General features: G+C 37.7%; 2 protein-coding genes and 1 long non-coding RNA gene across 3 annotated transcripts; 2 read left to right on the top strand and 1 right to left on the bottom strand.

The window, feature by feature from the left end:
* Positions 1–38,282: 38,282 nt before the first annotated feature.
* On the top strand, positions 38,283–89,269 carry ASB4 (ankyrin repeat and SOCS box containing 4). The gene is made up of 5 exons (XM_002751584.7): positions 38,283–38,498; positions 46,249–46,548; positions 77,388–77,878; positions 85,479–85,592; positions 86,593–89,269. Exons 1-5 carry the CDS (start codon positions 38,312–38,314, stop codon positions 86,779–86,781), a joined length of 1,281 nt encoding a protein of 426 aa, XP_002751630.3. The 5' UTR covers positions 38,283–38,311; the 3' UTR covers positions 86,782–89,269.
* A 5,375-nt stretch (positions 89,270–94,644) lies between these two features.
* On the top strand, positions 94,645–125,892 carry LOC144578364 (uncharacterized). The gene is made up of 4 exons (XR_013523940.1): positions 94,645–94,732; positions 104,929–105,082; positions 112,909–113,029; positions 124,165–125,892. It is a non-coding gene; the product is annotated as an uncharacterized LOC144578364 (long non-coding RNA).
* Positions 125,893–127,988: 2,096 nt separating this feature from the next.
* On the bottom strand, positions 127,989–140,650 carry PDK4 (pyruvate dehydrogenase kinase 4). Its single transcript, XM_002751583.4, has 11 exons — positions 140,299–140,650; positions 139,157–139,298; positions 137,801–137,872; positions 136,899–137,083; positions 136,652–136,738; positions 136,145–136,222; positions 133,791–133,867; positions 131,876–131,974; positions 131,564–131,674; positions 131,159–131,272; positions 127,989–130,210 (listed from the first exon to the last, which is right to left on the bottom strand). Exons 1-11 carry the CDS (start codon positions 140,426–140,428, stop codon positions 130,070–130,072), a joined length of 1,236 nt encoding a protein of 411 aa, XP_002751629.1. The 5' UTR covers positions 140,429–140,650; the 3' UTR covers positions 127,989–130,069.
* Between the last annotated feature and the right edge of the window lie 3,529 nt (positions 140,651–144,179).

Raw genomic sequence — 144,179 nt, 5'->3', positions numbered from 1 at the left:
GCCCAATTTATAAATGTTGTTACCTAGACTTCATGTCAAGCTGTATTCACAAAATTGACATATTCTGTTTCCTTTTTAAGCTCTATATTGTGTGATTTAACAAAATTCTTTGAGTACTTAAATAACTCATATATCAAATAAATTATAATTATAAAAAGGTGATTTAAAAAAAAAACAAGGTCTCTCTCTCTGTTTCCCAGGTTGGAGTGCAGTGGTGCAATCACAGCTCACTGTAGTCTTGACTTCCTGAGCTCAAGTAATCTTCCCACTTCAGTCTCCCAAATTGGTAGGACTACAGGCATGTACTACCAAGACTGGATAATTTTTTTTTTATTTTTTGTATAGATGAAGTCTCATTATATTGCCCAGACTGGTGTTGAACTCCTGTGATCAAGTGATTCTCTTACCTTAATCTCCCAAAGTGCTGAGATTACAGGCTTGAGCCCCAAGCCTGTAAACAGGTGATTCTCAAGTTTTTTTTTTAATGTTCCATTAATGTTTATGAAGAAAAGATACTAAATTAACATCACAAGTGTAAATAAATTACTTAATAATGCATTTAAAATTGGAATCACAAGACTGTTGTTCAGATAGGCTATTTTTCTGCTAGGCCAACTCTAAATTATTATAGGTGTATATAGACAACAAATATGTGTAAAATTCTTAATACTAAATTATTGATAATACAGATTTATCTTGACATTTATATACTCAATTTCAAATATTCTTGGGGTTGAGAAATTTCTAAGGAAAACTTTTGTTATCTCACATGATTTTTGAGCTTATTTTGCTAAATAATTTTGAGGTTGCTTTCTTTGCTTGATGGTGTTTCCTAGAAAACAGAGGATATAAACTGTTATATGAGTGAATCACTGTGCCCATGATGATATGCACTAATCTCAAAAGTGAGCTAGCCACATACCTATCTTACATCCCTGGATTTTAGCCATATTATCATTGCATTGGGCTATCTAGAGAAGCAGAAGCAACAGAGTATATTTACATAGAGAGATTTATTTTAAGGATCTTGCTCATGCAATTACAGAGGCTTTGTAAGTTCAAAATTTGTAAGGAAGGCTTTTGGGCTGGTGACTCAGGGAAGAGGTACAGTCTAAAGCTAAAGGCAGTCTGCTATCAGCATTCCTTCTCCTGTGGTCAGTCTTTGTTCTATTAAGACCTTCACTTGATTGGATGAGGCCTACCTACATTGTGAAGAATAATTTGCTTTACTTAAACTCCATGAATTTTGGTGTTAATCTTATCCAAAAAACACTTTCACAGAAACATCCAAAATAACATTTGACCAACTATCCGAGCACAATGGCCTAACCAAGTTGACATATAAAACGGATCATCACAGTTACTCATAGTTTAAGTCAGATTAGAATGTGAACTCCTCACCCCATTGGCAACATCACTTGATTAAATTTTGTGTTTCTACAACTAAAATAAGAAAATTTGGCCAGGCGAAGTGGCTCATGCCTGTAATGCCAGCACTATGGAGGCCAAGGTAGGAGTATCGCTAAAGCTCAGAAGTTCGAGAACAGCCTGGCAACATGGGGAAATGCCATCTCTACAAATAATTTAAAAATTAGCTGGGCATTGTGGTGCACACCTGTGGTCCCAGCCACTCAGGGGCTGAGGTAGGAAGATTACTTGGGCCTTGGGAGGCCAAGGCTCCAGTGAGCCATGTTGGTATCACTGCACATTAGCCTGGGATACAGAGTAAGACCCTGTCTCAAAAAATTTTTTTTTAAATAAACATATTTCCATCTAACTGTAAAGACTTTTCAGCTTGCATAAAACCTACCTGAATTCATTTCTTATAGTGTCTATCAATACTGTCTATCATGAAGGCCCTAGAAAACTCTTATAAATATTTAAGCTATATCTCTGAGCATGTGGTCACCTATGCATGCTCTTCTTATTGGTTCTAATTTTTTATTAGTATTTTATTCTTTGATGCATAATATCACTTCATTCTTTGTATTTAAAATTACAAAGTACTTTAATAGTACTTTAAAATATTCATATTAAATACTTAAAACTTGAACATTTAGTATTTTACTTAATAGTACAAAGTTCCTTATTCTTTGATTAAACAGTACTATTAAAGTACTTTATAAATATATTATATAATAAATACAATAAAGTGTATTAATAGTACTTTCTTTATGCATAATAATCCATTGCATGGGTGTACCATAGTTTATTTTACTGATAAAATATTATAGATGTATCTTATAGTTTACATTCTTATATCAATAGTCATTCAGATTATTTCTAATTTTTGCTACCTTAAATAATTCTTCAATAAATAATCTTGGATGTACTTTATTGTACAAAAGTACAAGTGTTTCTACAGAATAAATGCTTAGGATTAGATTTGCTGGTATGCATATATTAATTTTAATCAGACACTGTACTGCCAATTGTTCTCCAGAGTAGCTATACTAATTTAGTACATAAGCAATATGTATGTAGAGTGCCACTATACTCCAGCCTGGGCAATAGAATAAGACCATCTCTCAAACCAACAACAAACTGACCACAATATTAGTGGCTTAAAAGAACAGAAATTTATTTTCTCATAGTTCTGAAGGCGAAAGATTCAAAATCAGGGTATAGGAAGGGTTACACCCCCTCCAGTGGCTCTAGAAGTGGATTTGTCCTTGCCCCATTCAGTTTCTGCTGGCTGCTCATATTTCTTGGTTTGTGGCTGCATAGCTTCAATCTCTGTCTCCATCTTCAGATGGCATTCTTCCCTGTATGCCTAAAATTTCCATGTCTTTTCTCCTATAGAGATTTAATTATATGTGCAAAGACTCTGTTTCCCAATAAAGTCACATTTTGAGGTTCCGGGTGAACATGAATTTCAGGGGGACACTACAAATAGGAAATAACTTTTTTCTGACATATATCCCAGCTGGTTACTAACTGATGTAACATAGAAAAGTTATTAATTTTTACATGTAAATTATACATCTAGGCTCTGTTGCTGAAAATCCAAGAAAGTATCTTGCCAGTGTCTTCTTGGATTCACTTTAATTTCTTGAGCAATCAATATTATTGACTGCAAGAAGACCAATTCTAAATCTTTCTTTGTATGATTTATACTTAGTTTTCTCTATCTCTTTTCATTGGTTTGGACTTCTAATAAAATATTAAATATAACCACATTTACTCAAGTCTTTTTTCTGTTTTTCAACCAAATTTCATAGTTTCTCCAGAAAGATCTTACTCACATATATATTTTTAATTTAAAATAACTTTTTTTTTTGGTAGTGATGAGGTCTCCCTTGTTGCCCAGGCTGCTCTCAAACTCCTGGCCTCAACTGATCTTCCTGCCTTGGCCTCCCAAAGTTCTGGGATGGCAGGTGTGGATGCTGTGCTGGCTTACCTATAATTTAAATCAATTTCATTTCTAAATACTTTATGATCTTGTTGCTTATGTGAAAGGGACACTTTAAAATTTTTATTTTCTACTTTGTTTTTGCTAATACATAAATATGTTATTTGAAAAACTGATCTTGTATCTTACAGACTTCCTGAACTCTCTTTGTACTTTGAAGAGGTTTTTTGTTGTTGTTGTATTTTAAATCTTTTATTAGGAAATGTTCTAAAAAGCCTTAAGAGATATTGAAGAGTTTGTTAGTTTATCCCTTTGTATTTTCTAGCAGAAAATATTTTCTGTAAATAAAAAGAGTTTTCTTTCTCTTTTTCTGTGTTTATATCTGTATTCCTTTTTTCTATATTACTAAGCTCTCCAGGATACATTGAATATTAGTAAAAAGAGAAAAAATTATTTTAACTGGAATGTTTTTGAAGTTCTATCATTAATTGCAGTTAAAAAATTTTTGTGTATTGTTTTGTTTTGTTTTGAGACAAGGTATCTCTCTGTTTCTCAGGCTGGAGTGCAGTGGCACAATTATAGCTCACTGCAGTCTCAATCTCTGGGGCTCAAGCTGGGACCATATATGTGTGCTGCCATGCCAGGCTAATTTTTGTTGTTAAGTCAGGATCTCATTATCTTTCCCAGGCTGGTTTCAAACTCCTGGGCTGAAGCAATCCTCCCATCTTGGCCTTTCAAAGTGTTGGGATTACAAGTGTGTACCACCATGCTCGGCCTATTTTTGATAGATATATATTTTTTAAGTTAAAGAAGTTTCCTTATATGCTAATATGCTAAGACCATTTAAAAAGATAAAGTATAGGGCATATAAGCTTGCCACTTAAGTGGCAACAGAAGTTACCACTCTGTTCCAACAAGTATTACTAAAAACCAGAACAAACTGAAAAATCAGCAACTCTTCTTAGATTCATCAGAGAAGTGAGGTCGCAGGGCAGTTTACCACCACCAAAATTAGAGAAATAGCCAACTACAAAGAATCATCATAATGTACAGGAGCAGAAACATAAGAGCAGAAATCTCTAGACCATCCAATGTCAGGGTAGGAACACCTGAACTACAATTGCTGTTGGTGCAGTGAAGTCAAGTCTGACAGTTTACAAACCCCAGGGAAGGCCAGTCATAGGGAGATTCCCATGCTTTTGTGAATTTTACTTCCAGGAGCTCTGACAAGTCTTCATAGTAAGTATCAGACAAAAATCCCTCCTGCTTTTGATAGAGGGAGGGAAAAAGGAACCATTCGGAAATACTTCATTGCATTCTATTTTTCTTAAGAAAGTGTGACCTCAGAAGAAACTATTTCATGAAACCCTAACCCTCTAGGGGTTTCATTAGAGCCTAACCTACCTGAGGAAAGAAAAATACTCAGCGACAGCTCTACTCTAGTCATCCTGTTCCACCTAAGTCAGGGGAAAAACTGAGAAGGACTGGTGCAGTGCACAGGCCAGGGGCACAGGCTCACCAAAAGACTCAGACTGCAGAACCGTTTTCCGCCCCCAGCACCTTACCACCATATCACCAAAGGCCTATTTACCACAGTTCCTCTTACCCAGTGCCTCATGTACACCTTTCAACAAAAAATTACAAGGCATGCTAAAAGGCAAAAGAAATGTAGTTTGAAGAAGCTGAACAAGCATCAGACCTGGAGTTAAATATGGCAGGAGCATTGAAATTATCAGACGATGATTAAGATGCTAAGGGCTTCAATAGGAAAAATAGACAACATGAAAGAACAAATGGATAGTGTAAGCATAGAAATGGAATTATAAGGAAGAATCAAATAGAAATGCCAGAGATCAAACACACTGTAACCGTAATGAAGAATGCCTTTGATGAGCATGTTGGTAGACTGGACACAGCAGGGGGAAGAATCTCTGAGTGTGAGTATATGACAGTAAAAACAACTGACACTGAAAGTGCAAAGAAAAAAAAAAAAGCTGGGGTGAAAAAACAGATTGGCATATCCAAGAACTGCGGGACAACTACAGAAGGTGTAAAATATGCATAATGATAATATCAGAAGTGAGAAAGGAACAGAAGCAATATTTGAAGCTATAAATGAGAATTTAGCCAAATTAATATCAGACAGCAAATCACCAATTAAGGAAGCTCAGAGAACACCCTATAGCCATATCATATTTAAACTTCGGAAAACAAAAACAAAGGAAAATTCTTGAAAAAAAAAGTTAGAGGAGGCCAGACTCGGTGGCTCACACCTGTACTCCAAGCACTTTCGGAGGCCAAGGCAGGCAGATCATCTGAGGTCTGGAGTTTGAGACCAACCTGACCAACATGAAGAAACCCTGTCTCTACCAAAAATACAAAATTAGCTGGGCATGGTGGCCAGTGCCTGTAATCCCAGCTACTCTGGGGGCTGAGGCAGGAGAATCGCTTGAACCTGGGAGGCAGAGGTTGCGGTGAGCCAAGATAGCGCCATTGCACTCCAGCCTGGGCAACAAGAGCAAACCTTTGTCTCAAAACAAAACAAAACAAACCTTAATTATAGAAGAGCAAAGATAAGGAGTACATGACTTTTCCTCAGAAACCATTCAAGGAAGAATAAAGTGGAGTGAAATACTTAAAGAGGTCAGAAAAAACCCCACCAACCTAGAATTCTCTACCTTGCAAAATTATCCTTCAAAAGTGAAGGGGAAATAAAGATTTTCTCAAAGCAAACAAAAGGGGAGAATTTGTTGCTAGTAGACCTTCTTTGCAAAAAACATTAAATGAAGTTCTCTAGAGAGAAGAAAAATGACATAGGTCAGCAACTCAGATCTACATAAAGAGAGGAAGAGGATAAATATGTAAAGACACCAATAAATTGAATACTGAACAAATTGCTCCTGCACTTTTGAGAACCTCTGTCTTAACTCTTCTGTGAAAATCCAGCTAAAGACCAAGGAAGAGGATGATGGACCTTTAAAAAAATTATTTATTTATTGACTTACTTATTTTTGAGACAAGGTTTTGTTCTGTTGCCCAGGCTGGAGTGCAGTGGTGCTATCAATACTGACTGCAGCCTCAACTCAAGCGATTCTCCCACCTCTGCCTTCCAAGTAGCTGGGACTATAGATGTGTGCTACCATTCCTGGCTATATATATATATTTTTTTTACTTTCTGGGGTACATGTCTCTACCTCTGGTTTCTTAAGAATCTACCTCTAGTTTCTTTTTCTATTTTTTTTTTTTTTTGGAAGCAGAGTCTCACTGTTGCCCAGGCTAGAATGCAGTGGCATGATCTCAGCTTACTGCAACCTCTGCCTCCTGGGTTCAAGCAATTCTCCTGCCTCAGCCTCCTGAGTAGCTGGGACTACAGGTGCACGCCACCACACCTGGCTAATTTTTTTCTGTTTTAGTAGAGATGGGGTTTCACCATATTGCTCAGGCTAGTCTTGAACTCCTGGGCTCAGGCAATCGGCCTGCCTCGGCCTCCCAAAGTACTAGATTACAGGCATGAGCCACCGTGCCCCACCTACCTCTAGTTTCTTCAGTGAGATTTTTTGGCCTCTTAATTTTATTTCTCGGACAGTATTTGCCTTGTTTCTGTTTCGAGATTGTATTCGCCTTATAAAATAACTGTGTATCTTTCCTTCTCTTTTGATTTTGTGGAAAAACATGTAAATTTTCCTTGCTCCTTGCATATCTGGATCTCATACCTTGTGTTAGATGGGGATTTGATTATGGCTTTATTTTCTTCCCTCCCTCCCTCCCTCCCTCCCTCCCTCCCTCCCTCCCTCCTTCCTTCTTTTTTCTTTTTTTTTTTTTTGAGACGGAGTTTCGCTCGTTACCCAGGCTGGAGTGCAATGGCGCGATCTCAGCTCACCGCAACCTCTGCCTCCTGGGTTCAGGCAATTCTCCTGCCTCAGCCTCCTGAGTAGCTGGGATTACAGGCACGCGCCACCATGCCCAGCTAATTTTTTGTATTTTTAGTAGAGACTGGGTTTCATCATGTTGACCAGGATGGCCTCGATCACTTGACCTCGTGATCCGCCCGCCTCGGCCTCCCAAAGCGCTGGGATTACAGGCTTGAGCCACCGAGCCCGGCCGCCCTTCCTTCCTTCTTCTTTCAGGCTGGAGCACAGTGTTGTGATCTCGGTTCACTGCAACCTCAACCTCCTGGGTTCAAGAGATTCTCCTGCCTCAGCCTCCCTAGTATGCAGGATTATGGGTGCCCACCACTATGCCTGGCTAAGTTTTTGTATTTTTAGTAGAGATAGGTTTTCACCATGTTGAGCAGACTGGTCTCGAACTCCTGACCTGAGGTGATCCACCTGCCTCGGCCTCCCAAAGTGCTGGAATTACAGTCATGAGCTATAGCACCTGGCCAGCTTAATTTTCTTTCATGGTTACTTATCTATTCTAGTGTTTACTTCTTTTATAGTAAAAAGTAATATTTTCTGAAAAAGTGTCCATTTTGTCTAAGTTTTTAAGTTTATTGGTTTGAAACGGCTTATATTATTTTTTAATTTTTCTTTTTCTTTTCTTTTTATCAAGACAGGGTCTTGCTCTGTCACCCAGGCTGGAGCGCAGTGGCACAATCACTGCTCATTGCAGTCTCAACCTCCCAGGCCCAAGCAATATCCCTGCCTCAGCCTCTAGCTGAGACCACAGGTGTGTACCACCACACCCAGCTAACTTATTTTCTAATTTTAAAAACTGCCCAATGCATCTACAGTTTTGTTCCTTTTTTTGTTTTGTTTTTTTGAGATGGAGTCTCACCCTGCGGCCCAGGCTGGAGTGCAGTGGTGTGATCTTGGCTCACTGCAACCTCTGCCTCCCTGGTTCAAGAGATTCTCCTGCCTCAGCCTCCCGAGTAGCTGGGATTGCAGATACACACCACGATGCCCTGCTAATTTTTGTATTTTTTGGAAGGGACAGCATTTACCCATGTTGGCCAGGCTGGTTTCGAACTTCTGACCTCAAGTGATCTGCCTGCCTCAGCCTCCCAAAGTGCTGGGATTACAGGCATGAGCTATGGTGCCTGGGCTTGTTCTATTTTTTGACTATTTACTTTTATCTTCTCTCTCGTTTCCTTTACCAGTATGACCAAAGGTTTATCGACTTTAAAAGATTTTTCACTCATGTGAGATTGAGCTCAAAAATAAATAAATAATAATGAAATATTTTTCAAATAATTAAGTTGTGCCTGTTGATCATCTCTGGCTCTCTTTTGTTATAAGTCATTAAATTTTCCTCTTAGGCTTTGATGTTCCTTTCTATTCTTTTTGGGTTTCTTCTACTTTTTTCTCTATTTTTTGAGTTGAACCTTGGTTCATTAATTTTCAGTTTCTTGTGTTTAATTTTTTTTAAAATATGGTTTTAGCTGTATTCTTAAAGTTTTGTTATATAATGATTCAGATGTTTAAAAATTCTAAACATTTTGCTTGGTGCTGTGGGCCATGCTCGGAATGCCAGCATTTTGGGAGGCCAAGAAAGGATGTTTGCCTGAAGCCAGGAGTTTGAGACCTGCCTGGGCAACAAAGCGAGACCCTCATCTTTACAAAAAAATTTAGCCAGGTGTGGTAGCTTGCACCTGTAGTTCCAGCTACTTGAGCCCAGGAGTTTGAAGCTGCAGTGAACCATGATTGTGCCACTGCATTCCAGCCTAAGTGACCGAGCAATATCTTACAAATAAATAAACTATTCGTAAGTTTTAAATTGTGTATCATGCTGATTAGTGTGATGGAATCTTGAGCTGTCCTGATCCATCCTGCCTGGGATGTGAATCACCCCTTGGTTCAGCCTATCCACATTGTCTATGCTACCTGCCCATCAGCACCTAGTAGCCTTTTCATTTCTCAGATCAACTGTGGTGGGAACATGGTGCTTGTTTTCAGGGAACCCACAGTTTACTTAATAATGGCCTCGACGTGCAAGGGTAGTGATCTAGTAATTTTGTTTTGCCAAATGGAAGCTGTAAACTGCTTTCTTTATGTGAAAAGATTTAAGTTCTCAACTTAAGTACAAAAGAAAACTATATGCTGACATTGCTAAGATCTACACTAAGAACAAATCTTTATCCATGCAATTGTGAAGAAGAAAAGAGAAATTCATGCTGGTTTTGCTGTTGCACCTAAAACTGGGAAAGTTATGACCACAGTGTGTGATATGATAAGTGCTTCGTTAAGATGGAAAAGGTGTTAAATGTGTGGGTAGAAGACATGAAAAGAAAAAAATTCCATTTGGCAGCTATCGTGTTTAGTACTATGCAAGGTTTCAGGCATCCACTGGGAGTTTTGGAATATATTTGCAACAGATAAGGGGGGACTTCTGTATTCAGATACCAACACCAAAGTCTTTGTAAAGGAGGATTTAGCTACTCAGTCAATGGCCTTGCGAGAAGCTTACGTTCCAAAATATTTGTTCTCATCCCAGTGTTTAAATTAATAAAACATAATTGAAATCCCCTCTAAACTACCCCATTCCATTTCCCCCTCCCTCCCAAGGTAATCATTTTCCAGAATTTATATATATTATTCTGTGAATTTATTCATAAACAATATTGTTTTTCATGTTTATAATCTTTAAGTAAGTGTTATAGTGTATCTAACTTGGTGAGATTTCACTATCTATTTTTAAGTTGATATATATAGGCCATGTAGTATTTGCTTTCTATGAAGTTACTATATTTTATTGATCTGCTTAGCTACTGAGTTACCTTTAAGCATATTCTATTTTTTGATTATGAGAAATAATACATTAAGAAATATTTTTATTCAGGTATCCATTTGCTTCTTTGTTAAGAGTTCCTAGAATATGTACCTAAGAGGAAGTCTAGGGTACAATCATCTCCAGCTTTACTAGATAACATCAAATTGTTCTTCAAAATGGCTGTGCTGGCTAGACACAGTGGCTCATGTCTGTAAACCCAGCATTTTGGAAGGCCAACGTGGAAGGATCACTTGAACCCACAAGTTCAAGACCATCCTGGGAAACACAGTGAGACACACACACACACACACACACACACACACACACACACACACACGCACACACACAAAGCTGGATGTGGTGGTGAGTGCCTTTAGTCCCAGCATTAATGGAAGGCTGAGGCAGGAGGATCACTTGAGTCCAGGAGGTTGAGGCTGCAGTAAGCTGTGATTGCGTTACTGCACTCCAGCCTGGATGATAGAATGAGACCCTGTCTCTAAGAAAAAATTACAAATAAAAAAGGTTGTGCTAACTTATCCTCCCATCAGCAGCTTATGAGAATTCCTATTGCCCTCCACACTCTTTAATACTTGGTATTGTCATTTTTTTCCCTTTTCCATTCTGGTGGGTGTAAAATGGTGTTTTATATTTTTAACTCAAACTATTTAGAATTTTTTTAATTTACAAATTTCATAGGATTTAAAAAGGAACTGATTTATTTGTTTTAAATTTTATTGCAGTAAGATCCAAACCCATTATCAGTATCATGTCTATTCTCTGAACATGTTGAGACCTCTTTTGTGGTGTAGTATATGATCACATTTTATATTGATCCATGATTATTTGATAAATATTTGTGTCTTTATTAGGTACAGAGTTTTTTCTGTTTTCTATAAAGATTTTAGTGAAAATTCAAAAACACTGTGTTTATATTGTTTTGAATAGTGTTGCCTTATCTTCTTTTCTCCTAAATGGACTTTTCTAATAGTCTCTTTCAACAGTTGTAGTAAATAAATTTGGATCTCCTGGATGGGTCATTTAAGTCTTCTTCCTTTTCTTTTTTATATCTTTTTATTGTGTGTGTCCTATATTCTGAGAAAAAAAAATATATATATATATTCGTACAGCTCACTAATTGTGTCTTTCATCACATTTGAGAATTTTTTAGCCACGATTTCTTTCATTGTTTTTCAGTCCTGCATTCTTTTTTCTCTTCTTCTGGGACTTTGATGACACAAATGTTAGATGTATTGTTATTATTCCATTGGTGTATAGGGCTCAATTTATTTTCTTTCTGTTTTTTAAGAATACTTTGTGTTGATTTGTCTTAAAGTTCACTGATTCTGTTTTTAAATTTTATTTTCACTGGGCAGCCCCAAAACTAGAATAATGTTCAGAGAGACTCCCACATTCACTGATTCTTTCCTGGCCCTCTCTAGTCTGCTATTGTGCCTACCTAGTAAGTCTTTTTAAATTTAGGTTATTGTATTAATTTCCATTTTGTTTTTCTTTATATCTTTTTTTTGTGTGTGTGACATGGTCTTGTGCTGTCGCCCAGGCTAGAATGCAGTGGTGCAATCATAGCTCATTGCAGCCTCTGACTCCTGATAGGTGATGCCAGCTAATTTTAAAATTTTTTTTATAGAGATGAGGTCTCACTATGTTGCCAAGGCTCATCTCAAACTCCAGAGCTCAAATGGTCCTCCTGCCTTGGCTTCACGAAGTGCTAGGATTACAGGCATGAGCCACCATGCCCCACCATATCTTCTATTTCTTCGATGATTTTTTAAAAAAATTTTATTCGTTCAAAAAGTGTTCATAATCGGTTATTAAAACATTTTTGATAGCTTCTTGAAAATCACATTCAGACAATTACAATATCTTTGTCATCTTGACATTAATGTCTATTGATTATCTTTTCTCATTTGAATTTAGATTTTCTTAGTTCTAGATATGACCAATAATTTGGAATGTATCCTGGACATTCTGAATATTGTTTTAAGATCCTGGTTTCTATTAAATATTCCACTTTAGCAACCTGCTGAGGTTAAAAATGCATATCACACTCTTTTTGTGAGTTGTGGTGCAAATATTAGCTTAATTTGGTAGGACTTAATCTGCTCCCTTTCTGTGTTACCCAGATCACAACACTGCATCACACAGTCTCTCAGCACTAGCTGGGTAGTTAGAGTGTGCCACTCTACTACATGGAAGACTTTAGAAGACAGGTTTTACCTTCTAATTTAGCTGGTGACGGTTACCTCCACATTACTGAAGTGGGGATTGTAAGTCAGAGTTCTACACTCAGACTCTGAGCAAGCAGAATATTCCTTTTAATTCCAGGAAAAAGGCTGAAATTGAAGTTATTCCCAAAGATTATACAGGGACAAGTGCTGCCTATTTCTTCAAAGGACATGTAGAAGTCAGAGTTCTGCCCACAGACCCTGGGAGAAGGAGCACCTTCTTGTGACTATGGAGGGCAGGGTGGAATACAATGCTCTGTCCACTGGTTCTGCCACTGCAGTGCCATTGTGGTGGGGGAGGTGTATGGTGTTTTGCTTGGTATTCATTCAAAGAACAGGCAGACATGATAAAAAGGTTTCTGTCTTTGAGCTACCTCTTTCCTCATCCTCTGGCTACAGAAAGCTAACTTTTCTTAGGGCTATCTTCTGTCTGTGACTGCTGGTGTTTCTAGATCGTGGCTGATATGGCTTGGCTGTGTTTCCACCCAAATCTCATTTTGAATTGTAGTTCTTATACTCCCTATGTGTTGTGGGAGGGACCCAGTAGGAGGTAATTAAATCATGGGGACGATTACCCTCGTGTTGTTCTTGTGATAGTGAGTTCTCATGAGATCTGATGGTTTTATATAGAGCTTTTCCCTCTTTTGCTTGGCACTCCTTTCTCCTGATATCTTTTGAAAAAGAACGTATTTGTTTTCCCTTCCACCATGATTGTAAGTTTACTGAGACCTCCCACAACATGCAGACTTGTGAGTCAATTAGACCTCTTTCCTTTATAAATTACCCAGTCTCAAATATTTATTCATAGTAGCATGAAAATGGACTAATACATTGTCCATTTAATTGGTACCACAGAGAGTGGGATGCTGCTGTTTGTGGGTTAGGTGTGGTGGTTTATGCTTGTTGTAATCCCAGCACTTTGGGAGGCTGAAATAGGCAGATCACAAGGTCAAGAGATCGAGACCATCCTGGCCAATGTGGTGAAACCTCGTCTCTACTAAAAATGCAAAAATTAGCGGGGCACGGTGATGTGTGCCTGTAGTCCCAGCTACTTGGGAGGCTGAGGCAAGAGAATCGCTTGAGCCTGGGAGGAGGACATTGCAGTGAGCCAAGATCATGCCATTGTACTCCAGCCTGGTGACAGAGTGAGACTGCAAAGAAAGAAAAAAGAAAGAAGGGTGGGGGGAAGAGAGCGAAGAAGGAGAGAGAGAGAGAAAGAGAGAGAAAGCTGAAAATGTGGAAGTGACTTTGGAACTGGATAGTAGGAAGAGTTTGGAACAGAAGAAGACAGGAAAACATGGGAAAGTTTGGAACTTCTTAGAGACTTGGTGAATGGCTTTGATCAAAATGCTGATAGTGACAGGGACAATGAAGTCCAGGTTGAGGTGGTCTCCAATGGAGATGAGAAACTTTGGAACTGAAATAAAGGTTACTCTTGCTATGCAAAGAGACTGGCAGCATTTTGCCCCTGCCCTAGAAATCTGTGGACCTTTCAACTTGAAAAAGATGATGTAGGGTGCCTGGCGGAAGAAATTTCTAAGTGGCAAAGCATTCAAGAGGAAGCAGAGCATAAAAGTTTGGAAATTTTGCAGTCTTACAATGCAGTAGAAAAGAAAACCCCATTTTCTGAGGAGAAAGTCAAGCCAGCTGCAAAAATTTTCGTAAACAATGAGGAGTCAAATGTTAATCACCAAGACAATGGGGAAAATGTCTCCAGGGCACGTCAGAGACCTTCACAGCCCGCCCTCTCGTCACAGTCCCAGAGGCCTAGGAGGGAAAAATTGTTTCCTGGGCTGCATCCAGGGTCCCCATGTTCTATGCAGCCTAAAAACATGGTGCCCTGTGTCCCAGCTGCTGCAACTTGAGCAGTGGCTAAAAGGGGCCAATGTACAGCTCAGGCCATTGCTTCAGAGGGTGCAAGCCCCAAGCCTTGGCAGCTTCCACGTGGAGGATGCCCAGGCAGAGGTGTGCTGCAGGGGCAGGGCCCTCATGGAGAACATCCGCTAGGACAGTGCAAAAGGGAAATGTGGGCATGTCGCCCCCACACAGAGTCTACACTGGGACACACTGCCTAGTGGAGCTGTGAGAAGAGGACCATCATCTTCCAGACCCCAGAATCATAGATCTACTGACAACTTGCATTGTGTGCCTGGAAAAGCCACACACACTCAATGCCAGCCCATGAAAGCAGCCAGGATAAAAGCTGTACCCTGCAAAGCCACAGGGATGAAGCTGCCAAAGGCTGTGGGAGTCCACCTCTTGCATCAGTGTGCCCTGGATGTAAACATGGAGTCAAAGGGGATCATTTTGGAAGTTTAAGGTTTAACAACTGCCCTATTGAATTTTGGACTTGGATGGGGCCTGTAGTCCTTTTGTTTTGGCAAATTTCTCCCATTTAGAATGACTGTATTTACCCATTGCCTATACCCCCATTGTACCGAGGAAGGAACTAACTTGCTTTTGATTTTACAGGCTCATAGGCAGAAGAGACTTGCCTTGTCTCAGATGAAACTTTGGACTACGGACTTTTGAGCTAATTAATGTTGGAATGGTTTAAGACTTCGGGAACTGTTGGAAGAGCTTGACTGTGTTTTGAAGTGTGAGTACATGAAATCTGGGAGGGGCCCAGGTAGAATGATATGGTTTGGTTGTATCTCCACCCAAATCTCATCTTGAATTGTAGTTCTCAAAAATCTCCATGTGTCATGGAAGGAACCTGCTGGGAGGTAATTGAATCATGTCAACCAGTGTGGAGTGCAGTGGCATGATCATAGCTCACTGGAACCTTGAACTCCTGGCTCAAGCAATCCTCTTACCTCAGTCTCCCAAGTAGCTGGGATCACAAGTGCACACCACCACACCTGGCTAGTTTTTAGAATTTTTTGGAGAGAGGAAGTCTTGCTATGTTGCCCAGGCTGGTTGCTACCTTCTGGCCTCAAGCAATCCTCCTGCCTCTGCTTCCCAAAGTACTGGGATTACAGGTATGAGCCACCATGTCCAGCCAGGAGAAATTCTAAGATTTGTCACAGGTTTAAGAGGAACACTGGAGGATCTGTGATTGACATGGTTTGAATCTATGTCCCCACCCAAATGTCACGTTCAATTGTAATCTCCAGTGTTGGAGATTAGGCCTGGTGGGAAGTGATTGGTTTATGGGGGCAGTTTCTAATGGTTAGCACCATCACCTTAGTGCTACTCTGTGGTAGAGTTCTTATAAGACTTGGTTGTTTAAAAGTGTGTAGCGGCCCCTTCCTCTCTCTCTTCCTCCTGCTCTGGCCGTGTGAAGATGTGCTCACTTCCCCTTCCCCTTCCACCATGATTGTAAGTTTCCTGATGCCTCCCCAGCCATGCCTTCCTCTACAGCCTGTGGAACTGTGAGCCAATTAAACGTCTTTTCTTTATAAATTACCCAGTCTTAGGCATTTCTTTATAGCAGTGTGAGAACACTAATACTGTGACCTCTATATAATTGCTGATATAGAAAAAAAATGGAATCATTTTGAAAAACAATTCTGGATTTATACAAGTTGTCTTCAATCTAATCATCTGTTAGAATCATTACTATGAGTTATTATGTTGCCACTGAAATTAACATGGACAGTTTGAGAAAGAAAAATAAATTATGACAACTGTGGAGATGTAAGGATTTTAACTAAAGTGAAAAAGATGCCCTAGTGCATTAAATAGTTTAGACAATTATTTTATCTGATGATTGTGAGTTTGAGACAGATAGATAAAACTCGTAGCTTAGTAAAAAAAAAATCATTCTGACACGTTTCTAACAGTCATTTTCCAATTTTCTAATACATTTCTAAGACTAATTTATTTCTTTACTTTCTTTATCCTTGACTATATAGTTGAGAGTATGAACTTAGAAATTGTCTGTTAAATCTTTTTGAGTAAATTGAAAGCAACACATAGCCTACACCATTAGGCAAAGTTTAATTACTTTAAAAATTCTGAATTATATTGTTTGAACATAAATACATTTATACAATTTTTTAGTAATTACAATAACATTGGGAATGACTGCTAAAACATTACTAGAGATTCCATTAGACCTAGATTGATAAATAAATTAAAATGACAATTAGCAGCTTGTGAGTAAATGATGCTTGAAAACAACAAATGCAAATAGTGCTTGAAAATAATGCTTAAACATCACCCACATTTTATAATTATTAATTAACAAACTACTCTTTTACAGATTGGATTAAGGCAGCTTCTCTGCAGTTAATGAAATTATCATAAATTTACAATTAGTCTAGCCTGAATTATATTCTATTCTAAAGCTAAAAGCTTGATTTATTTTAAATTCTTAACACTTTTAATTTTCTCCTCCTGAAACCTTCCCTCAAGTCTGACTATTTAGTTACAGTTAACCTTTTCCCCATGAGACACATCAATAGTAAGGTTGAATGAAATCGAGATTCTTTTAAATTCATTGAGAACTCATTTAAATAACTGGTAAAGAAGTTCTGTGCAGCAGCTTGAAGACATCTTTATGTTACCAATCTTGACTTATAAAGATCTCAGTTTCTACAAACTAGACAAAAGTAAGACGTTTTATGTTTATTGACAACAATACATTATTTTTCTCAATATTAAATTCTAAATGAAATCCTATAAAGAACATCTAACAAAATCTTTAGTTTACATTACTTTAAGGCAGAATGCCTTTAGGAATACTTCTACCTTCTGAATTTTCTGTTATGGGGGAAATTTAATGACACCTCAGAAGAATTAGGAGAAGATTAATACTAGAGGGGGAGATATTTGGAAAATAACACACTTGGCTCTTTTTTATTTCTTTCCTAATATGGCTTTATTCCTAGTATTTCAACATACAGAATCATCCTTATTATAGCCATATTTTATTCTGGGTTTACCCAGAGTACATCAAGGCACAATTGAGGCTGGTGGGAATGCTACTTATAAGAATATAAATGGCACCCTCTAGAGCCCCTGGCTCCCGTGCTAGATATCGAGATGTCAAAAGTCAATATGATATGCTCAGTCTAATTAGGGAAAATGTATATAAATAAACCTAATTTCTATGGAATCCAAAAAACAACGGAGAAATATGTACAAAATACTATGGCAGTGCAAAAGAAGAATTCAGAAGTCTAGAGGAGTCATACCAGACTCATGGTCATGCTCATTCTTTTTTATTTTTTATTTTTTCTGAGATAGGGTCTTGCTCTGCTGCCCAGGCTAGAATGCAGTGGCATACTCATAACTCACTGCAGCCTTGAACTCCTGGCCTCAAGCAATCCTCCCTCCTTAGCCTCCTGAGTGGCTGGGACTACAGGCACATGCCACCATGCCTGGCTAATTTTTAAATTTTTTTTAGAGATGGGGTCTTGCTGTGTTGCCCAGGCTGATCTTGAAATCCTGGTCTCAAGTGATCCTCCCACCTTGCTTGTTTGCTTTTAAAGACAACCAAGGCAGGTTGCAGTGGCACTCACCTGTAGTCCTAGCTACTTGGGAGACTGGTGTAAGAGGATGGCTTGAACCTAAGAGTTCAAGGCTGCAGTGCACTATAATTGCAACTATGAATAGCCACTGCACTCCAGACTGGGCAATATAATGATAACCTGTTTCTAATAAAAAGAAAAAAAAAGACAACTGAATGCAAGTCTTCACAATTAGAATAGTACAATTTAATTATGATAATAAGCTGTCATTTACTGGACTGTTATCTTGTCCTAGGCCCTATACCAAGTATTACCACCATGCTTTAATCAACTGAGTTATCCAGCCACCTTGGGTATGCCAAGTATTTAATGTCCCCTGTTTTTTATATAATTCACACAACCATCTCATGTCATCAGTATTCTTATCATCTCTATTCTACTGATAAATACTTTGAAGTTTCAAGAGGTGAAATAGCGAGTCAAAGCCACAGAGTTCTAAGAGGCGGGTGATGGCATATAGCAGGGGGCCTTTAACATAATAGAATGTTTATAGTGCCTGATAACTGTGTAGATAATGGGTACATTATGAACAAGTTTAGATTTGTAGACTACTCAAGTACATTTTTAGGAAGCTAAGAAAAATGAAAGAAATCAAATCTAGTCCTGAGGAGTCCTAAGTCTAGTTAGGGAAAATGGATATTTGTAAACATAATTTTTATGGAATCCAGAAAACAACAGTGAAATATGTTCAAAATACTATGTTTGTGCAAAGGAAGACATTTTTATCTTATCAACCTTAACTTGTAAAGAAGTCAATTTATACAAACTAAGGAAAGAAGAAGACATTTTACATATATTGCCAGTATATTAGTCCATTATCATACTGCTATGAAGGAATACCTGAGACTGAATAATTCATAAAGAAAAAGAGGTTTAATGGACTCACAATTCCACATGGCTGGGGAGGCCTCAGAATCATGACAGAAGATGAAGGAAGAGTAAAGGCAAGTCTTATATGAAGGGAGGCAAGAGAGTGTGTGCAGGGGAACTCTCCTTTATAAAACCATCAGATCTTGTGAGACTTATTCACTATCACAAGAACAGCATGATGGGAAAACCTGCCTCCCACTGGGTCCCTCTGGTGATACATGGGGATTATGGGAGCTACAATTCAAGATGAGATTTGGAAGGGGACACAGCCAAACCATATCATCCAACAATAAGTCATTTTTGTAGGACCACAAGATAAAGAATGATTTTTTTTTTCTGTGAACTTATATATACGTAAATGTAGAAAGTGAAATAAATAAAGGTTCCTCTTCAAATTCTCTTAACCTATTAAGAATAGTAGTCTCTTTCTCTAGGTTAATCTACTCAAAGGCCTTTGTTACATCTGCTAGCTAAAATAAATTAATCAGTGTATTTTGTGTTCTTAGTTCTTACATTTTAGCCTAGATATCTGTCTTGACATGCCTGGATAAGCCCCAGCAAGCCTTAGGCCATAACTTGTTCCTCTTTCCTTATTTAGAAATATTTTTGCCTAACTCAGCATTCCGTAAACTACTTCCTCTTTTCCTTTTTCTCCTCTGCCCTTATCTCCTTAGGAAAGTTTTAAGTTACTAACCAATTGGGTATAGCCTAGAATGTGAGGTCCAGTTCCAGCCAATGGAATCAAGACATAGCAGTGGGGCTGGATGCATTAGACATAAATATGTCTGCTCTTCTTTTGTTCAGTGCATTCTTGTGGCAAGACTGCTGGCTAGTGGTGCCTTTTTCTGCGGAAAGTAAAAGAAAGCCTTGCTGAGAAACCTCTTTTCTGAATGCTGATTTTCCCTGTGACATCAGAAGATAAGCACTTACTCCCAACAGTAAACAACAGCTTAAAAATGTAAAAATTAAATTACTTAAAACTCACTTAATAAATCATGCTTATTGAGAATATAAAATCATCTGCAAAGATATACTAATTTCAGCAAAAATATATGCATTCATTAATCAGCATTTATTAATGCTAGAGGCAGTGGTTTTTGTCTAATACTATAGCCTACTGCTACCCTCTTCATATCTGGATTCAAATCCTGACTCTACCAACACAGCTTTTGTAACCTTGATAAAGTTACTTAACCTCTGAACCCTTATTCCTCTTCATGAAAATACATGAATTCGTTTTTGTGAAATCTCAGTAGTGGGTGCGTGGGGTGTGGGGAAAAACAAAGAAAACTCAGTAGTAAGCCCTCGATAAATGTTAAATTTCTTACTGTTGGACTTAGGGAATAGGATAGGGTATTGTAGAGGATAGAGATCACAAGTCCTCAGAAATACTGTAAAATTGTGTATATTTGTGTGTGTGTGTGTTTATAGATCTATACAGAGAATGTGTACTTACACCTACACACATGTGCAAAAACATATTACTTAGTAATTTTTAAATAAAATTTAACTGATCTCAAGCCACCATTGTGTCTTGGATGGCAGAAAATCTAAGCTCAGTCATTGCTGATACTCTTCTAGCCCCATCTGCGGGCAGTACTAAGGTTCCTGAACTTTCCAGCAGAGCTCGCATTAATAGATTGGTAGGCTATATTCTGCACAACCTTAGGGGCGCCATTCACATCTCAAGAGGCTTGACCACACTCTTGGAGCAGGAGAGAGGAAAAAAATCCAGCATGAAACAATTCACCAATGAACATTTCAATAAATTTTTTAAGGGAAGAAGACAGCCCATACCTTTCATTAGATTCTCAAAGCAAAGAGGGAGGCTGATTTGATCCAGCAAAAGAGATGGTTGTCAAACCTCTGTTCTCCACAAAGCAGGAAAACATCACATTTGCATTGATTATAGAGCCTTTTCATAGAGCTGACACATCCATGAGCTTTGAGTGGCCTCATTATTTTTTTATTAAATTGGGTTGGGGGCCCCATTCAACCTAAATGCAGATGGGGTCATTGTGAATGAACTGCAATATACACAATAGATAATAAATTCTGGGAAATGAAATCTGTCATCAGTCCACTTTTTTACACAACAAAAACCAAAATGGAGTATAACATTGGGACTTGAGGAAAAAAGTCTCCAAGATAAAGAGGCAGAAATTGCATTCATTGACTTGCAAAGCGTGTGGTGGGTAGGGGGGCTCTTCTATGAACAGAACAGGAAAGGGCCAGTACTAATTCAGTAAAAAGTATGCAAAACTACTGAACAGAAGACCATGCATGTAATGGAGGGAGCTTGTGGAATACACAATGGTTTCACAAATAAATGTGGACACCTGAATGGTAACATCATTATCAGCCACATCTTCAAATACAGGGAGAGAGGGAAAACGCTTTCAGAAGAGTAGTAGGAAAAACACTCAGGTTAATGAAGAAAGCCTGCACTAAGTCATATCTGTCATTTTAAGTGCTCATTACAATGATTATTTTTAACCGTCATTTAATTTTGTACAAAATTCAATTGATCAGACATAGAGCCATGATTAATCACTTGAGTATGACTAGACATAAGTGGGTACTAATGAGCAGTAAATGCATGTCCAAGTCCTGTTTTTAGCATTGTTCTTACAGTAAGTAGCGTCCACTTTCTGCATCTTATTGCCTTTGGATGAATCTGGAAATCCCTGTTTTGTGACAGTTCAATTTAGTCTTTTGTTGCTTTGATTCCAGGATTCCTTAATAATTTTAAAAAATCAGTGCTCTTTTTTTGACGTGTCATACAATCATACTTTCCATTTGCTTATCAGTACAAAAAATAATTTATCTGTAAGAGAGTGAAGGTTCTTTACCAGTGTATGGACAGCATGGGGTAATACAAAGTGTATTTCATTTGTTTGGAGCTGGACAGATTTAAATTATATAAGCTGTTTCTTCATTTGTTAAATGGGAAAACAGTGTCTACCTTACAGTGCTGTAGGTAATATAAGTAAAATGTCAGGCACAGTGTTAGAATATGCTCAGTGCATAACAGTTGTCCTCTTGCTTCAAAGGAAAATTATGAAACAACTGAAATGCAGACAATTTTATCTCATGAGTTCTAGAATGATGGATTTTTGAACTTCATAGTCCCTCGGATGAGGAAACTGAAGGCTTGAGGAGGCAAACAGACTTGTTAAGATCAAAAATTTAGTTTTCCTCATTCAATAACTATTTGTTCAATAAAGAAATAATATTACATGTCACCAGAAACCAATTTCCTATGTGTCAGGTAATGATCTATCTCCTACAAGTGTGGCCTGTGACCTACATGTGACAATGTGAAATGTTAAACGTGAAAAGGAATAAGAAAATTTTTCATTTTTTAATCAGAAAATATGTATTGATTGCACTTCATGCTTAACCAATTTAACCTGTTTATTCAATTAAAAATGGCATTGATTTATTGTTTCAATCAATTGTCTACTTATACTTTTATAATTATTATAAATTACATATTTAAAAAGGAGTAAGTCACACATGGCTTATTATGAGAACAACAGTAATGCTTTTATTTCTTGGTTCATTGCTCATTCATAAAAAATAAAATTATTGAAAATAAATTCATTAGTATATAATGCAGCTTATTTGGCATACTTTATATGCTCAGAATTTAGTGAATTCTACTTTTCATTATATCAGTCTTATCAGATTGATGTAAGAAAAATACCTAAATGATGGATTTTCATATAAAAGAAGAGGGCGTTATGATGTATGAATTTTTAAATAGTAGTTTCTGAGAAATTGCACTGTGGCAGTCCTGCCTTCCTGGGGTTATTCAACAGCACGTCAGCTTATATAATTACCACACATGCCTCCTGTACAGAGCCCACGAGGCTCCCAGGTCGATCACCATGGCAACAGATTCTGAATGGAGTAGCCCCAACCTGATGTTGTGCATAGAGCCTCTTCCCGGAAAAAGTTTTATTTATTTATTTTTTAATTTTAAACACATTCCCCCAAATTACAGATATACAATTTCGGACTATTTGTTCCAATTTTCTTATAAGTGTAATATGACCACTTGATGTCTGGGCACACACCATTTCTTGAATAACAACGGAAATATAAAGCAAACATTTAAATACAGATTGCCTTTTCATTTTGAGTACTGTTTTGAAAAGAAGAGAAAAATAACCTTTCAGAAAAAAAAACACCTGAAAGAACAGCTATGGGAGGAAATCGGCTCTCTTTGATTGTTTGCTGCAATAGGAACTTTTATGCTTATTTTAAAAAAACTCTTAATCCATAAATCTAAGCATATGAAATGCAATTTTTTTCATTAAAAGCGTTTTTAAAAGAATGAACAAACACTTGTTGACAGGGCCACTTTGATAAATCTTGTGCAATAAAAGTGTCTGTTTATCAATAAAGCAGCAAGTACACAGATTTGCTAGATTCCCTGTCCACCCCCACACCTCCAGGAGGTCAGTAAGAACTGGCTGAGGCTGTGGTGTCAGCTCCGTTCTCATTTCCTGTTTGCTGTTTGTACAGGCCTGGCAGCTGTGGCGACTGAATCTAAGAAGAAAGGCTGATAATGCTCTGGCAGGTTTCATAATAGGACTTTTCAAGGCACTGTCCCATCCATTAACTCATTCAAAATGAAAGGTAGGGTTTTCTTTATCCTCACCATTAGGAAAGATATTTATGTGTTTTATTCAAAATTCCCTTTAAAGCCACCACCAAACAAAAGAAAGAAATTCGCACAATAACTCACAGGGTGGTTCCCTATTTACAAAGTAAGTTTTAAGTTTTACTTTGTTTTCTTTCAGAGCCCTAAATTCAACTTCTACTTTATTCCATATCTCCATTTTCAGCCATCCTTGATGCCTGGAATGAGTTAGTTGATGCCATATTGATTTTGTTCATGTTGGCTTCCTCAAAATGTTTCTCATTTTTCTGTCCCCTTGGCTCATTTCTTAGTATGTTTTCTAATGTCTATATCCTGCACAACTGCCAGCAGCACCATGACCTAGGGAGGACCCTCGTTATGAACGGTGCTCTACTAGAAAATAAAGACACATGTCCCCTTCAAACACTGTGGCTTGCCCCATGGAAAGCAGAGTTGGTGTTTGAGTCAGGTTTGTTTCCCCAGAGCTCCAGGGCCATTGTTCTTGTCCTATCTTTTTCCTGCATGCTCCCTCATTTGCAAAGCAGTGTGAATCCTTTTCTTGTTCATATGACTAAAGGAAAAATGAGGAAGATCAAAAGTGGTTGCATCAAGGATCTTCCACACTGCTAAGAAGGCCGCTTCCATTTTTCCAGGTTCCAGGTATATTGTAAAATGAAGACATGTCAAAATAGGTTTCTGCTGTAGTTAAAATGTTTACATTTATTAGCAATTACATTTGTATGAGAGTTGGAGGCTCTTCCAACACTGTCAGTGTACTTCAGTGACTGTATGTATCTAAACTCATTTGGAAATAAAAAATAATTGCCTAATTTTGGCCCTTAATGAACTTGAGGTCCTGGCTTAATGCCCTCTTACTCATTAAGGAATGCACTTACATGAACATTAGGTCTTTAGAGGACAGCAGTGATGGCAAAGGTGGAGTTGACAGCAGCTGGACTAAAGGTAGCAGGTTAATACGAGCTAACATGTCCAGAACATTTGCTATGTACCAGAGACAATGCTAAGTATTTTATATGTGCTAACAATATGCTTTCGTAGGCAGCTACTATTATTAGCTGCTTTTTAACAGATGAAGAAACGGAGGCACACAGAGGTTAAATAACTTGCCCAAGGGTGCACAACTAGTAGTAGTATTGAGTTTATACTCTTCCATATTGTGCCATTCCATTTCTTACTGGCTACAAAGCAAAAAACATAAGGGTCAGAGGAGGAGTGTGAGTGTCCTCAGACTCACAGCAAAGGGAGGTGAGTGGGTGTGTGTGGTGGTGGGAGGGGACTTACCATATCAGTAATGACACTAGGTAGGGGCTCAGCAGTTCATATACCATTTTGATTCTCTACCAATGTGTGGTTGTCCCCAGGTTGAAGGAATTGGGTAAACAAGGTTTATATCTGCACTCATATTCTTTCCCCAAAGGCCATATGATGTATCCAAAATTAAAAGTGCCATTTTTCAGTGACACATAGAATCAGGGCAGTCACCCAAGGCCCTGTGTTCAGAATGACTGGACGCTTGGATAAATGATCGGTTGCCACCATCTTGAAAATCTTAATCAAGGGGCCCTGCAAATTATGTAGCTGGTCCTGTGTGGAATTCTGGGCAATCTGTAGACACGAGGAGCTCCAATCCACCTGGGGAATCAAGGTTCATTTCCCTGTGATTCCTCTGGAACTGCAGTGCTATAAATCTGCAGTTGCCTGTTAGTGGATTTGCATTTTGCTGCAATGTAGTCCTTTTCCTCACAGGGAAAAGCAGTCCAAACTCACTAATAGGGGTTTTAATGATGCTCTGCCAAGGTCTAGCCTCAAGCAAAAAGGCTCAGGGCAGGCTCTGAATTCCACAGCAGGGTTAACTACAAGGGAGCTTCTTTGCAGTATGATAAAACATGGTTAACCTCAGCTGGATTTGCAGCTAGCCCCAAGGAGCACTCCTGAGGAGCAACACGGTTCTACATATAACATTTCAGCTCTGGTCCACCTGGAAATGTGCACTTCCCATCCCATGGTGTTTGAGTAATTTAGGCATGCTTTAGTTAAGATTTGCTAAAACTTGTAGAGAAAAATCAAACTGTCTCAGTACAAGGAAGCCAAACTGCTAAATACTCTATTTCCTCTCTTGATGCTCCAGCAGTTTGGCAGTAGAATAAATGGAATCAGTAGCTCCTAATGTATTTTCTGAAGAGAAGGGCAGTGAGCTGATTATCTCCACCAGGGCAGTAATGATCCCAATGAGCAGAAACTAGGAGAGAAAAAAGTCAACTTCTAAAAGAAGACAAAAAGGGAATTTCTCACCTCTGTTGTCGGAGGAGTCAGAGCCTTCCCATTCAAAGATACCTGTTGGGTTGCACTGAATTAATCATGATAGCTAACATCTTCCAGCATTTACTGTGTCCTAGATACCCTTGTAAGGGCTTTACACATGTCAGCTTAGTTAATCCTCACAAGAACCCAATGAGGTATTATTATTATTTCCATTTTAGATGTGAAGGACCCAAGGCACAGAGAGGGTAAGTGGTTAAGTCAGGAGAGCAGCTGCCTGGCCATGAGAGCCACAGGTTTATCCAGGACAATAACAAGCAGTGATGAGTTCCCAGTGGAGCCTGGCTGGGTGTGCAGCTGCTAGGCCTCGTACTGTTTGTCTTTACAATAAAACCCCGTTAATGAGGGAAGCACGATTGGTCTCCCTTGCTCTTGCAACTTAAAAGAGCCCATAGAATACAGATGCCATTGTGAATGCTTTTGTAATTTGGTGATTCCTCTTTGTATCAACAGAATAATCAGCCCCTTCATGTGTCCATAGGGAATTCAGGAGAGGATTGAAGAAGCAGTTCCTGTTTTTGAGGCATTTGCAATCATTGTTGGAGAGACAGAACCAACAGATGGGGAACAATAGCCAGGACTCCAGGCCTGGTGTAAGTAAATGCCGCACTGTGGTCCTTACCCATGAATGGTGTAGAAAATGAGAGCAGGGCAGAGGATTTACTCACTGGCTGTGGAGTTAGGTCAGAAGGGGGATGGAAAGAAGAAACTGGATAGCTTTGGGGACGTCTTAATCTTTAGGCTTTACCTTCCTTAGCAGAAATAAAAGCCGCAAGTTATCTCCGGAACTCTTTCCAGCCTTAATATTCAGTGAATCTTGATCTTGTCTGCAAAGCTAGATTTCTATGTGTGGTATTTGCTAAAAGTTGGGGCACACCCGTACTTGATCTGGCCCAGATTATAGATCATATGATCACATTAAGATCAGGTTGAAAGACTTTTCAGACTTATTAGCACATTTGTGTGCTGAACTTTAGTCTTTTCCTTTTTCTGAAAATTCAGTTTAATAATTGTCTCCACCATTTTACACATTTATTTTTCTTGGCTATTTATGTTTTCCTTTTTGGGGGGAGTCAAATATAAAAATAGGACATACACGGACTGTAGCATTTGATAATAACGTGTGCTTTGATTTTTTAAAGAAACACAATTTATCAAAAGGGATAATCAATTATCTTGCTCACTTATCGATTTGTTTTTTATATCTCTGTTTTGTATATATCTGTTAACATTTTAAGTTAGTCTAGCCCCCAACAACTGAACATCTGGTTATGATTGCAGAATATGCCGTTTAAAATCCTATTTTGAAACTTAGTTTTTGTTTTTCTTTTTGAGACAGGGGCTTACTCTACCATCCAGGCTGGAGTGCAGTGGTGCAGTCACGGCAGCCTTGACTTCTTGGGCTCAAACAATCCTTCCATCTTAGCCTCCCAAGTAGCTGAAGCTATGGGCACATACTAAGTCAGTCATTAGTCATACGCCCAGCTAATTAAAAAAAAATTTTTTTTTAAGAGACGGGGTGTCACCATGTTGTCCAGGCTGGTCATGAACTCTTGGGCTCAAGCAGTCTTGCCTCAGCCTTCCAAAGTGCTAGAATTACGGCATGAGCCACCACACCTCATCTAAAAATTAGTTTTTATATCCTCATACATACCATATTTTCAACAGTAAAATGGTTTTAACCCAAATAGGCATGTAGTTAAGGTAAAAATTATCTGATGTCACTGATCATTGAGATTTGGAAACAGTAACTAAGGAGGAGGGATTCAGGAAATGCTTTCGTAGTATGATCCTTAGGACAAGATGGCTTTCTGTCACCTGGCAAATGTTCTGTAAAGCCTATAGACAGTGTTTTTTATATATGGTCCCTAGACCAGCAACACTGGCATTTAACAAGAACTCAGGTCTCACTCAGACTCTGTCAGGTATGACCCAGCGGTCTGTGTTGTAACATGCCCTCCAGAGGCCTCTGAAGTACCGAAAAATTTGAGAACTGCTGTCATAATCCAGGCTGACAATAGACTGGAGTAGGGTCATATGCTATACACTCACTGTACTATAGCCAATGACTATCTTTCCTTACATATTCCCTCCCCATGCTCAGCGGGATGTAGAATTTAGAAGTAAATTCACAACCCAGAGTATTGGCAGTGGTCAGTGATTCCCCATTGCAGGTTGATTTTATTTATTTATTTATTTATTTATTTATTTATTTATTTATTTTTTAGATGGAGTCTCACTCTGTCACCCAGGCTAGAGTGTAGTGGCTCAGTCTTGGCTCACTGCAGCCTTTGCCTCCTGGGTTCAAGCAGTTCTCCTGCCTCCGTCTCCCGAGTAGCTGGGAGTACAGGCACGTGCCACCATACCCAGCTGAGTTTTTTGTATTTTTAGTAGAGACAGGGTTTCACCATGTTGGCCAGGCTGGTCTCAAACTCCTGACCTCATGTGATCCACCCACCTCAGCCTCCCAAAGTTCTGGGATTACAGGCGCGAGCCACTGGGCCCGGCCTTGAATTTATTTAATAGCCAAATTGCTCTACTTGCATTCAAGGTCTTCAGTCTTTATAAAACCACATCATGTATTCCAGTGTCATCTTCTACTTTTCCTGCCTATATTCTTTATCTTTGAGTGAAACTGGATGGCCATTCTCTCTCCGCATCTCTGTTCCTTGCCATGAACTGGCAATGTTGTGAAGCATCTTTAATTAGTGAAGATTTATGGGAGTGCTTTCCTATATGGCATCACTGTGTAAACAAAGAAATCAAGTCACCTGAACTTCTCGGTCTCTGTGTCTCAAGATCCTACTTCAAATACCATTTACTCTGTGAAATCTTTCTTGATTCCTCAAAACAGATGGTGTGATCTTTCGTTTTTATAGTGCCAGCCCCTGTGTTTCGTATTTCTGGCACAGTAGATCCTGGTCTGCCTTATTGTATAATCAGTATAGTCTGTTTTCATTTGTCTATAAGTTCTTGAAATTGGGGCTGAATCCTGCTCATCTTTTGGTCCCTACAACGCCTGTCACAGTATCAGACACATAATAATAACCCCAGTCAATAGTGTTCAAATTGTGGTATGCAACGGCAGGGCTTCCAGCCCAGCCTAGAGTCATCGGATAGCTTTCAGCCAAGGCTGTTAGCTGTGTGAGGTAGGTTGCATGCTTGTCCCAAAATACTCTCTTGCAGGTGACTGACATTTTTTTCAAACTATTTATAGAAAGCTCACAGCCCACGTTTTAAATACAAAATTCACCTATGAGAAATCAAGAAATGGAAGGAAGATCTAGAGGACAAGCCTCACTCCTTTACACCCTGGAGCAATCAAGGGGCAGTTACAGACACTAGAAAAGACCAGGGCTGGGAAACGTGAACAAATCTTTGATTTCACAGTCTTGCCTGGGGCCTTGACTGACAGTAGCTGCTGCTTTAACCTCCATCTGTGGCTTCACACCTTTTTTAGAAGGGACTCAGAAAATCACACTCTGGTCTTATAGGGAATATGTTCAGCCTAAGAGGAAAATTGTGAGCATGAGAAGCAAGCTTCTCTTGCTTTCCCACAACCAAAACAGAGACTCACAAGACAACGGTCTGTAAATAATCTGGAGACACGTGGTATGGAACCTATGTAGCTTATTGTTTTGAGTGTTCTTCTTAATACCATTGTAGCAAAAACAAACAATAAATGGGCAACCTACTCCTCTTCCAAACAATGTTTAATTTATATATTTGTTAGATACATATTGAAATTTATTTTATGAAATCATAAACCCATGGCGAATTCTCTGTAGAGAAATTCATTGTAAAAAATATCATCAGGAAAGATATGGTTTACATGGATTAAAACAAAATTTTTAAAATCCATATTTGTGATTTAATCTGGATCACGTTTTATCTGCATTGGCTGGGATTTTTTTTTTTTTTCAACCAGGATACTGCAGCTGTTTTTCCCGGTTCATTTCTCGAGGAACACTGCCATCATGTGGCCTGACATGTTAAGGACAACTAGCAGCACGATTTTGATTTTGATTCTCCAAAAAAATGTTTGTGTCTTTAAAATGTACGTTGTTGTTTGAAGGCTGTATTTGTTAATGCCTTTATGAAATGGCATCCTTAAAATATTTGCCAAAGGATCAACTCTATGTCACCATTTGAATTTCTTAATGTATATAAAATAATAAATGAACATGGCTCATTTTATAAATGTGTAAGGTTTTCACAAATTTACATACTTTAAAAAGAGCAGAATACTTTTCTTATATACACTAGTGTGGTGGCTGCTTGTTTTTCTTTACACTGTCAGTGTAGGGAAGGGAGATGTAAAACTATAGAACACTATAGGGAAGCATCATTACGTCGTTTAAAAACTAAAGTACAAAGCTTGACATTAGGTTGCAGTCTCTGCTTTGTGACTACTTAATTATGCGATTTTGTGCAAACATGCAAGCAAGATGGTCTCAGTGCTTTTTTTTTTCTTAAATAAGATGATTTGATACCCTTAACAAGAAACTTTTTCTGCTATGTTTCTGTGATTCTACATGCAAAATTAAGTTATTTTAAAAAGGAAGAGCGTTGTTTCTCTTTAGGTATATTATTTTTCTATGGTTTTCTGAAAATATGTGCCCCCTTTCTCTCCACTTCTTTTTCCCATTCCTAATTACAGCTTTGTCTGAACAATACATTGTGCAGTTTTTTTTCTGCAAGGTCCCAGAGTTTGGTGTTGTGTTGAGGACTGCTCCAACTCAAACAGCATTCATGAATTAGATATTTCCACAAGTCTAAAATAAAACTGATGAATCTTTGTCATTGGTTAACAACTTATTGGCTTCTGACAACTGTGGGTCTTAAAGCATGTTCAAGAATGTTAGAAAAGACAATTCAGAAGACAACCCAATTTCCTTACCCCCTGAAAGGGAAGAACAAATTTTTTCTCTTACTGCACTTCTGCATCATAAATTTGTCAAAAGTAAAAAGAGAATGCAAATGCTGCTTGGAGTACAATTGTGAGGTTAATGTTCTGATGAGACAGAATTATGGTATATTATTCCCTCGAGTTGATTTTGTAAAGTGTGTAGCAGAGTGAGGGATAGAAATACAAGCTGGTGTGATGTTTAAACTGTGCTGGCCGGGTGTGTAAATGCAGTTGCTAGGAGATCTGGAACACAGAGCTAATGTCCCCTCTGTGGGGCAGGGATGTTTGATTTCAAGAAACCTTGTCTTTCACAGTCAAAGATGACATTAAATGAGTAGTCTGTTGAAATTCAGGTGGGCCAGTGCTTGGTTATTGCTTATGTCAATCCAACCATTATGACATCCACCACCTGTAAAGGGAGCTACAGAAAGGGAACAATCTAGCATCGTGCCAGCTACCAAGATTCTCCGGAAACACTCAGGGTAATAAGCTAGAAATTCAGTTTAAATACTCTTACATGAAAGGCAGCTGGTTTGTTCGCTGATATGGGATCCAAGAAGTGGGCAGTAGCAGCTAAATAATCACTTCAGCATTCCAAAGAGAGGGATGCCAGGCCACAAATAGAGTTCCAAGAGAAGATGTGCTTGCATAGGACTTTGGACCCTCCCGTTTACAAAGCAATCATTTCTGCTGTTTGTGGGGATTGTTGAACAGATTTTATGCTAAACACACATGCTCCCAATATGTAATTACGATTGAGAATAAATATGCAGAACTTTAGAGCTGGAAGCATCTTAGCAGTTCCTCCCACACCCCCAACTTCATGAAGACAGAACCTGAACTATGCTGTGGACCAGGGCAGCCCATAACATGGCTTCCACAGTGAAGACTTTCAAAAAGTTTCAGCAAGGTCTTCTGCCCTTGCAAAATAGAGTTACTCTTTGGCAATGTCCAGGACATTGTGCTCCATAAGGGAGAAAAAATGCCCTAAAGGCTGAAGAGTGGGTGTGGTAGGTCTCATTTTACTTAAAGGAAAAGAAGTCACTGGAGGTATTTTGAATTATTTGAAACACACAGCTTATGACCAGTAGACCTGGGAACACAATCCAGGTCTCCCAGTCTGACAGTCTTTCACTGTAACACCACTTGGTATTTCTCAGGAAGAATCGTGATGTTCTGTTAGTCCACTGATGTGAACAGTAATAATCTGTAACTCTCCTATGATGCTTTACAATGTGCAAAGCATGTTTATACATGTTGTTTCATGTGATTTTTACAACCCTGGTAATTATTCTTATGAAATGGTATGCCTACTCCACAGAATTGATCTGTATTGCTATAAAAGTATAGTTTAAATTGTACCAGCTTGCTAACTGTTAATTATAATATTGTGGCCATGCCCCCAAACAGAGATGGCCTCTGGGAATCGATGACTGAAATCCTAACGTGGTTTGAAAAATTTTTTTGTTTGCTCCACTTTTTTGTGTTAAATGTTGAATATCTACAGATAAAATATGTACTTTATTGCTTGTCTATGCAAGAAACAAAACTATCATCAATTATAAGCCGTTTTGGAGAATCTATTATGTATCAGGCTTGGCACACAGCAGATATGAGGATGCTGTTGTGGGTTTAGCTTTGAAAGAATTGGACTTGAGTTTAAGAAGTAGAAGAAACAAATGCATATTCATCAGTTCTACTTCTAAGCTTCATTGAGCTTCAAAAATATCTGAAAAGAGGTGCAGGAATCTGAATGAGGATGGCTTCCTGGTGTCCCTTCCTCTTTCTTGTCTCAGGGTCTTAGAATCTGCTGCTCCCATGGCCTAGAAATCTCCTTCCCTAAATACCAGCATGGCTCATTCGCACAATTCAAGTTTTTGTTCAAAGCAAGTGAATACTTCTCTGACCATTTATTTGAAATTGCAGTGCTTTCCAGGGCCATAACACCTTCCCAGGACCAGCCTGGCAGCAAAGAAGACTTTTCTTACTTGTTGGTCCACAGGAGCACACCTAGTTCTTTTGATCCATACAAGGGTGGCTTATGGGGTGGCTGCAATCCTAGACCTTGCCCAGTTTACTTTTTTGATAGTGTATATTACCATCTGACAAACTACATATCTTGCTGCTTATTTTTTTGTCTGCTCCCTTGCAGCTCCTCCACTATTACAAAAGATCCATAAAACTAAAGATTTTAACTATTTTCTTTGTGTATCTGCAGTACTTACAAAAAGTACTGGTGATAGCTAAGATGGACCCCATTGATTCTCACTTCCTGGTTTTCACACCTTTAACAAAATCCTTTCTCACACTGAATCAGGGTTAGTCAGTGTGATCAATAGGATATGATAGAAATAGTGATATATGACTTTCTAGGTTAGGTCATTAAAGATGTGGCAGCTTCCAACTGGCTCTCTTGGATTTTGCGTTCTGGGAGAAGCCAGCTGCCATGTTGTGAGGATACTCAAGCAGCCCATGGAGAGAACTACATGGACACAAGCCACATAACCAGCACCAACTTGTTAGCTAAGTGACTGAGCCACTTTTAAAGGGGGTTGTCTAACCCTGGCCTTTGTGTCTTTAGTTTGAGGCCTCAGACATCATAGAGCAGAGACAAGCCTTTTTCACTGTGTCCTCACCCACAGAAATCTTGAGAGATTATAATGACTGTTGCTTTAAGCCAATACATTTTGAAGTTATTTGCTATGCAGCAAAAGATAATTAATACAGTGTCTGGCTCGTAGTAAGCTCCTAATAAATATTTATTGAAGGAAGGGCTAAATGTGGACCAATTTCTCACTAGATTACTCAGTGATCAAATAGAATATCTGTAATTAACCTGAACAAAACCATATAAAAATCCATTTGAGCAATAGGAACATTGGTTGGAAGTCTCAAGATACAGGCTTGAGTTTTAGATCTGCTGCGTATTTGCTATTTGACCTTGTATAATTCATTTATAGTCTTTGATTCTTAGTTTCCCTGATGTGTAAACTGCAAATAATAAAAATTAAAATTATTCCACTAATAATACCTCCTGCCTGGCAGAGCCTTGTTGACATTGTGAACTTCTGGATCAGACCTGTGCTGAAACCCAAACACTACAACTGGAATTTTCCATTATGGGAACCAATAAATCTTTACTAGTTAAGTAAGTTACAGTTGTTGGTATTACTTAAAAACAAATGCATCTTTATACAAAGCATCAACACTAACATATAAAAGAATAGCCAAAAAAAAAAAAAACAAAAAAAACAAAACCCAACAAGATGGTATGTAATGGGTAAGATGCTACGTATTAGACAAATATAACAGAAGAAAGGGATATTGGACCACCTAATCACCCATTTCTGTAATTGCAAGGACATCCTAATTTGTCTGCTGGGAAAGTCAGGAGGCCTGAGGGGTTCTGTTGCCACAGAATTCTAGTTTCCAAATCTAGCTGGCTTTAAATTTCTTCCCTGTGGTTGCATTTGATAAGTGATTGTGGCTTAGCAGCATCAAATTCATGTTTAAATGCCATGATAAACCAAGGAGCCATTTGTGTTCCAGAGAAGATACTCCAAGTGGACCAGTTATGTTGTACACAGACATCATGAAAACAAGCAGCTGGGACTTTGTGCCTGCTGTCTCAGCCATGGGTCCCCAGAGAGTACACCAGGGTCTTATGGGCCACTTGCCACAATATCATTGCCTTGTCCAAAAGCTCTTCATACTATTTCAAGAGCAAAGGACGCTGTTCTGAGTATGTCATGTAACACCAATAAAAAGCTCATCTTATAGGATGGAGAGTTTTTATTTTCAGGAGCTGAAGAGACAGGAATTTCTGACAGGCCTGACTAGACAGTGTGAACCATGACCACTGTGTAAGTTGTCCTCCTGTGGTGACTTGAAGCAATGGCTTAGATAGTGGAGGCAGGTCTCAAACCTGTTATTAGCATTGGTGTCATTTGCTTCTTAAGTTAGAAGGACTTTAATGGGCAATTTAATTAGCGGCTATTTGCTTTGTAGGTGCAAATAATCTGTAAGTTTTAGCCTTTGCTGCTTGGGTAAATTGATCAATTGATTTTTAGAAGAATTATACAGATAACATTTTCCACCTGATACATTTTTTAATGAAAATTTTGTTTTGTTTGTTTTCTTGGATTATTCCACCAAGTTCAAATCTAGTATTTATTTATATAGCTATGGGACAAGACTGAAATAGCTTCTGTGGGAAAAATTATTGCCATTTCTTTAGGCTAAAATTTTTAATTTGTATCCAGATATTAAAGCAATGCTTTAAAATTTCATTTTGAAGTCATGTTTCCTGTGGCCTTCAACCTTCAGGGCCAAGTTTTGAAGTTTATCAACCTGAGGAAAGCACCAAAGGACAAACTGGCCATTAATCAGGTTTAAGTCTCAGTGCAGACACTTATAAAGACAGTCGTTGTAAGACTCAAGCATTAGGAAAATGAGAATATTTCTCAATCACCTTATCTCATTATTTAGTATTTCAAGGACCATGACTGAAGAACTCACATCATAGGGTTTCTTTCACAAGACAAAGATGATAACCATTCCACCTCTGGAGGGAGATCAATAGGCTTGCTGACATAGGGAGAAAAGGAAACTAGAGAGGCGGTAAACAGCCCACTGGACCTTTGTGGTTAGGAAGGCTGGAGGTCTTGATAGCTTATGAGAGGATATATAGGCTGATCCAGGGTTCAGATGCCATGTACTCAGCCCTCCTCACACACTTCTTCCGGGTTGAACTTTGATGGGATAGGGGGTTGGTTTAGAAACAACCAGATATGACTGAGGAATTTTGAGGACACTGAGGTTAGTGTCTCAGCATTAGAGAGAATGTAGACTCCTTGGGAAACTATTCCTTAGCTTAGGTCCATGTCCATACTGGCCTTAAGAAGATGGCAAGAAGGTGACAATAGAAGGTGACTTGTTCTTCATGGTCCTTGTCAGCCAACGGGTGGCAGTATTTGAGAACATCAAAACTGTAGTCAAATGAAAAGAATCACACACTCCAGTAGCCAGACAGGACAAAGTTAATGAGGACCCATTCTGCCACAGAGATATCAGGGAGGGTCCAGAGAACAATGAGTCCATCTGAGGACCCCCTTCCCTTTCAGTCACCATGAGGTCTCATAAGCTGCACTCTTACTGCTATTATTCACTTGATACACGTGGTCTGGCCATATTGGTAATTTATGACAAAAGTCTCTTCTAATTAATACCAGTTGTTAAATATTAGTATTGTTAATATTATTCCTCTATGTATCCCATATTCCCTGAAGCTATCTTAGAGGGAAACTCTGAACTCTCAAACATAGAGAATTCAAAAAGGCTGATCATTTACCTAAAGAGACTGCTAAATATTTGGATGAGACTAAACACATCAGGCTGGACCAAAATTAAATTGTCCTTCCTTTTGCCACTAAGTTAGGTGGGGAAACCCATAAAGGGGGTCAGATCAAATGATTAGATGTAAACAAACTATATTTTTTTATATGAAATTTAGTATATTAGCAACTTTGTAACAAATGATAGTGTATAGGAAATGGAGGCTAACTAGGGATTCCCATCACGACTTAAAGCTGTTAGTGAGCTAAGTTACACACAGGCAGGGATTTTTGTGTTTGTTCACAGCTGTATCTTCAGTGTTCTAGAGTAAGTGTCTGGCACATGGTAGACACTCGATGGGTATTTGTGGAAAGAATTATAACAATAAAGCAAAACAGACTTGCAAAGCGCTCCCTAAGAATGCCGATACAATTTCAACAAAAGCAGTGTGTCACAGAGAGTCTGTTGGGAACCAATCTCTTGGTTGAGGAAATATTTCCATATATGACTCTTTTTGTTGTTGCTATTTTCAAAAATCATATAATTTAAAATTTTCAAATATTGTAAAATGTTTAACATTAAAAAGTAAATTTAAAAAAAATTGGGAGGGCACAGTTGCTCATGCCTATAATCACAGCACTTTGGATGGCCAAGGCGGGAAGAGCTCTTAAACTTAGGAGTTGGAGATCAGCCTGGACAACATGGCAAAACCCTGTCTCTACAAAGAAATACAAAATTTAGCCAGGTATGCTGGTGGCGTGCATGTAGTGCTAGCTACTCCAGAGGTTGAGGTGGGAGGATGGCTTGAACCTGAGAGGCAGAGGTTGCAGTGAGCCCAGATCACACCACTGCACTCCAGTTTGGGCAACAGAGTAAGACCTCTCTCAAAATAAAATAAAATAAAATAAAATAACAAAACCAATCTACAGTATTGAAAGTCAATATTTATTGTTATGTCTGTGAGGCAGGTGTTTTGATTAGAAGAGGCCATGAAAGGGGCTCCATGTAAACTTGAACTAGTCTATGGTTTAGCCATAATATTGATTATACGGAGGTGTCCACTGAAAATTTGACAAGCTGTATACCTATAACTTGTCAATTCTTGCATTTATATTACACATCAATAAGTTTAAAATTATGTCATGATTTGCATCATTTACATACTTAAGTGAATTCTAAAAACCAAATAGTATCATTGTAAGTTTTTAAAAATTCATGTTCTTAATTATTCTGCAGAAAGTTTGTACCAGTTTTGACTTTCACAAACAAACATAAAAATGCAATTCATTTGCATTCTTTTTAATACTACCATAATTTTCATAATTTTTAATAATTTTATGTAAGAAAAATTAAGTATATACTTTTCTCTCCAACTTTTTATTTGAAAAATTTCAAACTTACAGAAAAGCTGAACGAGTAATGTAATGGATACCAATATATCCCTTATTAGATTCACCAACTCTTTAACTTTTTGCCTTACTTGCTATCTCTCTGTTTCTATTTACACACACGTATATGTGTATACATATGTACACACATCTATTTATCTGCATATCTGAGCTATTTTTAAAGAAGTTTTAGATATCATAATTTATACCTTAATGTACCACTTGAGAGTAAGAATATTTTTCTACATAACTACAATACATTTGTCATTATACTTCTATATTGTCGAGTAATGTCTGGTCCATGTTTATAGTTCCACAATTGTTCCACTACAGTCTTTTCTAGCTGATTAAAAAACAGGATTCAATAAAGTTCATTCACATGTTGCATTTAGCTGTTTTATCTCTTCATTTTCTTTATCTAAAATGGTCCCTTCTCCCTTCATCTCCCCCACCCCCACCTGGCTTTTCATGATATTAAAATTGTCCAGGATTAGGCCACTTGAAAACCTCCTGTTTGTCTTCAAATATGTATGGCCGTGGTTAATTCTACAAGCTCATATCGCAAAATTATTATAGGTTTTCGGAAGCACATGTATCAACAACTGTAACAGATTTTCATTTTTGGCTACTGGCTAGTCAGAGCAAGTCACTGGATCTCCAGCCAGGCACCAGATGTTTTTATTGAGGGGCAAAAAAAGAGCATTAAGAGCTTTTAAATCTTACATTACTAGTTGGATCATATAAGAAATAATTGTGACATTTCATGTTTGGAAATGTATTGTGGGGGCTTTCCTTCATATTGACACTATATATTACTGAATGGATCAGTTGATATATAACCAGTTTAAAGGACCTGAAAATGTAGTGACAGCCAAGAAGGATATTTTGAAGTTTGAAATGATCCCTGTATAAATAGAACGGATCAGCATAACTTTGGGATAAAATTAGCCGACAGTTTGTGGACTCTCCAGCATGCGCCTGTTTGCTTGGTGCCGCTCTCTTGATAAATCACAACAAAGCTTCCAGAAGGAGAGGAAGGATGGACGGCACCACTGCCCCTGTCACTAAATCTGAAGCTGCCAAGTTAGTTAAGAGAAATTTCCTGGAGGCTCTAAAGTCCAATGACTTCGGAAAATTGAAGGCTATTTTAATCCAAAGGCAAATAGATGTGGACACTGTTTTTGAAGTCGAAGATGAGAATATGATTTTGGCATCTTATAAACAAGGTAAAAACATATAGGTGTTTTTGTAAAACTGGTAGAGAATGAATTTTTTTGAAAAAATGCAGTGTCAGTTATCCACTCTAAACAGTAGCTTTTATTGTTTCTTTAAGTATTTATTTTAAAAATATTTCCAAATTAATATTTTCTTTTTTTAAAATTAGAACACATGGTGGGCTGATATATATATATAATTTGTATCTCTCCTTTTCTTTTCTCACCCTTGTGCCTAGGACTTGAAATCCCAGAAAATAATTTTTAGCAATGCACTCTGTTTTTAATTTTTCTTCTGACTATGATGATATGGAAGGAAGAAAACATTTCTAGATTATGGCTAAGCAGATTGTTGAAACCCTATTTTAGACAATGTAGCTGGTTTAAGAACAGGCTGCTAATTCTCCATTAACAGTCACTTAAAGATATATCTTCTCTATGTCTGTATTTGGAAAAGAGGAATCTCCCCAGCATTTGGAGGGTTAATAAATGGATAAAGCAGTGCCACAGGCACCCTGATGGTCTTCATCATTTTAATAAGTTTTCATTTCAGGCAAAAAAGCTGAGTTCAGCAAAACCAAAAAGTTAACTTTTTTCCTGGACTATAATAATTATTCAATTGTAAATGTATTCAATACAGAATATCTACCTTATAAAGACCTAAGGAAAACAAAAATTAGAACAATTCTTTTAACCAAGAAATTTTCTGGAACCCATGCGTAATAAATCAGAAATAAATTAGAAGTACACTGGTTCTGATTTCCCGAATCAAGTAGTTAATGAGGGGGAACATGAGTAGTTAGGTCATCTGGTAAGCAGACTGCTAACACACTGCTCAACATCACTTCTGTTTAAAACAATATAGATGCTAAGGTCTGTGTACAGCATTTAGAGACAGTCATTATTTGCATGTTTAAAGATATTTTCTGTTCATATATAAATCATCAGTATAATCCATTTCCAGAAACAAATGCTAATGGTACAGTATATATTTATTCATTAATATGTCCCCTGATTGTCATTTCTGAGGAAAGTATAGAAGAGTTGAGGCCAGTTACTGTGTCTATGATTTTTACTCAAAGGCTTTATAATAAATTGGCATTAATATTTTGGTGGAAAGACAAAGAAGGGACCTATTTTTTAAAAGTTTATGGGGTCTCTGTTAGAAAGAAAATTTGTATACTATGTAGTTAGATTGCTTTCATCTTATAACTTTGTTTAGTGAAAGAATGTCTGAGTACCAAACTAATTTTTAAGATGTTTTTAAAAAACTTATATTTGTGCCTAGGGTGAAATAACTCAGGTTCAAGTCAGTGGGTATTTTATTTGACCCTGAGTTGCAAAGACTGCCGTCTCTTATTTCCCAACCAAGCCAAGTTGCACAGATTGTGCGAAGTTCTTAGACTATAAGAAAGGAAGCTTCAGGTGCAGGCTCTAGGGAAGTGAGGGGGTTATTACTCCTGCATCCACTGGTGTTATCACCCTTGAAGGAAAAGAAAATACAATTTAAATTCTTCTTGTCAATATGAGCTGACTCCTTTGGTCTTCATAGAGCTAAATTTTCATTCACATGAATAGAGGTGTTTTCATACTGTTAGGACTATGGGATGTGGCTTTCAATTAAGCAGATAGCAAGTTACACTCTCTGGGAAAGGAAAAGAACAGTTCCATTCTTATATATACCAGACTGATGTTTGCACAGAACTAGTAAGATTTATGGTCTGACTTTTAGGGTTTATGGAGGAAATTTGTGTGTGTGCGTGCATGTGTAGAAAGAAACACACTACTCTGTTTAATATGAATATGAGTATAAGAACTTGTCGCTTTAATCTTAAACTCAGGTTGAAACCTCATCTTTCTTAAAAGTTTCTTCAATTTTTTTTCACATGCTTCCAGCCTTATCACTAATTCTTTTAAACTTAGGAATGGGAAGTTAGAAATGGAAATGATAAATAGAATCCTAGCTGTTAGTAGATCTAAGTGGTTATATCAATTTCTTAAGTCATAAAGTCATTGTTAGGCAGCAGCGTGGAGCTAAGCAGTCTACAGTGGGTAGCTAGTTCCTTTCCAAATAGTTCAAAGGAATAGGACTTATTTCTGTGTGGCCTTGAAGAGTATGTGGCTGGATTTTTGTGAGACTTTATTAAATCAAAGCAGAACTTCTGGATGTTTGATGCTGTTGAACTGCTCCACACTGTTCTTTGATTTTTTTTTTACAGCACTTTTGAAAAGCTTTACACAGAAATGCATAAATAACTGTGTAGCTTGATTACTTTTCACAAAATAAAGAAACGTATGTAACCAGCATCCACATGAGGAAACAGAACATTCCTGTTTAAAGTGTGGGAATCTCCAGGTTTCAGTTATGTTTGGCTTAATAAGCAAGGCAATGTGCAAAACCTATAACATATCTAATGCTACTCTTAAATTTCCTTGTTTAATTAACACTAAAATTCCATATTCAACATTTCGTTGTCCTATAGAAAATAAACAGTAGTACAATCAATTCTAAATCATTCTTATTTCTTTAGAACATACAGCATTTTTATAGGATTTAAAAAGCAACTAAATTTTATCCCTAAATGTACTCCATCTAAGCCTATGTGAAAGTCAGTGTATAATTTTTGAAAAGGGAACTCAGAACTCTGCTGGAAAATAAATTATCTAAAATCTAAATGGTGCTTCCAAATTTACAATCTAGTTGGCACACCAGAAATCAAAAGTTGAGCTCATAAGCAAATATGAAATGTGGATTTTATGAGGAAGATAGAATAAAGCTATTGGATTACAAATATGTCTGGAAGCTCATTTCTGCTTTCCTCTGTAGCACTGGGCCCATCTCATTGAGTAGCTAGCTTCTCTTACCATTTGACAGAGAACAGATTTAGAAGCCGGCCCAGAGTTCATGTTCAAACTGTGAGTCCTGTTCGTCTCCAGCACCTATTCATGATTCTCAAAGTTAGAGAGATCTCACTTTACTTTTCCAAGTTATTTTAAGCTTCATAATAAAATTTTCAGATATAATCATGTTTTGTTAATTTAAAGAAACTTTTCTCACATTTTTTAAAGTGAACGTTTAAAATGTACTGGATGGCATTTGAGAGATCTCCCTGGGAAAGGTGAAGATAACGGGTCTCAAAAGCAAAAACAAGTAAGCAAAAATTGCATTTACCAGATGATCACTTTAAAATAAAAATGATATAAAGAAAACATAAAGAACAACTTTTTAACTGCCAAATGCAATAAGTCATTGAGAGTCAAGGAATGTCAGTGATATAAAATTTATTATGAGTTAAGCACTGAGTATGTAGAGTGAATGCAAGGACAAAAGAAATTTGTAAAGAAAACACAAAGGCCCTTTCTATTGGTTTTCACTGGTGACCTCCATACTGGAAACATGAAGAAATGCCCATAAAACTGTTTCCAAAGGTTTTACCAACTACACAGCTTGAGCTTCCTTCAGATGTATGAGCTTTGTCTCATAAATGATACAAGCAGAATTTCATACTTATCTGTTTGGTAGGAAATTCCCTAGTCAGCAAGGTTATCAGAGTCCTTTTATTAATCAGCGTAATGCACTTTTAGTACTTCGTTTATGGCCCACAGCCACTGATTCCTTGGTTGGTAGTTACATTTTTAATTAAAATAACCAATGAATGATTTCACTTGAAAACTTTCTGGCAGGTATTCTGTCTACTTTACTAAGTAGCAACTTATATCCAAATATCATGAAAGCTCTTATTTCCACTCTCTGAATGAATAATTTCTTTATCACCTAATTTTGCTCTTTGCCAGAAATTTACTCTCCTGTTGTCTCATATCCATCCTACGGTTCTTTTCTTTTCTTTGATGTTCAAACTTTTTTCTTTAAATTTTACACTTCAAGGTTGCTTTTTTTCCCCCCTTCCCAGGGGAACCTTGAGTTATCTGGAAAATATTAGCTATTAAAAAATAGCCAAGAATTGTGCTTCAGTCTGTAATCCTTCAGGACTGTGTAAATACATGGACACAGGCAGAGCAAATGTCTGCTAATCCAGCCACGAGCAGTGTGTGTAACCTTTGGCTGTAATAACAGAGGCTTCTCGTGTGTGGGGTTCTTTGACTCAGATAACATTATAGTTGATAACTGTTGCAGAGCCCAGGCTTAGCTGAAGGTTTACCAGAAATGTGTACATCCTCTGGAGCAGAACCAATCCCTTCTTCCAAAAGAAGGCCCAAACACTTTGCTCCTTGCCATATTTCTAGGCAGCTTTCTACCTAGCTATTCGGGCATATATCTTTGGTTTCAGATTTAAATTAAGCACACACACACACACACACACACACACACACACAGGATTAGCCTTCATATTTTTTTCAGGGATAACACTTAAAAAATTTCTTTAGAACTTTTAGCTACAAGTAGTATCAGTTTGGAGGTAAACAGCGTGTAGCCTTTGGATCATAGATGGCTATTTAAAAATTCGGGGCAACCGTGTTTGAGAGTCAGAGTTGATCCTGTCAGTACTTGTTATATGAACATGGATACTTTATACTACTTAACCTCTTCCAGACTAATTATCTTCATTTGTAAAATGAAAGCTTTAACAAGACCCTCTCTAAGTTCAGATTCCTGCATGCAGATAATGAATCACGTTATGAAGGTGAAACTGTGTAAACAGACTGTGTATCACGGTCAAGCCACATGGGCATGGCCTGTATTTGAGAGTTCCTGAGGGTTTTATACATAGGGGAAATAATCCGTATTTTTCTTTTCTTCTTAGTGGAGCTTCTTACTCAAACAGAGCTCTTCTGCAAGAAGCTGTCACCGCACATAGACTGCAGACGTGCGGTAGTGTGCGAGTGGTTTACATTAGAGGGAGGCAGCCGCTGCTTCACCTCCCACCCCCAGCTCCCGTGGGCTTAGTTTCCTAGTTCTGCCTCACCTCTGTCCTTTGCGCAGTTTAAACACATAGTAAAAGGGCAGCCTGAAAAATCTGCAGAGGTGAACAGAGGGAGCCTTCAAAAGACAAATACTAGGAATAAATCACATTCTAGGTTTCAAAGCCCTGGGAAAATTTTGCTGTGGGAAGAAGGTAGTGTATAAAAAATGACTGCCTAATCAGTTCATTGTGTTTCTAGCCTGCTGTAATCATTGGTGGTTATATTTTGGGGGACAAATTCTGATCTCTTGACATATCAGCATCAGCACAAGATCATGAACAGGTGCAGCCTCATCTGTGGTTTTTGAAGATAGCTTTACCTGGGGTTTGGTCCTCCATGACAGTAAGTGTACTTACTTCCACACTTGCTACACAGCAACCTGTGTGTCCAGCCTCATTTTCAAGTGATGATTGTACAGGGATGGCCGTTTAGTCAGGGGCTGCTCTTTTCTCTGCTCAAAGCAGTAGGCTTTCCTGATATGCTCAGGGCTGAATTATTCAAAAATCCCTCACCCGACATTACCACCAAAGTTTTGCAACACAACTTCCATATACATTTCAGTATACCCTAAGCCATAGCCTGCAATCTGTCCTCTTCCCATTTCTCCACTTCAGCTCTCCAGGGGCAGCAACTAAGGTGTCTTGTTGGTAAGATACATTCCTATCTTAAGAGAGGTGAGTTGTAGCCACAACTCCATTCTGGGAGTTGGCTGAATTCCAGGACCTGGTAGTCTGTGAGCCTGATTGACCAGTTAACGTTTTTGATGACAGGAGATGCAGAAGAAACTGACTGAGAGGCCAAGGATGACTGATTCATGTAATACATGGGCAGGACAGATTCTTTAGGTGCCACTGGGAAGTTAGGAGGAGGAAAAAAATTCAATTTGCAAATGCATTTCCATATTGGAGATGTGAAATGTTATAGATAATTGAGGATCTTCTGCCTTTCCTTGTGATTTGCGAAGCAGGCTTGAGGGTAAACCTATTCTGCTTCCACAAAGACGAAGACTGATGGAAACTGCATTGCGGGTATTCTGAGTCCATGAGTTTGAATTGAGGCAGGCGACTCATGGCTCTAGCAGGCTGAAAAAGTGGCACTTTTCTCATTTGGAAAATGAAAGGCTTGGACTGCATAATCTTCCCTCCAGTGCTAACATTCTGCGTTTCTTTGATTTTACATCAAAATGGTGTTTTCTTAATCAGCTCTCTGCTGCTTCCTTTCTGCGATCATTTTTCTTCCCATGGCAGAAGCAGGCGCGAGTTTCCAATCAGTTGCCACAGAGAGCTGCTTAATTTTTGCTGTTAATCGGCAGGCAAAACACACTCTGGTTTTCAGATCTGGAACCAACTTCTTACCCAGACAGTTGGAAAAGACTGTTTTTGCCAATTGCTTTTTGAGGAAATCTGAGTATTAAAATGACTAAGTATTGATGTTAATGTGATTCATTCATTATCAAAAGAAAGCTGCATAACATTATAGCTTAAGAACTCTGCTTGGAACACAGATTCAACGTACATAACTCAATAGAAATATATAAATGGATCTATATGTACTTACATTGTGTGTGCATATCAGTTTACACACACATACACACAAGGCGTGGGGTTGATACTCCCCAGCTCAGGCCATCTATGATACTACTTACTTCTGCCACGGAAAGTCCATATAATCCAACACCATCTCTTCCCAGTATCTGGAATCTCAAATTAATATCTTAGAATTTAATTCTGTTAGCTGAATATAGATTCTTCCATAAATTCAGATAATCCTGAGAGTGATCATACTTTAAATAATCCTCAGTCCATTAGACCTTAATGTGCAATAATTGGATTTCTTTTTAAAGAGTAGATTTGGATAAAGGGGAAGGCGGGAGGGAAAGAAAGCAAGATGGCTCTAGAATTCTGAATGGAGTAAAACAGGGATTAAAATTGTGTGTGTATGTGTGTGTGTGTGTGTGTGTGTGTTGCTAGGTTGGAGGATAGATTGCAGAAAGACAAACTTTGGTTTGAGTTCATTCATTCCTGTGGGGCTAATCACTGTGCACAACTTTGTAAATAGCTTCTTTAAATTAAATTATTTTCTCCCTCTGGGCAGAAAGACAATAGCTTATTTGAATTGTATTTATACAGTTTATATTTTGTGTGTGTATTTATCTTACTTTTGACATTTTTATTTTCCTACTTTTTAAAATTTTGCCCTTATTTTTAAAATTATTTAAAAAATCTTGTGGTATATGAAGGTTGTGAGTTGCCTTAAATTCTTCTTTGGAAAGAGATATTGCATAAATCAACAGGCAGGCAAATAAAATCTTGGAGTGACTGTTTTTAAAAAAAGATTAAACACATTCATATCTTGGATTGACAACTATAAGAAAAAAGATTTGAGATAGAATAAAAATTATAAGCTTGCAACTAACAGCCTTGGAATCACTCAAGACAAACTCTCAATGATTGAAAGTTTTAAAAAAATGTTCTTGAAGCATCTCATGTAACTCACTATGCAAAATAAAATACAATCACATAAATGAAAATCCCAAACTTAAATGCCTTGGAGAGCTAGAAAGGTGAAGTAAATAAAGGAACAAGACACAGTAGTAAGAAATATTAGAGTCAGTAAGAACTCGAGAAAGCCTTTCTCACTGATGGACATAAGAATATGCTGTTAAACAAAACACTTGCAAAACCATTAGCTGTTAGTTTAAAACCTCTGTCATCCCTCCTCCACCGCGCTTTTATAAATGTGACCAAAATAAAATTTCTTGTAAAAATCTTCACAAAACAGGGAGAAATCGTAGGTCAGGAAGTTAAACTTTCTCCCCCCGCCCTTTTTTTTTTTTCAGGTTATTGGTTGCCTAGCTATAAATTAAAGTCTTCCTGGGCCACAGGCCTGCATCTCTCTGTCTTGTTTGGTCATGTGGAATGCCTTCTGGTGCTACTGGACCACAATGCTACCATCAACTGTAGACCAAATGGGAAAACCCCTCTTCATGTGGCTTGTGAAGTGGCTAATGTGGATTGTGTTAAGGTCCTCTGTGATAGAGGGGCAAAACTCAATTGCTACTCCTTAAGTGGACACACAGCTTTGCACTTTTGTACAACTCCAAGTTCCATTCTCTGTGCCAAGCAATTGGTTTGGAGAGGTAAGCCTTTCTGGGTGGCCAACATCGTTGTCTGCTTATACACTCATGGTTTCAAGACTTTGTGACCCCTACCTACCTCAGGTGATATGGTAAGCAGCATGATGCAATTACACCTAGTTCAGAGGCCCCTAAAAAATACGTACTTCTGTTGATCCAGGTAATTCAGTGACGATCACATTGGAATCTTACTATTATTTAATAGCAGGAAGTTCATTCGTTTACTCATTTACTTAACAAATATTTATTTAGCTCCTATTATACATCAGGTAATGTGCTAAGTAAATAAAAAAGAGAAAATATTCTGCCCTCAAAGCAAGTATATTTTAATAGGGAAGATAAATATTAACAAAACAAATTCATAAATATATAATTACACTTTGGGAAAGTGTTGTGAAGGAGTAAACAGGGGTTATGAATGAGAATGTCAGAAGTGAATTACCAGAAAATGTGTAAAGCCTTCTCTAAGGATATGCTAGGTAGACTGAAACTTTAAAAATGAGAAGGAGGCCCAGGTGCAGTGGCTCATGCTTGTGGCACTGTAACTTTTGGAGGCTAAGGTGGAAGGATCACTTGAGCCCAGGAGTTTGAGACTAGTCTGGGCAACTAGTAAAATAATTAGCTCGGCATGGTGGCATGCACCTGTGGTCTCAGCTACTCAGGAGACTGAGGCAATAGGGTCACTTGATCCCAAGAGGTCAAGGCTGCAGTGAACTGCTAATATGCCATTGCACTTCAGCCTGAGTGATGGGGTGAGACCCTGTCTAATAAAAAAAAAAAATGAAAGAGAAGGAGAAGGAGCTACCCATCAAGAAAGCCGAGAGGAAAAGGTGTCTAGCTATAGAAAATAGCTTGAGAAACGTTGCTAAGAGAGCAAAAACTTTGGAATACTACGCAGATGAAAGAGGGTTATATGACCAGAGTATCATGGGTGTGGGTAGGGTGGGAAGGACAAGAGGGTAGAGGGGAGTGTCACAAGATGACATTGGATGTGTTTGATCCCACAGGGCCTTTTAGGGTCAAACTGTAGGGCTCTGAAATAGAGCCACTGGAAAGTTTCCGGTAAGACGGTGACATGGTTTAATTTTCCCTTAAAGTCATTTTTCTGGAGTTACACAGAAAATAGGTTGGAAGTGGACAAGAATGGAAGTAGGGAGACCAGCAGGGAAGCTATTGTAACAGTCTAGGTGAGAGAAGATGGTGGCTTGCACTAGGGGCAAGCTTGGATAGGATGATCAGGAAATGGGTTTGCAATACATTTTGGAAGTAAAATTGTTGGGATTTGGAGATAGGTTGGATATGGGTGGGATGTGAAGGAAAAAAAGTCCCAAGTATCATTCATTGTTCGGTTTCTGGTTTTAGAAAATAGGCAGATAGTGATGGCACTTTTTGAGATAAAGAAACTTGAGGAAGAGGTATCTATGTGGGGATGATCATTAAATCCATTTTTTAAAAGTCAGTTTATGGAGTATAATTCTCACTCAGTAAAGTTAACAGTATATTCTAAATTTCCCTCTACTGGGGGGTAGATCATTAGAATGTTAGCCTTCTAATAGGTTTGTAATGGTATCTCTTTGTTTTAATTTGAATTTTCCTGATGACTAAGGATGTTAAATATGTTTTCCTGCATCGATTTGCCATCAGTATATTCTTTACTTTGGTGAAATACCTGTAACTTTTGCTCCTTTTAAAAAATGGGATTTCTGTATTCTTACTGATTTGAGAGAGTTCTTTATATATATTCTGGATACTAGTCCTTTATCATATACATAGTTTGCATGTATTTGTTCTTCATTCTGTAGCTTTTCTTTTCATTTTCCTAACCGTATCTTTCAAAGAGAAGAAGTATTTAATTCTGATAAATTCAATTTATCTATTTTATTTCCTCCAAGCAACAAAATTTGTTTTCTATGTTTATTTCTAGAGGTTTTATCATTTCAGATTTTGCTAATTCATTTTGAGTTAATTTTTGTTTATAGTATAAGGTATGGGTTAGGTTCATTTTTTCATATAGATGCCCAATTGTTTCAGCACCATTTGTTGAAAAGAATAGCCTTTCACCATTGAATTGCCTTAGTATTTTTGTCAAAAATCAATTGGCAATATACGTATGAGTTTATTTCTGGACTCCAGCCTATTCCATTGACCTATATATCTTTTTATTTATTTATTTCTAATACTCCATTGACTTGCTTGCTGTAGGTTTGAATCGAGTCTTGAAATCAGAAGAGTGAGTCCTCCTAGATCAGTTTTAAGTGTGAGAGTTTTCATATCTCTTTGAGACTTCGAAGTGAAAATGTCAAGGATGCACTTTATATAAAAGTATAGATTTCAGAACAGAGCCCCGGACTGAAGCTATAATTTCAGAATTGTTGGCCTATAGATTGTATTTGAAGCCACGGAAATCAATGGAATCACCTGGATAAAGAGTATATAATAGAGAAAGGTGAATCTATGTATAAGCCCCAATGAATTCTAATATTTCAATGTTAGAAGATGGGGAGAAACCAATAAAGGAGAGTAAGATATCCTGATAAATAAAATTGGAGAAAAGCAAGAACCCTTTGGCAACACGAGGACTAAGAAAGAGGTAGTTTCCAGAAGCAGAGAGTGGCTAGCTATAGTGATAGCGACACAGGCTTAATTAGATGTTCATTAGATTAGGTGACAGAGTTATCACTGACAAAAATAGTTTTGGTGAAACAGTGTTAAAAACCAGATTTGAATAGCATAAAGTGTAAATGGGTGGTTAGAAACTAGAGGTGTCATATGTAAATAATTGTTAAAAAGAAGTGAGGCTGCAGAAATGAACATAAGAAGAGCATGATTGCTGGAGGGGCTAAAGGGGGTCACAGGCAATTACTGTCATAGGAGAGCAGAGAAAAAGCTTCTGTGCCGAAGGAAATGATTCATAGAAAGAAAACAGTTGAAGATGCATGAGACATGATAACTGAAAGGTTCCAATCTTTCAGAAGTTGAGATGAGATGAAATCCAGAGGCTATGGGGTACATCCTCATTTTTAAGAAGTGGGACAAAGTAAAAAAGATGGTTTTAGATGCCAGAATGATTATAGATTTGATGGTGCTAAGCTGAGGGAGTTCTGATGGTTTCCCCTCCTCAATAATGTATCAGGCAAAATCATCAGCCAAAAAATGAGAGAACAGAAAGTGCGGACATTTCGATAAGAATGGAGAAAGAATGAGAAGTTCATGGAGAAAAAAATGGGATAAGACGCTTACTAAAGAATGTAGTAGGATTACTGGATTTATAAAAGATGCCATGTAGCCAGGAGCTGTGGCTTACACTTGTAATCCCAGAACTTTGGGAGGCTGAGGCAGGAGGACCATTTGAAGCCCAGGAGTTTGAGATCAGATTGGGCAACCTAATGAGACCACATCTTTACCAAAGGGAAAAAAAATTAACCATGCATGATGATGCAGCTGTAGTCCTAGCTACTTGGGAGGCTGAGGCAAGATTGCTTGAGCTCAGGAGTTTGAGGCTGGCTGCTGTGAGCTATTATTGGACCACTGCACATGAGCCTTTGTGAGCAAGATCTGTCTAAAAAAAAAAAAAGACATGATCTTTTCAACCTGTGGAAATGAAGGGGAAAAAATTCAGCCCAGCTTATTTTCTTTCTTCTTTGGTTCACCTGTCAAAAATGAGGATGTATACCATAGTCTCTGGAGTTCATCTCTCCCAGCTTCTGAAAGACTGGAACCTTTCAGTTATCCTGTCTTGTGTATCTTCAACTGTTTTATTTCTATGAATCATTTCCTTCGGCATGCAAGGTTTTTCTCTGATCTCCAAATATAGAAAATACTGGTTTGTGACCTCCCTTCAGCTCCTTCCAGCAAAGATGCTCTTATTATGTTTGCTTTTTAGCCTCCCCCTTAGGAAGAAAGGGCCTAACATGGAGTTATAGGGACAAGGTTAGGCATCATTTGGAGCTTACCCACCTTTTCTGTGTGTGGCCATCACCACTTTCACATTTACTCATTCATTTATGTTTATATTTAGGTTTATCTTTATTGATTTTTAAATTTAATTAAACATGTAACCTTTATATTTTTAAGAGGTTTAGGAAATTTAGAAATTATATATTAATTTAATTATTAACTTGTAAATTAAAACATTTTTTGTCTTACTTTTTGTGATAAGAGTATTTAAGATCTACTCTCAGCAAATTTCCAATAAACAATGGAACGTTGTTAAGTATAGTCATCCTGTTGTACATTAGATCTTCAGAACTTATTCATCCCACATAACTGAAACTTTGTTAACTTTTTATGTTACTGCCTTTTCCTGTGACTTTATCAACCATAATCTGAGAGTGGCCAAACTTTCCCTAGAGGCATCACCTTTCCCAGCCGACACAATTATTCCCCATCTCTTTTGTTCCTGTCAACAGAGAGAGACTACCTAGAGATGAGAAGGAAGAAGGAAATAGTGGAAGCTTGGACAATACTTGTAGGCTGACACTAATGAATTAGGCTTATAATGATCAAGGAGAGAGAAAGAAAGTCCACTAACGTTCACTTACTCTTTTAAGCCATGTCATCAAAGGTCGAATTCACAAAGAAAATAAAGATAAATTAGAGAAAGCAAAAATATTCGGCTTCAATAGGGAAAACATCATAAAACTAAAAGGCAATCATAAAACTGGGGAAAATATTTAAGACTACATGACAAAGGGCTTACTGTATACAGAGATTTCTCAATTCAAGTAAGAAGGCTAACTCCTAAGAAAAAGAGGGAAAAAAGAAGAAAAAAAATGATTTAATAAAGAAAAAGAACAAAAAGACCAAGAACAGGATTACTTAAGGGAAAAAAAGGAATAATCATATAAACAACAAATAAATATATGACATAATGATAGCCTTCATTGGTAATCACTAACATGTCAATTAAAATAACAATTAGATATCCTGTTGTTTATTACATTGATAAGCATACAAAAGGTAATACATATGCGACAAACACATGGGGAAGTGCTCTCACACACTCTTAATAGAATGTAGATAGGTACAAGCCTAGGGGACAAATTGATAACACATATCAAAAGCTTAAAACTTCTTTTAACTTAGAAATTTCACCTCTAGGATTAGGGACCAATCCTAGGCAGGGGGACCTTTTTTACCCAGGGCTATCATTTACTTAGGGCCTCAAATTCAGACTTTAGATACCTGCAAATAGGTTATACCTAAAGTTAAAGAGATAACTGGGGAGAAAGAAAAAGGAAGCCACTGATCATGTAACTTAGAGTTGTGCTTGGTCACATGACCTGCAGTACACTAGAAATTAGAGACTTTCTCCTAATTCTGTAAGAGTTTTCAGAATAATGCAGTTAGAGCATATTTTACTTTATATTTTTGTCTTAGAAGTTTTGATTAGTTAAGAAAAACATTTAAAAGTACCACAATTAAAATGTATAGATAGGCGTTTTTAAATTTTAAATGTATTAAGAGTCTCAAAACAATTGCTTGATTCCTATTTGCCCTCAGAGAATCATTTATATTACTGAAAAACTGAAAAGCACTTACATATCTAATAGAAAATTTCATGTTGTTAATACCATACCATGCAGATATTTAAAATGATGTTTAAAAGAATGTCCATTCACATGGGAAGGTTTAGGACAGTTTAGACTGTATAGATGTATTTTTCTAAAAACTGTGTGACTATGCATGTCAGAAAATAATATTTAAAATATCAGAGTCAAACTTGATATCATAGCTAATGTTTAATTGTAGCTAAGCAAGTTCAAAAAGGCAAAACTATTATTTTAGATCCTTACTGCTAAATAATTTTTTTAATGTGGTAGCTGGCAGATATGTAAATAAGAAAACAAACTTGTGAATCAAATCTTTGGGGAAATTTCAACCCATCTTATGGATGAAGAAATAGGAGAAAGTAAGTGCTTTGCTGGTAGATCTTTTAACCAGGAAATTAAAAGACTGAGCATCTTGCTTTCTTTCCTTTGCATTTTTCTGCCTCAGCTTCTGAACAGCGCTTGGCACATAGGAAGTGCTCAATAAATAGTTACTGAGGTTACTGACAGATCCGGGAATGGCTCCAGAAGCCCTGGGTGCATGGAAGGGACCCCCCGCCATCTAATAAATGAAAACTGTGTGGTTCATAGTTAATGAAATGCTGCACTTCATTAGTTTTACCCTCTCAGTCTCTAGAAATATAGCTGAAGACCGAATTTTGTCTCTCTTAGATTATGTCGTAGGTACTCTGAGGGAGAACTCAAATACATCACTTTGTAGATGGACAGAAGGAATTGAAACAGCATACAGACAAGGAAAATAAGTCAGGCTAACATTAAACTCGGGACCAGACAAGTCTATTAGAGGAAGAACCAATGCCATGGCAACTGAAAACCGATGTAATTTCATTTGCTATTTAATGGGCTCTTTGTGGAAAAGTGCTCTTTGTGGAAAAGGCTAATTGAGGCCAAAAAATTGCATCCAATTTTCTCTTAAAGGATTTTCCCCTATTTTCCCAGTGTTGCAGAGCCTGCTTTGTCCCCATGCTGGATTTTGTCTGCTATTTTTCTATTTGCCTTTCTACTTAATGCTCCCATCTCCTGGCCTTTGTTTCCTTTGGTATTAGTATAATAGTGTTCATCAGTTGAGAAGGCTTATTTACCTCGGTGAAAAATTGAATTGCATTGAATTCTGCATTTCCCTATGAATAAAGAGAGTTAGGGCAGGTTTAGGTGGCTGCTAAGCAGCATATTATTTCTACCTATTCCATTCGTAAGAGGAAAATGAAAGCTGCCTGCTTTACTCTGCATGAAGCAAATCCTGACAGTATGAGGAAAATTTGTTACTGCAGGAAAGCCATAAAAATTCAAATGTTCCCTAGCAGAATGTAGCATGGGGGCAATGCAAAAGAGACCATGTCTTTTAAAAGACTGTTTCTGCTACTTTGTGTGACAGTGACACAAGTCAACGGACATGTTAGGAAATTCCCTGGTCAATGAAGTGGAAGATGGTAAGGCAAGATGTCACTGGCCTTCATTTTAATCCGAAATAGATATGCTTGCTGGGCAGACACTGCTCTTACCACCTCATCGCCTTCCATCTTTTCATCTCCTACGTTATATGCTGGAATAACACAAATCTGACCGTGTTAGTCATTTGCAAACCACCCTGAGGATTTTTGCCACATCTGCTGTATTGTGAGTACCACCTGTACAATATGAATTTAATGTTCTCATCAAATTGATATTACTTATAATTTTAAAGGAAACTTGATATTACTATAAAAAATTGGAAACCAAAATCCCTTGACATACATTGAGGGTAACAGTAACAGTAAATAAAATGCAATTAAATTCTTGACCTCCATCTGCTAAGAAACCCTCTGCTCTCAGATGGCAGAAAATGACTCTAAAGCGCCGTTGTCTTCTGGTCACTGTTTTTTCCAGAAGGCTTGACTCCAATCTTCCCCTCTGAGTTAGTGAACTTGAAGTGAGTTTGCAGTCCCTATCTCACACCCAGTCAGTCAGCAGGTACTCTAGTCCCGTAAAGAATGTTCCAGGAAAAATCATACCATACTTCGGGAAACATAACCTTAAGCAGTGCTTTAAAGTTGATAGTCTATTAAGTGGTGAAATTGTAGAAGCATCTCTATAGAATCAGGAATGAAACAACTTCTCTGCTGTCATCACAGTCTTTTCAGCCCTGTCCTGGAGATCCTAACTGGCACAAAGAGAAGAGAAAGAGAAATAATATACGAAGATTGAAGAGAAGGAAGGAAAACGGCCATTATTTAAAACAAGATGTTTGTCTACATAGAAAATCTACAATTAAATGGTTACAACTAGTAATTGAGTTCAGCAGAGGTAGTGCATTTAAGATCAATATACAAAAATCAATTACATTTCTATATACCGGAAATGAGCACCTAGAAATTGTAATGTAAGAAAGGATAGATTTATAATAGCACAAGAAATTTAAGGGACCTAGAAAATACATTTAGCAAAAGATGTGAAAGAAATATGAACGTTGTTTAGAAGACATTAAGAAGATACCAGATTCAAGGTTTATTACTAAAAATGTAGTACTAGATTATTCCTTTTTCAGAGGCAACCACTTTTACTTCCTTAAGCCGATTAGTTGATATTTAGCTCCAGATTACTAAATAAATACCATTTATTTATCCATAAAGGTAGGAAGAATAAGTAGCAATAGAAGCAGCTGTATGAGAATCGATTGATTGACTGTAATGGAAAATGCAGATCTGGCTCCTTTTCCTCTATCCATGTCCCCCCCCCGCCACAAGTACTTATTCCATTCCCTGTCCCTTATGATGCAGTTACATTATAACTATGAGACTTGTAGTCAACTTTGATAGCTTCTATTTTTGTGCAACGTTTTGTTATCTCTGTGGTAAACTGTCTTATTTCGTTCTTTTGCTTAGTTTTCTACATACCCACTGCTATTTAATCTCAAACCTTTTGCCAATTTATTTTATTTTATTTATTTTTAGAGACAGCATCTCACTCTATCATGCAAGCAAGAATGCAGTGGCGTGACCACGGCTTACTGCAGGTTTGACTTCCCAGGCTCAAGCAATTCTTCCACCTCAGCCTCCCAGGTAGCTGAGACTACAGGCACATGGACTGTGCCCAGCTAATTTTTAAAAAATTATTTTTAGTAGAGACAGGGTCTTGTTATTTTGATGAGGCTAGTCTCCAACTCCTGGCCACAAATCATTCTCCTGCTTAGGCTTACAACGTGCTGTAATTATAGATGTGAGGCATCGTGCCTGGCCTGACAATAGTTTTAATCTTTTCTGAAATATTTAAACTCAGTGGGTATTTTATCAATTTTATTTTCTTGAAAAAATTTCTTCTGAAGTCTTTGGATATGCTCCAATTAGGTTTAGCTTCGTGTACATCTGGTGAACCACTGTCATCCTGGGGTCCCCACTCCCTATCATCCCCGGGACACCCTTTTCCTCTCCCCTGTTTTCTGGACCACAGTTCTTCCTAACTCTTGGTGTGTTGCCTATTTGGGATAGATACATCCTCTGGTAGATTTCTGAGAAAGGGTGCATGAGACTATACATGCTCCCAGTGCATGAATTCTTCCCCGACTTGGCATAGAATTCTAGATTCATAAACATTTTTTTTTAGCATGTTGAAGGCATTGCCTGATTGCCTTCTAGTTTCCAGTACTGCAGCTGGAAAATTAAAAGCCATTTACATCTTCATTTTTCTCTGTGTAACTTATTATCTTTCTCTCTGGGGAATTTAGAATTTTATTTTTTTGGTGTTTGGTGTTCTAAAATTCCACATTGAATTGTCTTGGTGGGTTTATCTTCATCCATCATACTGAATCCATTGAATTCCAAGATGCTTGTCTATCAGTTCTGAGAAATGTTCCTGAATTATTTCCTGCATGAGTTCTTTTCTTCTGTTTTCTACATGCTCTCTTTCTTGAATTACTGTTATTTGGACATCGAAACTCCCTGGACTGTTTCTCTAATTGTCTTGTATTGTCTCTCCTAGTTTACATTTCTTTATTCTCTGCTTTCTGGGAGATCTTCTCCAGGTTGTTTTTCTCTGTTTTTGTTGTCTCTGTCTACTATATTAGAGGCTTTCCTTAGATCTCTTGTAATCCTTGGCTGTCTGACTGTGTTTAAGATCGAGTCACTAAAAGCTGATTCAGAATCTTATTATCTACATAGAGTTTTTTGTTGTGTTTTGTTTTGCTGTAGGGGATCTGGCTGGACCTTTCATCTGAGGAATCTCTGACATAGTCTCTTAAGATTATTATTATTATTTTTTGAGATTGGTTAGATTCTCCAAAGAAAAATATAACTGTTTTTTTTTCTAGAGAGGCAAGACCTAATTGCCATTATTTCAGGTGCTGAGTTAGGGGAAAAGGCTGGGGATGCAAATATAGCATATCTGCTATTAGAATGCTCTACCCCTCTTCTTTGCTAAGCAAACTTCTACTTCTATGCAGGACCTTAGTTCAGACTTCAGTTCTGAAGATCAGTTTTTCTTAATTTGTTTAAACTCAATTAGGTCCCTATGCTATGTTCTGTATTCTCATAGCACATTGTGGCTTTCCTTGGTGGCATTTATATTTTATTTGTTGAATTCTTTGATTAGTATCTGCCTCCCTCACTAAACCATAAGTTTCATGAGAGCAGAGACTGTTTTGCTCAGCATAGCCCAGTGTATAGAACATAGTGGATACTGATTGTTAAAAATGTATTGAATGTTCAATTGACAACAAGTCCTAGCACTAAGGAAAAGAGTGCTGTTGAACCAGAGCAATTTGATGATCATTACTGGCAAAATCGTGCTCAGTTGCACACATTGCTTCTTTCCCATATGAAGAGAGTATGCCAGGAAGGAGGGAGAAGTCAGAAGTGTTAAACACTATGGAAAGATCCAGTAAGTTGAGAATTAAAAAGCTGCCACTGGACTTAGCAACATGGATGAAACTGGAGATTATACCAATTAGTTGAGTGATGGACGCAGAAATCAGAGTGGAGGGGATTGAGAACTAAAAAGAAGGCTGTCTGAGAGTGTGCACAAGGCTTTTAAGGAGTATTTGTGAAGAGAAGACAAGAAGGTAGATGAAGAGGAAAATGAGTTTGAACTTTTAAAAAAAATTTTAGATGATAAAAACCTGAGCATTTAAAAACTGATGGAAAAATCCACCAGTAGAGCAGAGATTGAAGACAAAGAAAAGAGGAGGGATAATTTTTGGTGTGAGGATTCTGAGTTTGGGAAATGAGATCCAGAGCAGGTAAAGGGATTGATTTTGGAGAAAAGAACCTCTATTCTGTCATAGCCAGAGGCAGAAAAGGAGAGAATAGGAGTTGATGTGTGTGGTGGGAGGGATTTAAGGAAGCTTCCCTTTGAAGGGCATTTTTAATGTAAAGTAAGAAGTGAAGAGAGCTGAGGGTGAAAAGAGAAGAAGTATAAAAGATTTGAGGGAAAAGGAGGTTTGAAATAATTATTACAGAGAATACATTAAATTTTCTAAAATTACAGAGAATAATTATTATAGGAAATTAAAGAGAATGGGAAAGTAAGTAAAACAGAGAGACATTGGATTGCTGACCCATCTGGAGGGTCCAGTTGAGTTTTGATATTTGACTTTATGATGGTATCAGTCTTGTACAGGTGGCACAGGTGGTTTTTGCCACACAGCGCTCAGCTGCTTGGCTGCAGGCACTGAGACGGCAGATAATTGGGCTCACGCAGGGGTAGAGTCACTCATAGCACCAGGTAAATGCTATGAAGAGATGGAGGGAATTTAAAGTTCAGGTAAAAGAATCAAGTTATTAAAATTATAAAATATGGAACTAAGCTGGATAGAGGAGGAGAAAAGTAAGGAACATCTAATAGACAAAGTAAACACAGAGAGGGATCTGATGGAGTCCAAGAATGGTTATAGTGGACATTGAACAAGCAAGAGGCAAATATAGAAGATTATGGGCAGAGAATTGGACATGTGAATCAGTGATTTCTGGAGACTGATAAATTTCAGTTAATGACTCAGTCCAGGTATAACTATGGATTGGAGTCATCAAGTCAAAGAGTCGGAGAAAGTCGCTGAAGTGAATGCCATCCAGAAACCGGGAGGCCAGAAGATTTGTTGAGTCATTCATGTGGTTATTAAAGACCCCCAGAATAATGTCAGGAATCTGTGAGGAAAGGAGTAACATGAGTTAGGTGCCAAAATCTTAAGAAAGAAATGGGGAGATAATTGTATTCAGGAAGGTTAGGTGGTATAGCTGAAAAAGCAAAGCCTTAAAGAAGCAGGGGTGTTCTTTTTATTTATTTTTCCAAGAGAATTAGGGATTAATTGGAAGCAGCAATGGGAAGTCAGATATATGAAAAAGAACACCCAGCTATATACCGCAGGCCAGAGTTAAGCTTCCCACATCCGTTGTTTGAGCTTGGAACAGAGCAAAGCTAGTTTGGTTGCCATGGTAACCAACGCCATGTCTCCGGGCTCATTAATCCTATGTTCCAAACTGAGCACTTAGCAATAGCTTCTGAATAAATGCAACAAAGCTCTGCATACTGAAAAGGGCACATTCATGTTAAGCAGGGGAAAAAGGTTTTCAATTTCATTCATTAAACTTGAGTAAATAATTTAATATCTTTGTGCGTCAGTCCTCCTAGCTAATGAATAAGGATAAATGCTTAATGGAAAATCTAGCTTAATAAAGTTAACAGCATCAGCCTTACATATAAAGGAATTGATGTTGCTGATATATATGCATATGAAGGGGAAAATGGAAAGGAAAATAACACATATTAAGCATCTGTGATGTGGCTATGTCAGGTACTTGAAAATAAAATGTTTCATTTAATGCTTGCAACAACCATGTGAGGTTGCAAATTATTCTCCTTATTTTAAAAATGAGGAATCAGAGACTCCGAGAAGTTAAATCAGGCCTCAGTTCACACAGTTTGACAGATTCAAATAATCAAATTCTATTTGTTTTGAGTCCATGATGCTCCCACTGTGTCTTGCTGGAAATTGTATAATGCTTATCCTTTTGGGACATTTGGTTAATTAAAAAAATTAGGCGAAAAGACTGTGCTACGGTGACACTATATAAAAGAGAAGCTTAAATACTATGTCAGAATCCCATTAGCTTAAAAAAATTAATTATCATAAGATGTTTTTAAAGGCTTTTCTTTAAAAAAAGTATGAGAAGGCAGCTGGGTATATCAGAAGTGTGTTTAATTGAAAGACATGAAAAACTGTCAATGTTTCTTCCGAAATGAGTCCCGCCAAGGCAATTGTTTATCCCCACTCTGTCGTTTTCTAACATGAAGGATTGGAGCTGCAAAGCACACTCTCAGCACGGAAACAAATCCTTTCCTTTTAAGTATCATGCTTTAATTTTGGTTTCTGGATTTGGTCCAACAAAAATGTAGATAAGTGATTTAAAAACATATATTGAAAATCCATTAATTCATTTTCCTTAAAATTAAACTCTTTAATTAAAAGCAGCACTCTGATCAGTTTCTAATTTCTACCTCCAACAATGTGATATAGCACGGTTTAAAATAATAGAAATAATTAGGTGTATGTTAAATATCCCTGTCACTAAACTACATGTTAGCATTTTTCATTTTTTCTTCAAACACATTGTTTTGGTCTCACCTATATGGCAATTTTAGGTCAATGTTCTCAAGTTTGTGTTGCTTACTGCAGCCAGGTGATTCCCAAGTGCATTTTCAGAGGAAAAGTAGTAAGTAATTACAGCCTTCTTTCCCACCTGATAGCATTATAGGTTTCCATCTCTGACCAACTCTCCTTAAATTCTACAGTCAAAAACCGTATGTGTCTTCTGTTCTGAGTTTTCAGTCTGTGTGTGTTATCTTTGTTTTATAACTGGAAGCATCTGAAACCAGAAATTGAAGGATGAAATTTCCTTGGGTCTGTACTTCTTTATTTATTTTCTATCAGCACTTGTTCTTTGTTTCTTACTTAGGGGAGCCAGGATCTTAACATCGTCTGAACATTTTAAATACTCATTTAGCAAAAGATATAAGACTTATAAACAGAAACCCAAGTGTTTTCTTTGTCATCTTTGTAAGTAATAACTTATGGAAGATAATGTAAACAATTTTAGAAGGGGTTTCTATTAAGCCAACCAAGAAAACATACAAATAGGGGAAATGATGAAAGCTCGGAATTGGAGGCTAAGAATCAAGCACATGCCAGCTTCTTGAAGTTTTTACTAATTAGAAAGCTAATGGGAACAGAATAACCGTGGATCCCTCTCTTTTCCAAGACAAAACATTTTGCTGGCAGCCAGCCACCATCAAGAGCCACCAAGAGGTGAACGCTGCAGGGAAGGCCCAGTTAGGGAGTCTGCTGAAAGCAAATCACTCCAACCCCCTTTGCCTTTGTTTTCTTGCGGTCTCAGAATTCTGGCAGCCCTCGGCCAACACTCTTCAATTAAGGGCACCACACTAACCAAAGACCTGGGTGGTAAGAATAGGAAGTACTGAACTTCTTGCAAGCAAAGTTGAATTAACCTGGGTGGGGGCAGGAAGAAGAGCCCTGAATAAAGATCGACTTGGACTTAATAACAACAGCCGGATGTGGCATTTATTTTTCATCATTGGCTCTTTGTCTGTGCTTTCACTAATTCTCACAACTATCCTATGAGGTTAAGACTGCTATCCTAATTTGCAGAGTAAAGCACTGAGCTTGAGGCAAATTGTTTAATAGTGAAACCTGGTTTTGACTGCTGTGACCTCAATGGAGACCACTCGTTTTGTCCACTAGGTGGTGCTGCCTCCCCTTTGCTACTTAGAGTCCTACAGGTAATGTAAATTAGTCTTGGGACTGCCCTGGGGGACTTCGTTGCTGTTGACTTATTCTGCGAATCTCATCTCCACTGTAGACTGGATACGTCAGTCAGCAAAGCTACCACTTCCTCAACTTCTTCTATAACTGCCTTGCTCACAGCCCCTGATGAAGGGAAAGCACAAGTTGTTGTCTTCTGTAACACTTGATCCTTCCATACTGTAGCCTATTAGGCCAGGGGTGGTGTTCAACAAAGGGCTGGCCAGGAGGCTGAAACATGGCTTGATATGAAAATATGAACTCAAGTACAGTGCTTAAAAGTGAAGCTTCTGGAGCAAGACTGACTGCGTTCAGATCTTGACTCTTCCATTCCTGAGGGCAAGATTTAACTCTTCTTTGAATCTTAGCCCTCACCTACTAAATGGGGTTTGGATAATTCAAGTTGATTCTGGAGCACTCCAGCAAGGCTTTGTGGATCACGTATGGCTCTTTCCCCTATACTTGGGCCTGTGACGGTATCTTTGTGTTGTCTAGAAATGCATTTCCCAAAGTCCACTGTATTAAACTATGATTCTGGGGCTGTTAATAGGTGTTTCAAAAAGAGAATTCCTTGGAAAAATAAGTTCTGGAAAACCCATGTTAAACTTGATAGACTTCCTCACCATAAACTTCTCAGAATCTTTCATATGCTAATATAAATTATAAAGATACAAAGGTACATAGAATGTACACATTTTTTTGACCACAGAGCTTTTATTTTTAATGCATCTCGTAATACTATAATATGCCACAGAGGAGACTTTGGGAAATGCTGGCTTAGAAGAATGAAATTAGGGCCTATAGCTAGAAAGGGAGCTCACATTTGGTACAGAAAAACTCCATTTAGCCCTGTGTACATCAGTCTTCTTTCCAGCTTCTCTTCTGAGGGCAGATTCTATCACTGTGTTAGGCAGAAAAATGACCCGCCAAAGATGTCTAAGTCCGTATCCCTGGGGCCTGTGATTACTTCATATGGCAAAAAGGCACTTTGCAGATGTGATTAAATTAAGAACTTTGAGATGGGGAGATTATCTTGGATTATCCATGTTGGTCCTGTCTCTTTGAAATCAGAGGACCGTATTTGGCTATAGTCAGAGGAAATGTGTCTATAGAAGGAAGGTCAGAGAAGTAGGATGTGAAAGGGACTCTACCCACCATTGTTAGCTTTGAAAATGGAGGAAGGAGGCCATGGCCATGAAATGTGGGAAGCCTCTAGAAGCTGGAAAAGGCAAGGAAATGGACTCTTCTATATATTCTGCTTGTCTCCTGATCTTAGCCCACTGTCAGATTTTTTGTTTGTTTGTTTGTTTTTAGAAATAGAGCTGAGAGAGAGAAAGGGAGAGAAAGAATGTGTGTTCAGAGAGAGAGAATGATTTATTTTAAGGAAATGGCTCATGCCATGTGGAGGTACAAGTCTGATATCTGGAGGGAAGGCCAGTGGGCCAGAAACCTAGGGGAAAGATACAGTCTATTGCCAGAACTCTTACTTGCTTGTGGAAGGTCAGTCTTTGTTCTATTAAGGCTTTCAACTGAGTGGATGAGGCCCACCCACATTAAAGGAAGCAATCTGTTTTTAACTCAAAGTTTGCTAGTTAACATGTCAATCTCATCCAGTAAAATACCATCACAGAAACATCCAGAATATTGTTTGACCAAATAGCTAAGCAGCATGGCCCACCAAGCCGATACATAAAATTAACCCTTAAATCCACTGAGACTTGTGTTGGACTTCTGACCCTCATAACTATAAAATAATAAATTTTTGTCATTTTCATCTATTCTCAGTTTGTGGTAACTTGTGACAGCAGCAATAAGAAGCTAGGATGCTCACTTACCCATCCTAGGCATTACTATCTGCTGTAATGTAAGTGATTCCCTTTCAAGGACTTGGTCATCTGTCTCTCGGTTCTGGTCCATTTCTCTAATTCTGCCATCATCAGCGAAGGATTTCGATGACGGCATAAATTTTGAGTCTAAAATCACAGCTCTTGGACCTCACAATTCTAACACCTGCATTTCACTCCAGGTCAGCTGTCCACTCACATGATCTCATCCTGGCCTTTTATATTGCTCCAGTGTATTTTTGTCTTATCTTTCCATCATTTTCTCTCAGTTACACTGTGCCAATTCTTTAATGTCTTCAAGACTCCAGTTTTTTGCCCCATTTTATATACTGGTCTCTCACCCTCTCTTAACGTCATCTCTTTCTCTGCTCAGTCTGGGCTTCCTTGCTGATTACTTGACGTACTGTCTCACTGACACTATAACTTTGCCACAGTGCAGTCCTTCTAAGATAGCACAGGCCATATACACCTCTAATACACCTCTCCCTGCCTACTATTAAATCATCTACAAAAATTAAGAAAAACTTACCAAAAAAGCTTTTTAGCAATAGCCATGTAAACTAAATATATGAACAAACTATAAACCAAAGAATGGTGAAATTTCTATTAATTACATCATAAAAAGGAGTGGATTCAGATGTCCCTCTTTTATTTATTTATTTAAGACAGTCTCACTCTGTTGCCTAGGCTGGAATGCAGTGGCACAATGTCGGCTCACTACAACCTCTGTCTCTGGGGTCCATGAGAGTCCTCTGCCTGAGCCTCCTGAGTAGCTGAAGTTACAGGTGCATGCCACCAGGCCCAGCTAATTTTTTGCACTTTAGTAGAGATGGGGTTTCACCATGTTGGTCAGGATGGTCTTGATCTCTGGCCTCCCAAAATGCTGAGATTGCAGGCGTGAGCCACTGCACCCGGCCTTGGATGTCCCTCTAAAACAAAATGGACAGACAGCCCCCCAAGAGTTAGAGGAAGAGGTTGACTGACATTTTCAGTGTCTGGCTTCGGGGTACACAAGTTCTCCTTTCCCTTAACTTCATTATTCTGTATTATTTGGGAATACAATTCACCTGTCAGGCATCCAAAAAGATACTTTCAGATGATTAGCCACTACCTGTCTTCCCCATTTCTCATGAAGATGGTACAAAGAAGTGCAACCTGGAGTCCATGAAAATACTCTGGCCCCAGCAAAGAGAGAACCTTACCCTTCAATGCAGGGGAGGATAATTCTGAAATGGCCTTTCTTCAAGAAACAGACAAAAATTGTGAAGGCTTTTGCTTAATTCCACCCAAAGTGTGAAGGGGACACGGCCTCTATGAGACCTAAGGAGATGATGGGCTGAGATAAAGGCAGAAATGCAAAGGGAGCTGGGAGAAAAACTTTCCTCTTCCATTCACCTAAGGGGCTGTTCTAAACCTTTATGTAGCCATAGCTCTAGTTTCACCAGCTGGTGGCATAGACAGTATCACACCTAGGTACCCCTGTGTTTAACAACTGTGGTCCTCCACATACTGTGTTAGCAAGGAATCTTTCTTCAAGGTACTTCTTCCTGATATGAATCCCCAATAGAGACCACCTCTGCCCAAGCAATTGTTCTTTCTTTTCTTTTTATTTTTTTTTGAGACAGAGTCTCACTCTGTTGCCAGGCTGGAATGCAGCGGTGCAATCATGGCTCACTGCAACCTCCATATCCTGGGTTCAAGCGATTCTCCTGCTCCAGCCTCCTGAGTAGCTGGGACTACAGGTGTGTGCCACCATGCTCAGCTGCTTTTTGTATTTTTAGTAAAGATGGGGTTTCACCATGTTGACCAGGATGGTCTCAATCTCTCGACCTCTTGATCCACCCACCTTGGCCTCCCAAAGTGCTGGGATTACAGGTGTGAGTCACCCTCCAGCCACAATTGTTCTTTCTGTAAGCCACTGGTTGTAGAATAAACCCTGGTGTTCCCCTGAGCTAAGGGACTCCTTACTTATTATCAAAGATGTTGGCTACTCCAGAGACGGGCATCATCACCCTTGCTTTTGCTGCCACTCAAAAAGGGAGGCCCACTGTGGCTTGATGAATTCCTTCTCTTACAATTGGCTTCTGATAACCCAGTGCCCCATTGGTACCATTCTCCTTCATACCATGTCATCTCCCTGTTTCACTCCAGTCCTGCCTCCATTAGCCAGGGCCATTCACCTCTACCCTGTGGCTGGTCTGGTCCAGGCCTCCTCTTGCCTTTGAGTCCAGAATAGACAGAATTTTGTCCCTGAGTGGAGGAAGAAGTCCTTATCACTTTGTCCAAACTTGTACCGTTAAAAAAAAATCAATCTTCTTTAGGATTAACCTCTTTTTCAGTTGAATGTTAATAGCAGCATTCATTTCCTTCAATGAAAACACCTTTCCAACCATAAGATACGTTCTGATTTTATAAGCCCAAAAAGATTAGTGCAAAATAATATAGTAATGGTACATTTTCCAAAGTCTGAGTTATTCAGTCTTATCTATGGTTACTTTGCTAAATTTTAATCAATGGTTTTTTGGAATTAAAAAGATAAAAAATAAAATAAATACAGGGTGACTGAGCTCAGTGTCTGCATCTTGGTTGTTCTCCAATAGCACATCTAGAAGGATATCTTTTCTTTAAGGTTGAGTAAATTAAAAATAAGCAAAATGATAAATAAACATGGTTTCGATGAAAAAAAAATGTGTCTCCTAAGGGATGAGAAGCAATATTCTGTGGAGTTGGCAGACAAGCTTTGATATGAAAAAGATTTGCTTCAGGAGACAAGGGAAATAGTTTGTGATATTTGCTTCCTGTTTTCGATATGGCTTAAAAAAATACAAGTAGCTGTTAAAGAAGAACAAACTTGTTATGAGAGCAGACCAAGTATCAAATAATTTGGTTTAATAAGCATTTGTAAAGCCGAGCTGTTTTTCTATTCTTTTACTGGTCTTTCTTCAGTCTTATTTGCTGGAGCTGTTACTCTTTTCTATGTTTAAATGTTGCATGCCCCAGGATTCTGAGAGGCCCTTTTCTCCATCTGAACTCAAACCTGGGTGATATCATCTGCTCCTATGACTTCAAATGTTATTAAATGGTGCTCACTTTCAGCTTAGTATCTCTGGCTTGAGTCTCTGCCATGAACTCCATCCAGACTCATCTATCCAACCATATATAATCTGTCTCCATTGGATGTTTAGTTATCATCTCAAGCTTTCCATGTCCAGAATGAAAGTGTTTTCTATTCCTGTGTTAATGATCATTTGCATGGTTTGCTTTTGTAGAAATGTCTGTTTATATACTTTGTCCATTTTTGAATTGGGTTATTTGGCTTTTTACTATTGAGTGGTATGAGTTCTATTTGTGTGTGTGTGTGTGTGTGTGTGTGTGTGTGTTGTTAGAGACAGGTTCTCACTCTGCTGCCCAGGCTGGGGTGCAGTGGAGCCATCATAGTTCAATGAAACCTCAAATTCCTGGGCTCAGGCAGTCCTTCTGCCTCAGACTTCCCAAAATGCTGGTACTATAGACATGAGCCACTGTGCCAGGCCTAGTTGAAATAGTTCTTTACGTATTCTAGACACAAGTCTTTTATCATATATATGATCATAGAATTTGGGGAGTTGTCTGTTTATAGATAAAGAGAAAATAGTAGTTTCAATTGCTCAAGGAAGTTATGCATAAGAAGAAGTGCAGGGAGCAAATGATGACACCCAGGGTGAAGCAAAAATTTAGGGAGTGAGAAGAAAGGGAATCACAGACAAATCATCACAGACTTTGTTTTCAGAGAGGGAGAAGAAAGCACACCCAAAGAAACTGAAAAAATTAAGAATTTCAAGAAATGAGTCAATACAATTAGATGTAGTGGAGAAGTGGGTAACTAGAAGGTTGAAAAATGTAGACAGTAAGTTACAGGCCACTGGTGATCTTTGTCAGAGGAATTCCTGTGGAGTGCGGGGACAGAGGCAGGGTATGATGGACTGAGGAGTGTGTGGGTGGTGAGACAGTGGGTGCAGAAAACAGAGACCACACTTTCAAGAAGTTCAGACAAAAAGCTATAAAAAGAACTTGGAGGGTAGCTAAAAGGGAGAAAAGAGTTGCAAAATATGCAAAAGAGTTTCTAAATATGCTTAGAAAATGAAGGCAAAGATTCCACGGGAATGGAGATGTTGGGTAAATAATACAAAGATATTACTTGTGATCAATTGCAAAGAAGGAGATGTTGGTCTTAAATTGGAGGAGAGACCCCACTTCCCCTAAGACGATAGAGAGAAGGTAAAGCTAGATGCTGAATTAGTCAGCATTTTTGCTTTATTTTTACTGAAACCCACAGAAACTCAATTCAGCTATGGTAGAAATAACTAGTTTTCACTGATATCTAGTTCTTTTCCACTCCAGGCTCATGGAAGACCACACTTTCCAGTCTCCTTGAAGTTCAGCAGGCATGTGTCTCTTCTAGCTAATGACATGTGAACAAAAGAAATAAGAGTGGCTTCCAGGCTTAGACAATGAGAAGTACATGAGAGATTTTTAAAGCCTCCTCCTCCCCATGGTATTGTGATAGTGGGGCAAGCCTTGGGTAGAGATGGTTTGAAGCCATAAGACTGAGACAGCTTGGAGCCCTGAGAGATCAAATGGAAGCCCTTGATTCTGGATTGCCCCTGGAACTGCAGTGCACTATGTGACAGTGAAAAAACTGTTGCTCTAAGCCACTGAAATATGAGTGCTGTTACAACAGCATAATTAAGTTTATTCTGATTAAATCCTAGCCCAAGGAAAAAATTAGACTATATTATCACCCAAGAAAGAGTTGAATAACCTAGCTAAGGGTAAGATAGAGATCAAACTGGGCAACTGGCACCACTAACTCAAACTGACTCCAACAAGGTGATGTATAAACCTTTAACAGTCCACTGCAGGAATGACCAATGAGATTTTTGATAATTGCAATACAATTTGCCCCAGAAGGTTTAGGAATTGTGAGTGCAAGTGTATTGGATGGGCCAACCACAAAAGCTTCGCAAGATGATGTCAGGACAGAGATCAACGGAAGACTTAAGCCAGACACCTGTGTCCTCAGGGAAAATGGGAGAGTTGCTGGGAGTTACTAAGGTTATAGATAAGAAATAAAGAGCAATTTCCCCGGAAGATATAAGTCTTAAAGGATGAAGTGCACAGGTGAGGAAGTAATGGTTCTTGTTGCTCTAGAAGAAGGTAGTTTTCAACCCCAGATTCTAGAGAATGTATCAGATAAATGGGAACTTAAGGGAAATGGTATTTTATTTAAGATTTCATTTGAAACAAGACTATGGAAGATACAGGAGAATATATTTCCCATAGAATGTAGACTGAAAGGGCAATACTGAAACTAGGACAAATCAGCCAACTGAAAATATGCATTGGTGACAGTTCATAACATATTTGACACTGTACAAAATTGCATCCTTGACAAAGAAGCAGACTTGAGAAACAATTCCAGAACATGCAGAAGATGAAAAGCCCTGAATAGAATAAAAGGGATCTACCTTTTGAGTAATAGATATTTCTAAATAATTCGTACTGTAAAAAAATTAATGAGACAATATATGTAAAACTCTTGGTGAGTGCTCAAAAAATAGCAGATGCTATTAATATTTTCATAAAAAGTGCATAACAAATGTGCTGTTCTTTATCTGCACAGAAGCCTATGCATAACAGCCCAGCAGGGTTTTGCACTGAGGCAGTTGCAGGTCAAGGTGATGAGACCAAGTATAAATTACAAGAATCAAACATCTCAGGTAAAAAACAACTAATGAGGATTCTAAACTTCTACCTGAAGCTAGTAAATGGAACCAAATTCCTTCTCAAATCCTTACTAATAAACCATGATAATATTTTCTCCATGGTCTTTCTGACCTATCTTAATACCTCTTCTAAGAAAAGTATACTTTTATAAGGTGAGGTTAAAAAGGCAGCCATTAGTTATTTATTATGTTTTAAGTCACGTATTTGAGGACTGGACTTAAAAATTGTGAGAGGGGATTTCTTTTCATTGACTATAACTTACTTGATAATTGGTGGGTGGTGAATATTTTAAGCAAAAAGAGTTTTATGGTTTTCAATACATAAAGAAATGTTTCCTTTTTGAGTGTGACCAATGTTTCAAAACAGAGTGGGAGAAAAAATATCATCATCTAAAAAATATGCCTTTATTTGGAGATGAAATGGGTAGGTTCAATTTTTGGTAGAATTAATGAAAAAATCTAAGCCCAGATAAACCTTTAATAAAATATTAAATTTCAGTGCTGGGCATTATATTCAATGCTATGGTACATCTCTGAGTCAAGGAATACTTAGAATTCTGAATTGTCAGAGTGTCCCCCCAACAGGGGCACGTGTGCTCTGGCAAGGTGGTGGGTACTGCACTTCAGGATCTTTAAGAAAGTTATTTCTTTAACAAAATATACCATTAACAGCTGTTCAGCTGATCTCTCCTACTCTTCCAGCCAACTAAAAGACTGCACAAAGTGAAAACAATTAACACTCTGTCTACAAACTCACATTTATTGGAAAGTATCCAAACAAGCTCAACTAGTGGGGGAATATAAAAATCATTCTCAGTTGTTTCAGATCTAATAGAGACTTGGCTAAAAATGCGCCCATCAGAAGTAAATAAGCTGAGAGGATATTCTGAAAATATAGTGACAGAATACAGATTATTGCCCATTCCTTTCCAATCCCTACTCCTACACCTTTATCTTAGAAGCTTGTTATTTAGCTTTTCATTTGCTTTTAATCTATCTGAAATTAAACACACACACTCCCACTCCCCACCTCCCATTCTTACATGCACATACTAGAGATGTGCTTTTACAGTACTGTTAGTCTTTGGTTCCAATACATTTATTAATAGTCCATTATTTCTCCACTGCCACACTTGTCATTACAGATGCTTTCTGTAGGTAGGCCTGTTTCTAGGTTTTACACTCTATTTCATCTTCAGGCTTTCTCTCCATGCATTAATACCACACTATTTTAATTACAGTTTGCTTTGATATTTGGTGGGATAAGTACCCCTTATTACTGTCTTTTCTTTCCATTTTATTCTTTTTAAATTAAAAAAATTTCCTTCACATTCTTTTTACTTCTCTTTTCCAAAATTGATTTGTTCTGTTTGTTCTTCACTCTGCAAATTTTGTTGGGAAAAATGTTTGAATTGCATTGAATTTACAGATTAATTCTGAAAGAATTGCCATCTTTACACTTAAGTCTTTTTGTGAACACAGTAAAATTTTCCAATTATTAGGTCTTTTGCCTTCAATAAAATGTTTATCATTTTCTTCATAGTAGATCTTTATATATTCTGAAAAATAAATAAGAAAACCACAACCCAATGAATAAATGGGCAGAAGCTATGAAGAGACAATTTTTACAAGTGAGATTCTGTGGCCTGTAAACACATGGGATACACTTTACTGGTAATCAGGGGAATGCAAATCAAAATACCATTTAATTGGCAACCCCAAAAAGTTTGAGAGTATGAAATGTTGGAAATGATTTTGAACCTTTAAATTCTACTGAATAGACATATAATTGATATACACACTGATGAATATAATTTAATATGGTTGAAAATGTTCATACATTACTCCCCAGTAATTCTATTTCTTCCTCTCAAGTAACTATTGCACAATTTGAAAGATGTTTACTATTGGGAAAAAGCTAAAATAAATTTACTATCCTTGGTAAAGGAATAGCTAAACTGTGGCTTATACAAGGTAATTCTGTTCAGCAGTTGAAATTTAAAAAACAGTTCTCCATTCAGACATATTTTGATGGATAAAAACAGGTTGCAAAAGTGTGATACAATGTGTCTAGCCTTTCAAAACACAAAATAATAGTATATTTTTAAATGGATACACATGTTAAAAATAAAAAGGACAAAAATTTACCAAGCAATGACAAGCATCAATTTTAGAATAATAGTTACCTCTGAGGAGGAAAAAAAATAGGAGGGGAGAAGAAAGAAAAGGGCTAGGGTTTTATGTAAAATTTTATCATAAGACAAAAGAAAACTAAAGCAAATATGACAATAATTAAATTCTGTCAAATATGGGTATGGTTTACAGGTGTCAATATTTTCTGGAATTTTCTCTATGTTCGAATATTTCATAATTTATTAGAAAATCTTAGATTTGGTGCTGATGTAATAATAGATATTTAGATGCAGTAACACGACAGAGATTTCTGTTTCATATATAAACACAAAATAATTTTGAATTTTTAAATAACTGTAGACAATTCTGGAGATGCAGCTATTGTATAAAACAAGGTGAGGCTGAACTTTGATTTATTCAGAACGTTTCTGTAATTTTTCTTATTTTGGAATACCATTCATGATGGCAATGTTGCTCATGGTATTTGAATTACAATATAAAACACTTGTGTTAGTTCGAATATGTAGCTGTTGAGATCCTACACATAGGTTCAAGCAGATCATATTTCGTTATATCATTTAGGATCATTTTTTTAATATTAACATTTGAATTTTACTCTACATCACTGTAATTTAACTGTATTATTTGTAACAATCATAATTTTGCCTCTACAAATTAGCTAGGGCATTATGTTTATTTTTAAAAGATTATGTGTGAAGGTAGATGATGTTCTCTATGGCTCTCACTGCAGCAGAGGAAGTGTCTGGAAGGGTTGGGAAGCACTGATCTGAGTTGATCCTCCCATTTAGTACCCATCTCTTTCCACACAAGGGCTCTTCGAGAAATCAAGACCATCAGGACAGGGAGGGGCCTCCATCTTCTCTGTTGAAATTCTTATCCTCTCTCTCCTCTTCATCCCATTCTTGGTGCACACAAACCAGTATTGCTTTTGCCCACAAATGAAATCTGAAAATTCCTTCTTTATCATGTAGAGAAAATTTAAAGTTTTACCTGTCTCATTTGCAAACTAGTTCTGGAGAACCTCTTGCATAAATTAAAAGGTTCATGAAGAACCTTCTCCCATTCAAAGTCACTTCACCCCAGAAACAATGTACTCTGCCCACCTAGAATGAAAACTGCTGCAAATTTTATATGGTATAGTTTATAGAAACATAAAACTTTTTAGAGAAACAGACTGTATGGAAGGACTCCAAATGTCAATTCTTCTTAAATTGATGTGAACACCAAAATAAAATCCAGATGAATCAAATATTAACCTTTTTAACATTTATAAAAACTAGATAATAATAATAATAATAATTATATATTTTAAAAAATATAAAACAATAATAACAATTATTATTATTATATATTTTAAAAAATATAAAATAATAATAATTGTTATTATTTTGGGGACAGAGTTTTGCTCTTGTTGCCCAGGCTGGAGTGCAATGACATGATACCTGCTCACCGCAACCTCCACCTCTTGGGTTCAAGTGATTCTCATATTTCAGCCTCCCGAGTAGCTGGGATTACAGACATGCACCACGAAGCCCAGCTATTTTTTTTGTTTTTTTTTAGTAGAGACAGGATTTCTCCATGTTGGTTAGGCTGGTCTCGAACTCCTGACCTCGGGTGATCCACGTGCCTCGGCCTCCTCATGTGTTGGGATTACAGGAGTGAGCTACCGCACCCAGCCTAGATTATGATTAATCTAGATTGTTATGCCACTTCTGAAAGGAGTAGGACATTCTGATACAAAGGAAAAGACAGGAAAGACCTTGACACTCCAAAGTTAACATCACTGTATTTAGGAAAAATTAAAATAAACTGGTTAAAATGTTTATAGCAATTGTGATAGTATAAGCTTATCTCTTCATGAAGAGCTCATAAAAAATGCAAAGTACAATGATTTCACTTAATAAAGAGGCAATGAACTAAAACTGGACAATTAACTAAAAAAGTATCACTAGGCCGGGCGCGGTGGCTCAAGCCTGTAATCCCAGCACTTTGGGAGGCCGAGGCGGGTGGATCACGAGGTCAACAGATCGAGACCATCTTGGTCAACATGGTGAAACCCCGTCTCTACTAAAATTACAAAAAATTAGCTGGGCACGGTGGTGCGTGCCTGTAATCCCAGCTACTCAGGAGGCTGAGGCAGGAGAATTGCCTTAACCCAGGAGGCGGAGGTTGCGGTGAGCCGAGATCGCGCCATTGCACTCCAGCCTGGGTAACAAGAGCGAAACTCCGTCTCAAAAAAAAAAAAAGTATCACTAGTTAATAATTACAGAGAAAGTGCCTAAACTGTAATAATCAAACGAATTCAGATTTTAAAAAATAAAACTTTTTTTTTTTTGCTACCAAACTAGCAATAATTTCTATTTAAATGTGTAATATACTGGTTAGTGAAATAACTAGTTTTGTGTATCACAGGGATATATATACAAATATAACTTTTGGTAATTATTCATAAAGACTCAACATAGTTCAAATATTTCAGCTTAATAATTCTATTTTGGGGGAATTTATTCTAAGGAAAAATCCTAAAATTTACACACAAAATTATTAATTGTAGTATCAGTTTTAAGATCAAAATTTTGGAAAAAATCAGCACAGTAGGGTCAACTTACTCTAAGGACTGTGTAGTTATTTTAAAATTATGTTTGAAATGACCATATAACAACATGGAAATGCTTATGAGAGTAATATAAAAGCACTGTTGGTGTATAAAAGTATTAAGGTGTCCAACTTAATTGGCAATGGGAAATCATTCAAATGCAAAGAGATATCACTCTGCACCCACCAAACTGGCTAAAATTAAATAGAAAATACCACTGTTGATAAGGATGTAATACCATGAGAAACCCTCACACGTGGCTTATCAGAATGTAAGCTGATACAATTGCTTATTTGACAGTACCTAATGAAGTTGAAGACATGCATACCCAGTGACCCAGCAATTTCACACATAGATATAGAGCCCAGAGAAGCCCCTGCATGTGAGCACCAGAGTACAAGGATGTGCAAGAATGCCCACGGCATCAGTGATTGGGATAGCCTGACACTGGCAATGCCCATATCCAGTTGAATGGATAAGTTGTGGATTACTCGTGCTAAAAGACAGACATAATAAAATGAACACATGAGAGCTAAACATCACAGGATAGATTATTTTCACCAACACAATATTGAGTGAAAGAAGTGAGTCAAAATAATTTGTGTTTATGATTCCATTTATTCAAAGTTCAAAAATTAATGGAATGCAGCTATCTTGTTAAGCTGTTATATAAAAAGTGGTTAAACTACAAAGAAATTCAAAGATCTGATTAAGATAACAGTTACCTCTGGTATGAAGGAGGAGCTGTGAGGCAGAAGATTCTAGGAAAATGGAAGGATTTTCTGGGTCTAAGAGTGTCTGATATCAAGACCAAGGATGTGATTAGATGGTGATGGCTTTGCAATAATTAAAAAAGCTGTACATATATATGAATTATGCGTGCCCCCCTCCCCAACAAAAATACGTTCAAGCTCTAATCTCCAATACCTCAGCACGTGAATTTATTTAGAAATAGGGTTGCCGGAGATGTAATTACTTAAGTTATGTTAAAATCATACTAGAGTAAAGTTGTTCCCCGTTGCAGTTGCAGTATGACTGATGTTCTTATAAGAAGATGACCATGTGGAGACATAAATGAGACAGCCAAGTATAATGGGGTCCCCAGACACCCTCCGGCCAGTCTGCACATTGGGAGAATGGAAGCTGGGTGGAGCTATGGAAGTTCCTGCCGTTTGCAGCAGGGAGCAAGCCCGGCCTCTCCTGTTCCTGGGTGGTAACCTGGGATTCAGTCTGTGAAATGGGGGCCTGTTAACAGGAACCCCTCTCACTTTGCTGAGAGTCTTTTTCCTTTTTGTCCATAAGTTCCATAATCCCTCAACCTTCAAAGTGTCTGAGTCCCTAAATTATCCTGGTCATATGACAAGAACCTGGATTTACCTACAACACAGAGACACAGAGAGAATGCCATGTGAAGCTGGAGGCAGAGCCTGGAGTGATGGGTCTACAAGCTAAGGACTGCCGGCCGTCACCAGAAGGTAGGAGAGATGTATGAAGCAGATTCTCCTCCAAAGCCTTTGGAAGAAACCAACCCTTGACACTTTTGTTTTGGACTTCTAGTCTCCAAAGGTGTGCGAAAATAGATTGCTGTTGTGTTAAGCTACCCAGTGTGTGGTATTTTGTTACGGCAGCTCCAGGAAATGAATACATTGTATTTTCACATTAAAATATATTTCAAAGTTCCCAAGAATTTATGTTTCTAATCTCAAAAATTTATTGAATAAATCACAAAATCTAAAATAAAAAAGTAATCAAATTATCCTACTTCACTGATTCCCTGGAAAAGTTACACTGAAGACACAATTCAAGTATAAAAATAAGAAGCTCCTATTCAGAAAAGGAAACCGTGTAGCATATCTAGTTGTACCAAGAGGTCAAAGATCAATTGTAAATGTCCAAGTACATTAAAAAAATAAAGGATGTGGTTTGTTCCAAGTTGGACTATAAGAATTTCATCCTGACCCTTTGATCCTCTTCTTTACTGGAAATTCTCCAGCGTCTGAAAGTGACCCTGCACATAGCTTCTGGGAAGACATTCTCATTCATTCCATTTCACTCCAGAACAAAGAGCTGACCTGAAAGAAGACCTGACCCAGAACTTCTCTAGGGCAGAATACTGATGAACACAGATGGCTTCATGAGAGACAATCTTGGTTACAATTCTTCTTTCTACAAGTTAGGAATACAGTCTCAGGGCTCACAGAGCACTGTGCTCTTAGGTACCTCCCTTGGGGACTGATTTTGTATACGATGTTGAGCATGCTTGTAGGAGTTTTGTCTTTGTCAGAAATGTTCTGTATGATAAGGAGATGCCATAAGTAAGGGCATAAAGGAACAATACATGGTGAATGATTTTTTTTAAGCTAACAAAATGCAATATTATATTTCTACTACTTTCTGGTTTTCATATAGTAAAAGAGAGCAAACTACAGAGAAGTGTTCCTTCAGAAAAGTAGTATGAAGTAGAATCTTGAAGCCACGCTGTCTGTTTTCAAATCTTGATTCACGATGAGGAAGGGGGTCCCAGGTGGGAGAGAGCCCCAAGTGGGGAAGAACAATGAACAGTTGTTCTGAGAAATGGGGAACCACAAACAATGACCTCTTCCTGGCACAATGACCTTTTTCTGTGAGCACAATGACCTCCTTCAGCACAGCAGCTCCCTCCAGCACAACCCTATAAAACTTCTCTCCAATACCACCCCACCTCTACGAAGCCCCTTCTCTGCTGGGCTGCCTGTTGCCACCTTGCAACATATTTTCATACTTTCTCTCATAAATCTGCCTTTCTTTACCTACAACTGTCTTGGTAAATTCCTTTACCATCTGTGACACCTCCAGCTAGTTATACCTGTGACAACGAGCTAGGTGTACTTTTGGCCAATAATTAACCTCTCTAAGTATAAAGTTCTTCATCTGTAAAATTAGGATAAAAACTGCACTACTTCAAAGGGTTGCTGGGAGGATTCAATGAGGCAGTATATGAAAAGCATTTAGCCAAGAATGTTGCACATGGATAAGTGCTTAGTAAATGCTAATTACTAGCATAATAATAATAATAAAAATAAAGTCTCTACAGATTTATACTTGAAGTAGCTATTAAAAATTCCAGTAGAATTAATATTAGTGTTGGCCCTGGAAGGGTCATTTTGTTCACCCCATTAAATTAGGAGAGAAGGAAAATTTCCAATTCTTTAGTTGACCACTTTCACACTTAACATTTCCTATTAGAAAAATAAAATTCGCTTTAATTTTCTAGTCTGTTAAATAATTAAAATAAAAAATTTTCTAGTCTGGATTAAGTAATTTTAAGGTGCTTTCCAAGCACACAAAAAAATTCCTATTTCTAACATCCTTTGTCAACCGTAAATTAAACATTTTGCAGTCTCTGAATTATTTTCTCTCTTTGAGTATTTCTATTATACCAGCTTCTACCCCTTTCAATGGAAAATACGTCCTTTAGGCTAGTTTGGTGACTTGTTGTTTGTGTGTGTATGTGTGTGCGCATGTATGCACGTATATGGTAGTGGTGGTGTGTTCCAAGAAAGTCTCGGAGAGGGACTTTAGTGTGTAACGTACTGTAGTTTAGTCTGTACTGTAATTTCAGCCAAAGGGATGGGCAATTTCCATACCACTAAAGTTTACTTGCATCAATCTTTTATGTTCACCTGCTATGAAAGAGAAAAAAGTATTATTTTGTGGAATATTCAAAACAGTTGATTTTTAAAGAGTCAAAGGTTGTGATATAACTTTTGCTTTTAATGATATTAGCAAACACTGTTATATTGATAAAAGCGATTCAATGTATATAGATATAGAAATCTCTTGGAATTTCCAAATCAAGCTGGGAGTAAGAAGCGAAATTCAGCAAGGTTCCAACCTTCTGGCACGAATCCTTCCTTCTCCTCCCCTGGGTACCTTTGCTAGTTGCCCAGGAGATGGCGCTGTTGCTTCAAGGGAATGGCTTCCATGAGGCCCAGAAATGGAACGTGGGGCAAAGGGGTTGAGGGGTGGGGATAATATATGGCAGTCAGAAGTTAAAAGAGAAGCAATGAGAAAAGTCTTGTTTTGTGAATTTTAGGAATAATGACAAAATATGTTTAAATAGTTGTCTTCCTGAATTTCCCTTTAAAGGGGCGAATGTGAACATGAAGACCAACAACCAAGATGAGGAGACGCCCTTGCACACGGCTGCCCACTTCGGCCTCTCAGAGCTGGTGGCCTTCTACGTGGAGCACGGGGCCGTAGTGGACAGCGTGAATGCCCACATGGAGACGCCCCTGGCCATCGCCGCCTACTGGGCCCTCCGCTTTAAAGAGCAGGAGTACAGCACCGAGCACCACCTCATCTGCCGCATGCTGCTCGACTACAAAGCCGAGGTCAATGCCCGGGATGACGACTTTAAATCTCCCCTCCACAAGGCAGCCTGGAACTGTGACCACGTGCTCATGCACATGATGCTAGAAGCTGGCGCCGAAGCCAATCTCATGGATATCAATGGCTGTGCTGCCATCCAGTATGTACTGAAGGTCACCTCTGTGCGCCCTGCTGCGCAGCCTGAGATCTGCTACCAGCTCCTGTTAAATCACGGGGCAGCCCGAATATACCCTCCACAGTTCCACAAGGTGAGGCTGTGCCCAGTGGTCAGCAGGTTGAGGGAGACTCAAATGGCAGCCCTGTCTGAAATCTCCAAGTCACTCAAGCTTGCTTGAGGCTTGAGTCCCGGGCTAACTACCGCTGGTTACATACCTAACCCTAGCTGTCTCACCATCTCATCCTAGTCTAAGTTTGCTTGAAATCAAGTGTGAGAGCTAGAATGAGAACAAGAGTAGCAGATAATTTTTTATGCCTTATATGAACACCAATGCACTGGTGGCTTCCTGGGGGACTGAGGTACGTCTGCCAGAAAGGTGAATAGTGTTGGACAGACATACACTTGCCATCTTTTAAACAGAATGACTGATCTAAAGGTGACTCCACCTGCTTTGGAATTAGCTTGTAGCCATGAAAGGGCCACCAGATTTTCCAGTTTAATGAAAGCTAACATTTATTAAGTACTAAAATTATATTTATTACATATAATGAATAAGCACACTGTTATAAGCACTTTGTATCTCTTCATTTAATTCTTAACAACAATCCTACAAAGTATATATTATTGTTATTGTCCATATTCTACAGAGGAGGGAACTGAGGCACAGTTAAGTAAGTTAGGTAACTTAACCTGAGCTCCTACAGGGCCTGTGCCAGGATCCAACCTTAGATACTGTCGTTCCAGCATTTGTTCTTAAGATATCACACTGAACAGTTTCTCTTAACAACATTGATAATCTCAAACAAGCTGGTAGGGACCAGTTGCTACCAGTATTGATAGGAATAAGACATGGGTCCTGTCCTCAAGAAGCTTAGAATCTAGCAGATGAGGCAAACAAATAAAGGGCTAATTTTAATATGCTGTGGCAAAGGATAAGGTAGAAGAATGATTGAGTGCTATAGAAACATGGAAGAGAGTGAATTTTGCATACATTTATTGATGGTAATTAATTTGGAGGCCAAAATGCATTTTACCTTAAAATAAATCAAACAGTACCATACCCAGGATTCCCCCTTACTCTAAAAATTTAATTAACAAGAAGCAGAAAAGTTTGAAGTATACAACAGCTTACTAATGTAGGGCCACAGATAGCAAATTAACAGATTTTTTTCCTGAATTCACAGCTTAAGTTCTACCTTTTACCTGGGTAAAATGTCAGGGACTCATCTGAAGTTCTTCAGTATGAAGGTTGTTAGAAAAAAAAGTTCTATTAAGGAATTTAAGGTTGGTGCATTCAGTCAGGGCAAATTCAAGATGGAGAAACCAGAGAACTTTCAAATGAAGATTTGATGGGTTCAGCAACTCCTGTGATCTCAGTAAGGAATTTTCTCTTGGTAATCAGGATGTTATTGGAAGATTAAATCTTTTTTAAGAAAAATTATATATAAATCGCAGAATGTCCTGAACTTTCTAAAAGTTTCTTAGAGAACCCCAAATGATTAAGATGAAAAATAGAATGAGATTAATGTTACAATAACTCTCCCGAGTTGAGCTCTAAATAGGTTTTATAGAGACTACTTGATTTTATTTTTATAATAGACTCTGAGGTAGGCACTGGCATCATTCTCATTTGAAAGGCAATTAAGCTAAAGGTAATAGAGTTAAGATATTTTCATAAAGTCACACAGAGTAAGGGTCAAGTTCAGTCATTTGTTTACTTAACAAATATTTACTAAACACCTCCAAAGTGCCAAGCAGTCTTCTATTTGCTAAAGGTAGAGCAATGAACCAAAGGCCTTCATGAAAGACACTTTCTAGTGGGAGGCAGAAAACAAACAAAACAACAGGAAAATAAATATACTCTGATATATTAGGTGCTATGGAGAAAAAGCAGGCAAAAAAAAAAGAGAATGCCTGATTATGGGTGGTACTTTAATTTGATTAGAAAAAATAAGGATGTGGAGGAACAAGCTATGCAAATACCTGTTGGGAAGGTGGGAAGAGCATTCCAGGCCTAAGGAAAAGCAGGTGCGAGGGTCCTGAGGTAGAAGAGGGCTAAGCATGTTTGAAGGAGAGCAAGGAAGCCAGAGTGGCTGAAGAGGGGTGAGCAAGAGGGAGGTAAGTCCAAGAGGTATATATGTGGGTTGTTTGCAGACCATATATATGGCCTTGTAAGCCGAGGGAATGTTCTTGGTGTTTTGCTCTGCATGAGAGAGGAAGTCACTGAAATATTTTGAGTTGGGAAAAATAAAAGTCTGATTTATATTCTAAAACGATCCTTTTGACTGCCTTTCAGAGAATGACTCTGAGTTGGGGGCAGGCAAAGTTGCAATGATTTAGATGAGAGATGAGGGTAGCTTAGACTCACAGTGGAAATAGTGAGGGTGGTGAGAAGCATGGACTTTGGGGTTAGACAAACTTAGATTCTGCCACTTACCTAAGAGTGTGACTAAATAAACTGCTGAAAGTTCCTGGGCCTCAGTTTCTTCCCCTGCTAATGCGTATACCCTGAATGTATGCCTGGTAATAATATGCAGACTCAGTTCTTCCCCCGAAGGAAGTTAATCTACTCATAGCAATCACAAACATGCTCAAAGCACAGAGGATGGTGCCAAACATTTCTTTTCTTTTTCTCTTGGACTCCTTTCAGTCCTTGCAGAGTCTCTTTCCCAGTTCCTCACTTCAGTCCCATCCTGCATCTATAAACATCTCTCCCTTGGTCTACTTCCATCTTCTTTTCTTATCTACATCTCACTAAGAGCTGGTCATTCTTCACAGTGTAACCTCTAGAAGACAAAAAAAATCTACCTCTGTAATACAGCTCACTTCACAAAGTATAATTTTCTGCATATTAACGTTTAAAGACTATTTTCCTTCCAGAGAAAAGAATGGACAGGGACACAGGGTATGAAGGTCCCAGGAAACATACTCTATCACTTTTTCTATGAATAGTAATAGCCTTCTTGTGAGGTTGTTTTGATAATTAAATGAGGTAGTATTTGAGAAGTGGTTAGCACAGTGCGTGGGCATGGCAACCATTAAACAAATGAGAGCTGTGACTATTATTATCCTTAGACATTCGTTGAGCAGGAGGATTGATGCTCCTGGGCCTGGTTTACTATAGGAGTCTTCCCAACCAGGAGAGACAGTATGTGTGTGAATCCCTGCCCAGAGACTAAATGTTGAGATGTATTCTGAAACTTCCTGTGGAATACAGTAGAGGCATTCAACCCAAGTGTTTCCTTTTCTCCTCCTCTCAACATATGCCCTTGGTCCAGTGTAGGCATCTCCCCAGCTTGCTCTTCTTGGTGGCTCCATCATCCTATAAAGTAGGCATACAATTGTATGTTCCAACCAACTGTATCCATGGTTAGCATTTTCTTATTCAGTTGTTTTGCTCCTTTGAGTTCCTGTACTTTGGCTGTATGCTAAAGAGATTTAGGATAGAGTTGGCTACTGGTAGATGGCTGGTATTACAAACATTTTTGTTGCTACTCAACAGACTGTGTAGGAGAGCTGGCCCGCTTCCAAAGGAAAAGTAAAGAAAAACTATATAATTTACTATGCAGATGCCTCAAAGTGATTTAAAACAGCTACTTCACAGCCCGACTTTCCAAAGAGAAAGTCATCTTTATGACAAATAAATGACTGACTCATTTATCCAGAAGATAAAGTGATTCGTTCTTATGTGGATGGGGAATTCCGTTTCCTTATTTACAAGGAGCAAGGTCAGAGCTGAAGATGCTTTCTTTCAAATACAAAGCATATTTGTAGAGGGTGTATTTCACTGAAAGCCAATGTGTAAATTACATAAGCAGGGGAAAAAAGAATTAGAGGGTCTGCAATTGCTTTCCAGGGCACAAAAGGACATTTGATTTTTTTTTCTCCCAGCATAATTCCAAAGAAAGTGACACCCCAGGGAGCCAGGATTGGGTTTTCTTGTAGGGCAAGGAAGACATTTTTCTAGAGGAGGAAAAGGTAACATGAGGATTTGGGGGAGGCGAGGATGATTTCTGCCATTGAACAATGCTTATGTGAAGCTAGGGTACAGGCAGTTTTCTTTGATCATTAAGTACCTTTCTGAACACAAATATATTGATATGTAAGAGTGGAGGTAACTTGAGAATGTTTCTGCTGAAGTGGCTTACAGATGACATTTGGTTGGGAAGAGTGGCAGAGAGACTTGCCTTGAATCTCTTTTTTAACAGATTGTGTATTAATCCATGCTTTTAAGGGTTGAATGATGAGATGAGGTGTCTAAAGTTCTCTCCAGTAGTTACCACAGTAGAAAGCTTTTTTGTCTAATTGTTCCTCCATGAAGGAAGAATAAAGATGCCAGAGACTCATGAAGGTGAAGCTTACTGAGTATCTTCTGTTTTCTGGGCTGGCAAAGCCAAAAGGAAGCTGTGGCTTCTCTGTTCGGAGTCGACACCAGTCTGCTCTCTCACATTTTCTTTGCTCATGTTTTCATAAGGAAAATTCTGCTAAAATATACCCCACTAATCTCTGTCCCCAGCCTTCTAACTTCACTTAACAGATTGATGAGTTGGGAGGAGGAATTGAGTTAGCTTGCTTAACCTTGGGTCTTGAATCTTGGAGATCCTTGAATTCTCTGTTCATTTATGTGGGAAGCGTCCAGTAATAAACTCTGCCTGCCAGGGAGAGTCCTGCAATTTTGGGGTATTAATTCAGTTTGGAGGTAGAGTGTTAGAAGCTCTGTATGGCCCCCTAACTTAAGATATATAATCTACTGTATCAGTAATGAAGATGATAATTCTGATCCTTGATTGTCATCTTCATTTCATTTTTTAATGGGTCCTACACTAAGAAGGGAAGGTTATTTAGTGAGCCTCTAACACTCTGCATGCTGTGACACCAAGGATCTTAAAGATAGGGACAGGCCAGCCCTACCTACAACTTTGCTCCATCCTTTATCCCCCACAATCTGTTCCTTACCTGTTTCAGTCCACCCAACTCCCAGTAACTTGGCCTTTTAATTCAATCTGGTGGTATTTGATCTGTCTTCATCTCCTTGATATTCATGGCTCCTGTGATAACCTCACTTGGAATGCTTTCTTTCTTTGGTATTTCACTCTGACATGCCTGGTTTTCCTTTGACTTTAGAGTCATGCAGACTTGAGTTTAAATCCTGACTCTATCATTTCCTAGCTAAAGAACCCAGAGGTTAAATTTTCTAAACCTTTGGTCTTAAATCTCTGAAATGGGGATATTTTTGGACCAACCTCATGGGATTGCTCAAAGATTGAGCAAGCTAAACTAAATGAAGATTAAACACTGTCCTTTGCACATAGTAAGTAATTGAAAAATGGTAGCTATTATTTTTTCTTCTTCCTCTCTTGTGCCTATTAGGATTTCTGAAGCTGTTGATAATGATCCTCTACCATTTCCATTTATACCCATTTAGAGTGCTGCTGAGCTTCATGCTTTAGCCAGCACATACTTTGATGGCACATAATCTCTCTATCTTAACCTTCTCATGGGAGCATCTGTTGTATACATTTTGACTGACATGAGGACATTAAAGATGAAATATCCTCCTGCTCATTATCTTTCCATTCCCAGATTAGTATGTTCCTCATTTCTATTGATCAGTGGCACCCCTGTTTGTCTTCTATCTCTGGCTTTTAAGTGGTATTCTTTCCTCCTTCTATCTGCTTAGTATTATGCCCTATACTTGTTCTTTCTCCCAGCTTCAGCCACCCTTCCTTCCCAGCACTAGTGCTGTCGCCAGCCTAGGAGCTGGTTGGTGCCCTTCCCGTCAGCCTCCCCTCTGCTCTCTGCCCTTGATGTACTTGTCTTCTCCTCTGTGCCTTGCTGATGATGCCTAAGAACACTTGATGATCTATGTTAGTCTTTTATTATTTACTGACTTATATTGCTCTCCAACTCTTTGAAATTATTTGTGTCTTTTCAACTAGGTTATAAGCTCCTTAAAGACAAAAAACAGGTCATAAACATCTCAGAATTACTGTCATAGTGCTAAACACAGTGCTCAATAAAGGCTTCCTAATGGAATGGATAGGTTGAATATCACTCCTTGTTAAGAGTGTATAGTAGCCTCTTGTTGCCTGTCAAGTCAATCCCACGCTTTTCTGACTGGCTTCATCTTACCGGCTCTGACCTTTAGCCCTTCCGTGATATGGGCCCTCTATTCAGGTTGACTTCTTTACTGTCAAAACACACAGACACACACACACACACACGCACACGCACACACACACACACACACACACACACACTCTTACTTAGTTGGGTATTAAGATCATAATCTTTCTGTCTCTGTTTTATCTGTGATCCCAAGACATTAGGTCTTTATTACCCTAATGTAATAAAGATGCAATGCTTTATTACATCTTTGTAATATGTAAATGCAATTTTGAAATTGAAAAATGTGATGCAAGACCACCTATGAGGAAGGTGGTCTAGCATCACATTTCCCTATGGAGGGAAAGTCGGTTTATTATCTTTTGCTCAACAACAACCTATTGGTTGAGGTTGAGATGGCCTGGGAAATTAGGAAGAAATTTCTTCGAGGAAAGCTGTTAAGTGCAGAGGCATGTCTCTCTTCTAATGGTGAGGGATGGGCTTCCTCCCTACCTAACACCAAGTGAAAGGGGTTTTAAGGGGAGTCCTCAGAGAGGTTGATTTATGTTTTCTGAAGTTTCAAGGGAAAAATGGGACTGACATGAAACTCATGATGAGAAAATTTAAAAGACAGGACTGTGGCTGGAGCTGCTTATCTGGTGACAATAGAAAGAAAGATGATTAAACTAGGAGTAAGAAGTGCCTTTTATTGGCCACACCAAAAGTTGGTTAAGTGTATAAACATCCATCTAGTTTCATCTCTATGTTAAAGCTAAATCTCTCTGTCTCCTGAAGGAAATTCTGGCCACCTTGACTCAGGTTTCAAGTATTTTTGGTTGGTCAATAAACTGTTAACAGAGTGTGCTAAGAGCTAACTGAATTTCATGTCATCTTTCACTTGTTGGTGAAAGGTAAAATACTAGTAAGTGTGGTTTGGTACCTGACACCAGTCCTCTGCATTATTGGACTGGGAAGATAAATTGGCTCAACTTGCATGTTACCCTGGAGTTTGCTTTACCTTGTGGTCACCAGCAAATCTAAGTTTATTGACTAACATTCAGTTTTTTGATAACATTTTCTGTAGAACTGGAAGAGTTTCCCAGGCAGCTGGAAATGTATTCTGTGTCCAGTCTGTCTCAAAATCACTTCAATTGTGTACAAAGGCAAGGTAATGTTTCAGGTCTCATCTTTTTTGTTAGTGCCTCTTTTTCACCTGGAGGGTGAGAGAAATTGGTCTGATTTTATTAATCTGCCTATCTGCCATAGTGGCAGTGTACTGGAATACTCAAAGTCGTGAGACTTCTCAAAAGCATTTTAGAGTTCCAGGGAGCTTAATTTGTCTGTGAGTTTTTTTAATTTTTTTATTTATTTTTATTTTTTTTAGAGATAGGGTCTTGGTATGTTTCCCAGGATACCCTTGAACCCTTGGGCTCAAGCAATCCTCTTGCCTCAGTTTCCTGAGTAGCTGGGATTACAGGCACATGCTACCAGCCCCAATGGTCTGTGAATTCTTGATGTCTCTGTGAGCAGAATGAATGAACCATATATGTGCATCAAACAAATGAAACTCTGTGCTTCTTCTGCAGGTGATACAGGCCTGCCATTCTTGTCCTAAAGCAATTGAAGTTGTAGTCAATGCCTATGAACACATCAGATGGAACACAAAGTGGAGAAGAGCTATCCCTGATGATGACTTGGAGGTAAATAATTGATTCCCCTCCTGTAGTTTTTACTATCAAGTACTTCCAAATGCTCTAGAAGTATGGAAAATTCTAATAAAATGTTGGTTTTGAGAATGCCTTTAAAGACTATTCAAATACAATGAGACAAAGAGTTACAAAATGCAGGTTTAAGAGAATATTTCCATCAAATATGCAGCACTAAGTTGTGTCTTGGGGAATTCCTCCATTTAAGGGCAAGTTGAATTGAGTATATAAAGGTGGCAGTTTTCCTTTCCTCTCTTGAATTGAGATTAATCAAATGATCACATTTGTGATTGCCTGTATAGCATTTTTACCAGAATATTAAAGTGTTTTGTGTAGATTATTTCATTTAAGTATCGTGAAGCGATTATTAGCAGGAAAGAGTTAAAAATACCCTGTTTTGGGTCATGCAGAAAGCCATGGGCGGAGTCAAGTCCTCACTTGTAGACTTTCAGACTTTGCTACCTTTGTACACAGTCCTTCCCACTGATAACTTCTGGTTCTTGGTTTTAGAAGTAAAAATCTGTCTCTGACACCTGGAGAGGTATCAGGCACAGAGTGCACAGTTTGCTGGTCTTGGAGGTCTGTGGCTTAGGTATAATTGTATTCTGCTGCTTATTAGCTGTGATACATTTACAAGTAACCTAACTTGAGTAAGCTGTGTTAATCTTTCACTTTCATTAAATATCTGAATATATGTATCACACCAAACATAATGAGTTTAAAATTGCTATTTGGTCCAGGCAGTTTACACATGCATATTTTATCTTATTTCCTGGGTTCTCAATTGTAGAATGTTATTTTTCCTCCCCTTTCCTTGTACACCACCTCCTCACTGCTCCCATTTCAATATTATGTTTAATTTTTGCCCCACCAACAGAGACCCTAGGAAGCTGCCATTATGTGTGAAGTAGAGGTTAGTTGCAGCATTGTTGATTTTTATTGATGTCCACTATGGGGACTTGCTGACTTTAATTTGTCTTGCCTTCCTTTTCAGAAATACTGGGATTTTTACCACTCTCTCTTTACTGTGTGCTGTAACTCTCCAAGGACTCTCATGCATTTATCGAGATGTGCCATTAGAAGAATGTTACACAACAGATGTCACAGAGCAATTCCTTTGCTTTCCCTCCCATTGTCATTGAAAAAGTACTTGCTTTTAGAGCCAGAGGGAATTATTTATTAAGCCTTATGAGACAGCAGGTCCCAATCCTAGGTATTTAAGTGGACTCTCTGGGTAGACACAGTTTGCATAAATAATATGGTACTTGGGTTGATTATAACACTTCAGGGATTTCAAAACACTTTACAAACACTATGTCATTAATCCTAGCATATCATTGTATGGGGAAATAAACAAGAAGTAAAGTTAAGGAATTTTCAAAGACAAGGATGTGTTCAGAACACACTAATATAACGGTAATAACTAATACATATAGTGCTTTTACTAAGTGCCTGAAATATTTTTCTAAAACTTTTCATATCTTATCTCATCTGAAATGGGACCCAGGTTTTCTTCCAACCAGTCTAATTCTCTGCCTTATCAGTAATATCTTTACATTCTCATTCAGACAGCCACATAGCAGGCTTTGTGATTGGCCTCTTAAACTTGGTGTCTTCCCCCATTATCCCTTAGCAATAATTACTGTCGCTAGTTTTGCAAACTCCTACTCCCCAAACCAAGCTACTCAAGTTTATTTCAGTGATGAAAGCACATGAGCTTAGTCAAAACAAGGAGATATTGGAGTCAAATTAGGAATGAGAACAAAATATCAGCCCAGTTATTAGTCAAGGATGGACATTTGAACACACATCATTGAGCCGGAGACTGGAGATGCAAAGATGAGTCCCGTGTGACTCCTGCCCTCCAAGATCTCACCATTTAGCTTAGGATCCAGACATACATGCAGGTAACTGCAATATAAAGGGACGGGGCAAGAGTACAGGTGCAGACTCATTTTTAGTGCTTGTCTTTCAGAGTTGTGTTACTGACATGAAGTGTGATTTTTCTTTTAAGCATGAAGATAAGGAGTGAAGGGGTTATGTAAAGTAAAGGGATCTCCTGCTTTTGTTAGTATATTTTAAGTTTTTTTAACATCTAGATAAGTGTGTTATTTGGTTAGTACTATAAGTATGTTATTTGGTTAGACTCCTTGAGAAAAATATTCCACACTCAATGACTCCCATGCATGTGACAAGGAAGTATAGGAAAATAGGGGAAAGAAAGCATGTGAGGGGACTTAGCTGATTACTTTGGTCTTTTTATGTAGCAGACTGACATTTCATAGCATTTTAGCTAAAAGATAAGGAGCACTTTGCTAGTGACAGTGGATTACAAAAAGTAAATAAAGAGAGACTTTTTGAAAATGGTAAAAATTTGAGAAACTTGAGAAGGTAAGTGTGTTAATCAGGCTTGCTAGTTAGAGTATTGCAGAAAGAGAAATGTAGGTGATTAAGCTCTGGGCCTTGTGGTTTATGAGGTCAATTTTGCTTCACTTTTTTATTCTTGCTCATCACTTTTAGTTAAGCTCATTGCCTCTTAGCATCATTTCTTAGAGGTTAAAGCAGAAGTAAATTGCAAACAAATCTGTCAGTCGTGAGTAGGTTTATTTTATGTGTGTAGTTCTCCATCATATTTAACTTTGGATGCTGGAGTGTTGAATAGAGATGATGTCAAATATTCCACTAGGCTTTCATTTAATGTAACTGGTGATCACCTAACTGGTTAATCCCAGTTTAGACTGTGCTTCTGAACTGGGATTCTCTTACCCCTAGGGGTGTGGAGTAAAAGTCATAGGTGGATAGTTTTTTAGTCTTTTAAGTATCAGTTTTACTCAGATATTTTGGGGGAAATATTTTTGTACTAAAACAAGATCTATATCATGGAACAGAATGGTGAATTTGTATGAATTATTCATATAAAGCTTGATCTTTCAAAAAATAGTTTGCTTGCAGCAAGTAGTATTAGAACACATCCTAGAACAGAATGAAATGCATTTTGCAGAAACTTGGACGGAGCTGGAGACCATTATTCTAAGTGAAGTAACTCAGGAGTAGAAAGTGAAATACTGTATGTTCTCACTTATAAGTGGGAGCTAAGTGATGAGGATACAAAGACATACAGATATAATGAACTGTGAGGACGTGTGAGGGGAAGCTTGAGAGAGGGGTGAGGGATCAAAGACTACATACTGGGTATAGTGTACACTCCTCGGGTGACAGGTGCACTAAAATCTCAAAATTCACCGCTAAAGAATTTATCCATGTAATCAAAAACCACCTCTACCCCCCAAAACCATTGCAATCTTAAAAATAGCAATAATTTAAAAAATAAAAAAAAGAACACACTCTGGAGCAATCGGAGGATTGCTTGGTGCCCTGCATCTTAAGGAGAATTCTGGCAGAAAAGCTCATGACGCACTGACTTGGGGCAAGTAAAACTGATGTTGGAGACAAAGGGAGACAAAGGAATAGGATTCCTGTTCCTTCCCCAGGGAATGAAAACTTTTCTTATTCACTTTGCTTGTGCTCAAACACTCATGTTAATCTAGTATAGAATACATGAATACATGGCTACTTGTTTCTAACTGTTTGTTGGTGGATTTAAAATGGTTTTTCCTTATCTTTGAACTTTTATTTAGAGAACACAAATAAAGCTCTTCTGTCTTCTTTCATCTTGTGAGTTGTTTACTTACCCATAAGACACCTTTTCCTAACCCAGCTTTGACTTTTCAGCAACGACACTGAAGAACTCTACACATTTCATCGCTTTTTTTCAACATTTAGAAAGAAAAATAGAATAAGGGATTGTGCCTGTAAATAAATAATGTTTTCAAAAGAAGGTAAGGGTAAATCTGGCCAAAACATTTTAAAACATATACAATGCAGCCTCTTGCTATAAGAACAAGGGTGTTTTAATAATAATAAAGGAATAGTACAGAATTATTCTCTTCTGCCTCTCACCATCTCTGTCCTCCTGGGGTTTTTCATTTTCCTTCATTCTCACTGTCCACTAAACCCTGGGCAAAGCAACAGAAGAAATTATATCCTCAAGATGCCTTTGTTACATTCCGAGAAAACTTTCTGTAAATAGAATCTACTGTTTTGAAGGAAAAAAATCTTTCTTCTGAAACTTACATGAGAGGAAGAATCTTTGATATGAGGGAAAGACCACCTGTCTGGTTTTCTCTCCTTGGGAACGAGACACACTTGTGTTCTATTTTTTAATCATCGAGTGTTATATCTTTACTTTGTCCTTCCATTCTAAACCCAGTGGGTTCTGATAAAAACACAGTAGTTGAACGATCATTGTAGGGGTAAGAAAAGTAACAACCCATTTGCAGTGGGTTATCAATGCTGTGAAAGACAGCTGAGCCTTATGTTTTTATTATTCATCTGATTGTGAAGAACTTACAAAGTTCTAAATTGGTACATTTTCAAAACTTTTTAAAAATGAATCTAACTATTCACCCATTTCCTTAGAAAACACCACAGCTAGTATCTGGAAGGAATTCCTGTCACTTTCTTTAGGAGGATAAGCAGATGCGTTACAGTTAGATGTTCAAAAGTTTGGCTCTTCTGCTGTCTGTCTGGATTCCTATTCAGGCTCCCATCTTTTTTTTGACTCATAATATAGGGAAAATGGTCCATGCCTCAGTTTTCTCATTTGTAAAATGAGAATAGTCATGGTGCCTACTTCACAGGACTTTTTTTTTTTTTTTAAGACGGGGTTTCACCATGTTGGTCAGGCTGGTCTTGAACTCCTGACCTCAGGAGATCCGCCCGCCTTGGCCTCCAAAGTGCTTGGATTACAGGCGTGAGCCACCACGCCAGGCCCATAGGACTTTTATAGGATTGATTTGAAGGTTAAATCATTTACAGATTAAAACATGCAGAGCAGAACATGACACTCAGTAGCATTTTATTATTATTAATGCCCTTGTTTTTGTAATAATCATTATAATGTAGACAAAGGCTCCCACCAGTGGAGTAGTATATTCTTAGAGTGAAGCTACAGCTGCAGGTGATACATTGTAGATTTCTGTTCACTTTGGAAACTACCGGTGAGCTTGTACTATGTGTCAGGATTTTGATGACAGCTAGGAATCAAGACAAACCAGGTCCCTGACCTTCTTAGGCTTTTTTGAGGTAGGAAGTAGGAATAGAAATTCTCCACTGCATGGAGGATTAGTAAACACTGCAACCAATTAATTTTTGAAACTTTGTATTTTTGTAAGTAGGTTTATCAAAGTTGCAATAATCTATTTTACTATGGAAAAATTTAGACATTGTGTACAGAGCAGATTTCTCAGCTGTTTCCATCCGCAATGGGGGAAACGGAGGAGATTAATTTTGTAGCGAGGTGTAGATTAGCAATGAGATTCCTAGCAGGGAGGGTCATTGGGTATCAGAATGAAGGAACAGAGTGTTGGAGAATTTCATTAATTTATTCTTTCACCTACAAGAATTTATTATCTTAGCTGTGTGTGGTGACACACGCCTATAGTCCCAGCTTCTCTGGAGGCTGAGGCAGGAAAATCACTTCAGCCCGCAAGTTCTAGGTTACAGTGAGCTAAGATCACACCACTAAATTCCAACCTGGGCAACAGAGGGAGACCTTGACTGAAGAAAGAAAGAAGGAAAGAAAGAGAGAAAGAGAGAGAGAGAGAGAGAGAGAGAGAGAGAGAGAGAGAGAGAGAGAGAGAGAGAGAGGAAGAAAGAGAAAGAAAGAAAGAAAGAAAGAAAGAAACAAAGAAAAGAAAAGAAAGAAAGAGAGAGACTGTATTAGGTATTACTGTCTGAGTAGTTCTGTGATGAATGTGGGAAGAACAAGAGAAGTGTTGTTATCAAGTCATTATAAGATTCATTTTTAGTAGCTTAAGGTTTTGGTTTGTTTTTATTAGAAATAAGGATAAAAATTACACAGTTTTTTTTTAAGATTAGCTGCTATCTAACTGAGCTATTTGGTTGATCAGAAAGGATTTTCAAAACCTACATTTTAGTGATAAATCGCCTTGTTCATGTTTGATCCTATCTGCCATCAATAAAAAACAATGTATAAAATATACCAAAACATCCCCGAGAAGCAGTTTTTTTTGTTTGTTTTGAGACAGAGTCTTGCTCTTTTGCCCAGGCTGGAGTACCATGGCCAAATCTCAGCTCACTACAAGCTCCACCTCCTGGCTTCAAGCAATTCTCCTGCCTCAGCCTCCCAAGTAGCTGGGACTACATATGCCCACCACCACACCTGCCTAATCTTTATATTTTTAGTAGAGGAGGGGTTTCCCCATGTTGGCCAGGCTGGTCTCAAACTCCTAACCTGAAATGGCCCACTCACCCTGACTTTCCAAAGTGCTGGGATTATAGGTGTGAACCACTGTGTCTGGCCAGCAGTTGTTTTTAATATTTTTTTAAAAAGCAACACTAGGTAGTTTAAGTGAGCTTAAATATCTTCTTTACTAATTGTTTTTCTGTTTTCTCAGATAGAGGTGTGCTTCAATGATATTGGATAACCACTGAATATATGCTGAATCCAGTTATGGACACAAAATAGCCACCTTGTATGTAAGACAGCCTGGATTTGTTTTCAGTGCTTATTAAGCATGGAAAAATTGACAAAACAGAACTATCATGCTGGGGTGTGTAAGGCAGCCTCAGATGTAGAAGGTAGGTACTGGGGGCCTTCTCAAGATCCAGGAGCGGAGACACAGGTGCTGAGCGGCACAAAGGCAAACATTCACTCCTTGCTTTGTTCCAGATGTGGTGGAAGCTGAAAGTAATTATTTGACTGACAAGTGGTGGGAACCAATAGAGATCACAATCAATTCGATTCAGGAAGCAAGACATACAAAATGAACTGCCCATTCTCTAAACAAGGATCCTCTCTCTACCCTGCTCTGGCTCTTGGAAGAATGACTTCCATAGACTGCATCAACTGACTCCCTGTTGCCTGGCTTCCTAGAGGGTTCAGTCCAAGGGAAGATCAGCAGAAGATTGGGGCCCTTCCTGGCTCTCTCCCTTCTTAGTCACTTCTTGCTGGTGAGTGAATTTCTTTACCAAGGCCACACCTCCTGTCAGGAGCCACTTTAAATTCCTATTCTCCCTGGGTTATAATAGCTGCTTCCTCCACTTGCTTTCTCAGACCAGGGGTAGTCACAGCTTCCACTGAGTTGCCTGACCCCCCCACCCGGGGTGCTTCATCATGCCTTGCTTGCTTCCTCTACACTACCTACACTTCCACAGATAGCCCTTGATTAGATTCTCTTCAATCACCTGTATTGAGTGTGTCCTCCACTTCCTCTAGGATCTGACTGATGCACACACAAAAAACACTGTGACAAGTCGGTGACAGCTTGGGCGGTGGTCTGGATGGTAGGTGCTATTCGAGTTGAGAACAGATAGAAGCCACTATGGACCTGGGAAGGCAGGTGGACTTGATCTGTGACCTGAAGAGGGGTGGGGTTTAGGTAATTGGGTAACAGTAAGGCCCTGGGGTTTTGGTGGGGGGGAATTTGAAAGTGAGTATCTCTAAAAAAGGGTGAGAGTTGGAATATACAGTGAGTATTCACCACTTTCAGAGTAACTTGACAGACGTAGATGAACATTTGTTGTGTGTGGGGAGCAGAGGATAAGGTTGGAAGGGCTGAGTGGGATGAAATTCTGAAATGTCTCAGAGTGGGGAAGCACCATGGGGAATCAATGAATATTATTATCATCATAATTATACTTCTTCCAACCTTATAATTTTTCCAGCAATAACAATTATGGTACAATCATTTAACATTTACAGGGTATTTCATCATTTTCAGAGTATCATCATGATATTTAAGACCAGGTAATTGCTTTTATCATTACTCTTTTCTTCCATGCCACCCCCACATACAATTCTGATCCTCTAGATCTGAAAAAATATGTAAAAATGACACTAATTAACCCTTCCTTCTCATGTAAAGCACTCCAATCACATGGAATAATTTACTCTTGAGCAAAAAAGGGTATTATAGCCTTACATTTTCTTTTTATCAAAAGCTAAAGATTTTTAAATTGCATTAAAAGAAGAAAGGAATGTTTCTTGCAGGGCATCAGAAAATGACAGAACAGAGCAAAATTTGGAGGTCTGGGACTGCTTATAGTTCTCAACATGGCAGTGTTCAAGTGATGAGTTATTCACTGAAGCACTGATGTCATTACAGTCCTTCAGGGACCCCAGGTCTCCAAATACTGCTGAAACCAGATGGACAACAAAAGGTCTCTTAGGATGATCCATCAAAGAAAATTCAGACATCAGCAAATTGTTTCTAAGCAACCTCTGGGTAGTTCTATGGCAAAAATACAAAGAACCTGAAAATTATTTACTCCAATTAGCACTGCAGTGTGGCACAAAGAAAAATATATGGATTTTGGAATTCAATGGCTTGAATTTTAATCTTGATTTTTCAATTTAAAATCCATGTGAACTTGGGTCAGTTTCTTAACTCGTGTCAATTTCTTTGCTTAGGTAATGGTGATTAACTACTTGATATTCAGGACTCTTTTGGGAATTTATTTTTTTTTTTTTGAGATGGGGTCTCACTCTATCACGCAGGTTGGAGGGCAGTGGCACAATCTTGGCTCGCTGCAAACTCCACCTCCCAGGTTCAAGCGATTCTGTCATCTCAGCCACCTGAGTAGCTGGGATTACAGGTGCGTGCCATCATGCCCAGGTAATTTTTGTATTTTTTGGTAGACAGGGGGTTTCACCATGTTGACCAGTCTGGTCTCAAACTCCTGTGATCTACCTGTCTCAGCCTCCCAAAGTGCTGGGATTACAGTCGTGAGCCACTGTGACCAGTCAGATATGGCAATTTCTAAGACATTTATGTGCACAGATCAAAGACCCAGCTTTTGGTGTTTGTTTTGTTTTTTCTTTTTATTACATTTTAACTATAATGATTTTTCTGTGGTACAGACTCAGTGTCTGAAACAAACTGTCCCAAGCTGTTTTCAGGGTTCATTGCTCCTGGCAGTTTGGCCTGAAGGAGACACTGTAGGAGAACTTTCTCCTTCCGGTGAATCACAGCCATGGAATTACAGATAGCTTTCACTTCCAAATGCAGTCTCGAAGAAAATTAAACCCGAAAGCTCAAGGAACGTAAAAGGTATTCTATGGCAACTTTCTTTAATCTCCTGGTTACAGTTTCAAAAAATTTTGCTCTGCCCTTCATTGGAAAGCCATCTGGGTATCAGGAAATGATTTTAGAACCATAGGTTTCTGTCCTGTAGTTACATAATCTGGAAGGAAATAAACATTGCAGTTAGTTCCTCTCTGTGTGGCACTGAAGTAGACAATTTCGTTAGTAATTCCATTCATTGCATTTCACTTCTTTCTTTCTTCTTCCCTTTTTTTTCTCCCTCTTTTCCATTCTCCCCTTTTCTCCCTTCCCTTCGTGTCTCTTGTCCTCATTCCTGGGTATGGTATTGTTTTGTTTTTGTTTTGCCTCTTCGTGGCTATGATCTCAATGTTAGCATGTACTTACATAGAGTACATGTTGATATATTCTTAGGGACTGTCAACAACTGGCAGGAATAGCGTTTGTTATCTTTCTAGCAATAGATTACAGATGAGAGATCAGGGCCAAGCTAGTATCAAAAACTACCAAAGAGGCAGGAGAAAAGCCTCCAAAATGAGACATGCATAGTTCTGCCCACCCCAGGCAATGCCAGAGAAGCCTAATCATGCCATTTGAGTTACAGGTGTCCCATGCACTTTTGCACGGAGTCAGACAGATCCACCAGTATGGTCACAGAGTTGCTCCCTTCTGGAACATCATAAAATAATTACTTATTCAGATAACATACTGAATAGGTAGCCATACAGACTAATGCACAGAGTCAGATATGCCAGAGTTGGAATTCCTCCCTGCCACTAATATTTTCTGAGGCCCAGTTCCCACCTTTGTAACTAGGCACAATAATTATTTAGTACAATGTCAGGCACATGGTTAACACTTAGTAAATTGTAATTACTATTGTAATCCCACCCTGCTTGCATTCTAGAGTTCTGTAAGTGACTTACTTGTAGACCCTGGATATTCCAGAAAAGGTTAGACACACATATATGTAACCAAAATATGTGAGCATATGATAGATATTCAGTGACATGCCAGTTGCAGCTCACTCAAGTAAAGCTACCCATTTGTAGACATGGGTCACCTCTAAATAAACTGATATAGGCCCTCTCTTCTCATTGTGTAGATATTTGATTTGGTTTCCAATAGTTCTTTAAATTTTTTTTCTGTGTTGGAACCAAGTTGACTCAACATATGTTGTGTCTGTTTCTTATTTAGATATTATATAGTTGTTGAATTTGAGCTCTTCAGGGATGGCAAAAGTGGGCTGTGCTATTTTTTATACCTACGGCAGACAATATTAACCAACCAAGATATTCTCTTTTTTTGAGCCCAGACTCAGGCAGAGTTCTTAGTACAGTGTATTGACTGTTACTTCTGATTGCTTAGAGTTGATAGGCAAGTTGAAATATATTTGTTATCCCTGGATTTCATTCTCAATCCTCTCCCAGGCTCTTTGTCTCGAATTATGCAAATAAAAAGCTGGATGGAATTAGAAGGCAGGGTTGCTGGCACAGAATCACACTTTTATTTTTGTTTTTGGTCAGGAGAAGCATAGAGTTTTGCCATTTATTCAACAAATATTTATTGAGCTGGACTCTGTACCTGCTGTGGATTCAAAGGTGAATAATAGCAAAGTCCTAAACTTCACTGGGACATTGATGAGTCTGCACATTAGGATACTTGGGGTGCTTTCAAAAAATACCATGCCCATTTCCCACGTCCCCTTTTAAAAGCTTTAATAAGCGAATTAGGTTAAGTACTTCACTTATACTGTGCTGTAAATGCCTGTCTGCCAGTCTCTACCACCAGGCTATAAACTCCTTACAGGAAAGAACTGTAATCTCTCTAGTTTTTTTAAGACCAAGGTAAAATTTGCCAATAGCAAAATACTCAACTTTAAAATGGATAATTATATGAATGTTTACAAGTGTATATATCCTTGTACTCAACACTCTAATCAAGGTAAATAATACATTTATTACCCCAGAATATCTTCACATTTTCTTTTGCCTCTTTCTAGTAAATCCCCATCTCCCACAGGCAACCACTGTACTGTTTCTATCACCATGGGTTAGGTTTACTTGGTTTTGAATTTCACAAAAACAAAACTATACAGCATATAATGTGTTTGGCTTTATTCTCTTAATAACATAATATTTTGGAGATTCATCTATATTTTGCATATATTAGTAGTTTATACTTCTTTATTGCTTAATAATGTTTCATCCTATGAATACACCAAAATAAATATTTACCTGTTCTCCTAGCGATGAAGATTTGGGTTATGTCCAGTTTGGGGTAATAATGGACACAAGGGTTAGTTTTGTGTGTTAACTTGGCTAGACTATGTGTATCCAGGTATTTGGTCAAATATCCATCTAGATGTTGTTGTGGAAATGTTTTTAGAAGTGATAAACATTTAAGTTAATAGGTTTTTAGTAAAGTAGATTGCCCTCCATAATTTGGGTTCATCAGTTGAATGCCTTACAAGAAAAAGACTGAGGTTCCCTGATAAAGTGGGAAATCCTGCCTCCAGGCTGTCTTCAGATTCCTGAGACTGAAACATTAACTCTTCCCTGGGTCTCCAGCCTGCTGGCTTTCCCTGCAGATTTCAAACTTGTTGGTCCCTGTAATCACGTGAGCCAATTTCTTAACATAGTTTTTTCTCTCTTTCTATGTATATGTGACTTACTGGTTCTGTTTATTTGAAGAACCTTGACAAACACAGTGGACAAATATGCTGTAAACATTCTTGTTCAGGTCTTTTTGTGGGCACATTTCCATTTCCCTCTGGCAAGTGTCTAGAAGTGAAATCCAGGTCAGCCACTTTAATTTTACAAGAAAGTATGAAACTGTTTCCAAAGTAATGTACATTTATTCACTTCTACCAGCAATGTATGAGAGTTCTGGTTGCTGTCATTCTTGTAAATAGTTGGTGATGTAAGTCTTTTTAATTGTAGCCATTCTGATAGATGAATAGTGATAAGTCTCTGTACTTTTCATTTGCATTTCCCTGAGGGCTAATGATGTTAAACAGCTTTTCACTTGCTTATTTGCTATTTGTGTATTTTCTTTGGTGAACTGTCTGTTGGTACAGTTTATCATTTGTTCCCTTTGTATCTCAGCTCCTAGCATTTTGTAGTCACTCGGTGTATACTGTTTTATGAATGAATGAATATTAAATCATCTATCAGTGAGGATTCAAAAATGATTATTAAACTTTTGTGTCATTATTTATAATGCTTATAAAGTACTCATCAACGGTGCCTAACACATAGGCAATACCCCACAGTTAGTGGCTATTAATGCCATCCCTATTCTGACTATGAGGAAATGAGGACTGGAAAAGTTATGTTAATCAAGGTCTAGTTACTAATTATCAAAATTGCTGCTAATGGACTTCTCAAATTCTGTATTTCATATTTGAGTTTTTTGTTACCAGTAGCCTGACTAAGTATTAGATTAAGCATTAACTGTGTTGCTTCATTCATTTTTTCTCTTATTTATAGCAAACCTGACATGGAAAATATAATGATGCTAATTCCTTTACATGTTTCAATTTATTTAATTCTCACTGTAACCCTATGTGGGAAATACTATTTTTTCATTTTATAGATGATTAAACTGTAGTATAGATAGGTTGTGCAGTTGCCTAGGATCTCACAGGTAATTAAAGAAGGAGGCAGGATTCATATTCAGTCATGTCCATACCAATGCCTGTGTGTTTTGCTTTGTTTTTAAACCATCATACCATCCTGTTTCTTATGATGAAATTAATTTTGGACATGTTAATTTTGGGGGGCTATGGGATAGCAGGATGGGGATGTCTACTAAATCCCTGACACTTAGGAGAGAGTTATAGGAGGATGGGGATAAAGAAAGAGAGTGCACTTGGTAACTACAGTGTAAGACAATATTAAGAAAATGGTTAGATAAAGTGCCTGAAATATTGGAAGATGGAAGAATTTCACTAGATTCAATTCCAGAGAGTTCCATGGGAGACCCCATTTTTAAAATTGACTTACCTTATTCACAAGAACAGGTCTGTAATTATGAAATCTTATCATCTGTTATTAAGATACTCTACAATATTTTGGTTGCTGTTTGTTATTAGAATCTAAGACAGGTGGACCTAGGTTGCCTGGCCAGAGGGTCTAGGAGCTCATAGTTTCTCTAAAAACCCCTTTTCTGTTTACTGGAGACCCGAGGCGCTCTCTTAGGGGTTTCTCATGCCAAGCTGACTAATCCTACCTTCTGCTCAAATTTCACTCTTCTGAAAAGGGAGGTTGAGGAGCAGGGAGTGAGTCACTAGCTCCAAGATGGCAGCAAGGAGCACTGGTGTTAATCTGTGTTATCTTAGCTCCCACAGTGTGAGTAATCATGCCTAGCCAAGTCTCAGTGGGGAAAACAGGTGCAAGTTTCCAAAGGAAGGCTTTGTGACCATAATAGGAAGTTAGCCGGAACCCAACCTACATTTACACCTTGCGACAGAATATTTTATGGACCATGGTTTACAGAACATTCAGGTTCCCTAAAAATGTATCTCTGTTCTGATGATGGAAACACAGCAACGTACCCAGACTGAGCCTGGGGACTAGCTCAGATTCTGAAGACTTGCACAGCAGGTCTAAAAGGCAAAGACTTCCTCCTGACACTCCGGAGAGGAAGTATGTGACACACAGTGACTAAGCCAGGCCCTGCCCACGGGGTTGCACACACAAAAATGTTTTCCAAGCCCTTTATACACTCAGCAGGGAACACGTTGTTCTCTCTGGGAGGTTGCCAGAAACTTATAAGAGAGTCTGATCAGTGCCAAGAATAGACAAGCAAGGCCTCTCTCCTGCCTCGGAAGGGGACACTGTGTGGTGCTGAGTTGCTACTGCCCTTCTGTGCTCCTCTAGCCTCCTAAAGCAAGCCTGCAAACTGTTTCCCTGTATTTCTCAATCTCTTGATCAATTGAAAAATTATTTCTGGAGGTCACTATACTTCTTTGGGCACCTGTAATCTTGCTCTCCAAAGCCAAATGCAAATATGTTCCTTCTGCTTGCATTTGTTTTGTGTCTCAGAGACTCAGGCCATGAATCTTTGAAGTGGAGCCCGAGGAGAACAGTCAGCAGCCTTGTCCATTTGCCCAGGAGGAGTCTACCTCATTAGCCTTCTGTTTAAGCTTCAGCAAGGGTGGCAAAAGTTACCTGAAATTCAGCTAGTGCAGGTAATGTTGAGTGAAAACTTGACTCCTCTTTGATGTACGAGATGTCTCTCCAACCCTTTCCCCTAAGTTTTCTTAAATCCCGTGTGTCTCCAACTTGACCCAGCTCTAAAATTAAATATTTACCATCTTTTTTCCTCTATAATAATACTGGGAAGAACCATGAGTCTGTTTTTTAATAAAAGTCTTGCTTTGTCACCCAGTGTGGAATGCAATGACACGATCTTGGCTCACTGCAACCTCCATCCCCCAGGTTCAAGCAATTCTCCTGCCTCATTTAATAAATATTTTTAGAGTCCTATATATGCCAAACATCTGTGAGGTGATGGAAATTCTCCTGCTCTCAAAAAGTAACAGCAATTATTATTTGCAATCTACCTTCCTAAGGCACAGCAATGCCTATCTTTCAGAGTTGTATGTAATAAGATAGTAAGTGGAGCTTTTTTTGTTGTCTCATAATTATCTACTTGGCTGCAAAGTTAGAGACAAGTAGCTGGGACTACAGGCATATACCACCATGCCTGGCCGATTTTTGTATTTTCAGTAGAGACAGGGTTTTACCATATTGGCCAGACTGGTCTTGAACTCTTGAGGTCAAGTGATCCACGTGCCTTGGCCTCCCAAAGTGCTGGGATTACAGATGAGAGCCACTGTGCCTGACCAGTTTTCAAATAAAATCTTTAAGTGAGTTATTTGCATATCCCTTGTGTTTATATAGGGTACAGCCTTTTGTTTTAAAGCTATTTGAATAGTTCTCCAAGTTTCTAAGACTCAGCTGCTTTTTGGCTTATGAAATTGCCATTAATCAAGGTGGATTCACATGGTATCAATTCCCTGAAATGTAGGTATTTAGTCCATTTCATTCCATTCATATGACCATCCATCCATCCATCCATCCATCCATCTCTGTTTTAGAGACTCTGTTTAAAGTCTCTAAAACAGAGACTTTATATGACTGAATATGACTTTAAATGACTGAATTTGAGAACCTATGGCAATTAACAGATGATAAATTTCACACAAATCTTTATTGTTTATTAAGCAACTGAAAATAGAAAATGATACTTGTGAATGTTAGGGATTTTGCCATGGAGAGATTTCACCAACCATAAGCAACTGTAAAATATAGAACATCATGCCCAAGCATGATAAGCTTAGCACCTGGGCTTAGGAACTGCTACTTGGTTTCACATGTGTGTAGAACCATCCTAGTACTGGATTCCAAAATGGGGAGAGAAATCAGGTATTTCACTGAAAGGTATGACTGAATTATATTGAAGGAACTCTTATATAAAACTGTACTATGGCTATAATCAGTATTAGTGTTAGGATGACATTTTGTTTAGAGAGATATTGATGGCAAAAATGAAATGGATTTGAACTCCAGTTCACCATTTCCTAAGGATGACTTTGAGCTATTCATTCACATTATGTAGTCATTTAGTAAATATTTTTTGGGCCCTGTATATGCCAAGCACTCTGTGAGGTGATGGAGATTCTCCTGCCCTCAAAAAGTAACAGTAATTATTATTTGCAATCTACCTTCCTAAGGCACAGCAATGCCTATCTTTCAGAGTTGTGTGTAATAGGATACTAAGTGGAGCTTTTTTGTTGTCTCATGATTGTCTACTTGGCTGCAAAGTTAGAGACAAAATAGGTGAAAATTAGGAAACATATAGATGATTGGTACACACCAATCATTGAGACACAAATTCATTCTGCTACCCCACTTACCACTCTACTCACTAATCTCGAGGAGACTATCGAATTGTAAATTTTCAGCCTCAGGAAGGGTTCTTTGTCTTTTCCTTTTACTCTATCTCAGTGCTCCTTATACATAATCCAATGAGTTATTTCAAGGGAAATATTTGTAATGATTGTGGGGTGCCTGCAAGAAATTGAGCCTGAAATCTCATTTTTCAGTTGGATATCTACTCAAGTCATGGTTCTGCACTATCGTTTTTGCTTACTCCCGCAGTAGGAAAGAGTATAGGGGCAGAAGTAAAGGCAGAGAAAATGAGCAATAGGGCAATAAAGCACACTCCCATTGTCTGGTAGAAAAAAAATGCATGAGTCTTCCGTAGGTCAAGTAGACACTACAAAGGTACCAAGCTTGAACTATTGTGATGCAAGCCTATCCTAGACTGTGACTCGCTGAGAGAAGAGACCCCATCAGCAAAATCCTGTAGGCTGAGTTATAAAGGAAACAAAGGAGACTGGAAGAGGTCTACAGGAGCTGATTTCCCATGAGAGGAGGTTGTGCAGTGAAGAGACTGCCAAAGGGGTTTGCCTTTGCCAATCATCAGGCGTCTCCCAAGAGGCACAACAATAGGGATGCCTACTTCATGGAGGACAGAGGTCACAACAGCAACTTGTAAGCAAATCTGCCTTTTGAGAATTCTTTCTTCTTCCTCGACATAGAAAAAGACTCAGAAAAATGCAAGAGAGAGGGGGAAAGAGTTAAGAGTAGCCCTCTCTTGCTGCCACTGTGTCCTGGGGAGGAGAAGGACATTTGAATTGGACAAGAAACTGAAGTGGATGGCACTAGAGTACATCTTTTCCAAACCAGAAAGGTCAGAAAATTGTCATATGCTGGAGAAGCCATGAAGTTTTGAGAAAAGGAGATTCAAGGAGCATGTTAAAGCCACAATAGGAGAAAAAGAAAACCTTCTCAGGTTTGAACCCTGCTGAGTTCACTGTATTCAAGAAATTGCTGACAAATATAAAGTGCTTAGCCAAGTAGGTAGGACTCCACAAATGGCAGACATTATTCTAGTCACCTAGAGAGAATAAGTCTTCAGAAAATGTCTACATATGTTTTGCTATCAAAGAATGAATAAGATATTCCATTTGTATTTCTGCTTTTGAGATGGCATAATGCGTTTTTTATGTCTTTAAGTCTTCATTTCCCCCACAAAGAAACATTTTTCTGTGTTATTTGACCACGTGCCTTTTGCTGCACTGGGCATTTGCCTTCTTTGACCTTTTATGGACAGTCCCACTCTACCCTCCAGGGATTGAGGAGATTACAAAGGTCATCTAATCATCTAATCTCATTTCCAATTTGGTTAAGATAAAATATTAATTAGTTACTAGAAAAACACTTGGTTGTTAAAATCAAAGTGTCTTGTGCTGGTTTGCAAACAAAGTAATTTCTGCACACTTATAACACAAAGAGGAGACCAAGAGTCCGGATGTGGTGAAGTAGAAGAGAGAGGACACTGGCTTTGGAGCCAGGGGACCGAAAGGTGGCTCCCAGTAATGTGCTATCTTCTGTGTTTTTCAACCCCATGCAGCATATATTGCCTCACCTGTAAAATAGGGATTTTGACAAGGACCACATTGAGTTATTGTGAGGAGCAAATAGATGATTATAGGAAACGTGTCACACAATGCTAGGCACACAGCTAATGCTTAAGGAATAGCTGTTGTCCCCTTTCCAAGGTTGCAGAGTCAGAAGACACCCCTAAGAGGAGATAAGTTACTATTATTCAGAAGGAAGGCATTGAAAAAGTCAAACATGAACTGAACATTCATTTGTACATTTGAGCAAGGTTTATGATCATTTATGCAGCATTATTGAGAAGGTCCATAGAAAGTCATGATGACACTATTGGAGCAAAATCACTATATTGATATTTTCATATGTATCTCATGGTGTATATAACTACTCATATTAATACCCATTGTTTAGTTAAAAACTGTTCAGAATACAGAAAAATTTTAAAAATTATTTGAGCTAAATATTACAGATATTTCACATATAAAATGTATAAACATTATATAACACTGACTGTATCTTAAATTTCAAGAACATAAACATTAACCATCCATTATCATTATAATTTGAATTATCAGGATAAAAAGCAATAAAAAGTATATGAAATAAACTAAACATTGCATAAAATGAAGAAAATAAATCCTGAAAATTGAAAATGAATTAAATTATTGGATTTTCTGGCAAATATGATCTTAAGAACAATGTGTATCAATGGTGTTATCTTTGATGATTTGCCTCCTTGTGGGGCAAATTCTTCTAGCCACTAGAAACACTTTCCATAATTTACAATAGACAGAAATACAGTGAAAAGAAAACTAGAAAGTAAGTCCAAATATCTTCCTCTGAAGCTTTCATTTACAAATAATTTCATCTCTGTGATGGAATAAAGATGATCTTTTAGAAATTTTTATTTTTATTAAAGACTACAATATTTTTATTGACAGCTGTAGTTTTTGTTCTTAAGGCCCAGAAGTCAGCTTACTGGATGCCTGGTTCTTGGCTTTTGCTGTGAAATAGCCTTTCTTGAAACAAAACAAATTAATCAGACAGGCAAGAGCTTCCACTACTAAACACTGACTATTTTAGCTATTAACCTGACCCCACTGGAGCAACCTTATATTGAGAGTAAGATGGACTCCTTTTTCTTTATAATTTTCTTTTAGCGAGGTTCTATTTCATTACATATTCAGGGAAAACTTAAAAAAAGGAAACCTTTCAGGAAGTAGAGCTAGGTTGAATTTGACCTTGGAAAATTTGGGTCACTGTTCCAATCTTCTACGCTTTCTAGCTCAGAGGCCTTGAGCAATCATAAGGCCTCTCTTTTCATGCTGGTTTTAACTCTCCAGTACTTCTCAAAGCATAAATAATTCATGTCTCAGGTATTAAACACATTAAAATAATGATATCACACTAACAAAAATATTGGCATTTGGGTACATAAGAGTCAGTAGTATGATCTACTGGAGTTCTAGAATGTTGAAAACTGATGCTGCAATTACTAATTAAAATTATCTTGCTCAAAAAGTTTTCTTCCATTAAACTACATTTTTTAGAGTAAGCTCACTTTGGATTAAGGCATCTGTTCACAGGATATCCTTAAATCTATGGATACTGCCCTAGGAATTACCCTTTTAGTGATTAGTAACTGAGCATAAATCACTTATCAGCCAGGCAATCAAGAAGAGGACCCAGAACAAGTCTTTTTCTTTCTTTTCTTTTCTTTTTTATTTTTAGGCTACAGCAGTGGAAAGAGAACTGTGCACAAAGATGAGGAGAATAACTGCGATTGTGGGACAGGACCCAGGGAGGGAGGTATAGTAGACTGGCCTTGGAAAGCCTGCAGCTGCATCAGGAAGGCAAAGCATGCTTGGAAAAAATGCTGACTGAAGTAAGGCAGAAGCTGGAGGGTGGGTTGATACCTTGTCTCCATAACTGTATCCACGTTGGGCACTCTCTTGTTGCAAAGCCTTTGCATAAGTGTAACTGAGAAAATGTATCGTAAAAAAAAAAAGTCTATGCTTCCACCAGGTTGAGGAAGGGGGAAAATCATGGTAATATGTGAAAACTATGTGAAGAAAAGCACAAGTTGATACAGTCCTGAAAATATTCAGGAAGATGCAAAGAATGAAAGAGGTAAGATAAGAAGTAATGAAATAATTAGTGAAGTATGGGCTTCTGTGCAAGCAAATATCTTGAGACAGATTTTTGAAGAGAAGTTGGATGTGAGCTGACGAAGAGGAATTATCACTCCATATTGAGGGAATGGTCTCTGCAAAGGTGGTAGCTTAGCTTGGGTTCCTAAGAAAATAGTCGAGGTTAACCTATGAGCACATGCTTAATTGTGGAGTACAAGTCCAGAAAAGCAGGTGTAACTAAAAAAGGAAGGATAGGAAACATAAAGTCATGTTATTGAGCTCTGGTTACAGGATATTTAAATGGTTACTCAGTTACACCAAACATCTCCAGAGAAACTTATGAATTCACAGCATCTTAGAATAATTCTTTGGTGGAAAGAAGGGTGAACAGTCTATTTACTAGCTTCTTTCCATCTCCTGTTTCTCGTGCCTGCTTGACCTAACAAAGTGTTAACTTGCTCATCTTCACTCTGGACAGCTGCTGGGATCTGACTTAGTTACTAGAGCTGATGCAGTTTCTGCTGTGATGAGAGGTATGGAGGCCATGTCAAAGCCTAGCCTTTTCTCCCTAGTATTTGCAGGAAAGGCTGTAAAAACCAGGGTGACAGGTGATGAGTCTTCTGAGTTTCATGACCATTGGAATAGCATGAGTCAATCAACCATTGCTAAGCTCCTCTGCTCAGGACCCTGGGCAAGCAGCAGTCCGGGGTTGAGGGCAGATGAGGCCCAAGAGGACCTGAGGAAATTTACAAGATAGGTCTGGAAGAGTGAGGAAAATGGATGGTTGAAAACTTAGCATGTCTAGAGGGAGTGAGGCCTCGACAAATGTGCAACTTAGTGTATGTAGTATTGGAGTGACATTCTAGGAATAGCCAAAAGCTAGGATTCCATAGGCTGATTTGAGTGAATTTGAAATGTGTGTCCATTTTGCTGTGCTTATTATGGCTAATCCTATAGTTTTACCTATTCAATGATCATCTCAACTTCCTTCCTAAGCAACTGAGCCTGGAAACCTAAAACCAACACTTTTCAGACTTCAATGAAATTAGAGTTCTGGATATGATTCAGGACCTGCCAAAGAGATGTATTCATGAGAATCTCGAATTTAGAGCTGATGGAAGTGGACAGAGATGCATGAGATGTGATGGTAGTAGTTGCTGGGTATGTGGCCAGCAGCCACCATGGTACTTCCTATCATGGCAGAGGCAACTGCTCTCAGGGGTGCCCAGTTGTGTAGCATGGCTTTGGACATTACTCCTGGAGGCTCAACCTAGAGACTGCTTCTTGTAAACCTTTTAATGCTCTGTGAAAAAAAATTAAACCCTTTTGCTTAAACCAGCTAGAGTGGATTCTATTCTGAGGAAATGACCATTAACATAATATTTTTTATAGGTTATAGAAATAGCTAAATGGAAGGTAGAGATGTTAATTCTGGTTCTTAGATGCTAGGCAACTCAGTATCCACAATTATTAAATCTGATCGTTCCTCAGCACACATTCGTGGGGATATCATGCATGAAGAATACAGAAGAACCCTGAAGGTATCCATATGAAATTGACTTCTCAGTCATGATAAAATATTCAGAGAACTTCAACAAAACATGCTCCATGTTAAGGACTTTAACACCTAAAAATAAGGAAATACGAAGCTTTTGATTTTAGACATCTGTTGTTTTCAAGGGAAAGCCTTCTGTCTCCCTGCACACTTTAAGCAGATAAATGCTAAGTTGCTGTATCAGCTCATGGACTGCACAATTTCTGATGTCCTTCTGTAAGACTTGATCCCTCATGTGACCTCCTCTCCCCTAACTCCAGCTCTGCCTAGCAGGTAAGTATAAGGTCACTTTCAAGAAGCTGCAGTTAGAAAAGTAAAGAACAACTTGTATCTAATTTCAAATTTTTATCTTTCAGTGTGTGAAAGGCAATAGACCTGGACACATTGAATAACTGGTTTATATCTAAATGGCTTTTGACTAAAACCTTAAACTAGACTGATCAAAGGGCTCAACAAAATAAAATGTGTTTCCCTTTAAAGAATTCTTTGTCCTTAGAAGGGATTTAGGGTTACAGTAGCAATGAGTTTTCTTTCAATAACTTTAAGAGGAAAAATTACTTGAGACTATTAACTTAAGACTGAAGCTATATGAAAGAAGCAAAGGTGACATTTGAAGTAATCAATTTTCCAAGACTGTTTTAAATAACATTCTAGTACCAGTATTCATATTTCTCACCAGAAGCAAGGATAGTTATTTGCAGAAATCTCAACCCAAAGTAAACTTATATTGGCTGTGCTGAAATAATTAAAAAGATTCTCAGCAAACTGACACAAGAACAGAAAATGAAATACCGCATGTTCTCACTCATAGGCGGGTGTTGAGCAATGAGAACACATAGACACAGGGAGGGGAGCACTACACACTGGGATCTGTTGGGGGAAATAGGGGAGGAACAGAGGGGGATGGGGAGTTGGGGAGAGATAGCATGGGGAGAAATACCAGATATAGCTGAAGGGGAGGAAGACAGCAAATCACACTGCCACGTGTGTACCTATGCAACTATCTTGCATGTTATTCACATGTACCCCAAAACCTAAAATGCAATTAAAAAAAGATAGGAACTGTTTTCTACATCTTTACACTTTTAAGTATCATCAGCAATATTCATATTACCAGCAAAATTGTTAGAGATTCAATCTCAGACCCCACACTAGACTTTCTGAATCAGAATTGATATTTTAACAACATTGCCAGGTGATTTTCAATGTCCTTTTCTAGATACTGTAAAATTATTCATAAGGTCATTTGTTGAAATGATTGCATTTTAGCACTTAAATATGGCAAATGTTCATTACAATCAGCAAATACTTATTTGTGTCCATATTAGTGATATTATTATATGGGTTTTTAATTTATGTTATATAGGTTATTCATTTAGTCAATGTTTCTTGTTATAATAAAGGGCTCTGATTTTAAACCATTTTACCCAATGGTTTTTCTTGAGTTTCCCAAAGTGATAAACAGTTCCTGTTTTTTTTCTTATTTGTTCTTGTAGCTAATTGTTTTAATCATCTTTTTATTGTTCCTTCAACCTCATGATGGGTTACTATTTGAGGATTTTCAAAAAGCCTCTAACACACCCTCAATGTGGTCTGGCAGACTCTGTTTACCCGGCAGCCATTTCCCCATTCTTCTTTGTTTACAGAGCCCCAATTTGGTTGTGTTATAGTGTTTTTAGTCCTAGTCTAAGAAAACCATGATGAACTTATATTCCTTTCCCGTATACTCAATTTTTCATTTTTTTTTATAGCTGAGGGTGATCACATGGCTGAGATCTGACCAAAATGGGGTATAAGTAGAGGCTTATGAGAAAGTCTTTTTTCCTAATCAAACAGACAGAGATGAAAAGATAGCTTATTGGTTCCTGTGATTCCTTCTTTCAGCCTACACACAGACAGGATGCTTGGTGCTATGACAGTCATCTTGAAACCATGAAATGATAAAAACAAGGATAAAAAGTCAACTTACTGTAAATGGTAGAGAGGAAGAATAGAAAGATCCAGTTCCTAGTGATAGGATTAAGACATGATTTATGTCCTTAACTCTGTCTGCAGAGTTCAGGTTTTGTATAAACAAAGCAAAGAAGAAAAGAAAACGGAAACAACCCTATCTATTTATGTTATTAATTGACTTTGTTATTTGCTGCTGAAAGCCTTCCTGATGGGTACAAATAAGAAGGACTTCAGAACTTACCCTCATCAGAGATTTACTCTGTAAGTTAGCATGGTTGTTGAATATGTGACAAATCTCATAGAGTGGAAGAATATCTGGATTTTGTTATTGACTTCTGCTCTTCTTAGTTGTGTACAACGCAAACCTTGCTTTACAGAAACGTTGGCTCCTCTATTTACAAGGTCAGCCTCAACTCCTAGTGCCTTTTTTTCTGGTGAAAAGGGGAAATTGGCTAAGTTCTAGGAATTTTTCTTTATGTAAGTATATGAGGTTTTCTAAAACTTTCTACAGTCAAATATTTTCCTTGTTATTGGTTGCTTCCTACAACTTAGGTTTAATTACAGTATATTCCTAGTAGGTTTTTGATTTTTGAAATGGTGATTTTTCTTTCTCTTTTGAGGATGAAAAAGAAAATGAAAGCTTTAATTACTTTGAAAGAGGTTTTCTTTCAAAGCAAATGCCTTCTTTTTCAAGATAAACAAAATATTATGCTGAATTAAGACCAATTTTATTTTTAAAAGAGATTTCAAAAAGCTACATCTAAGTCCTTTGAGGAAAATGGAATCATTATATGAAAAATTACAAAGTAACATTTATAGTATTTTAGGTCTAGTAGACTTTAGGTAAAATTTAACATACACTTTCAAACTGGTTGGCTTTAATAGTCCACAGACATCCTGGCTGAATCCACCAAAGTTTTTAAAATTTGAATTTGTAACCAGTAGTTCCTTTGTTCTTACCTCATTTTACACTGTCTTCATACCCTGATGTGCTTCAATTCAGAAGCATCGGAACTCTCTCAATACTGAAGTTGTGTTATGGTGTGTAATAAGGTTGATGACAGTGGGTATTATGGGTTGAGTTGCATCCCCCAAAAAAGTTGTGGAAGTCTACCCTGCAGGACCTGTGATTGTCACCTTAGTTGGAAATAAGGTATTTATAGATGATCAAGTTAGGATGAGGTCATTGGAGTGGGCCTTAATCTAATATGACTGCATCAATATAAGATAAACTTAGACATAGAAATAGAGGGAAGGGAAGATGATGTGAAAACACAGGGAGAGCACCATTGACAAGTGAAGGAACCCCTGAGGCTCCTGGATGCTAAGAAAGAAAGACATGGAACAGATGCTCCCTCACAGCCCCAAGAAAGAATTAACTTTTCTCATACTTTAATTTTGTACTTCAAACTTTCAGAGCAACATATTTTGGTTGTTTAAGTCACCCAATTCATGTTTTCTTGAAACTAATACAGTGAGGGAGGACCTCCATGATTATCTTCTGACAGAGGAATTCCCAAGCATTGCTGCATGAAAACCAGTGCTTAAAAGCGTAAGCAGTATTTTTCAAAGTATTGTCTTTTAAAAATATATTCAGTGGGAACTGAGATAGGAAACAAATCTGAATGACAGACACATTTCAAAATTTCAAAATTGTATCTTCCTCTTACTGTGGGTCCTTACTTCTGAACAGACTTCATCACACCTGGCTTCATGTTGCAGAATATATTTTTCTGATGCCTGCCTTATCTGACTTCCAGTCATGCCCTGGAATTTGAGTGTTTCTCAAATGTAAAAATCAAAAAGTATATTGTAAAAATGTCTATACGCTGCAAAATAATGTACAGATTCAATGTAATCTCTATCAAGATTCCCACAACATTTTTCACAGAAATAGAAAAAGAATCTAAAATTTGTATGAAACCACAAAAGACAGCAAATAGCCAAAACAGTCTTAAACAAAAAGCAAGAAGCATCACACTATTTGATTTCAAAATGTACTACAAAGCTATAGCAATCAAAACAGTATGGTGCTGACACAAGAACACAAATATGCACCAATGATATTGAACAGGGAGCACAGAAATAAATTCACCCATTTCAAAAAGAACAAAGTGAGAAGCATCACACTATTTGATTTCAAAATGTACTACAAAGCTATAGCAATCAAAACAATATGGTGCTGGCTGGGCATGGTGGCTCAAGCCTGTAATCCCAGCACTTTGGGAGGTCAAGGCAGGTGGATCACGAGATCAAGAGATCGAGACCATCCTGGTCAACATGGTGAAACCTCGTCTCTACTAAAAATACAAAAAATTAGCTGGGCATGGTGGTGCATGCCTGTAATCCCAGCTACTCAGGAGGCTGAGGCAGGAGAATTGCCCGAACCCAGGAGGCGGAGGTTGTGGTGAGCTGAGATTTTTGCACTCCAGCCTGGGTAACAAGAGCGAAAATCCGTCTCAAAACAAAACAAAACAAAACAAAACAAAAACAATATGGTGCTGACACAAGAACAGAAATATGGACCAATGAAATTGAACAGGGAGCACAGAAATAAATTCACCCATTTACAGTTAACTGATCTTCAATAAAAGTGCCACGATCACACCAATGGAAAGGACAATCTCTTCAATAAATGGTTCTGGAAAAACTTAATATCTACATACAGAAGAATGAAATTGGACCCTTATTTCATGTCATATACAAAAATCAACATAAAATGGATTAAAAACTTAAATGTAAGACCAGCACGGTAACACTATTAGAAGAGAATCTAGAGGAAAATTTCTTGACATTGGTCTTGGCAAAGAATTTTTGGGTATGACCCCAAAAGCACAGGCAACAAAAGCAAAAATAGACAAATGGAATTACATCAAACAAAAAAAAGCTGCACAGTGAAATAAATAATCAACAAAGTGAAGAGAAAACCTATGCAATGGGAGAAAATATATGTAAATAATACATCAAATAAGGAACTAATATCCAAAATATGTAAAACATTCAAACAACTAAGTAGCAAAAAAAAAAAGTTATAAATGGGCAAAGAATCTGAACAGATTCTGAAAGGCCAACAGGTATATGAAAATATGCTCAACATCACTAATCATGGGGCAAGTACAAATTAAAACAATGAGATATCTGTCACCTCACATCTCTAAGATAAGTATTTGCAAAGATGTGGAGAAAAGAGACCTCTTACATGCAGTTGATGGAAATGTACATTAGTATAGCCATTATGGAAAATAGCATGGAGGGTCCTCAAAAAATTAAAAATAGGACGACCATATGATCCAGCAATCTCACTTCTGAATATGCATCCAAAGGAAATGAAATCAGTACGGTTAAAAGATGTCTGCATTCCCATATTCATTACAATGTTACTCGCAATAGCCAATATAGGGAATCAATTGATGAATGAATGAAAAAAATGTGGTACATATAATATAATGAAATACTATTTTGCCTTAAAAAGGAGGAAATCCTGCCATTTGCAACAACCTAAGTGAAAAAACCAGACACGGAAAGACAAATACTGTATGATCTCACTTACATGTGGAATTTAAAAAAGTTTAACTCGTAGAAGCAGAGGGTGGAATGGTGGTTGCCGGGGACTGGGGCTGGGGTGGAAGCAGGGTCAAAGAATACAAGGAGGAATAAGATCTGGTGAGCTATCGGACTGCATGTGATTATAGTCAATAATATTGTACTGTACAGTTGAAAGTTGCCAAGAGAGTAGATTTAAATGTTCTCATCACCAAAAATGATAAATGTATGCAGAAGTGACAGATATATTCATTTGGTTTAATATTCCACTGTGTATACATGTATCTAAACATCATGTTATACACCATACATATATACAATTTTTCATTTGCCAATTAGAAATAAAAATTATTCCTATAAGAAAAGAAAATTCAAATTCAAATTCACAACCTGAATTTCCCTAGACCTCTGCCTCCTCTGCATATAACATGTTTGAGTCTCACCTAAACTCAAATTGGACCTCCACAGTCTTAGCAAAACTCTTTTAGGAGGTTTAATAATATTTCTTTACCTTTTTTTTTCTTTTAGATGAAGCCTTGCTCTGTTGCCCAGGCTGGAGTGCAGTGGCACAATCTCAGCTCACTGCAACCCCCACCTCCAGGTTCAAGTAATTATCCTGCCTCAGCCTCCCAAGTAGCTGGGATTACAGGTGTGTACCATCATGCCCAGCTAATTTTTGTATTTTTAGTAGAGAAAGGGTTTCACCGTGTTCACCAGGCTGGTCTCAAACTCCTGACCTCAAATGATCCATCCACCTTGGCCTCCCAAAGTACTAGGATTACAGGTGTGAGCTACCATGCCTGGCCAAAAGTGCAATAATATTTCTTAATAATCTGCCCCAGTTTATCCCTTACCATAAGAAAATTCTTTTTTTAAGTTCTCTTTGAAATCATAGTTCAAAACAAATATGTTTGTTCTTGCGTTATTTTTGGTAGAGATAATAACGATGTGATAAGATAAACCTTAAGACAAATCTATGTCTATTGAATATAAAAGTTTTAAGTTATTCTACTCTCCACAAAATAACCCTAGTTCCTCTAATCTTAAAGGTTTCCACTTTCAACATTTAGTTATTTGAATTTTGGGGGAATGATCCCTCACCAATTTCTCCATGTTAAAATTTAAATCACCAAACTAGAAATGAATTTTTTACACATCAAGTGAAAATTAGTGGTGTACATTTTCACGGGAAATTTTCCCATAGTAAAATTTCTAGGTAGAAGATAAAGTCCTTGTGCCTGAGCTCCTTAGATTAAAAAGCATAGAAGTTCTTTAACACTCCTTTAAAAAAGAAAGTATGAAGACATGGTGAAACTATTTTGCTTATCACATTAACATTCCTTTGAGAAGAAAGAAAGAAAATGACATGTGGTTGGGAATTCTTCAGTTTAGCTCTACAGAGATTTTAAAAAATGTTTTGACATTCAAAGGCACTTTTATAGAGCTATAAAATTTCCTGTCTCCTCTCCAGGCTATTCTGTACACAAATGCAGTTCTAATTTTTATCAAATGCTAGTTTGATTATTCAGCTTCTTGGTCAAAATCGATAATGACTTCTGGTGTTTCAGATCATGTCTACAGTTTTCAAGACCCTTGATAATCTGTACCCATCCTAACTATCCCACATTCTATGTCACATTTCCCTATTATAATCTTTGTAATTACCTTACTGCCTTTCTCTATCCCTGTCAACTGCAACACATATGGGTTTGCATATAAAACATGCATGTGCGTGCACACACACACACACACACACACACACACACACACACTTCATGCATATTCTGACCCTGGCACTTTTACTTATGCTTTTTCCCTTTTCTGATGTCTGCATATATATATTTTTTCTCTTAGCAGCATCTAAACGTCCTTAAAAGTAACCACAAATTCTACTTTCTTCTAAGAAGCTCTCCTGATGACTGTTGCCTGCATTATCGATCCACTTATGTTTTTCTTTTAGATAGGGTCTTACTCTGTTTCCCAGGCTAGAGTGCAGTGGCATGATCACAGCTCACTGCAGCCTTGACCTCCTGGGCTCTTGCAGTCCTCCCACCTCAGCCTCCCAAGTAGCTGGAACCACAGGCTCATGCCACCATGCCCAGCTAATTTTTATTCATTCATTCATTCATTCATTTATTCATTCATTTTGTGGAGATAAGATTTTTCTGTGTTGCCCAGGCTATTCTCAAACTCCTGGCTTAAGTGATCTTTCACTTCAGCATCCCAAAGTCCTGGGATTAAAGGCATGAGCCACCACTACTAGCCAACTTTCTTATTCTGTTACTTATTTAGGGTGACACTGTCCAAGACTTGCCTAAATACCATTTTATAGTGCCTTTTAATAAAATGAACACATATAGACTGCACTGTGATTTTTAAGCTTCTTTTGTATCTCCCACGGTACTTCCTGGGCATATAATGAAGCACAATGAACAAGCATTCAGTTTCAATAGCCCTCTGTAAAGTGCTGCAGCAATCACTCAAGGCAAAGCATCCCCACGAGGAGTCCTAGCTGCCAAAACACCAGAACTGTTGTATGGGTGTGTACTCTGGGAATCATTCTTGATACTCTATTTACCAAACATATCCAGTCAGTCACCAAGTCCTTTGGTGTTTGGAACATACACTTTAAAAATTGACATATGACAAACTGTACATATTTAAGGTGTAAATTTGATGTGTTTATATAACTGCCACAACAATCAAGATAATGAATGTTTCTACTACCCCCCCAAAATTCCCCATACTTCTTTGTAATTCCCTCGCATTCACTTTTCCCCAACCATCACATCAACCACTGATGTATCAGCTTCTCTCATCAAAGATTAGTTTCTATTTTCTAGAATTTTATATAAATGGAATCACAAAGTATACACATTTCTTTGTTCTTTGTTCTAGCTGCTTCACTCAGTATAATTAGTTCGAGATTCATCCTTGAATTGTGTGTATTAATTTTTTTCTTTTTATTGCTGAGTCATAATTCCTCATATAGATACATAAAAATGTGTTTATCCACCAGTTGATGGGCATTTCAGTTGATTCCTACTTTGGGATACTATTGAAAAAATATATTATAGATGTTCATATATAATCCTTGTATAGATATATTATTTTTTCATCTTTTGGATATCTGGAAAAGCTGCAATATGTGGTATATGTATATTTAACATTTTTTTTAAACTACCGGAGTATTTTTCCTAAGTGGTTGTATATCAGAGTTCCAGTTGCTTCACATCCTTGCCAGCAAGAGGTATAAAATAAAAATTTCAAGTTTTAATTATTCAAATATGTATGTAGAAGTACTCCTATTGTTTATTTGTGCTTCCCTAATGACTAATGTTAAACATATTTTCATGACATATTTACTATCCACATATCTTCATTGACGAAGTGTCTAATCAAATTTTTGGCTGACTTTTAAACTGGATTATATGTTTTCTTATTGAGCTTTGATAACTTTCTACATATTTTGTATGGAAGTCCTTTAACATATATATAATGCATAAATATTTTTCCAGACTGTAGCTTATCTTTTTATAATGTCTTTTAAAGAGCATAAGTTTCTAATTTTGATCAGATCTAATTTATAGTTTTATTTTTTTTTACAATAGGTCATGCATTTGTGGCATGTCTAAGAAATCTTTTCTAAACTAAAGATGCAAAGATTTTTCTTTTATGTTTTCTCCTAGATGTTTTAGAGTTCTAGATTTACATTTAGGTCACTGATCTATTTGGAGTTAGTTTTTGCATATGTTGAGATTGAAGTGTACTTTTTTCCCTTATGGATATTCAATTGTACCCAGCTCATTTACTGACAAGACTGTCCTTCCTTTGTTGAATTGCTTTTGCACCTTTGTCAAAAATCAATTGTCTATATATGTGTGGGCTTATTTCTGAACTCAGTTCTCACCAATTGATTTTCTTGTCTTGATGCCAAGACCAAAACATGATCTTGATTACTATAGCGCTATAATAAATCTTGAAGTCAGATACTATTAGTCTTTTAACTATATTCTCCTTTTTCAGATTTGTTTTGGCTCTTTCAGATCTTTTATATTTCCATAGGAATTGTAGAATGAGTTTGTCAATTTTCACTGACAAGCCTACTGGGATTTTGATTAGGATTGCACTGAATCTAAAGCATAATTTGAAGAGAATTGATTTCTTAAAAATAATGAGTACTTTGATCTAGAAATATAATATAGCTCTATTTATTTGCATTATCTTTATTTACTCTCAGCAATGTTTTGTGTTTTTGGTATATACAAATATTTCATCAATATTATCTAGAAATATTTTGTGGTTTTTGATGCTACCAAAATGGTATTCTATTTTAAAAATTATAATTTCCAACTGTTCATTGCTAGAATATAGAAATATGATTGATTTTTATATGGCAATTTTGTACTTCCAACATTGTTAAACACATTTGTTGTTTCCTGCAACTTTTTTTTGTAGATTCTGTAGGGTTTCTATATCTGGGATCACATTATGAAGAAAGACAGGTTTACTTCTTTTCCAATTTGTATGCCCTTATTCTTTTTTCGTGATTCATTGTACTGGCTAGAACATACAACACCATATTTACTAGTAGTAGTAGGAGTAGACATCCTAGTCTTCCTCCTTATCTTAGGTGCTTTTCAATTTTAACTCTAAATGGCTACTGAGTCCTTGATCTCCCCCCATATTTATCACTACTGTCTTATCTCAGGTTACCATATTCAGTCATCATGAACACCAAACAAAAATCCTAGTACTCATCCTGCCTACTCCAACCCAGCTCCAATTCCCTTCACGGGGTGCAGCTAGAGTGCTATCTTAAAAACTTAAATTTTTAAAAAACCATCAAAACCCATCTATAGATCCTATTACTTTTCTTATAAAGACTATTGCTTTGAATTTGGTTGACTGGGCCACCTATGATGGAATACCTTTTAAAGTATCTTAAAATCTCCCTCTTGTCCCACTTGCATCTTAGCCACATTGGCCATTCTTAAGTTCCTTTGACTCACCATGGTTCTTCCTGATTCTACCTTGGGGCATAGGGATATGCTATCCCCTCATCTCAGGAGCACTTCCCTCAATGTCTGCTTTACCTGATTAACCTCAATCCCTCCTTTCTCAGAGAAACCTTTGCTGGCTCCCAATTACTAGGTTAGGCACTCCTTTATTCAAGGTCAGAATGAGGTGTACTTTTTGTTTTATAATTTTGAAGGCTGAAAATGTGTTATTTGCTTTACTCTTACGTCTATAGAAATTTCATCTCCTGTCCCAATCAAAAACATAGTCAAGCTTTAGTGTGTTTTTTGGCTCAAGGACTTTTATATTGCTGAGTCAAAAGTGGAGCCACTAGGCTGGAGAACTTGAGCTCCCTTGCTTAATTTTTTTTTTTTAACTTATTGTACTTTAGGTTCTTGGGTACATGTGCAGATTATGCAGGATTGTTGCATAGGTACATACATGGCAAGGTGGTTTGCTGCCTTCCTTCCCCCATCACCTATATCTGGTATTTCTCCCCACGTTTTACCTCCCCACCCTCCCCACCCCCTACTGTCCCTCCTCCAGTCTCCCCCAGCTGACTGCAGTGTATGATGCTAAGTAATGTTTTTATTTTAGAATGTTCAAGATTTAAAGAAAAATTTTGAAGATAGTACAGAGAGTTCCCAAATACCTCATGCTGAGTTACCCCAGTTATTAACACTTTACGTTAGTGTGGTACATTTGCCACAGTTAATGAACCCAATATTGATATATTGGTATGTTACTGATATATTATTGATATGTTGATTCATTATTAGCACAGCTCCATGTTAGGAACTAAGATCTGAATCTTAGGTATGTTCATTGCTACTGAGGTATTATTATTTCAGAGATGACAGAGCAAGAAAATATATGTCTATATAATTATATGTATATACATGTATATTTATGAATGTTTTGATATTTCCATATCTATCTTTTTATATGCTGCACTACTTATGAGTTCATAGTTATGTCTCCAGCTCTAATCCATTATCACTTAGATCATTCTAACCTTTTCCCCTTGCTTATTAATAACTTTCCACTTCAACAGTGAGAAAACTGGCTTCTATATCTGTCATCCATAAATGTACGTGTTTAATTCCAGTGCACATGTACACTGGTTTTAGAATAGAAGCAACTTTATCAACTAGAGGGCAGTGCTTATGTTCAATTCCTTTTGCCTTTAGTCTTACAGGCTCCTCTCATTTCCAGTCACTTAGGTCAGCACCTTTTCCCTCACCCTCTTCAGTGAGTTGGTACCTACATTAGTAACACAGATTATTTTGTCACACTCTGTATTCCATCCTGGGATCTCTCTGACTTTATAAATGATTAAAAAATTTGCATACATTAAGATTCATCCTTTGTGATGTAAACTTCCATAGTCTTTGACAAATGCATGTGTCATGCATCACCACTACAGAATCTTAGGAGATAGCTTTATGGCTCTGAAAGTTCCACGCTTCACCTATTCACTTTTGAATGACTCCATTCTGAATCCCTGACAACCACTGATCTGTTTACCATCTCTGAAGTTTTGCCTTTTTCATTTATCATATAAATAGAATCATATAGTATATTGACTTTTCGAACTGGCTTCTTTTACTTAGAAAATACACAATTAAGAGTTATCCATGCCTTTTAGTGTTGGCTTGAGAGCTCATTTATTTTTATTGCCAAATAGTATTCCATACATATTCCATCTTATTAACGTAAAATTTATTGATCAAGTCACTTATTGAAGGACATTTTGGCCACTTTTAGTTTTTGGTGATCATTAATAAGCCTGCTATAAACATTTGCTTACAGATTTCTATATGGACAGTTTTCAAATCACTTTGGTTAATATCTGCCTGTACTAGGAGCATAATTGCTGGACTATATGGTAAGACTATATTTAACTTTATAAGAAATAGCCAAACTGTCTTCCAAAGTGGTTGCACCAAGAGAGTTCCTGTTGCTCTGTGTCTTTGCCAGCATGTGATAGTGTTAGTGTTTAAAATTTTAGCCATTCTAGTAGATGTGTTGTGGTATCTCATTTTTGTTTTAATTTGGGCTTCTTCCTAATTACAAATGATGCTGTAGTCTTTTAATATGCTTATTTGCTATTTGCATATCTTCTTTATTGATGCGTTTGTTCAGCTCTTTTGCTTATTTTTAAATGTTTGTTTTCCTATTATTTAGTTTTAAGAGTTTCTTCTGTGTTTTAAATACAAGTCCTTTATTAAATATGTGCTTCACAAAAATATTTTCCCAGTCTGTGGCTTGTTTTTCTTTTTAAATTTCTTTTTTTTTTTAATTTTTTATTGGATTTTAGGTTTTGGGGTACATGAGCAGAGCATGTCAGACAGTTGCGTAGGAACGCACATGGCAGTGTGCTTTTCTTTCCTTCTCCCCTTCACCCACATTTGGCATTTCTCCCCAGGCTATCTCTCCCCACCTCCCCTTCCCACTGGCCCTCCCCTTTTCCCCACAATAGATCCCAGTGTTTAGTACTCCCCTTTCTGTGTCCGTGTGTTCTCATTTTTCATCACCCACCTATGAGTGAGAATATGCGGTGTTTCATTTTCTGTTCTTGTGTCAGTTTGCTGAGGATGACGTTCTCCAGATTCATCCATGTCCCTACAAACGACACAAACTCATCATTTCTGATTGCTGCATAATATTCCATGGTGTATATGTGCCACATTTTTCCAATCCAGTCTATTATTGATGGGCATTTGGGTTGATTCCAGGTCTTTGCTATTGTAAACAGTGCTGCAATGAACATTCGTGTACATGTGTCCTTATAGTAGAACAATTTATAGTCTTTTGGATATATACCCAGTAATGGGATTGCTGGGTCAAATGAAATTTCTATTTCTAAGGCCTTGAGGAATCGCCACACTGTTCTTAACAGTGACTTTTGCAGAGCAGAAATTGTATACTTTGATAAAGTCCCACTTACCAATTCTCTTTTATGGATTAAACTTCTAGAATAAAGGACTATAATATTTCTTGCAATTTTATAGTGCAATATTTGTACCCACTATATACTAATCAAGCCATAATTATATTTTTATTTGTGTTATTTTATTTATTTTTCTTTTCTCTCAATTTTGTTTTTATTGTACTTTAGGTTCTTGGGTACATGTGCAGATCACGCAGGATTGTTGCATAGGTACACACATGGCAATATGGTTTGATGCCTCCATCCCCTGTCACCTACATCTGGCATTTCTCCCCATGTTGTCCCTCCCCAACCTCCTCACCCACTCGCTGCCCCTCCCTTGCCCCCCAAACAGACCCCAGTGTGTGATGCTCCCCTCCCTGTGTCCATGTGTTCTCATTGTTTAACACCCACCTATGAGTGAGAACATGCGGTGTTTGATTTTTTGTTCTTTTGTCAGTTTGCTGAGTTGATGGTTTCCAGATTCATCTATGTCCCTACAAAGGACACAAACTCATTTTTTATGGCTGCATAATATTCCATGGCATATATGTGCCACATTTCCTTGTCCAGTCTATTGTTGATGGGCATTTGGGTTGGTTCCAGGTCTTTGCTATTGTAAGCAGTGCCACTATGAACATATGTGTGTGTGTGTCTTTATAGTAGAGCTATTTATAATCCTTTGGGTATATACCCAGTAATGGGATTGCTGGGTCAAATGGAATTTCTATTTCTAGGTCCTGGAGGAATCACCACACTGTCTTCCACAATGGTTGAACTAGTTTACACTCTCACCAACAGTGTAAAAGTGTTCCTATTTCTCCACATCCTCTCCAGCATCTGTTGTCTCCAGATTTTTTAATGATCGCCATCTAACTGGTGTGAGATGGTATCTCAATGTGGTTTTGGTTTGCATGTCTTTAGTAATCCGTGATAATGAGCATATTTTTACATTTGTTGGCCTCATATATGTCTTCCTTTGGAAAGCATCTGTTCATATCCTTCACCCACTTTTGGACGGATTTGTTTTTTTTCTTGTAAATCTGTTTTAGTTCTTTGTAGGTTCTGGATATTAGCCCTTTGTCAGATGGGTAGATTGCAAAAATTTTTTCCCATTCTGTTGGTTGTCCATTCACTCTAATGATTATTTCTTTTGCTGTGCAGAAGCTCTGGAGTTTAATTAGGTCCCATTTGTCTATTTTGGATTTGTCCCCAATGCTTTTGGTGTTTTATCATGAAGTCCTTGCCTATATCTGTGTACTGAATGGTTTTGCCTAGGTTTTCTTCTAGGGTTTTTATGGTGTTAGGTCTTATGTTTAAATCTTTAATCCATCTGGAGTGTGGTTTTCCTCCTCTACATTGACATTGGTTGATTCAGAAAAAGGCATATAACCAAAGCTGGGCATAGTCATTGTCATCTTTTCCTTTTGAAGAAACTCTCTGAAGACCAAAGATCAGAAGAAAGTGAAGAAGCATGAGTATTTTCATTTTTCTGCCTGGTTAGGACTTTTGGGGCAAATTTTACTGGGATTTGGGTTTAAGGACAAGCCTTGATATTTAAAGGTCACTGAAAAATAGTAATGAACTTGCCTCTCTAGAGATATGCTTCTATTTCAAGAGTGATGAGAAGACATGAGAAAAGGTGGAGCATGAAGATATTCCAGGGGCTGTAAAACAAGAATAAATTTGTCTTATACTCCCCTATAGACATTTACTTACATGCTGAAGGGTTAGAACCCAGGGTCCTTCCTATTCTCTTCCAAAGGAGAGTTTGTGTATATTAGGAAGCAAAGGTTTCTTTCTCTGTCTCAGAAGGGAACAGGGAGATAACTGTCCCTTTTCTATAAAAACTCTCAGATTCTAATGGGGTTCTTTACCTATAATACAGACCCTGGCAAGTATAAGGTGACATCTCGCTTTCACTTTATTATTTTATAAGGGGGGGAAATTAGGGTAAGGGGAGATGATGCCATTATTGATATAAGTAAGTATGAATAATTTGTCCCTGCCCCAGAAATCATCTATCTATTCTCAAAATCATATGAATAAGTATAGAAATTAAAGTAACAGCATTTGTAAATAGAATTTCTATGTTCACAAATAGGCTACAATGCCCTTTGGTATAGGAATCCTTGTGGTTCATATGGTGTTCCTAATGCCTGGCAGCATGTGGTACTTAAGAAATCTTTGTCAATGGCTAGTTGAACAGGTAAGTGAATTGTCTTGGTATCTGAAGAATAGGTACGTGTCTTTCAGTAGAATGTGGGAGCTGATCTAACAACCCGAAGCTACTGATGGCTCTGCAAGTAGATAGGGCTTTCTCAAAATATTTGTCTAAAGAAATCCAGCGACCCAAAGCTGGTGCAACTGGCTCAGGTCTGATGAGGTCAGTGTCAGTGTCCTTTCCCTGTAGACTAGTCATGGGTTACTCATTTGCATGGCCTCAGGCATTCTGCTGTCTTGGTGCTGTCCTGGTGCTGTCCTGGGTTCAGTCCCTAAAGAAAGGCTGTTTCTACAGAGCAAAGACTTTGAAGTATATGGTGCCTTAGTTCCCCAGTCCCAGCTCTGCCCCTTGATAGGGCCAATTTATTTGACTTCTTTGTGGCTCAGTGTCAATCTGTAACATGGGTGGGGTAAAAACACATAGTTATTGTGAGAATAAAAGGAGTCAGTTTGTATATAGGAGTTAACATAACGAATTGTGAAGAAAAAATGTATTAATTTCTATAAAATCCTTAGAAAAATACATGACATATAAGATCTATAGATTTTTTTTCTATTTACTATTCAATTTAAAAAAGTTACAGAGAGAAAAGAAAGTCTAGTAAAGAATTTCTATTAGATATTTATGGCTACTGAGAAATATAGTTCAAAAGTAATAAAGTCAACACAATTGTCTCTGGTTAAGAAGCCTTTGCTCTAAGTATTATGACAAGTGTTATCCCTAAAATAATATCCCCCAAATTGGTGCGTAAATGAAGATCCCACCCGGAATTATCCGAATTATACAAAAAGAATAACATCTGATTCTATATAAAATGCCAGGTATATTTTTAGTTACAAAGACCTATTGTCAGATATTCTAAGAAAAGAAGTAAGGAAACAGTCTCTACTTTCCAACAAGCCAGGTCACTGTTTTCAAAGCTTTTAAAGAATCTTGTGTTTTGCTTTTGTTATCGTTTTATAATCTGCTTTCACAAGATGAAATATGATATTTAGAAGGGGGAAGAGGCTGCCTAGGGAACAACTGAAGCCTAATTGTCACTTTAATGGCTTAAGCCTCCTTTAATCAACTAGACAAACAATGATTGAGAGTGTGTTCTGGGCAAAGTGCTGTGTTAGGCTGTCTAGGCATATATTCATGTGTGGTGAGCCAGCTTCTCTTCTGTGTTCAGGAAGGTGCAGCTTTCAGTGCTCTCAAAGGAACCTAAAAGAGTTAATAAATCTCATTAGGTAACACATGGCACCACCATCCATCCAGGTTTTGGTTGGACAGCATTATTAAAGAGACCAAGGTCTGAGTTCGATCCCTGTCTGTACAGATTTCACCTCGTTCAACAGTTTCAGGTCACAGACCATACTTTGACCTAAAAATTGAACCTGAGAGTCACAAACAAGCAACAGGGTGTATGAGAACAAATTTGTTACTATCACTGCATGCTTACACTGTGTGACTTGGTATCTTAAAGATTGTACTTTATTTTTTATTACAATCAACTCATTTAAGAACTTAACATATGAATCCAGTTTCTAAAGCTTAAATAGCATCATTGATAAAATAGCTAATATGTGTATAATATTTATTTCTTCCCTTTTTTTTTTTTTTGAGACAGAGCTTCACTCTTATTGCCCAGGCTGGAGTGCAACCGCACGACCTTGACTCACTGCAACCTTCACCTCCCAGGTTCAAGCGATTCTCCTGTCTCAGCCTCCCAAGTAGCTGGCATTACAGGCAGCCACCATCACGCCCAGCCATTTTTCTGTATTTTTAGTAGATACAGGGTTTCACTGTATTAGCCAGGCTGGTCTCAAACTCCTGACCTCAGGTAATCCATCCGCCTTGGCCTCCCAAAGTGCTGGAATTATAGGTGTGAGTCACCATGCCCAGTTATGTATATAATATTTCTTATGTGCCAATCACTGTTATACTTTATGTATATTAGCTCATTCTAATTTTCACGACACTCCTATAAGGAAGAGGCTGTAATATGAATCCCATTTCACAGATCAGAAAACTGAGGAAGAGAGAAATTATGTAACTCCCAATAGCTATGAAGTGGCAGAGCTGGGATGGAAAGCTAGGCAGTCCAGCTCGTGTCTACATGCCTGACAACTATGACACTTGGGTGCAAATCCATTGTTTTCACTCATCAATCAACATATATCAATGCTTTCTTTAGTTATCCAAATATTACATTCTTATTTCAGAAAGTTGTAGTAATTGCTGTACTGTATTTTGTAAATTAACTGACAACAAAATACATTGTCTTGAGATTTTACTCAACAGGGCTATTTGGATCTTTTTACCATTCTAGTATCTCCTTGATACCCCAGGTGCCACATCCAGACATTCACACTATCTTCACTTGGACTCCAGATACAATCTAGTTGGGCTTGTGGACTTTATATCTATTTATAACGTGTAACTAGCAATCCTACAAATTATGAGAACTAAAATTGTCCTGACCATGTGAGAGTTTACAGGAAGTTGGTATGACTAGTCCATGAAGGTGAGATTTAAGCCAGACCCAGAAGACTTAAAAAAACAGAGAACAGAAGAAGGGTATTACAGGTAGGCATATTGCCAATGAGCAAAAAGAAACATGTTTGTTACATGTTTAGAAATTTGTATTCTGAACGGTTCAGTAATGGAAGATATAAATTATAAGGTTGAAGTGCATAAAGCTATAAGTATCATATACATTTCAGATTCTTAGGCCCTGGGAAGCCAGTAAGAGATTTTGAGCTTAGCAATAATGTTATGAGAAGGCTAGTTTAGAAGTAATCTGGCATTATAGTGCAGTAGACTGTAAAGAGATTGGAGGCAGGGTATTTAGTAAAGAATTACTAGAAAACTGACATTCAGAGACTTTAGAATTTGACATGCCTTTCTTGTACAATACCCATTTAGGTAGAAGAGAAAACTGAAACTCAAATAGGTAAAGAGAGTTACATAAGAACATGATAAATTATTTTTGTTTTAAAGTTTATTTTTGCTTCTAGTCACAAATTTATAATTTAAAAAATTATTATCTTTAAAAATGCTCTTAAAAGAAAAAGATTGAATCAAGGGCAATTCTACCAAATATCTTTCTATATCTGTATCTATCTATATTTGGGTAGATGCATAGTAAAGAACATAGCTATGTGAAACAGATAAAAACTTGAGATTTTGCCATTCAGTAGACTATTTATCTTAGATAGTAAAGCACCCTTTTACATTTATGGAAAACAGTATGTTAATAAATAATGTCTAGCTATATTGCATTATTTGACAACTAGTCTTGTGTTATATCCATTACATTAATGGTAGCAGTAAACATGAAAATGTTATCTCATGATTTGTTGATGAGCTTTATTATTTTGTTGCTGGATTTATTATTAAGACCGCTCATATCATTTTCATATCATTTAGTAGATTCAACATGTTTTCAAGGCTACTGACGTTTCTGCTATTTGGAGTGGCTTTTAGTGTCCATTTTCACTTGGGTAGGAACTGAAAAATCTCATCAAAAGACAGTTTTTCATTTCCATGAAGGAACCATGATGTATGGGTGGTAACGTGTTTTCATCTGCGTCCAAGGTGAACACAAGAAAGTGCGCATTGTCAGCCTCACTAAAGGGTTTTAGTAAAATGTCAACCTTACCATAGGAATTTTAGGCTCTAATATCTTAGGCTGATGGCATTTTTGATTCAAATATGAAAATAATAATATAATGATGTAATAATAAAATCTGAAATTCTGGCCCATTTCCTCAAGAAATTTCCTTAGTAGTGATAACATTAACCATTATTTAATTTCTTGTGATATATGTGATAATTTCATGGACAAAGGCCACCAATGGAAAATGACATTAAACAAAGATGAGTTGCAATTTAATTGGTTTGGAAACATATCTCATAGTGTCTGCAATATTATACAATTTCTTGAATACTTCTTCCAGCATAAGATCTTATAAAATTTTATGTACTATTAATACAGAGTTCTAATCTATCCTTAAATGCCAGGATACTGTTCTATGGCCAGAAGTTTATTCATGTCTTCATTTATGTATTTAGGCAGTGAATGTTTATTGAGTGCCTAAGTAAGTGTGATGTAAGGTAAAGAAAAGATAAATGTTAAAAAAAGAGATATGTGAATGGAATGCTAATGAAGCTGGAACCCTACTCTCTAGGTGTTCATTGTAGGGCTCAGTGACTTCATATATAGGCTCCTATTAAATTATAAAAATCTCTTAATTCTTCCACCAGGACAGACCAAGATGATCAGGAGATTTCACGCACATTTTCAGTGTTGGTGTATATCTAAATGTAAGTGCATCCCTGAAAGTATAGTAGGAGAATAAAGAAATTATCAAGGTTGATGCCCAGGTTACTAGCTCACAATGACCTCTTTCTCTTTTTGTATATGCATTTAGAGTTGAGATCAAATACTATTCCTAGCCAAATGTGGAATTTGAGAGAAATGGTCTAAAGATCATTTTGGTGGAAATTTGGCCCACTTGATTGTACTTGAAAGTTAGTATCCTTTGGAGTATACACATTGACTTGAGCCAAACAGATATATGTATGCAGACATGAAGAGTTGTGGGATTCAAACTCTTAGAGTTATTAAGAGAACACACGTGAAGGTTCTGAGACTGTGGCGTGCACTAACTCTCTACCTCCCTGCAGCTTGGTCCAAGGAAATGGTACAGCTAGATCTTGTGTGTGTAAGCAGGTGCATGCTTCTCTTAGCTACACATGGTTCAGTACTTCCTCAACAGAAGCAGAAGAAATTAAGGCAGTCAAGGAAAGGGATAGTCTTATTGTCAACCTCACTAAATGTTTTTCAGTAAAATGTCAACCTTACTATAGGATTTTTAGGGTCTAATGCCTTACGCCGATGACTTTTTTTTATTCAAATATAAGTATTTTGATAAGATTTATAATTTAGTTATGGCAAACTCTTTCCACTGTTTTCATTTAATTCTAATCTATTTTCCCCCTTCCCTTCCCTCCTTCCCACCCCAGCCCCCTATTTGTAGAACATTGTCAATAAGGGCATTCGGAAGGTGTACAAAGGATCTTGTCTAATGATAAAGTAGGATTAAAATAGTAAAGGAAAGCAATAAAGAGAGCAAAGATAATACACACCACAATTTAACTTAGTAATTTCTATCCTATTTTCACCTTATTATTACTCTGATATTTAATCCAGAAGTCATTGGGAACCTAAGTTATCTAGAGAATTATTTTAGTACTCCACTGTTTGTATGCAAACACAGATGTAAAATGAAGCTTTAAATTTACAAAAATATGCAGAGAACATATGCATTGCAAAAATGATTATTGAATACATATTTGTAGGTGAACACACCATTGTACTATGTTATCTTATCTCAAAATCTTAGTATCTTAAGGTAAAATGAGAAAAGAACTTTAAAAGACAGTGACTTCTATTATCATAAAAAATATTTATTATAAAAAATTATCACATTTCTCTGTACATAGCATAAAGACAAAAACACAGTGTATACATTAATAATTTAGGTGAGCCTGAGTATTCAGTATACATCCACTAGAACCCTAAAGTTCTTCCACAGATTTCACAAATATCAATGTAGACTATTTCTATTTTATCAGAGTCCATTTGCACAGTTGATATAATGGAGTTACTAACATTTCTTTTTTCTAGTGTTTTAAAGATAGTTCACAGGGTTTGGGTTAATTAATTAATCAACTTATTGAAGTCTTTGGTAAATAGAAGTATTTACCTGTAAAAACGTTTAGCTCAAATTTCAGTAAAAAACTTGAATGACAAATAACCTACTGAAAACTGTTTTGTATAATCAGAAATGCATGAGCTAGACCCCCACCATTAAGAAATACCACTGTCTAGGACTTATGATGATAAAATCTGAAAAATAGTTGAGCATCTGTTACCATTACCAGAAGCACCACACTAGGCCACCACAAAATTACACACAAATGTTAAATTCAACATATAAACCATACTGACTGTTTTATAATGTAGAAAATCCTCCTTTTTCTCTATATGCCAGTTTAGATGTTAATTGACACAGACGAGTTTATTACCTCATAAAAGCCTTCTCTCTTGTAAGAGTGAGAGCCATTTAAAGAAGCCATACTGTTTTGAAAGACACCAGTTCTTCCTCTTGCCAATGACACATCCACGAAAATATAGATTATTTTTTGAAATAATTTGTGGGGAAAATAGAAAAACGCCTGCCTTCTTCTTCCCTCCCATCCTATGTTCTTTCTTTCCTTCTTTACTTCTTTCATTTTTCCATTCCTTCTTCTCTAAGAGTAATCAGCATGTCTAGCCTACCAACCTTCATATTATGCATTAACTCTCTCAAAATACCATATGCATTTCGCGTGTCGTTCATTAGCTGTCAGTCACAATGACTCACAAATGAAAGCATGCTGGTATAAGAATTTCTTTCATCCAGGCTATTTGTTTAAACAAATTACTCTAAAAGGTACTTAAATTCTAATGTTCTTGAATCATTTGAAAATTAGAAATTTTTAAACAGACATATTAGTGCTGGAGTGTAGAACAATTAATTATATAAAAATATGTATTTTAAGCCTAGAAAATGGATGCCTTTGGATTACCGTCATTTCAGGGTAGAGAAAAGCTTTCCTACTGAGTTAGGCTCTGAAAACCTGATTTCTTTCCCTGACACTAGTTTTTCCAATCTACAGATTTATTTATAAACAAAGCAAAGTAAGAGATATTTTTGCTGTTACTTTGGCAATTCTCTCTCTCCAATCTTCAACATCCCGAGTTCAGTGCACATCTAACAATAATTCACTCAAGACTAGGCACCTGACAATAAGTGTTCACTTAGTGAGTAAAGTGAACAGGAAAAGCAGCATAATAAAGGAGCTGTGTTTTTATCAGAGGAGCCTTCCTTCTGAGTTTTTACATAGGTTGATACCTTCACTGCAACTTTGAATAGAATGTTTTGACTCATTCCTCCTCATTCAAAGTAAACCTTATTTTAATCACCAGCCTTTCCTTCTGGAGCACATGAATATGTTCAAAATGTACGTCGACATACATTTCTAACCATATAAGCTCTAATCCTTTATATGGCAGGAAAATGCTGGTATTCTAACACCAATATCTTTCGATGTGAACAAGAGGCCTAAAATATCAGTCTACTGAAACTGCTAACCACCATCGTCACGCTCACTCTTTTTCTCATTCTTGTTATCAAAAATAGATGGAAAACTGAGACTTATTTATTCAGAATTTGATATAAATTCATGAGTTATTCTACACTAAAAAATAAGGAGCTGACCATCTGTTAACTCCTGTAGTCCTGCATTCAGTTCTCCTAGGTCACAGAAATCAGCTCCATTTCTCAGTGGATCAGGGTTCTGATTAAGGAGTTTCCATTGCTGTCATTTGTTTTGAACGAAACAAGGATTCACACACAAACATTCAGGAAGCAGCACTGGTGCAGACCCACATTGATCCCATAAAGTGTCCTGAGTGTCCCTCTTCACATGGCCGCTTCTTTTGCCAGGTTCTTTGGTTCTCTGCTTGGGATACACCAGTCATCAGCCTCAGAGCTCATCTGATAATGTTTGAAGGCTGACTTGTTAAAGACTGGAAGTTTTTCTACAGACTCAGAAGACAAAGCCTAAAAGAAGAAGGGGGGAAAAGCATGAGACCAAAGAAATTATGCATGGCATAATTTGCACTGGAAGATATTATTCAAAATACATTCAGAGGTAAGTATCCAAACATTTAAATAGATTTATTTAATTGAAATAGTAACAAGAGCACACTGGTGCCTGCACTCAGCCTAATAAAAGGCTCTTTCCCAATGGTTTGAAGGCTTGTTCTTAAATGAATTAAATGAATGTTATTATTCATTTAAGAAGTGAATAATACTATTTCAGACGGTCAAAGGCCATTTGGCAAGTAATTCCAGTGCACAAAACGGGAGCCTGAACATTGAATGTTTAAGTTGCTAATATCTGTAAATATATTTTCAGTTGAAGTAGTTGGCAAATGGTGAACAGAATCAAGACAGTGATTTTAACAAAAAAATTTAGGCATTACCAGAAACAGACAAATGCACCAACTTTTTAAGTTTAAGCAGAGAGTGTCTGGCATCCCCCTGTCAGCCTGTGAACAGTCAGCTTTCCTTTCCCAGGATTTCTAGCAAGGTCAGCTTAAGGTCTTGAGTATCTTGATATCTGTTATTTTTTCAGGCTGGAACATTATTAGCATATATTTCCCACAAATCTAAGTAAAATAAAAGTGCAGCTACTCTCATAGATGTCAAAAGGAGTTGCCTTAAAAAATTCACATGAGCATGTCCTCATTCTGAAACTTCTGTAATGTATTACAACTTCTGGGGAAACAATTTTGCTTCACTTGAGGCAGCTAGTGTGGCCCAGCTTCCTCTTTTGTAAGTTATCATACTAAATAATGTACACATAACCAAAAAGAGAATAGAATAACCTGTGGTCATTATTTGCATTAACTGAGTTTGGGGAATTCACTCTGGACCGTAGCACTTAGGCTGTAAAAGAAACAATGGTTTTAGAAATAGTATTTTGCTATTGAATCCAAGAGATACCTTTAAGTAGATGATAGCATCTGTTCCATATCCTGATAAAGAGTAGAGACTCAGATCTCCTTGAAAGTACTTGGCATAGAGACGAGAAATTGGCAAACCGTAACCAAAACCAGCCTAGAGAAAGAGACATTATCAGGTTAAGAAGTGTATGTGATCACTGAAATACAAAAAAGCAGGAATTTCCGTCTTCACTGATATTAATGTCCTAGAACCTAAATAAATATCTTTTACTTCCAATCAGACACCACTTGTTTCACCGTTTTTAGCTTGCTTTATCATTCTTTCTCATATCCTTCATGTCTAATTTAACTAAATTGATGAACTTGTCTAAATAGTCCCTTGCAATCCTTGCTCATGTTTAGAACCAGGTGGCTGAGATGAATTTAGCCATATAATTATTCTTACCAAAGGAGCATTCCGGGAATTATCCATGACAGGTGTTGGTGCAGTGGAGTATGTATAACTAAAGAGGCGGTCAATAATTCTCAGGGGAACACCACCTCCTCTGTCTGAAATCTAAAACAAACAAACAAACAAAGTCATCAAAGCTACACATTAAGAACAATGTGCATCTGCCTAAATAAAAATGGCTTTCCTTCATTTAAAAATCACTTTGCACATGACTGTTATATATTGCAAAAAGCAGATAGCTTTATTACTACTAACTCTGTTTAATTCTCTCAAGAGACACCCAAAAGAAAAACAGAGAATAGTTACCTTAATTGTAAGGTCTTCTTTTCCCAAGACAACAATCACCTCAATTGGTGTAAGGGAAAGCTGATTTTCCTGGTGTTCAACTGTTGCCCGCATTGCATTCTAAAGGAAACCCAACCGTAAGGAATTCAATGGCAGAGGAATGAGGGCCAATAAATAACATTTTTTTTAAATTTTTAAAATAAAAGTAGCACAGAGGGTAATTGAAAGTTCCTACTTTTTTTAAGTTAGTAGTAAAACAGCTTTGTAAATAGCCATTTATGAAGGTGTCATGTAGGATGTATAATAAAAAATATTCATTCACCATGTAATATAGCTCCTGGGAGTAATGTCTAATGGAAAAACAATTCTGCTAGCTGTCAAGTTCTTATTTGTAAGCTAATTTAAATGTAGAAATTGGTTTTTATAGTCCATTTCCTACCTCTCTCTTTTGTCTTTGCATTACATTTTACATCCAAGCACCAAAGACTGTTACATAACAAATGAACAGTGAATCATTGAACCAATTTATTGGCTTTTATAAAACTTGCTGTGAAAAGGTTGTTACTATTTAAAAGGACAGTCAATAATTCTAAATTAAATTTTAATTTGCATTTGATTATAATCTAACGTTTACCAGTGATTGCAAAATAACTCCATGAGTTGGATCATTCAGTTTAAAAGTAAATATCAATGAAAATGTATCCTTTGTCCTTTAACACAGTACAAACTCAAACAAGTTTTCAGTCTATTGGCTGAATCTCATACAAATACAGTCTTGGTTTTCTTAACCCATTTTCCTTTCTCACCACCTATTTGCTTTCTGGTGTTTACATAATATTAAGTTCTAGTCATTAGCTAGAGAGAAATAAAGTAGATCAGATGTCTGTAATACAATCAATACCTCACAGCAGTAATATTAGAGTAAGTTAGGAAACAGGAAGTCCTGCAAAGAGTTATGTCAGAATTAGAGCTAGATTTTACTTTTTTAGGCTTCCTTCGCTCCAATTCAGGGGACTCTTGAGAAGCATCAAAAAGCTTAAGGTGTTTTTATTTTTTGGTTTAAGTTCAATATAATTTAATCTTCAAATCTTAATTTAATTTTATCTTAGGACCCATGAAAACATTTTATTCTTAGCACCTGGCTGCCCCGGACCAATAACATCTGTATCCTCTGAGAGCTTGTTAGAAATGCACATTCTCAGACCTAAAGAAATAAAAATACCTGGGCTGGAGCTCAAATATCTGTGTTTTAACAAGCCCTGTGGACAATTCTAATGCATACTACAGTTTGAGAAGCACAGCTCCACAGGCCTGCTAGGAAAAGTGTGCATTGTGGACCAGCAGCATCACCCCTTAACTTATTCAAAATTCAGAATCTCAGGCCCCACTCTAGACTTCCTGCATCAAAATTTTCACTTTAACAAAGTCCCCTGGTGATTCATATGCACTTTAAAGTAGGTGATTGAAGGAACTACCGATGTGCTCTGAGCACATTCTGGACTCTGAATGGGGCCATGCCACCGACAGGAATTCTAGACCTGAACCTCTGAGTTTAGAGTTGGACCAGGCTCTGGTGATGGAGGTAACAAGGCACTATTTACTGAAGCATTCACCCTATGACCTCTCTTAATGAATGAATAAATGACTAGTGCTTTGTTGGACATCTGAAAAAATAATAGGAACTTCCTCTTGGCTCTAAAACATTGACACATCATAAATTTTATCATGCATTCTCAAATATGTGTTGATGCTACACATGAGTTATTTGCATTTTTTCAAACATTGACTGTGTAGTTTCTTTGTCTTAGGAGGACTAGAAGCATTCTTGGGAAAAGATATTGAGGCTCCTGTTTTGCAGCAAATAATAAATGAGATAAAAATATAACTGTGAAACCTTTCTGAAAGGTAAAATTTCAATTTTTCTGAAGTATCATACCTTAAATAGTTCAAAGAGCATATGATGGAGGTGAGAAGGTACATACACTATGTGAATTGGTTGGTCTGGAAATTTTCCTAGAAAAATAAAATTCATTAAGAATTTGCAAACAAATACTTCACTAAAATAAACCACCATATCCATGTGATTAACATTTTAGATTTCAAGAGGATTGGCATATTCTCTGTCTTCCCCATCCCCAAATCCTGCCCTAGAACTTTCCTACTTAAACAGTAAATAAGACAGCCTTCTATTCAAAGTGCTATAGTAGTTGCTACCTAGCGCTCTTTGAGTTGTTGTTGTTTGTAGCAATGGGGTCTCACTATGTTGTCCAAGCTAGTCTAGTCTTAAACTCCTGGCCTCAAGCGATCCTCCAGCCTTAGCCTTCCAAACTACTGGGATGACAGGTCTGCACCATCTTGCTCCATATGATTATTTTTTTATTTCTCCACAAACGTATGGCATTGGATCAGTGTGGAAGAATGGTGCTATAAATTAGATTTTGCAGATTATTTTTATTTTGAACATTTTTGTACTGGACAATTTCAGAGTTAAAATTATATGTATTTTAAGATAGAATGAAAAACACCATGCTTATACCATAATATTAAAATTAATGCTGACTATAATTTTCATGTTTTTAATGCATGGTAAAAAACACACCTGATTTTTCTTTTTTTTTTTTTGTATCACCCAAACACTAAATCTCATATGCTAAATGTGCTTAAATGTCACCAAGAGACTAAAGAAAAGTGAGAAACAAAAATCTCTTAATGCTTTTGAAAAGTAAAATAAAATTTAAAAAAAAAAAAGAAAAGAAAAATAAAAGTATTATTCTTCAGGGTTCCAGGCCTTGGCAAAGTTTGAATCAGAAAACACAAGGTCTGGCATAATCCCCTCTTTATTTTATCCAACAGTTGGAGCAGTTTATCTATAAGTATTCTGCAACAACACTGTTTATCCTTAGAGATATGTTCCATTCTTTATTTGTACTTCTACTTTTAGTGTAGTATTTACTTACATTTGCATGTCTCTAATCTGTTATGCTACTCTTTGACAACTTGATTTTAACTCTCACCATAAACAAAAACTGTTCCTGTATAAATATTACTTGAGAAAGATGTTTACTTTAAGTAGAAGAGAGAAGATAATTCCAATTTAAGTATACTGGTTTGTTTTAAAATGCAACTATTTACCAGAACAGAATGGCAAGGAGTGAACATAGTGCGTTTCATTGATCATGTAATCACTTCAGTCATTCAGACAGTATGGAAGAACTTGTCAGAATTTAAGTTTTTGATTTGTTTTGTTGTTGTTGTTTGTTTGTTTGAGACAGGGTCTCACTCTGTCACCTGGTGTCAAGTGCAGTAGGACGATCATGGCTCACTGCAGCCTTGACTTCCTGGTCTCAAGAGATCGTCCCGTCTCAGCCTCCTGAGCAGCTGGGACTACAAGTGTGTGTCACCATGCCTGGCTAATTTTTATTTTTTGTAGAGACAGTGTCTCCCTTTATTGCCCAGGCTGGTCTCAAACTCCTGGGCTCAAGCAATCCTCCCACTTCAGCCTTTCAAAACGTTGGAATGACAGGTGTGTGCCACTGAACCCAGCTGAGCTGAAGCTTTTTGAAGTATATTCTGCTTCCAAAACAGTAGTATAAACCAACAGTGCAATGTTTTTGTATTGGGGTGAAGACATTTAACATGAGACCTACCCTTTTAACAAAATGTTAAGTGTACAATACAATATCATTAACTATAAGCACTGTGTTGAGCAGAACTCTAGGATTTATTCATCTTGCGTAACTGAAACTTCGTATCTGTTGGATAGCAACTCCCCATTTTCCCCTTCCTCACAGCCCCTGACAACCACCATTCTACTCTGCTTCTGTGAGTGTGACTATTTTAGACATCTCATGTAAGTGGAATCATGCATCTGTCACTGGCTTATTTCTTATAGTGAAATTTAAAGTATTTTCCATGTCTTATGGGTAACCTCTTTAAGAGGATATTTCCACTGCTATAATCCCTCTATTTCTGGTCTCCTTGTCCCTCATATTCTATAGCATGTAATATTTCTTTGATCTAAGATATTGGAGCATAGTTGCTACTTTAATCCCATATTATTTGTTCAAAACATTCTTCTTTATAAATCCTCATTAGAAACTGAATATGCAGAATTGGAACCTTCCAGTTGACATAGTTAAAGAGAATCTTGTCTTCAAAAAAAAAATGTGTACAAACTCTAGGAAAAATAAAAAAAAAAAAACAGAAGTTGCTTTATATTTACAAAAAGCAATCATCTGGGGATAATATACAATTTTCTATAGGTCAAAATATATTTTACTTATAACTTACCATTTACTTGTGTAAGCTTTAATTCTGGAGATGTTAAATAATACTGATCACAGAGCATCCTTGAACACTCAAAGGCATCTGGAATAGAAGTTGTTTTTTATAACAATGAGATGATTGTTATTTTGTGCCAAGTACAGTTCTCAAATAATCTTCAGTGCCTATATCACCCTAATCTAAAGTATTCACTAAAGTACAGGTTTATCTATATAAAAATATATTTTTAGTATTTTATTGAGAAAATACTAAAACAGTGTCTAAGTTGTAGTTTTAGCAATATAAATATGTGCACTTCAGAAATTAAATACTATATATATAATTTTTAAAGATATTTTAAATGAATGTTTATACTACTGATTCTCAAAAGCAAAGGACCTTGATGATAATATTTATAAAATAAATGGAACACTTTGTGAATGTAAATTCATTTACAGCATCACCTCAATTATAGGTATGTAAAACATATACTGTACATTTTCAATAAGGGAAATGCAGAAATACAGAACATACCTTGGACCACTGCTACCACATCACAATTTGGATCAATGCTTCCAATGTGGCTTGGGTTTCCTGTCTGTGAGTCACTAAATATAAGAACTGTTGAAAAATAAAAACAAAAAGTATTGTTTTAAAATTCAGGATGATGATTAGTACCACCACTGAGAATGTGACTCTCTGATTAGTGAACATCTAGTTATAGTATGGCTTATATTCTACCCCCATGTCTATACACCATGATCATGATGAGCTAACTTACTGTGCTGGTTCATCAGCATCCGAGTAGAAATACGGTTCATGTAAAATCGGTCCAAGAAATACTGAAGATTTTGATTGGTGACGGGGTCAACGGTACAGGCATCTTTATACTCTATGATTCCTTGTGCCATTGTAGGGACTACATTATGGTGTCGATTTCGAACTTTGACAAGTGTATCTACAAAGCTAAGCCGTAACATTTAGAGTTAGTGAAGGTTCAAATACATTTCATTCACTTATATTCCTTAGGTTACTTCAAAGAAGGCTAAAGTTCTTTTTGCATTACCCATCTGAACAAATCAAATGATAAAATGTTAGTCCTTTATTAGGAATCTCACTACAGGTTCTTCCACTAGAGTAGAGGAGACAATTTCATAAAAAGACTCATTAGCCTTATAATCAATGCATTCATCATATGTATTCATTAAGTCTTCTCTTTATAAAATAATAATTAATATCTAATATCATCACAGAGATGACTCTAGAATGCCATTGTGAAAAAACTTTCAAAATTTATTGTCAGATTTAGAAAAGATTCTTATTTAGGAAGCTAGAAACTATCAGTTACTCTGAAAGAAAATATTTAATCTCCAACGACACTAAAATGTATTAAAATTATGTAATGGTATATTCTCCTGCACATCTAATCACTGGACTAAATTTATAGTAAAAGTAGGTCTCCCTAGGGGGAACAGAAATGAGTCCTCTACTTCTGTTCACACAGCATCATTTTCAATGCCGTATTTCTTCTAAAAAACTAACAAACCAAAACTTGTCATGTGTAAGGGGGTAGTAATTTATTATTCAGAGCTGAATTCCTTTAATTTAGGTCTAAAAATAACTTAGGAATTTGTCTGGAAAGAACCAAAGTTTTAAACACTTATTCTAATGCATAGAACTTACTCTGATAATGCTTTTTGGTCATCTGGGCTTTTCTCATGGAATTCCACCAAATCCATCAGGCTCTGTATATACCTGTAAAGAAACAGGTGTGCTTTAAGTTTTAAAATTAATAGTCAGATACAAATGGCTGAAAATAGAATACCCTTTTTCAAATAACTTGAAAAAAGAAAGTAAACATTATATTCAAAATTAAAGCTTTCCCCCAGAACATTTGGAAAATAATGTAAATTTAAAATGCTTCAACTTTTAATCATTGACTTTCAAACTTAAAATTTAACTCAAAATGTTTCTTTAACTATTTCAGATCAGCATTCAGTTTTCTGACTGTTTCGTTTGGCAAATATTTTCATTTCTTCTAGCAATAATATTTAGAAACAACTTTTTAAAAGGCTTCTTATTTTTTTTTCTACTACACGGATTCATAGAAGAGCAGAAGTCTTGACTGCAACAGTAAATACTACAGATTGAATATCTGTTTCAGATTGTAATTGTCTTATAGGTATATAATACATGTATTTCTTGAATGAATGAACAAAGGGCCGTGCAGTCAATGGATTAAGATGAGGCTGTCATGAGTGTCTGCCACCTTTGCATATCCTGCTTCTGTGATTTAAAAATTTGTGTTTTGGGTAACCTACCTTCTCTAAGCATCAGTATTTTCATTTATAAAATGATATTGTAACAACTGACACTTACTGAGTGCTGGCTGCATGCCAGGTAGTGTCCTAAGTGTTTTTGTTTCTTTTTTATGGGTTATCTCATTTAATTACACTCAGACATCCCTCAAAGGCACATACTTTACTCTCCTTAATCACAGATGGGAATAATAACTCAATGACATAAAGAGTTTAAGACACTTGCCAAGGATTCCAAAACTAGAAGTGACAGAGGCAGAATTTGAACCCAGAGCCCACTCTATAAATCACTTTGTAAGTTACAAAGGTTAGGCCTTCCCTAAATAGTAGTTATTTAAATTGGTTTCTAGTTATAGGATTTATTTTGCAACATCAAACTCTTTTAATATTGAAAGTACTCTTCTATAATTGAAAATTAAAATTGCATGCCAATTATTTTTCAAATTTCTCCTAGAACTCAAAATTTTATTATAAAGTAATCTACTTTTTCAGTGTTAAAATGTATGAAAGTTTATAGTTTTATAACTTCCCTAATGATAACTTACCCTAAATTAATTTTACATCTTTCAAAAGCAGTTACATCTTTCAAAATCCTTCCATCTTTCAAAAGCAGTTACTGTTCACATCACCCGTTTTCCAATTATGATGTTAACACGGTATAAGGATTCATACCCGGGTAACTGTTTTAAAGCTAGAGACTTCAAAATAGTTTACCACTTACCAGCTTTTAACCAATTGCACTGAAGAGGTATTTACTAATTGGGTTGGGAGGATATCAATTTCCTTCAGAATGTTGGCAAGCCTCACAGGCAATTCTTGTCGCAAAAATGCAAAAGAAGTTCTTTCACATGCATTTTCTGAACCTATAATAAATGAAATTAATTTATTTTTTGGGAAAAGGTATGTCTAAATGATATATCTAAATAGCATTAACTATCAAATATTGAACACACACATATATTATAAAATTATATTTCACTCTCAGTTGGGTTACTGTTTAATATCAATAATTCAGGAGCGATTGTCTTAATTTACTCCTTCCTTCCTTTCCTTTATTCTTTCTTTTAAAAAAGTGACAAATATAAGAGAATGATTGTCTTCTCTTTTTGAAGAGGCTTCACTTCCAAGGAGTAAGAATATCCCACAGTTCTTAGTATTTATAAAAGACTGCAGGATTCAGTCAACACCACAATGTCAACAACACAACATCCTTTAATGAATGTAGACATGAAATTGGAAAGGGACGATAAGAGGCTGGAGTGGGACTTGTGATATTTCCAGGGTAGTGATATCACATTTAAACTCTTGAACTTTTCCTTGCAAGATTACTGCAACAAGCGTGTACATATTTTCAGCAATAATTTAAAAATATAGAAAGCTCTAATGATAAAGAGACAAAGAATCCGTTAGGAATGCAGAGAGATGTACCCTGTGGAAGGTTGCCGGGTGGCTAAGGAATAAAATCTATTAATTTGGGACTACTTAATATTACTCAGAATCTTCTCCAGGAAGTACTATGCTGTGAAGGAGGGGTATCTAGGCCATTGTTAAAGGGTGACTGAAAGCAAAAAGTATTTTGACTGGAAGAACGGGTCAGAAAGAAGTGTGTGCAGATGGAATCAAACCGTCCAGTTCGACTGTCAAACCCCAGCAGAGTTGCAGGTGGCTTTGACCTGGAGCACCACAGTCAGAAAGCAACCAAATCTAGAAAAAGGAAAGGTGTGCTGGCGTCGAGGATCCAGGGCTCAGCAGCAGTGTGAACCCCAGTTGTTTAGCTTGAGCCTAGCCCTCCCTCTCCCGAGGCTGAAAGTTAAGGCCGCTCCCATCCCCAAGACCCAGCTAGGGCCGTGTGTCCCCTCTCACCAAAGTCCAGCAGCTGCTTCATAGACAGCGGGGACGGGCTGTAGCGGGAGAAATGCTCGACCTCTCGGGGCACCAGGCCGGCACCGCTGAGCGAGCCAGCGCTGCGCAGCACGAAGCGGGCCGCCTTCATCTTGACGCCCACCCGGCCTGGCAGGGACTGTGACTGGCTTGAGAGACTAAGGCTGCTTGGAGCAGAGCCTGGTTCCGAGGGGGCGCGGCGCGTCCGGCCGAGGACTGCAGGTGCGCTGGCTGGCTCGTGCCCCAGCCTGGGCTGGGGTTTGGGGGTGCAGCGGGGTGAAGAGGCTGGGCAGAGAGTAGAAGATGCAGTTGGTCGAGACCCAAGTTCGCGTCTTCCCACCAGCTGCCGCCTCCCGAGGTTTTATTTGTCTCCCTGAACTTTCCCCGCCCAGTCCCAAACCGGAGGAGTCACTGGGACTTGGAGACGCGTCCTGAACTCCGGGCCGCGCCAATCAGATCAGAGAAAGAACTATGGTCCCCGCCCCCCGGCCGCGGAATGGCCTGGCACAGTGACCACGGAGTGCCCTGGCACCGGTACCCCCGGTTGTGAGGGGGAAAGGGTGGGAAGAACAGGGAGGAGGAAGCAGAAGCAGACATCTGGGGCAACGTGGGCTCAAGATTAGCCTCTTGGGACAGGGCTCCTGGTCGCGTGGGCTGGAGTCCCGCCCAGGCTCGTCCTTGTTTACAACTCCGAGGCTGTCTCAATGTCAAGTACTTTTGGCCACAACGTGTCTCCAAGAGTTTGGGCTCCGAGCGCTCATTGGTCCTTGCTCAGAGCAGAGCTTTTACAGTAGCCAACAAGTCGCGTTCAAGAGCATGCGCTTCTCTGCCTTTGAACAGAGAGCAAGGAATAAACAACCTAAAGACCTGCGCCCCCACCCACGCCGTGCCCTTTTCTTCGGAAGAGAACAGCACATGGCAGGAACTCTACGTTCCTTTTGCTGAGGCTTGAGGAACGGCCCACATACATTTACTTTTTCCTGTGGTAATAAAAGGTCATCAAGCCGTTTCTCTCTGGCAACACATTCTTTCCGTTAGGTTTAGTTCTGTTAATTAAAACAAAATTAAAAGGGGATCAGTTTGTCAATTTGCCTTACCTTTTGCTGTGATCAGAGAATTTGTTCACTCTGTCCTGTACGAAATGTCCTTACTCCAAATCTTTGCCTAAGACATTCCATTCTACCTTCAAATGTCTGGCACAAGCTCTCTGCTTCAAGAGGTCTTCCTTGATTACTTCTCCCCACTGCTTCCAAATACGACCCTGGTCTTTCATGGTATTCTATAACTATTTCTGTTTTTATAGTATTCCTCTCTGACTCCCCCATCTACTGAAAGAGATCAGGGTAGGGACCCTGTCTGATGCATCTTTGTGATTCCTACTCTTGTTCCCCAGGCTAGAGTGCAATGGTGAAATCTCAGCTCACTGCAAAATCCCCCTCCTGGGCTCAGCCTCCTGAGTAGCTGGGATTACAGGCGCCCACCACTACACTCGGCTAATTTTTGTATTTTTAGTAGAGACGGGGTTTCACCATGTTGGCCAGGCTGGTCTCTAACTCCTGACCTCAGGTGATCCACCGGCCTTGGCCTTTCACAGTGCTAGGATTTCAGGCATCAGCCACCTACTTTGCTTAATGACAGAGGCTGAGACACATTATCCTGTCATAAAAGTCTCATACTAATCTCCTTTTCCTCTTTCCACACTCTAAAGGGAATAGGGAATGAAGCCACCATGTTTGGGAAAGTTGGGAGTAAAAGAGTTGGTTTCAAATGTAATAGAATGGAAACAAATGGGATGTTAAAAATGATGATTTGTTTGAAAGACCGCTTTTTACCTTCTGTCCCTGTATTTATTTATTGTATTTATTTTATTTGTTTGAGACAGAGTCACACTCTCTGTCTCCCAGGCTAGAGTGCAGTGGTATGATCTCGGCTCACTGCAACCTCAGCCTCCTGGGTTCAAGTGATTCTGCTGCCTCAGTCTCCCCAGTAGCTGGGATTACAGGAACACACCACCATGCCCAGCTAATTTTTGTATTTTTAGTAGAGATGGAGTTTCACCATGTTGGCCAAGCTGGTCTTGAACTCTTGACCTCTAGTGATCCACCCACCTTGGCCTCCCAAAGTGCTGGGATTACAAAAGTAAGCCACCGCCCCCAGCCTGCCCCCGCATTTATAAGCAGAATGGGCAACTCTGAAAGTCATGAGAGATCCTTGGATCTGCTGTCATCCTTTGACCTCTTCCTCTAGGAGATTGCATTAAGTCACAGGACCGATTTCCAATTCTATCTCTAGCATAAACTTTGTTCCAAAAGCCAGATTCTTCTATTCAGTTGCCTATTTGATTTTTCCACTTGGATGTCTAATAGGTGTCAATTTTGCTCCTCTAAAATCGACCATATTACAGGGGATCCAAACAAGTCCTGGCAAACCCTTTGTGTGGCCTGTGTGAAGACACCATATTAACTTTCCTACTATTTCCCCCATTGTGTGTACATTAATTATCGATGGTCTAGAATTTGTGACTTCCTGTTATGCCCAAATATTTTGTTCAGACCTTTGAGAAACAGCTATGTGAAGACATGCAATATTCATAATCTTCCAATGATGAGGATGGGGCTTGGGTTCTTAGAGAATATTGAGGGATGATCCAAGTGTAGACTCTAGCAATTGCACTTGAGTGAGACAGAAAAACCAAAAATAAAAACACAACAGCTTGTCTTAAGCTGAAATAGTCGAGGGAAGATGGGCAAGTTCCTAATTGCATCTCCACTTGTAGACAGGTTTTGATGTCACTGTTTGTACTTGGAATCCTTTATTAAATATTTGCATAGCTTGATGCAGCAAAGAAATGTGTTCAAGTAGCCAAAAAACTAAATAAGACTCTCTTTGATGAAGTGAGTAAATTTAAGGTAAATCCCCTTCTTTTTCTTGGATTGAGTCCTAAGAACAGAAGTAAAAGTAAAGCATGCATTTGCTTTTCTCACTGTGTGTGGAACCTGGAAAAGGCAAAAATATGTATTACAAAGAATATACTCTGATTTTCAGAGGAAAGGCAATGGAAATTATGAGTTACAGGAAGGACTAATTTAGAAAAGTGCATTGCGTGCCCAGCCTAGCTTACCCAGCACTACTACGCTATGTGCTGTGAGTTCATTAAAGATCAGATGAAATCATATGATGTTCACAGAGATGATCCAGGGCTAAATGTGAACTGAGGTTGCCAAAATGTTGTCTCTATGTCATCCCTTCTAATAATATTTACGAAGTTACTCTCACAGTGCATTGCATTCTTGTGTGTCATTTCTGTATGGTGGGAACTATTGTTATCATTGGCAGCATTTATGATAGCTGGCCTAGAAAGGTCAGGTCAAGTTGTTTACCCAGTTGGCTAAGATGCTATGTATGACCATGATTAGAGTCACCTGGGAAAAGAGTGGCACTTCCCTTCTCAGGTTAACCACAAATCTTGGAGGTAATCCAGTTGGGACAGAGGTGAAGCAAAAAGATTATTTGGGGGCAATGGGTCTGACAAATCCATGCATTCATTTGAGTAAAAGTAAACCATGAGAAGATTATTAAATTATTTAGTGCTAAGGAGAAGTAATGAAAGCTGTTCCCTTGCAGATAATGCTGAATATAACATTGCTACTTGAGATACCTGATTCCTAAAATTTCTAGGGACCTTACCTAGCATTAAATGAATTCTGTCCAGCTTGCCTGGAAAAATCTAATAACATAAGGCCACTGGTGGAACTTTGAAAATGCAAGTCACACTTTTTCCAGAGGGTGAGGGATGGTCAGTTTGACAAAATTTATCAGGTCCTTAAAGAGAAGTCTATTCTATTTTTCCACCTCTAGGGTCA

The sequence above is a fragment of the Callithrix jacchus genome, chromosome 11 (genome assembly GCF_049354715.1).
Source record: "Callithrix jacchus isolate 240 chromosome 11, calJac240_pri, whole genome shotgun sequence".
In the NCBI taxonomy this organism is placed as follows: domain Eukaryota; kingdom Metazoa; phylum Chordata; class Mammalia; order Primates; family Cebidae; genus Callithrix; species Callithrix jacchus.
Note: the sequence above shows the minus strand (reverse complement) of the source record. Positions and strands in the feature narration are given on the sequence as shown.

Excerpts from the sequence above, each read along its gene's own strand:
- ASB4 (XM_002751584.7), top strand. The coding sequence starts at position 38,312 with ATGGACGGCACCACTGCCCCTGTCACTAAATCTGAAGCTGCCAAGTTA. Across the intron at positions 38,499-46,248 it reads TTTGGCATCTTATAAACAAG|GTTATTGGTTGCCTAGCTAT; the intron begins GTAAAAACATAT and ends TTTTTTTTTCAG. Across the intron at positions 85,593-86,592 it reads TCCCTGATGATGACTTGGAG|AAATACTGGGATTTTTACCA; the intron begins GTAAATAATTGA and ends CTTCCTTTTCAG.
- PDK4 (XM_002751583.4), bottom strand. The coding sequence starts at position 140,428 with ATGAAGGCGGCCCGCTTCGTGCTGCGCAGCGCTGGCTCGCTCAGCGGT. Across the intron at positions 133,868-136,144 it reads AAAGCTTACACAAGTAAATG|GAAAATTTCCAGACCAACCA; the intron begins GTAAGTTATAAG and ends TTATTTTTCTAG. Across the intron at positions 131,675-131,875 it reads AAGAAGACCTTACAATTAAG|ATTTCAGACAGAGGAGGTGG; the intron begins GTAACTATTCTC and ends TGTTTGTTTTAG.